Source organism: Cinclus cinclus, chromosome 4, assembly GCF_963662255.1.
Source record: "Cinclus cinclus chromosome 4, bCinCin1.1, whole genome shotgun sequence".
Taxonomy (NCBI): Eukaryota; Metazoa; Chordata; class Aves; order Passeriformes; family Cinclidae; genus Cinclus; species Cinclus cinclus.
This window is the reverse complement of record NC_085049.1, coordinates 55,221,559-55,325,152: the sequence shown is the minus strand read 5'-3', so window position 1 is coordinate 55,325,152 and position 103,594 is coordinate 55,221,559. Positions and strand designations below refer to the sequence as shown.

Genomic DNA, 103,594 nt, shown 5'->3' with positions numbered 1-103,594 from the left:
TGACGTTAACCCATTAAATATCGTGAAGACTTAGACAAGTAAGAATTGTACTGGGCTTAGGGCACATTTCCTATGCATAGTAAGCTGGTTTTTGTGCAAGACAATTTCTCCTCCGCTAATGTATTTTAATCTCGCATTGCTAGGCTTTAGCTTTATTAGGAGTTACCTGACTAATGTCCCAGGCAACAGACTGAGAATGTATATGTTTGTGTGCTCTGGTTTTGAAGAAATCTTACATCCTTTTTAGCGTAAAATACCAGAAAATTTATATCTCTTTAAGGATAAAAGCCTAGCAAACATATTTCTCTATCATGCCAACAGAGGCAGCCAAAATTCTTGGACAGACAAGGCAAGTCATGTAAGTGATTTCCCCATCCAAGCAAGCCTGGCACTCCTTCCACATCAGCTTCCTGGAGGAAAGGGATGAGCACAACTACAGGTAGGCTCATTTATCAGTCAGGTAGGGGACAACTATGACGAGAGGGGGCTGCTTTCCAAATGAAGTCAAGTGCTGTCAAAAACTGCTTTCTCAGCATAGTCTTGGCCATTCCATAAGACGCAGTATGCACAATGGGTTTCCATGGATTTCCCAAACACCGCTTTATCCTAATGGGACATACAAGAGCTGAGAATAGGAGCAACCTGAACTTAAGCCACTGTCACAAGTGAAGTAAGATGCTGAGGCCCGCGCTGCTGGCAGCAGCCCATCTTGAGACTGGCTCACCAAAAATGAGAGCATACCTCGAGAGTAAAATCCTGCGGACGTTGCAGCAATCCAGCAGTACAGCTGGCAGTAGAGCCCTCTGGTGTCTCCACCACCTCGGTGCAGTGGTTGCTCAAAATTCCCCTTTCCCATTGGCAGGAGAAGGAAGGCATCACCAGGACTAAACCCCTCAGGATAGTTAGTTTTCTTACTCCATTCACCTGACTCCATCCTTATGTTCTCACAGAATGCCACTACTGGTGAGCATACAAGAGCAGGTCAAACTCAAGGAAAGTGCAAGTTGGGGAGGTTTTCTAGTAATTGGTTTGTAGGGTTTCATAGAGACACAAGGTGGGCATCCAGGGAGGATAGAACAGGAGAAGTGGGTATTTTGTTCACCAGCCATTGTGAAAAACGGTGCTGCAGAGGTCAACATCCCCCTTAGGTGCCGCATAATTTTTAGGCTACAACATTGCATTGAGATGAATAGGATAAATGAAAAGTGGACAGTTGTCTTGGGCACCATGCAGACTCGGGCATTTCTATTGTTGACTCGGAAACCGTTTGGACTTCTAAAGAGGTTGGGGTTTTATTTTAATTCAGAAAGCAAAATATTGAGTCTAACTAGAGATTTTATAGCTATAACCTTGCACACAACAGTTTGATTCCCAGTCACACTACCAGCTCAGAAGATGTTGCAATACTTGGGACACACCAAAGGCATGTCAGCAGCACTAGGTTGGTTTAAACTTTCAAAAGTCATAGTAAGAACTTCTGACTCATTTGTTCAGAAGACTAATTACCTTCCCATTTGAAAGGGCTGAAGTTCAAATAAGTTCAGTGTGACCAGCCTGGATGTCAGGTGATCTTTTGATACCCAAAGAATTTCACCTGCCTAGGTGTGGACACACTGGCTGCTGCATCCCAAAGTGAGATTCAACATTATTTGAAAAGTGCTCCGCAGACAGGATTCTTAACGCCCCCCCTCAGAAAAGACAGGAGCAAACAGTTTGGAGCAAAATGCACCCCTGCAATATGTAAAGTGCCTGCATGGGATGAGCTCTGGAGACAGTCCTTAGCTTTAATCCAGAAAGGGCACCACACCTCTCCTGGCCTGGGAGGAAGGGCAGGTGTCTGCAGCTGCACTCCATTCTGCAAGCCTTACAGCCAGGGTCATTTGCCTATGAGACAAGAACGCCCACTGCAGAAAACAAAGTCCCTTTATATGTCAAAGGCTGGGTGGAAACAATTTTCAGCTTGTTGGAGACAGGAACATCAATTATCCTTACAGACAATTCAGACAGGGACTGATTAAGTACCATACCGGGATGATAAGTGCCAGCTAAAACTCTGAAAGAGGGAAATTGAACCACATCTTAAAAAGGTGCTTAGGGCAAATTTGAGTGAATGGAAATTTGGCATTTTTATGGGGAGAGCACCAAGTGCTGCAATTCTTTCCTACCCCACCCAGTCAACTGCCTACAAAAGGCATCTTTTTGACAGCAGTAGGGAAAAACATGACAGCAAACAGGCTGCCAGAGCAGGAATTCACCTAGGCCGCTCCACGTAATCTCTGTATTCAAAATCCAGTGTGCTGCACTGCAGTAGCAGCTCAGATCAACAGCAAAATTTGCAGCATCTCCCAGTGCTATCCCCAGCTGTTAGGAACAAGCAGCAAACCTTAAGAGGACCTTGCTTATATTGTTGGGGGAGTCAGAGTGCTAGTGTCTCTAATCACAGAAACAGGAGTTCATTTACAAAGCAAGGCTGTAATCCTGTAGCAGTAAAGCAGGTGTGAAATGCACATCCTTGGCAGAGGAACCTTCGGGGCTGCAGCATGTGTACAGTGTGCTGCAAAGAACACACAAGTCAAAAGAACTGAGAACTGGCATCAGGTACCACTGTCCCTGCAGGACCACTGGGAGACTGCTGCCAACTGTTTTGACAAGCAGGCTCAGGGAAAAGACTCTAGCGTTGTTCCTCAAACACATACAACTCCAAAAGCAGTGGGAATGAGTGACTCAATGAGGCCACCGGCTTGCCAGCTGGAAGGGCAGCACTGGTGGTGCCTCCAGCATGAGTGGGAGGGAATAACAAGTGGCAAGCGGATGCCACACCACCCGCTTTTTCCCAATCAGCTCCATCCTGCTGACTTCAGCAACAAGCTGACTGAGGACCCCGGCTAGGATTTAGCAAGAACCATTACCACAGGGAGAAGCAAGAATCAGCTCATCAGTTTCCCCTCCTGCAGATACTAAGGAATAGAGCTGCCCCTATGCCCCTAAGCAACAGCCGACTGTTGCTTAGCCAGGGGCAGCCACCCACCTGTATTCCTCTGCTGTGCAAAAGCAGCAGCACCAACTTCCCACTGGGCTCAAAACCTCTCCTGACTTTCTTCCTGCAGCCCCCATGCGCTGGGAGTGGAGCTCTGTAATAGATGTGTAGACTTGTAGATGTGCCAGACGTGGAAGGAAGAGATTACTTGGGATTTCTCAAAAGACACAAACTGAGGATGCTCTGAGAAACTGCCAGCCTAAACCAAATCTCACCTCTCATAACAAAGCCGTGGAGCCCATAGCCACAGTACAGTTTGGAAGCCAAGAACACAAATGATTTCAGAATGAGATCTGACAAATTCCTGGAGGCTAAAGACACTGGTAACTATCAAATACAATGGTGCATGTGCAATCTTCATCTCAGAAAGTTTCTCAACAGCTGTTTGCCAGAAATGGGGAGGTTATGCCAGGGGACAGAGGACTTTGTAATTGCTCAGTTACTCAACGGGTCTGTTACTGATGGTTATGCACGAGGAGCTACTTCACTGCAGAGACAGGGCCAGAGCCTCCAAGGTAGTTCTTTGATTTAAACACTTACTTCCACACCAGCCAAGGACGTTACCACCAGTTCACAAGTGCACCTTAGTTCTGCACAGCCAACACAGAAATATTTGCTGTCTTTACAAGATATTGGATCTTGTCCTTAGACAGGATCAGCTGCAATCTCTACATGAATCCTGACAGGTTTTAAAACTTTTCTTCAAACCAGCCATGACAAAGTCTCTAGAACTTCCCTAGGTACTCTGATTCCAAGTTCAAATAGTCTTACTGCTTGAAACAGCCTTCCTAACTCTGACCTAACCTTTACCTTGCCACAAACTGAAAGAATAAAAAGATGCTACCAAACCCTTCTAGCGTTCTGGATTAGCATCTGTCTTGTTTACTCTTAGGCAGTGTTAAAAGCATATGGAACCAAGCAGAATACAAGTTAGCTCCCAACCAGCAGGTATAGGTTCTTCTCACATTGCACTATACCGCTCCAAAAAGCATAACAGTGTTTGCATACTTTATGCAGTAAGATTAGACATACACTATGTTTTGACCAGAACTGAAAGAAACAGGAATAGCAGGCTTCCCAGAGGACAGACACAAGGAAAAACTGTTCAGCCAGCGGTAATTTTCATTCCCAACCAAAACATGACAAACCTGCATAAGGGATATATGTATGACTATATGGGAAAACAATTTAAAGATTAAATCTAAAGTGACAAATGTGCTTGAGATCAGCAGTGGCTGTCAAGTAAGCCAGCCCTTTAGTCTTCCCTTGGGGGAATGTCCAGCATAAAACTGTTTCAAGTTACCTACCATTTTAACTAATTGCTTCTTTTGTCTGTCACCAGTGAAATCCTCTTCCTACTTGGTAGCTCAGGAATGACAGTTTATCTCCTCAAGGTACAGAGTGCTCAGACTTGCTGGCTGTTTGCAGAGGTTCAACCTCACAGTGTAACCATGCTTGCAGCATCCTGGTGCTGTGAGGAGGTGACAGGTGGCTCTGGCGCTCACTAGGTCCATGCTGTGTCATGCAGTGCATCTGAATACAATCCCTAAGGGGTTGCAATAATTTGTCCTTGTTTGCAATTTAAAAGTCAACTCTGATTTCAGAAGAAAATAAGTGTTTTGTAGGTTGTAAATACTATTCTTTGTGGTACTGTTGTCCAGTATGGCAATTTTAGGAGGAACAGGTTCTACAATACAACATTTTTTTCTGGCACATGTGCAAAAGGAAAGGAAAGACTTAAACTATGCTCTCCATTGTCCCCACTCATGGGGGCTTCTTTTAAAGCACAGCAGAGGGAAAAAGACTAGAGAAGGTTATCTTTAAATCCATTCACACCTCTTCTTCTTGACAGCACTTCAGGCTTACTTATATTTCTGCTATTAAAAAAGCAAGATTCCCAGCCAGCACTATTTGACAACAGAAACTCCTAGGTAAAGACTTTCTCAGTTTTCCCATTTAGTGTTATTTTTTTCTTCCTTTGCAGGTAGAGAAAAGCTTGCTATTCACATAGCTCTCCTCTGCACCACAAGCTCCCATCTTCACCGTACACACTGCCACAGCTGAGGTCCTGCTCCCAGCATCTCCCGTGGCCTCAGTACCACATCCACTCACAGGTGGGTTGGCAGCAAAACAAGCAGCCCCAGCCATCTCAGCAGGAAACAGCTCTTAACACCATCACTCTCCAGGCCAGTTCCAAGGAAAAGAGGCTTTTGCAAACAGGTTCTCTACATCACTTTTTTCTTATATAAGCAGGCAAGATTTTTTTTCTTCTTCCGCCCTGCAATAACGGGGGAAGGCATTAGTGAGCTGCAGGCCTACCCTATTGCAAAGCATAATTAAGATAAGAGACTAATAATTCCCTGATATTAAGTGAGAACTTCCTATTTGTAGGCAAATCAAAAAAAGACATTTTAAGATTAAGTTTTTTGGGGTTTGTTTTGTTTTGGGGTTTTTTTGTTTTGGTTTGGTTTATTTGTGGGGGGGGGTTTGTTCCTAGAAATAAGAAAACAAAACCTAGGGTTTTTGGCATAAGATAACATTTAAAGAACTGAGCAGTATAATGTAGTGTCAATCCCTTTCCTTTGTCCTAGCACTTACAACTTCTATTGCTTTATTTCCCTTCAAAAGTTGATCAAAGCTCCATTTTTTTAAAAACATTACAGCATTCTGTTCATTGACTGGCCAAAAATATTGCTGAAATGTTCATAAATAAATTAGAAAAAACCCCCAAACTCCACCCAGCTCACCTCAAATTGAGTAAGAACCAGCTCCAGAAAAACTCATATTGCTGTGAATGCTTTTTCTTACAGAGGTATCACATCACTGCAGTCTACCAGGTTCAGCTATAATGGTACATGTAGCAACACATAATAAAAATATCTTTTAAAAAAAATAATAGTAATTTTTAAAAATTAACAGTAGAGAGCACTAGGCAATAAGAACTGACATTTCTGAACTCTGTCATGAGGTGTGTTTCATCATTTCATGCGGCCCTGACATGGTGCAGTGATGTCCAGCACAGGTCCCCTGGTGAGTCAGAGATTAAGGGCACAGCAAGATGGGAAGGAGGAGGCCAGCCCTGCTCTGGGGAATGCACTTGCAGGAGGTTATGACTGGTTTCGGATAACTGAGGACTCACCCTACAAGGGCAGTGGCCTCCACAGGGGAGCAAACATCTCCTGTGAACCCACTGCAGCTTCTCAGTAGCTGTTTTCAGGAATTGGAAAGTTATTATAGACTCCTGCTTTCACACATGGTGAAGGTGGGAGCAAATTGTAAAATGTTTGTGGGATATCATTCCCTCTAATCAACCCATAATCTCCACTTTTCTCCACCCTCTCCTCTTCTTTGTCTCCCATTACTGCGAGTAGACAAACTATTTATGGTGCACACAGAGATTATGCTTTATCCTACCAGTTACCTACTGGAGTTCCATATACTTTAAGAAATATGAGCTACCAAACTGCCTCTTACAACTGTTGTTATTTCAAGCATATTTTTGCATTTGCAGATGCCTAAAGGCTGGGAAATAAGCATTGCAGAAACAGTGAGAAGGGCTGGAAACCGTTTCTACTTCCCATCACAAGCTCTCAAATGACCTGTATCTCATTTAGAAACCTGTCAAAACACCTCTCCAAACAAGCAACTTTTTCTCCTTTCAGAGCTCCCTGTTGTACATCTTGAAATACCTCAAGGCTGATGTCAGTTGCAAAGGTAAAATAACATTTCCAGTACCTGAAACAGGGGCTGGCAAGGGCTCACATTTGACAGCTGCTGGATGCTCGAAGCAATAAATAAAGGACAGGAGTTTACCCTGCTCCTGGGAGGAGGTGTGGGTTAAGCACAATTTTACCCTGTAGTTACAAGGGCTCTGAAAGGGAAGAGCTAATGACACACTTTGCCCTCGCTCCTGCCCCTCATGGGCAGGGCTTGTGTGCAGAAGGTGCCCATAAGTGGCAGCTGACCACATGCTGCAGAAGGGAGCTGGGACCCAGTTTGTAAGCACAGATGGTTTAGGCCCTGTTGAAGATTAATACTGTGATTTTCTTCAGCTGAGTTTAAGTCAGTGAGATAAGCTCTCCATAGACTCAATGCCGAAAGTTTGTTACCCCCAAGCACAGAACCTCTGTGTGATGGTGACAGCCCATTGCCTACATCTGGACTCCAACTGAAATGTCAGTTTAGTCTTAGGAAGTCGCTGAATCCTCATACCTCATGGTGCTCATGGACCTGGACAAATCACTTTGTGTCTCTGAGCCTCTACTTTCCAACAGTAAAACAGAGATAATTATATTGACCTTCATAATAAAATGCATTGCAAATGCTACAAAACAGCTAAGTACTATCATGATTATTATAATCCATTATGGCCTCTGGATGCCAGAGAAGAAATGAATGATGGCTGGAGTCCACATAAACACTGTGTGAAATCAATGCAGGCACTATTACAGTGTTGATCTGGTTTCCTAGTGTGTGTTCCCACAAATCCACATGGGGATGAAAAATCCAAACATATCTCTTGGCTGACAACTGACTGAAGCTATGGAACAGGGAGGAAAAAAATACCTAACGCCATTGCATTAACCAAACTACATAGTTTCTGCTTTGATCACTGAAGTAAAAACATTATTTTGGCCAAGTGTTCTGCATTTGAAGAAAATTGTTTTCAGTTTGTTTTTGGGATTACTTTTGCAGATGAGCCATTTGAGTTTGATATGAAGAAGACACATATAAATGTTTAACACTCTGTCAAAGTGAGGCACTCATCAGCTTTAAAAACTAAAAATTGTCTGGTAACAAAAGCACTGTCCTATTTGCTGACAATGGGAAAGAAAAATCCCAAACTCCACGCAAAGTCAAAAGAACATCTTCTGTACTCCACTGAGCAGAGGCAAACAGGAGAATGAATTCAAGGTTTTTCTAGGAAAGCTTCAGGAGAAACCAACTTAATTCTATGCTGTGCTAAGAGCCAGTCCAAATCCACTTCCTACTTTGTTGCTGAGAAACTGTCTGCTTCCGACCCTCTCTCTACATACCCCAGTCATCACCAGTCAATGCCCATTAAAGCTTTGGAGGACCTACCCCCAAAAGCAAAAGATACTCAGTGTACTCAAAGAGAAGTGCATTGCTTTCTTTCTTATAATGGCCCAGCTCTTGCATTTTTAACAAGGGTGTGTGACAGATGTGCTTCACCCACTGGTGAGCAGAGAGCAGTTGTGTGCCACAGTCTTGCTCTAAGTGCTGGGTACCAGTGTCTGCTGTGAGTACCAGCATCCACGATTACCCTGTACTGCCAGGAATGGAGCTGCAGGGATGGTAGACACTCCTCTGCCTTTTCCAAACTCCTGCAGTGAGGAAGAAGAGGAATAGGTTTATATGGATATTTTCTTCTAAAAAGAACAGGTGGAAAAGCTTGGTGCACAGCCTCTGCAGTCACAGGATGCACAGCACAGCCACTGGCTCTGGCATCCGGATCAGCATGTAGGAGCTGGACTCCCTGGGGTCACCATCTGTACAGCACATCTGTGGAACCCTCACCACGCACAGTGAGGCTGGCATGGTGGCTGTCTTGAAGGACAAGCTCATCAGGGTCCACATGACATTGCACTTCAGGGAACACTCACAGCTTGACACAGGCTGGTTCCTAAGTGCCAAGGTGGATATTAGTCTTCCCAAAGCATTTCACCTGCTACCTATAGCTTTTCCAGAGCTGCAGAGCATAGCACTTAACTAATCTCCTTATAAAATCCCTTTATTTTAGTGTGATTTCTTCCATCCTTATACTCTATGCTTTAAGCCTCATGATGTGTTTCTTGAGGAGACTTGTTGCTCCTGGTACATTATCGTTTTGTGAATGAAAAATGCCCCAGTAACATACCAGCAGATAGAAGGACCATGTGTCTCAGTGAGGCTTTTTGGTTGCAATAACCCATCACCTAAACAAAACAGCATGCAGCACAATCATCCTCCAGAACAACAGGGGTTGTAGAGGTAAAAGCCCAGGATTCAGATTTTCAATCGTGGCCTAAAATCAGAGGCCCAGCCTGAGATTTTGTAAAAGCCTCACTTATTCCTCTTGGTCTCAGTTGCAGTTTTAAAAAGACAGTTCATCTCAGGAAAAAGCATGCACAGTATTGGATATTTAAAACCTGCCACATTAAGAAATACAATGGTGTTTTGTCTGCACATATTTCAACATCCCTGTCCCATGAAATTCCTGCTCAGGATGTGTAGAATGCATTTAAACACTGAAATAATTTTCCTTCCATAGACCAAGTTTCTTATTTGGAAAAGAGATGACATTTATTCAGTTGGTAAAATAATCCAGCAGCACATATTGTGCCCCTCTCACAGCTTCTGGAAGAAAGCCCAGGATGCACATTCTTATTGGTATAAAATCTTTTCTGCAGTCACTGGTGAAAGTATTTGCAGAGTTTCAAAATACTGGTATCAACAAGATGCATACGCTTGATTTCTGTTTGCGTGGCTCCAGTTGCAGGAAGTCATGTAAAGAAGTGGTAAAAAGGCCTTTAGTTACATGTTAGAAAACAAAGTGATTGCAACAGTATTTAAAAGTGCCTTTGCTAATGGGAACCAGACAGCTAATGTCATTCCTTTCAGTTGTTTGACAATAGCTAAACCAAGGAAGTTAGATCCAAAGGCAAATAAAATAACCAGTGCTTCACACATCCACCCTCAGGCACAGAAAATCTTCTGTTCCCTGGAGTATGTTCCTGCCCCAGCACAATAGTCCCCAGCCACACTGGGGACGCTGGTTGCACCACAAATGGTCGCAGAAAGCTGAACTGGTGGGAAAAATTGTGTAGAGAAAGCAAAAGGGGAAGGGGAGGGCATGAGCTCCACTCTATGACAGAGTTCAGAGCTGGGTCAGCTTTCTAGGTAGATACAGCCACATGAAGAAAAGGGGGGAGCAGGAGTGAAGGCACAAACCTGCATTGTTAAAACCAATGCTCAAAGGCCCGGCACAGGCGTCCCTTGGACAGCCATAGCTAGAACACAACCTCTTTTTGCAAAGCTGTCATCTCGATACAGCAAATTTTGCCTCTCTGGTTTTCCCAGGTCAGGCTAGACCATATTTGAAGGCTGAAGAGTGCTCAAGGGAAACATTGCTCACATTTATGACTATGCTTTTCAGATCCTACTGTTACATCCATGCAAGTGACCACATTGCTAATGTAAAAATTCTCTCTCGATAATAATTTCTTCCCAGATGTTGCCACAGCAGCAATTATTTTTTTTTTCATTAAGAGGTACCCCTGTCATATTGGCTTGAAGCATGAGACTATTTAATTGAATATCTGATTTCTGGCAGTGTCTGATCTTGTCTTCTTCCAAAGAAGTCTTAAATATGCTCTGTAACACATGCTACTGGGCAGAAATATGTTGTAGAGGAAGATCTTATTTCAAAGATGACTGGAGCTCAACATGTTTTTTGAGTAGATAGCATTAATGGTGTAACTGTGCATTTGTTTTTCTCTATGCGAGTGCCTCAAACTGACATTTCCAAAATTTCAACACTCTAAGCAGTGACCTTGGGGCAGCTAGGAAGAGCTAGATTTTTGCAGTTTTATCAGCATCAAACATCTTTTGCCTGGCACCTCTACAAATGTACACACATGAAAACCTAGAGGCAAATTGCTTAACAAATCAGAAAAATGGCTGAGCAACCTCCCCTCACTCCTGCAATGCCTCAGAATTATTTCTGGGGTTTTTTTGAGGTGAAGTGGAATATTTTTAAGTCTCATTCTTCATTAAGGCTGTGCTCCTCCTTAATTTTGTATTAAGGCAGAGAGTACTCACTAACACTTTCCTCACTGTCTGCTGTTCGTTCCTCCCCTTACTTGATTTCACAGACTCTGGTTTTCATCTTCTGCTGAATTCTACAACACATTTTGTCTGATATACTAATATATATACATCTATCTATCTCCCATTTTTGCATTATTCTTCTCATGAGGACACCAAGACAAATGCTGTATTCAAAGCAGTGCTGATTTTCCAAGCAGTATTATTTCCAAGCTGTACTGTGACCAAGGGATTTGTTTGCTTTTTCCTCCAATATAACCACATGCTCGGTTTCCAACACTGACATACCTGTGTTCTTCCTCGGAGGTTGCCACTAATTCCAGCACAGCCAGATGAGACAGCAGTGAATATTGTTCCTGACAGAGTTATTACTTTGTACTTAGAATGCTCAAACATTTATAAAAATTATCCCAATTTCAGTGTTTATTCATATGTTATGACATTACTGTTCCAGAAGCAACACTACACTCTGCCATTAATCCTGTGTGACAGGGCTGCTCTGCTGTCCATGCTGATAGCATCTGTATAAAAAGGAGAACAGAAGACCAAACCACACATAAACTGACTTCAGGGCTGAAATTAGGAATAATCCTTCCAATGAAATAATAAAGATTTGGAAAGAGTTGACATGTTTTATAATGTGCTGCTGATAAGACAAAAATGCAACAAAAGCTTTTTGGTTCAAAAATATATGGAGGAATGCTGAAAGCTGTAATATACTGCTTGTTTAGATCATCCATAAAGGATCCAGCTGCTGAGAGAGGAGGTTCTGGTGAAGAACCTAATTTCTCTGCTTAAACACTTTTTTAGTTCAGAAAGTTCTGTCTCCAACTTACCAGATGCTGTAGGCAACCAGAGCAGGGTAAAGAATAGATTTGCAGCTTGATGCTAGATCTAAAAAAAAAAAAAAAACTGAAATATTTGAAAAAAGCATTTGATGAAGTAAACATTTAGCATTGTTTAAACATTTTGGCTTTGAGCATTTAAAACTTTCAAACTGAACCTGAAGAATTTTGATATAAAGTTGTGGCAAGTCCGAGGATGTTGAAAAGAATGGTCTAGCTGCTTTGAAGTTTGGGTGCTCGTTTCTCCCCCTGTTTTGTGTATATGAGCAATTTGACTAAGCTGATAATTCAGTCTCCAAAGTAATTTTTTTCATTTTTTTTTTTTACCAGAGAACCTCTGGCTATCAAAATGTCATCTCTCTGTGTAGCAAGCAGACACAGGTCTCCCACTTGTGTCCCTTTAAGTTGCTCCTTAAAATTGTGAGATGTGACACCCAAACCCCATCACTTCAGTTGAAGTACATACAGTGAAAGAAAAGTGACTGCTTTACACTGACAACAATTTCTGATTACTGGTATCCCTTGCTGAGCTGATGTGGAAAACCATCATACTCCAGAAGGTCAGTTCAATATTAAGTTCTATAAAGATTTAATCATAAAATTCCTCCTTTTCAGAAAAGAAGCTTCTTGTGAAGTCCCCAATGAAGAGAACTTATGCCTAGATGGGCAGAACATTTCCCGTTACAAGCACCATACCCACTCCATCCCATCTTCCTCCTTGCACAGCTCTCTGCACCCTGGGAGAGCAAGAGATGCAGGACCAGACTAGTGCAGCTACCTCTCTTCTGAGGAAGGGGAAAAACAGGAAAGTCCCTGACAGGGAGAGGTCCCTAAGACCCATCTAACTGTAGGAATCATGTACCTCCCGGCTGGATGTGGGCAGGGGTGAGGCAGGCATCCAGCTGCTCAGTGTACCCTAAATAAGCACCACTGCTGTACCTCACCAGTGACATCCACAGCAGCACCTGCCTCCAATGTTACAGGCCTGAAGGCAGCCAAGTGACTCTATTTAAAACTAAAGAGGAAAGTACAAAGCTTTGAAGTCAGAAGGCATATAATGAATTCAGCAGAACTTTATATTTCAAAGCCAATTCTATTTGTAGAAGCCATCTGCCCAGAGAAGAGCTCAAACATGCACCTCTGACAGGAGTCAAAAGAGTTGAGGGAAACAGATCTCATTGAGGATGTTTCAGATCATCCATTCCCACAATATCTGAAATGTCACTTTGTAGTGGAGCAGCTTCCATCTTTATATCAATTACAACATTTACATCCAGCTCCCACAGCGTTGCTGGCATTTGAAGAGACTGTCCAGTCCAGTAGCTCCCAGCAATCTCTAATTAGATATGCCAATAAGACATCACTGCTTGTTCCTCCTAACGGTATCTGTGAGCTCCCTGAAGCTTTACCTTAAGCTACTGTCTTACTTATCCCTCCAATGATCATTGACCTTTCTCTGTCCCCTTGCCAGCACTCAGCTTTCAAGCCATAAATATAGAGATAGCTCCATCCAGGAGGATAAGGGGTAGTGTGATGTGCAGCCCTTTTTTCACAAGACAGGAGGCTGTCTTCATAGGCAGCAAATGCAAACCCACCCTTGGAAAGGACCAGCATCAGAGACAGCTTTTCCCAGCACCATCTTCCCAGAGCACCCATCAGCCAAACTGTTCTGAAGCATGCAAGGGCTTATATTTCTACTGCAGGCAAAAAACATTGTGTAAAGCTCAAAACAAGTCTGTTTAAGAATTCTGTCTGATGTCTCTGGTCTTTCATATGACCCATAAGAGCCATTAAAATTCCGTCTGATAACTTGTTTCCTGAGAGCATAAGAGCCAGGCAAGACGATGCCAGCCTCAGACTCTACCAGCCATTTCTCCTGGCTTAAAACAGACACTAAGATAAGCCTGGAAGTCATCTGTGAAGCCAACCTATGTCTTCAACTTTGAAGATTATTCTCTTATTCACAAGGAAGCTGAAAAAACAGAGGTTATTCCCCTAGGAAAAGGTTGAAAACCATCACTGGAAATTTACATCAGCCAGCAGCTGGGGCAGCTGAGAAGAGGTTGGTCACGGCCACTGGTTCTAGCAGAACTTGGGACTGTGTGAATGCTGACCTTCCACAGGCAGCATCTCCCCAAATCTCTCCCCAGATGCACTACTGGCATTCACAGACCTCATAGGATCATTGCTGTCTTTGATAGAGAACAGTGACTGTAACAGTGGTAAAAGTTACTGTGGAGAATGGGAAGGGTATAAGCCAGCAGAGAGATACAATATGATTGTGCAAGCCTTATTTTATTAGAAATAATCTTTAAAACAGTTTCTCTTATTCCCAAAATCTTTACTTTCTTGTAGTGCTCACTGGATGCAGTCCAGTGCAAATGTATACAGTTTCCAGTGCTGCAGTGTTTCAGCTCATCAGAATATTTAGTGTATTTCACTTTAAGACATTCCTGTCAAGTTGCTATTCCTTCACCCGTGGGTTTGGTTAAGACATTATCAGCCTTTGCTCACCTGCACTCATATTTATGCCTGTGGGGAACCAGGTCCAGAGCCCTGCTGCAGCACGTCACAGAGCCCTTCGAGGAAAGGCTCTCTAGGATGTGGAGGAAGCAAAGTGCACTGTGCGTCCTCGATAGCCTTGAAAGAGAAGCTTTTAGCCTCTGCAGCTTTGTCAGTCCAAGAGATTGTTTTTCTGTGCCTGTAGTGTGCATGAATGGGGGAAGGGGTAGAGATCCTCCACATTGTGACAGCACTTCAGAGGGGTGCTTCAGGGACCCTGTGCCACACAGATACACGCAACAGTCCAGTGCATATAACCAAGCATGTGAAATTAAGTTGCAACCACTGGCACACAATCCCACCTCTGATTTTACTGTGACTCCAGGAGAGGAAAAAACTCCACACTTACACACAGCTGCTGTGGCTTCAGCTGGGCTCTGGCTGCATCCAGTTCTTCTTGGGTCAGTGCCTGCACTGAAAGAGAAGCAAGCCTTCAAGTCAACTTTTTCTTAGTCTCAAAATAGCTGCTGTAAAAGGAAAAGCAGATTCTTCATAAGCAGTGACAATTATTATAATAATAATAAAAATAAAACCCCACAATAAACCCACTGGTATTCACATAAAGAAATTCCAACTGCAGCCTTCCATTAATACTGCCTGAATTAGCATAGCATCCCAACCAGATTGCAGACCGCATCTGAGCCACATGGCGCATTCTCCAGCTGGTGTCTGTCAGGACAAACCCACACAGGTATACAATCACCTCTAAAATGCTGAGGTTTGGTGCTTCTCACTGCCTCACAATCTCTGTGTCCATCCTGCTGGAGGACCTCCCAAGACCTGCTAGAAAACCTGCTGTGTTGCTGCTGACGCCTAGTGATAATTGCCCACAGAAGAGGCTTGCTTAACATGGCATAATCCTCAACCCTTTATCTTAAATTTCTGGACACCAAATTTCTTTCTTTTTGTTCTCAGTTTTTGGGGGGCTAATTTATTATCTGGACACCTTCACTCAGCAGGTTATCTCCTTCCCATTTTGAGGCCAGCTGTTGTCTTCAGAGGCACCGGACAGCCAGATGGACTGAGCGATGTACTCGCCCGTTCGACACTGCGCTTTGTCAGCACTGCTTTTGGTGAAGGGTAAGACAAGGATATGGCAAACACCACTGGCTGGCTTTTTCTACCTTCTCGTTTTAAAATGGCATGTTATGGGTTCATTCCAAACTGAGCATTTTTTTATTTTTCCTTCTCAGAAAAAACCTGTAGCAGAGCAAGCTGATGCATAAATTGTCATTGCTGGCAGTTAATGCATTGCTGAGTTTTAATGCATAGAGGTGGGAACTGGAAATAGTTTCCTTTTGGCCCCCAAATTTTATCTGGAAGGATGGGACAGGGACCATAAAAACCTGAAACAATTTCTGAAGGTGGAAAACAGTGGCAAGCCCTAGTTCAATAGGTCCTAGATCACAGACCATCGCTGTAAGGGGCAGAGGACACTTTTCCCAAGGCAAAGCTGCCTCACCATGGAGGCCAAAATATTGGATTTGGAATCCAGAGTACTTGCTCCCAAAACTTTTTAAGCACATAAATCAAGGAGTCAAGCAAGTAAAATCACAGCTGCCAAATTATTTGCGTTCCAGCAATATACAACTGAAGTGCTAACACGTACCAGCTGTACCTACATCAGCTTTTTTGAAACTTAGGTAATTTCTTTGCTGTACCAAGAAAAGGAGAAGGTTAAGAAAGACACATTTAGTCCAGGCCCTACACTGAAAAATGTATAATGCAGGCTGCTAGCTCTTTCCTGCTTCAGAAGGTCCGAAAAAGCAGGAGCTGGACTCTTCTTTAGCATAACCTGACATTAAAATGGCATTCTTCAAAAAGTGCCTGCAATAAAACAGAATTTTATTACTGAGGTGTGCTCTCAGAAAGGATCAAGGTCGTATCTGCTGAATTTAATGACAGAAAATGAGCTTGTGACATATTACTTGTGCAGAGTTAACTTGGCCAAGAGATAATTAATGGAAGATGTGTAGCTGAGTCCCGTGTGCTTCTTTGAGAGTCTCAGGCTTTAATTGGTACCATTGGCTCATGTAAAATAAACTGTGCTTCTGATCCAGCTCAGGAATCAAAACACGGCATTAAAAAAAAAAAAAGGCATTTTACTTTTGGAACTGACCTTATGATAAAGTGTTTTTCAAATTCAGGGTGTTTTAAATGGGTTTCTGGCTTCCAGAGCTGTTACTCTCCTCAATGTTGCATTATATATTCTCTGATTTCCCTGCCACGGCTCATATGTTGTGTAGCTGGAGACTCTTGATGACGCATTTTGATGCATTCAGCACAGCCACATACTAGCATGAACCAGAGCTCACCATATTTCTGGCTGTGGAGCTTGAGTAAACATGGACCTGTGCCCAGACAGAGTTGGTGGTGGCTAGAAAGCCCATACTGAAAATCTAACAAGAACTGGCAAAAAATCTGCTCTACTTGAAAACATGGCACTGGAGCAAAGCTGTCATCTTTCAGTGTACTGAGGGCTTTCAGGCAGCCTAGTTTTGGTTTTGGGAGCAGGCAGGCACTACTCTTCCCATTTCCCTGGCTCCTTCCCACTCTTCACAGCCACTCAGGAGCCATTTCCACAAATCTTACTTGTGCACACAGATCAGGCAGAGCTGATAAGGAAGGAGAGGAGGCTCTGATAGCAATATGTCTCCGCTGCTGACTCCCTGTGTGGCCTCATCGCACCACGGCTCAATTTCTCCCCATAAAATGACTAACAGCACTTCCCTACCTCCTGGGGGAATTGGGAGGATAAAAACAGCGACAGCCACAAAGCACACAGTTATTACAACCATCCGTCCAGAGTGACTGTCAGCTTCAGCACGTAGGCTGCCTGCCATCAGACATGGTGCTGAGAGCATTCCCAGCAGCTCCCCTGTTGGATGGAGCACGTGTCATGCTTCTCTGGTATAGGTGCCCCTAGGCTCAGAGGGTTGAACCTCATACTAACTATATTCTGCCTCAGAGAGAGAAAGTAAACCTCTATCATTAGGTTCCTTATTTTCCTCCAGGAGAAGGCAGCAAAGGAAACCTCTGCCACCTTGGACATGCTGGGGAAAACTGAGCATGGCATCACCCCCTGCTCTGTGACAGCCTCCTCCCCTGACAGGGAGAAGCTGAAAAGCCATAGTGAGAACCATACTGGAAGCTTCTGCTCGTCCCTCCTTCACAAAAGCAACAACTAGGTGTGAAAAGACACTGTCAAACCCTACACTGCATCAGTTCTTGCCACAAGTGCTCCCTCACTTCTAACCACCCTGCAAGGAAGCACAGTGTAAACAGTCTAGTAAAATCTATTCCAGATGCCTGTTGTGGTACATCAGGAGATTAACATATTAACTCTTAAAAGCCCTCTAATTTTAAGGAGAACTCTGTACTTAAACTGAAAGAAGTTTTGCAGAGATCAGCAGAGTTCCTCTGATGGTAGGAAACCAGGGAAACCTGTTAACAGCAGACTCTGTGGATAATTGAGGAAATTATTTTCAATGCTACTTTTAAAGTACTTTGGATTACAATATTACATGGGTTGCTAACACTTTTCTCTTAATCTTTTCAAGTATACATTTGCAATGGTTTGTTTATTACTAGGTTTTGCCTTGCAATCAGATGAACACAGGCTTTGCTCCAGCTGGAGCTCCTAAGCAGAGTAAGCCAAGTCAGACATGGCAAGAAAGACCATGGACAAATATGTCTACTTGGTGCAGTAAGTTTATGGGGTTTTGGGTGGTGGTTTTGGACATACTGTACAACCTACAATCTGTCATCAAAGTACTACTTGTTAAAGAAACAGGAGACAAAACAAACAGCTCAAAATCATACAAGAACCTGAGGCAAATACCAAAATGGCCCATGGGGCAGGGAAAGGCAGAAGCAAGTACACGATAGAGGTCAGCACAGTGGATGGGAGGGATAAGCTTCCTGAAATATCCAGGACTGGCACCATGCCCAATATATGCATACTGGAGCCTGGCAGGCTTCTAAAAGCAAGTTCCCAAGTCACACTACATCAGTTGGACCGCCCTGTCACCAGGCCTGATTAAGGAGAGCAGCCTGCCTGTGACCAGTTGCATCTTCTAGGCAAAGAGGAGGAAGAGGCAGGTGTTACACCTTTTACACCACAACTGATTTGTTTCTGTGTCTTCCACCACACCGTGTGCATACTCTAACTGAGCTCTACAGAATTCAGCAGTGACAATAAACATGCTTTCACAGCCAGCTGCTCCCCTGCCCCCTTCACCTGGCCAAACAGACAACATATACATATTTTTAATTATCAAGGAGTGGTCACAAATATGCTATGAAAATCTGGCCCTGAAACAGTGCTCAGAGCAAAAATTAGCCCCAAAGCAATTGGATGTTTAGGCGTGTTTCCCACTTTTTCATCTAGACATACTAAGCAGCAAGCAAGCTGGTAGAACCAGAGAGCTGGGAACATCTCCAGTGGAGCAAAGATCTGGCTGCTAGGTGTCTGCAGTGGTTGCTCTGGAGGAGCTTCTCCATGCTTCCGGGCAGGCAGTGCTAGAGAAAAAAAGGGACACATCTAAGGCAGGCTAGGCTGTCAGGGAGCCACAGCAAGAGTGGCATGACATGGCTTGCAGACACCAGAGGCCCAGCTTGCCCCAGAAACCCTGTTCTCAACCTGGTGTGCACCTGCCCTCATTCCTGAGCAGTACCACATAAAGTATCCATGTGGGACAACACCTTGATTTAAAAACACAAAACCCAAACCAGTCAATAATTCAGGAACCCAGAGCTGCCGCTTTTCCTCAAGGTGGATTTCTTTGAAGCCAACTATTCATATTTCCTCCCCAGTCTTGTCAACAGTGGTCCATGCAAAAGCTTTGGTTAAAGTAGGCTGTTGCCCCAGTTTTGTCCTGTCACTTTCACCTTTACACCACATGAGAACAATGCATATTCCATTTCACATAAGCCCAGAAGTACACAAATGATTATGTATGACCAGCTACATATATAATTGTCTTAGATGTAGGCCTATAAATGATTAATTAAGATCTGTATCAGCTGGTTATTTAATGTGTCCTGCTAATTAAAACTTTGTGATAAAGACAACTACAGCTCTCTGTAATTATGCCTCTGGACAATGTGATGCACTCCCAACTAGTATTTGAAATCCTGGGTGTAAGTTGACTCCTAAAGTAGGGTAGAAAAATACAGGTTAACTACTGTTCTTAATTGCCCTTTATGACTAAGATTATTGTAGAATTTCCTTGTGCAACTCCCTGAGACTCTTCTGCATGGTGCACATTAGAGTCACCGTTAGGTGACAATGCTGTACACTGCATTATCCTTTTGTATACCTGAGAAGCTGGGGGTGGGGAGGGGAAGGATAAAAGGACTATTTCAGCTAGAAGGAATGTGTCTGGCTTACCTCATCTGGAAGGGAATGGACCAAAGAAGTGTTTGAGGAAATACAGTGTTTTACCCTACATGATCAAATTTGACATTTTGTGCTCAAGCTAGAGATCCTGCTAGGCTCAGTGTAAGCTTCTCCTGAGTAAGGTCCACCTTACTGTGGATCTGTGGTCACCATATGGTGGATATGGCTTCCAGAAGGAAGAAACACAGTGACTCAAAGTACATTAGGTGCTGTTTTGTTGGTCAAAAAGGAGGCTTCACTAAGTTTATGTCAGCGTGACTAAGCACGTCTAATTCTTGTCTACAGTCTTGTTCTCTCAAAATATGTTTGATGTTGAAGGGAGTATGTCTATATATGAAACAGGTAAGAACATAAAATATTTTAGGTGATGGCTATCAATGTAATAAAACATCAGTAACAAGTGATAAATGCTAAGCAAAAGAAGCTTTTCCTAAGCAGCTTATGCTAAGAATATAAGCCTTGCCCCACTACCAAAAGACTACATTAAGTGTCATCCCTCTAATCTCATTGGCAGCCTGATATCACCTCTAGGATAAACACTGAGATCAGTCACTTCAGTGGCTCTTCCACTGCAAGTTCTGCTTGATTAGACTCAATGGGAAATGACTGCCCCTGTGTTGACACTTGTCATCTCCCATGAGGATGCTTAGCTGGCTCCTGTCAGCATGTTTCACCCAGGAGAATGACTCAGGTATAACTTGTTGGCTCTTGTTAGCCATAGAACCTTACCTCAACCCTAAAGTCTGCATCCCACGGGAGTAGTGCACTAATCTAATCTCTGGTTAGGCTCTGTAAACACTAATTTGCGAAGACAAAACAAAAACTATGGAAGATGTATCTATCAAATGCATTTTAGTCCCCAAAGGTTACCTGGTGTAGTCCATACTGCTGTGGCCAGTACCATTAACTCAGCAGTGAAGAAGAAGCAAGAAGTAAACTCCATGCTGACCCTACATGCTTTCTTCTCCCTGTTGTCTTTTTCCAGCTTCTCATATCCAGCCTTGTTCATGTAGTACCACATCCTCAAAAGCTACTGAAGGAAAGAGCTAGAATGCAATAGGTAAAGAAAGTCTTTAAATATAACTTTTTGCTTTGGTTATCAACATTTTTACTGATTGACCTTGTGTCTATAATACCATAGTAGTATGCAAAAGCCTTGACCATATTGTATAAAAAGACCTAATGAAGCCCAGTTTCCTACAGACCTGTGTCTCAGACCACCTTACAGAGCCAGTGTCTATTTACTTTTCTGTTTGTTTCATGATACAATGGATGTGATTAGTCCTCAATCACTGTTGTCTCATCTTTCCTTTGCCATGTGTTGATGTCTAAGTTTCAAGTTAAGTTCCTCAGTCATTTCTGATCACATAGCTGATAGCAGCCTCTGGTGATTACTCAGGGGAGCACTCTCAGTTTCTACACTATGGGAGCATTTCACAGGGGATCTCTCTACAGTGATCTTCTTTAATTAAACTTAACTCTGGTTGAGACTCCTATTGATAGTCCATCAAAAGTGATTCAGACCGGTCAGTCTCAAACAAAGAGGTGCAGACCAAGTAAGTGTTTAAGTCTCAAATTTCCCATAAGACAAAAAAAGTTTACAACAGGATAACTCGGTGTGTGCCAGCTGCAGACTGTGATGGTTGCAATAATGCCAGCACATTCTAGTAGCTTTTAGAGAAGGAGTCTAGGCTTAAAAAGGAGAGACATTAAGCTGAAGCTGTTCAAGAATTCCTCAGCAAGCACCAGCCTTTCTCCTGTCTTCGAAAGATGTCTCAGACAACTTTGTTCTACGTTAGGAGCATCTTTCAGAGTGACCCCACCAGCAATACTGACCACAGTATTCCCAGCAAGGGAAATGAGGTAGTGGACAACACTCAAAGGGTTCATCTGTACACAACTCAGTGCAGTTTTCCAAGCTATTTGTATGGCCACCTTAGCAAACAACCCAGGACAGACAAGAAGGAGCTTCTATGGGGTGATAAAATCCAGTCAAGTTCATCCTGATGTGAAACTATAAGGTCAGTCAGAAACTATAAGCACATCAAATCCCTGTCAAGCCTCATACTTGAGCAACATTGTAGAGCAGTAGGTGCCAGTGAGTGAAGGCCAGGCACAGACCAGGCTCAGGTTTGGCTGCAGTCACAGGTGCATGGCTGTGGTGCTGCACAGGCGGAGTACAAACAGGGTGTGCTGGCATCTGGAACAGCAGCAGGAACACCTAGAGCCTGAAAGGACAGAGAGGAGGAGAGTCTGCCTGATAGCCAACAAGGGCAACTCAAAGGAATGGACACGTGCAGTCCTGGGAGGGCAGAAGGGAGATTCTACTGCTACTGAGCTGAGGGCTCAGTGAGCAAACAGCCTTGGTGCAACTCAAGACTTGCTGTGCTTTTCATCTATGCTGTGCATATTCTCTGGGTGCAGCAGCACCAGAGAAAAGGCTCAAACTCCCGTTGTAAAATCATTCCACTGAATAGCAGAGACACTTGAACAGGGAAAATGCTGGTTCCCACTTATGCTGCAGCATTTACCTGCAGCCTTTAGGTGACATCATCCTGGCATTCTCCTCCAAAAGCAGGTGGATACAGACATTGACTGAAGGTAGGAAATGAGCTATCATTTCCCCTGAAAAGATACGGAAACAGAACAGGATTAGATGTTTTACCCCAAGGGCCAGGAGAAGAAACGGGGTCTAATCCAGAATCAGAGTGAGGGTGCTCTAACAATAGGTACAAGCTCTAGTTCTGTGTGCTGTCTAGCACAATGTGGCCATAATTCTGCTGAGGCCTCCAGGCAGCACTGCAATATGCATCATCATAATAATGAGCTTCTAATCCCAATCAAGTGCCCAACCCAGTAGGCACCGCCTGACTCACAGAAAGGATTAGCTGACAGATGTAAACAATAGTTGTGGGAGTCCCTGTGTCCATTATGCAATCCTTTTATGCTGAGTTTACAGAAAGAGCTGAGAAAATTAGGAGCTTTTGCTGAGAACATAAGTAACTGAGATTTTTCAAATATACATAATGGGTAGCCTCATTCTCCAGCCCTAGGGATAACCCATTGATACCAGCGCACACCATTTCTACCTCTTGAATCAACCAGATTAACAAGGACAGGGACTTACGTTCCTACCATGAAACAATAAAGACAAGGTACTTACAAGATGATCCTCTGAAGCCTCCAGATCATGCCTGCCTCTTCTCAGGTCCTACTTGCTTTCATCACAGAAGTGCCTCTGTCACAAGTTGGAATGTGTGGGAGAAGCAGGGGGTGCATGGGAAAAAATCAACAGAAATTAGAGAAATTAACATTTCTTTATGAGAATTAAAAGAAACTGGAGATCAAATAGGTGTTTTGCTATTAAAGTTCATGCTAGTGGTCTAGAATTTAATTCCAGGAATAGATGAGAGCTGGCATCTAGGAGACAGACAGACTTGCTTGAGTTACTGTAACACAAGAAGAACTCTGAGGATAGACAGATCTATTGCACACCACACTCAGAGACCACAGTGTGCAGTTTCACCAAGCTTGGGCTTCATCATTCCTCTCACAAGGGAACAGCTTAAACCCTCCCCCCAGTTTAAGTTAGAGTGAAGGTGTATTAAAAAGGAGTCAGAGACAGTCTCCAGGTCTCACTTTTAGATAATTATGAAGGAAACAAAAAACTGTTTTTATTACTGTCTCTCAGCATTCAGTTTTTGTAATTTATGATGTTTTTATGTCATTTGTTTCTAATTTTGCCATCTTTTCCAGAAGAAAAACAAGATATATAATAATAAATCAGGCTAACACTTACCATTCCAGATTTTTTGATTGAGGAGATAAAAAAAAACTCATAGAAACAAGGGTTGCTGCTAACCTTGTCTGCAGGCACGAAGAAAATCAAGGGGAATTATGTGTGCTAATTTTGTTATCTTTCTAAGGTTTGTGATCTTAAAAATCCTCAGGGTTTTTTTGAGATGCTCCCTCTCTGTCAGTTCCAAATAAGAACATGCAGAACATGCTCCATGTGCATTCCTCAGATTATCAGCAATTAACAGTGAAACACCAATTACAAAACTATGAACAATAATTAAACAATGGCAAGAGCAGTAGTTTCTGCCTCTCCATTTGCCTTTTATGCACCATCACAGCTCACTCCTTTTTTTGACCAATCAGGACAAATACTCCAGCACAACTGAGGGCAGAGCACTTGTGCTATGGACTTCAGCAGCAGCATGGACAGGGGCAAAGCAGAGCTTAGTGAAGAGATTTCAATATGATCTGCCAAAGAGCACTTTAAACTTTGTATGCTGAGTGATGCTGGACTCAACAGCAGCAATGAATACTTTGTTGGTCACATAGTTGTGGCTATGTCTGTCAGATCTGTGCAGGGGCTGCTGTCCTGGACCAGCATCCTCATCAGCCTCTGATCCATGGGGCAGCCCATAAACAACAGAATTGATATTAAACTCAAACACGCACTGTCAAGGTGACAGAGGGAAGGGATGACAGCAGTGCTCTATCTGGGAAAGTGCCCCACCACTCCACAGAATGGACCAGCGTAGCTGCAGCTAATGGAACTAGGCATTGAACTAATGTAGATATTGCTCACTATTACGACAAGCTGAAGATAATATTGCTTTGGGAGGAAAGATTCAATTTACTATTCTCTTTGTGCTCCAGTTTTCATTTTTCTCATATGCTTTACCAAGCTGTCCAGTTTTGGTAAGTTTCAAATTGTAGATTTTTGTAAGAGAGGTGTATAACAAGCCAGAGTGCTGTTTAAAACAAGAGTACTTTTGCAGAACAGGAATAAACAGCTAGAAAAGCATGGGCTCAAGTAGCTGTTGCTGGATCAAGCTGTTGGCCCTATTCAGCTCAAGCCAAAGGTCACTCACTCCCAGCTAGTTCAGTATAAAGCCTCACACTGGTGTCATGCTAGGCTCAAGTACACAAAGGCTGCTGAGAACACCAAAAGAATGGACTGGGGTTGCTCATAAAGATCTGGAACTAATATGCCTGAAACAACAAGAGCAATCAAGTGTGCTAGTATCTATCAGACCGGCAGACCATTTTCTGTAACAGCAAGAGAATAAAAAAAAAATAATTTTGTTGTTAATTGTGAGATTTTGCTAATATTTCCTTTGCTTCATACTGAACAATGACAATGATTTAATCACACATGAAAGCAGTGAGGTTGCTCCTTACATGTAGTGCTGCCCCAACACAATGGGTACTTTGACCATATGTCTATACACTAGAGCATCCTGCATTTCATTTGTTTTCCAGAGAATGAAGTTGAAGGTTGTAGCTGACTGTATAGCTTATTATTCCCTTTGCCCTTTTCCTTTCCCCATATCTTCTTTCTAGGTAAGCAAGTAATAATGTAGATTATTTTTGCCATTGCTAGAGTATCTTTGTGATGCAGAAAAATTAGATCCATCCATACCTGTTTGGTAAAGCAGAAGAAACCTTTAGAAACCAAGCAGGGCCCAGTGGTGAGAAAAGCCGAATATTTAGCTCTGATCACAAGGCTGCAGAAAGTCAAAGAATGTGAAACAAGACTCCAAAAAATGGTCCTTGAGCAATGTACAAGAACAAGCCAAATCCCAAGGTTATGCCAATTCACCACATGAGGAAATTCCTTCCTTTCCCAAATGCAGTCAGAACTTCAGCAGCATGTCTGGGAGCAAATATTGTTAGGTCTGATCCAGCTTGTTTTTATCCAGGCATGACACTGGCACTCAAAAGATGATGTTGGGTTTTGATCTTGCCTTTCAACAATTACACAAGGAATCTCCCACGGCAAAAAATTCCAAATAGTGATTAACCTTCTAGGGCAAAAGCCAGACTTTCCATGTGTTTGATCTAAATTCAGTTACTTTTTAATTTCCAGGAGTGGCTTTTTTTTCTTCCTGTCACTGCTTAGTTCACATATGTCCAGGACCCTGTGAGGGTCCTGAAGATCTCCTGAGGACATGTCAAATCCTAAATAGAGATCTGAGGTTCTGTGGGGGTGAATGTATTTAAGCTGTGAAAACATGTTTCTGTAAGTGGCAGCACAGCTATGCAGAAATTTTGAATATGAAGTAATTTCATATACAAGGAATGTCTTGCGGTTCTCAGTGGAGTCAGGTTGCTCTTTTAATTTCCATTCTTGGGGTAGTAGTGACTGCTCCCTGGCAAGGAGAGCACTGTGGGGCTGTTACTGAGATGGGCTCCTGGGGAGTCACTCAGCACACTTGCTTTCAAGGAGTGCAGCTAGAGTGGAGGATATTCAGCACTACAAAGGATCTGGCCTTTCAAATGCTTTTCACTCTTGCAGGCCAAAATAATAAAAAAATCAGTGGGTTTCTTGTTTATATATTGATGTTTCCCATGTCCAGGCACTTCATGATACTTAAAATGGTTATATAAACTGCTGTTAATCTGATTTGGCAAGCCAGTCCAATGATTCCTGCTTCTGATTAAAAATGTTTCCACACTTGCTGAGTGAAGGCTTAACTCCAGTTAAGCCCTTGCACTGAAGTGATGAGCAGCAGACCCAAGAGATCATTTATAGATTCCAAATCTGGTTGTTAGTGGTGCTTGGCAGAAGTCAACTTCACTGGCAGCAGCCATCTGCTGCCTACCTCTCTGGATCCACCTCAGAAGACAGACAGCAACTTGCTGGAAGCACTGGTTGTCCCAAGACTGTGGGAGCAGCAAGCTGGGTCAGAAATGCAGTCTCCATAGTCATGAGGTGAAAAATTGGGCTCAGTTCTACTAAAATAAGCAAAAACAAAATAAGAAGCATTCTTCAGTCTTCTTGCAGTTCATCATGTAGCCTGACAGCATTAGTCTGTGTAACAAAACTTCTCCCAAACCAAAGCTGCATTAAGGTATAGCTGAAGGGAGACCGTTCAAAATAACATTTTGGGGTAAAAAGCTACAGACACTGCAGTAATCCAAAAATCTAAGTATTAGATGTTCAGCATGAAAAATGCACTGAGAAATAACATAAGCCTGTCTGAGCACTGAAATAAAACGTTACTGCAGTCAAACTATCTTGCCTCTGTCTTAAGATGGTTCAATATCATGACCATGAAACTAATTTAAAACTGTGGCAGGTAAGTGTGATCAGAGTTAGAGTTGGATTATTTTACAAAAAATTAAGGTTTAAATATGGAAACATAAATAAATAAATGCAGATCCCAAACATTAGCTGGCAGGTCAAAACATTACCCTACAATATATTTCTAATGCACTTTGACTAGGCTCTTCTCCCTTCCCTTGTTCCATTGCCTGAGCTAGTGTATTTTATAATTGGAAAATAAAATATCCTGGTGTAAGGTGGGGAAAAATTGGATTCTGATTAAGTCCTTAGGAGACCAGGGAAAGGGGATGGGTGAAAGAGCAAGTCTGCTTTCCTATATATTTTATTCCATTCTTGATCCCAAATATAAGTTCAGAAATACACAAGTATCTGATCCCTCATCCTATTAGCTATCTAAACAACAGGATGTTGTTGATGGAAAGGAGACAGCAGGATGGAACTTCTGCCTCTTACTTGAGGAGCAACTCCCCTCTATGGAATTGTCTGGAAGCTTGTAGCAGAGATGTCCATGGAAAAACACATCCCCTGGGGATGGCACTAGTGTCATGGCCAGCAGCAGTGTGCAGAGGAAGGAGAGGGAAACATCACTACCTGAATTGCAAAAGTGCAAGTAATTGCAAGTGTTGCCTCCCAAGTTCTCAAGTGTATCTTGCACCAGCAGCTCCTTAAAACCAGACATGCTGAAAGAACCACAGCTCCCTTGCTCTTTTCGCTGCTCTGCTTTCTTGCCAAACTCCCATGTGTGCTGAGCTTCTGCATTTGCTGATGTCTTTGTCCATCATCAAACCTGCAGGAGATGGGAGCAAGAGGGAACTCGATGACAAAAAAAGTTGATCACAGCTGTACCAACATGGTCAGCATTGGTGACGCTGAATCTGCTTGTTGCATACCCACGTAGCCTCCTACAAAACCTCTGTGTTACATTTAGGACATTGTCCTATTTCAGTTCAACCTCTTTGTTTTCATTGTGCAGAGTGGTAGATTTTAAGATCTGGGAATATTGCGAATAGCACTCAGAGTCTTTCTGCATCACTGGAGTTCAGACATAGGAAAAATCTTTCCCAAGCTATGGATTCTTTAAATCTTTTTTCACTCTTCAGAGAGGAATACATACAGAGCTGAATGTTTTGTTATATGTAAAACAAAAGTACATTAGATACTTAATCTGTGCTCTAGGATTCATGAAGTCAGTTTTGCTACCATGCTGTCCTTTGGAGCCAGCCTGCCTTGTTCCTTCCAAGGCTGTGAGCAGCACTCAGGTCCTGTATGTCTCCAGCATATGTTTCCTGCCTGGAATCATTGGATCCAGGAGCTTCAGCCTCTCCAAGGTGCAGAGTCCTTAGATGTTCATTTTCCATTTAGCTATCCAGGAAACGAACCAGGGAGAATTGCAAAGACTTTAAAAAGCCTCTTCTTAAAAACAAAACCAAGTTGCTTATAAATTACAACAAGGAGGTGTGCAGCCATGGAAAAGCAGAACACCGAGCACATCTGCCTCCCACCAGGTACCCATGCTTCCATCAGGTCCCTGATATCTGCAGGAAACCCAGGGACTCCAGGTCTCCTACTTCTGCCTCTTGCTCCAGAGAGTCCCTGTTCCTTGGTGGAAACCTTTTCTCTCTAAAACAGCCAGCCTGTGGCACTTCTGCCCATTCCCTCACTGCTAGGATTTTCCATGTGCCAGTCCTCAAGCAGAAACACTGACAGAGCTATTTTGAGTCAACGACTACCCATTGCTGCCAGGGATTTTGTCAAGGTGGGGTGTGCCTTGATGGTGTGGGGTGTGCCTTGCTTCAGTGTCCGAGACTGAGCTGGTTTCATGGTGCCAAAACCCTCACAGTATTCTCCAGAACAGAAATTAATTAATTGGCTGCCACTGATACTCTCAAAACCCTTGCCATCTTTCCAACTTAGGCAATGGAAAATTGAGTTCTCAGAATCTGCTTTGCCTACACAGGGTAGGCAGTGTACAAATTGTACCTTACTGATTTGGGATTTAAAACCTGTATTCTTCTCAGATGAAACCATACCAGTTTTCTACATATAATGTGTGAGAGCAGTTTTTGATCCAAGACACATTCCCAGTAAATACCCCCCCATACTTGCTGTGGATACCCAGGGTTTTACGAATCCTCAGAGTATGTGCACTGCACATACAAAACAGCGGAAAAAAATCCCTGTGAAGGAAAAGTTAGTACCCTGTTTATATTTAGAGCTAATATTTAATGTAAGCTGTGATGTTAGAAAATCAAGTGTGTGTAGTTTTATAAAGACATTTCTCCTTGCCCCTTTGTACATAGCTTGACAGAAGCAAGAGAAAGTCTCTGACAGATGCTGATGAACTATCTGGTTACAGAGCTGAAATATTTGGAAAGGACACAAGTGAGAACAGAATTTATTGCCTTTGTGAAAAGGGGATTTAATTTCTAAACTATCCACACGTGGCAATGAACAACCTTGTCTCTGCCCTCTGGTGACAGCCTGCAGGCACCATGCAATTATGATTAAAGCCTTTTATTTTTTTTTGTCCCAGATTAGATTAAGTTGGTATTTAAAGATACAATTTTCTAATTGTGTTGTCACGCCAGAACAGAGACGTGGTTGTCTGTTGTCTGTGCACTTTTACTGAGGAACAAAAAAGAAATCGGAATACTTTGAGGTAAACATGGATAGCAACACTCCTAATTTCCAGGAAGAGCAGAAGAAGTAATTACAATTCTTCTAGATTATTATTAATTCTTAGTGTTCAGTTTAACTGGGAAAACAATTTTGAATGAGTTTACACAGCCACTAAAGACAAGGCAGGGAAGAGAAGGCCACTGCTCTGTGCTTCTGGTACTGCTTGCAGCAGAAATCCTCTCCCTTCCTGGCCACAGCAAGGTCAGCATCCCTGCTCCCAAAATCATACCACTTTGAGGTAAAAATAAATCATAATGACATACACTAATCTGAATGAATTCATACTGCTCATTTGCTGTATTTCAGTATTACAAAGCCAATGGGTCTGAGCGTGAGACAGATCTAAGAAATGCTGTCAGAACAAGGAAAATATGAGAAGGAGCTATACATGAGAACTTGCAGGTATCTAACATTCCTAATTTTAAGAAAAAGCACCAAAGATGACATGAAACAGCTAATTGCCCAAACAATTTCAGAGAAAAGGTTATGAAGGAAAGAAGAAACAAATCAGTAAGGAGGTTGAGATGACAAGGAGCACCAGCTTGAAACAGAAAGGGAAAAGGAAGCATTTATATTAGTCCTATTTAAATATCTCTTCCAAAAAGCAGTAGATGTCTCAGGGATTTCTCTACCATATCTTGCGCCAAATAAGGCCCAAGGGATCCCAAATTCTGTTTTACAGCACTTATACTCCATTTACTGTGGGGATTTTGTATAGGAAGAAGACTTCTGATTTGTTTCACAAGTTGTGGACAATGAGCTCCCTAAATATTTTTTTCTGTGTGGGTACAGAAAGTCACCCAAAAATTGAAAATAACACCTTGGTGCTGTGAAAGCACATGGAAAAATGGCAGTCATGTTTCTGTACATCATTTGTCAAAGTGAATGAGAGCTCTGCCAGCATTCACAGTGGTGCCATGTGACAAAGCCAGCTCATGCTCATCCAGCAAACAAGAGACCAGAGCAGCTGTAGGCTTGCTGCATATGGAACCAGAGGCACCAAAGAGCCTTATATCAAAACCTCTTTGGACAACATTACAGGTTTGCTCTAGTTTGCATGGGCTGCTGCTTTTAATCTTTTGGGATTGGACTGTGATGCTTCCTACACCCATTATTTGCACCCCCTCAAATTGTACCAAAAGGACATTATGGAGAGATATCAAATCTAGTGCATCATGGGCAGCACCTACACAACGAATTGGACTCGCTGCCTGCTTACCTAGCCTGTGCAGCCACACTGCAATGTTGCTGCCTGGACAACACCACACTCAGCAGTTAACTTCAGCTGTACTGGCAGCAAAGCAGTACCCCAAATGTGGAGCTGGCCTGGATGGATACCAGTGCCTTCTGCAGCACAACGCCTCCAGAACCTGATTATTTCTAATTATAACGCCTGGCAGATGTGTAGATGTGTTTTGGCAGAGTTTGGCACAGTGTTTTACATTTCTTCAGATTTTCTGAGGGAAGCAAGTGCCATCAGCTGAGCAGCTCCCAAGGCATGTCCATCAGCAAAAGTGATGCTCTCCAATCAGCAAGTCAGCCCCAAGGCTCTTTAGAAATAGAAACTTTCTACGAGCAGGAGGCTGAGCAAGAGCTCCTGTGCCTGCCACCACTGGGTGAGCCACAAGGAAAACCCCTGCTCTTTTCCCTGCTTCCATTAGTGGGCTCACCAGCTTCCTTACCCCTACCAGCCTTCACTTTATATATCTATGGGAGAAGATCCTCAAGGCAGGCAGTGCCATTAATATGAGTGCTTCCAAGGAAACACAATTTCAAATGGAGCCCCCATGTACTGTTACACAACTCATTATGAATGATCCCAACTTAAAGTGATGCAGAAAAATACCCTAACACCCATCTTAAAGAGACAAATGAGTTCCAAGTCCAGTCCTGCTGCCTGTAGTCTAGGCAGACCTGGGCGACCTGCATTTGCAGGAGCAGAACATGTTTACTTGTATTTTTAAAATACAAAGAAGAAATATTTTGTTGACTATTTCAGTGTCATGTTTCCATCTCTGATTTGGGAAGTGGGTTTGTGCCATTTTAAAATAGAAAATACTTGAGTTGTTCATGAGATGTTGAGAGCAGTATGACATGAAGAAAATCTATCAAGCCCCCATAGAAATCGGGATAAGTGTGGCTCTACAGCTTTGTGGAAAAGGCTCTTGAGAACAAGACTTCATAACAAGCATTGCTGAGAATCTGAAACTGTCACAAAAGAGAATGGAAATAAATGTACTATCTTAGAAGTGTTTCTCTGACAGACTTAAGAAATATAGCTACAACTGCCCCTTCAGGGTAATATCTCTGAAAAATCTAAGTGAAGAGATGTATTTCATATACAGGCTGAGCATTCAGCTTCTCTCCCCTTCCTGGGCTCTGGAAACAATTTCTTTAGACCTGCCTGGGAGTTTCCTTCTACTTTTTCAGCTTTTATCTGATGAGCTTCTGCTCACATACAGTCCTATTCACGTGATTGGCCACTCAGAGCTCTAACTGGGCCTCTAATTATTTTTTAAAAATCTAGCAAAAGATCTGAGAGGAAAAAAAAGTGACTTATGAATAAGAACATCCAGAGACTTAACACACTTAAGAATATTAATTTCATGGCTCTAATGGATTTGTCCTAATAATCACAAGCATTCTAGTACTGATTGCTCTTCTTCCTTCTCCCCCACCCTCATTTAAAAAGTAGTGAAATTAATAGAGCCAGTGGTTCGACAGATTTACATTTTCTGTTCCCCAACAATCCTCACCATCCCAGCATTAATAAGTTCCCACCCTCTGCTTCCACTGCCATATGGATGGGCAAGATGCTGGATCAGCATCACGTAGACTGAACTACAGGCATGGACCTCTTTGGTGGATCCCTGGCTAGGCTCAACTTCTTGATTTAATGAGCTTCTCCATAGATCTGCTGAGAACATATAATTAACTTTGAGACTCCTAAATTTCTCTCAAACCCTGATGGATTTGGCCAGTGGGATCAAAATTTAACAGTAGTGTCAAACAGCTACTAACCTATCCTGCCACTGGGGGCTGAAAAAGGTGTCCATTCCGTGAGTGAGTGGCAAACTCCTCCACGGTGCCCACATCCCTCCATCTCCTTCTACCTTCTACCCTCACACAGTGGGTTGCACTGCTCCTGCAACAACTGTTTCTGGGAGGCAAGGAGGACTCAGGGCAAACTGTGAGCAGGGTGGCAGTGGGAATCTTACTTGGGCTGCTATTCCCACTCAGTATGCCCTTTCCTCTCATGCTCTGTGAGTCTCACAGCTTGTTTTTGAGTCTCCTGACTTAATTGGGTGTGCTCCAAGTGGCAGACACCTGCACAAACCCCCACTAATTACACTGCACAAATAAATACTTCACCTAGAGAAAATAAATGAGGAAGTAATTAACTCATCATCCTTCCCAGATATATTAACAGGGTATTTTACAAACACAGCATCCTTGACAATGCCACCAAGCTTCAGGGCAATAAAGGAACTTGTGAATGACCTGGAGGCTACACAGCTGCTGACCAGAAGCACCAGGCAGCACCTTGGATTGCTCCAAGCTTTCTAAGTGGAAAGCTGTCCTGCTCAGCTTCAGCTAGAGGGCTTTCCTCCCTGGTAAGAAAGTCTTGTTATCCAGGGTGAGAAGGGTCTATAAGAAACTGGCCTCAGAGGGAACCCTCCAGGGTGACCTCCACACTTCCTACACTGTCTGATTGATACCTCAATATTTAGGAGACATGCCCTAGGGTTGTTAAGAGTTTAATCTATTATTGAAAAAGCAAACCCAACTGTTCCAGCTAGAGCACAAAGCTTCCATCATTTGAAAAGCAGTTCAAGAGAGAGCCCAACCTACAAGGCTGAGTGGTTCCAGTACCAACTTCGTTTGTGTCTGCCCTTGGGGGAATGCGGCCTCTTTCTATGCCTTCATCTCTAGCCACCGAGCTTCCAAATGTCATACAGACAGATCTAAACACAACAAGTTGTCTGAAGAACTATAGAGAAAGAGGCTTTTGGAGGAGGGAGAACAGTACAGGAGAAATGTGATACAATAAATCAAGTTTTGCAATACGAAAATTCTCAGATTTTCTGGCAGATAAAGAAATAAAGCTTTGCTGTCTGAGAAGGAAAAATAAAGGTGTAGTTTTAGACATTGCCAATCCCTGCCAAGGATGAAGTTAGGCACATAAAAATTCTTGAGGTATTTGGGAGAGTAAGCAAAAGCCTTACTTGGGCATAGGTTTGGAGGGCAAAATCATAATCTGTGCAATACAGGTCAGGGCTGAGTGCTCTCACCACTGGTCACCCAAGCAAATGGTTACCAAAACAGGCAAATATCTGCAAAGTGTTTCAGTGAATTGGCATCTTACAGCAAAACAGGTTGCAGAGAGCAGATGAACTCCAGGCTACCAGAGCTCACTAGTGGACACGGTCCCCTCACCTCAGAGTCTGCAGAGGACTCCCAAGAGCCTGTACCTGTCCAGTCTCAGATTCAGAGCTCAAAAACTGCTGCACAAGCTGCTGCATCTGCCAGCTGCACTCGATAAGCTTGTCCAGGCACCTTGGGCTCCTAAGACCTGCAAAGGGATGAGACCAAGACTGCAGCCCCATTAATGAGAGCTTCAGTCACCCAGGGATGCTCAGATGTCTCAGAGGCACCTGGACCCACACATGTTCCTGCAAAAGCCGCTTGAATGCAAAACCTGGATATTTTCTCCCCACAACAAGCAAAAAAAAAAAAAAATTGAAATGGTCACATCAGCTACAGGGAAGGATGGAAGGAAAACCTCAAACAGCAACACCCATCCTAGTTGAATGAAATCCCTGAGAAAGTCACCTGTTTGGGAAGGGCATGTGCTGCATGTGACACATCAGAAACCTGGTTTTGCCAAAAAACGAGGACAGTGATTCTGGCATAAGCTCAGGCATTTCTCCTTTCCAAGGGCACCTGCTTGGGAAGCAGGGCCTGATTGGTAACATAAGAGAGAGAAAACAGGAGCAAAAGTGAGAAACAACCCCCTCCCCCCCAATACTTGCAGGTATAGAGACAAAGCATAATTATGCATATACACACTTTAATTTTTTCATGCCCTTAAATGGGTAAAGGCTATATTCAAAAAGATAACTTCCTTTCTCCCTTTAAAAAAATTGAAGCATTATTTATTGTGAGAGCTTTTTTTCTATATTTCAAGGATGCTCTTTAAAGGTTTCAGGACTGTAAAAGAGTCTTTTGACTTTTCTGTCTCTTCCTGTCTTTGCCTTCCACAGCTGGGAGAAAAATCTAACGGCCTTAAATAAGTTTAAATATGAAAGTCAAAAAATGGCTTTGAAAATAAGCTGTGAAGGAATACTCTGTATTTGAACTCCACAGAGAAAATTAAAATCAAGGGAAAATGTAGAGCTGTAATACATCAAATTTTTACATGTATTTATATATATATATTTCAATCAGAGGACTCAATGTCTTACAGCTTTCAATGGGACTTTTGTTTGTGTAAAGATGGAAGAACAGAGCTCTGTTTCACCATGGCTCTGTGCTTTGTCTTCTCTGTCCAGTCCCCAAATTTTTACTCCAAACTGTGGTAGGACACCCGTCTCTCAGAGCAGCTGAGGTTGTGTAGGATGGGAGCATTCTCCTTTGTGTGGCACCACCAGTGCCAAAATCCCAGCTCTGCTGAAATCAGTGGCAAAACTGTTCCAAAAGAGTTTGCTTCTCACTGCCAGGCACACATGGCCACCTTGCTGACTTCCCAGCACCCTGCCACCCCACGGGGCTCTTGCCATGTAAGATTAGTTGTGCTTGTGCTCACAGGGACTGTGCCTCGGTGGGTTTTCTCACCTAGGGATGAGACTGCTCTTTGCCACAGCCTGAGCTGCCTTCAAGCTGGTTTTCATCACCTGTGTCAGCCCCTAGAACCAGGCTGGAGGGAGCAGGGCTGAAGCTGAGTGGACACATACCGACAACAGACAGCATCCTCCAGTGACTGCTTTTTCCCCCTCACAACTTGTCTGCTGACAGCTGCATGAGGTCTCTGTGGCAGGTTTGTCATCCACGACCACACCAGGGTGAGTCTTTCCTAGCAAAATCTGGTGAACACCAGCTCCCCCACCCTCCACATTCCATGTCCTTCCGCACAAAGTACAACATCCCACAGCACAGAAGCACTTCCCTGCAAAGAGCCCTAACTCAGCTACAAACAACAAACACACTCTGCAGGTTTTCTAACATATTTATGTAGAAAATGCTTCCTCTACCCACTGAGTTTTAAATTGTGGCCCATCACTGCAATGGCTGAGCACAAGACTAGACATGGTACACACTGCAGACCCAGTGCAGTGCTCTCATTTGGGGTCAAGGAAAATAATTTATAGGCAACAAAAGATTGGACAAAAATTAAGGGAAGACATAATGTTTCCTAGTAAATCACAGGCAGAGGAAGGCAATCACTACCACTTTTATTATTGTGGTTTGTAGGAGCAATGAGGAGGATGGCTTGAAAGAGTCTATTTTAACAACAGTACTCACCATTGAGGGAGGGGAGAAAATTGTTGAAGCTTCAGTCAGCATCTCACAGCTTCCTCTGTTGCATGCACAGGGCTCCAGGGGACACAGCAGCAAGTGTGGCATCGCAAAATATTATTTTTCTCCCTGTTTCTTCTCCAGAATCTCTGCACCCTCGAAGAAACCTCTCACCTCCATGCCATGGCTTTGTCTCCAGGAACAAACACAGTACCCACCTGTATGAATCATTGTGGACTCTTCTGCTCACCAGGACTGCATGGATGCCAAGTGCCTAATTGCAGTATTTTTCCTCTTTTTTAAAGCAATTCTTGTTCTGCCTGGATTAACTTTCAGAGAAAGTGAGAGACTTGCTTTCTCTATCCTTGTCTGTATCTCCTCCAACCATAGACAGAATATTACAGTGCCTTTTGTTTTTGATTAAAAGACCTTTAGGTATCCATTAAAGAGCACTGACCCAGTTTTTATCTGACCCCACTGGTAAAGCTCTCTTTTGGGAGACAGCATGCCTCAGTGCAGCTATTGCAGCAGCCTTGCATCACCGGAGAGAATAATTTTCCAGAATAAAAGCTAAATGATGGAGCGAGACAGAGTGGGTGTCTGTGTACAGAAACATTAGAATTTGTTTACTAATGCAAACAGCTCTCAGGGTGAGAGGAAAATAGCAGAAATATTCAGTTAAACATTTATCTCAGTTAAACATTTATGCAGGATTTACATACGGTGACACACACAGAGGTGGTGTTTGCATGGTTGACGCTACTGACAGTGTTGGATTTTTTAGAGATGCTTTCCCAGAGCATTTTTCTTGCCAGGAGAATTTTTAGTGAAATTGTGCAAGTGTAACAGATCCATCATTCACATACAGAGCTGTGCAATTTTTCTTCCTTCCAAAGAACAGCTTGTTCCTGTATTTACAAGGTATTAATATAAGAGGTCCTATTCCTGACACTTGGATATAGCTTCTCAGGTTTCCCACACAAGTTCAGATCTCTGCTGATGTAACCCAGTGAGGTCAGCACATAAAATTGGAGGGAAGTTAGCAGGTTAAAATCCTTTTTATTTTAAACAACAAAAATGCTTCTTCTATGTACATATTTGCCTAGAAAAGTAACCTCCAAAGCCCAGGACTCCCTTAGAGCACTTACTGCTGCTATGACAGCACTGTGCTAAGGGTTGAGAAATCACCCAGAAGATCTGAAAAAAAGAAAAAAAAAAGAGGAAAACCCAAAAAAGCTTGAATTTTACTTGTCTCAATCTAACTGAGACATAAATTAGATAAATAATACAATTATCAAAACTCAGAGCAAAATCCAAAAAGCACCTCATATTTACTAACTTACATTTTACTTATATTAAGGTGCTCTGACAGACAGGATATTTTGCCCAAACAGACCCTAGAGTAGGATACTTCAAGAAAGTTAGGTCCCATGTCAGTCACGTGCTTGAGGATTATACATTACTGGTGTGCATTTAACTTCTCATCAGCTGTGAAAGTCACCTGCATAACTGAACCTACAGCTCCAAACAGTAGGGTCTGACTCTGCTGCAGCATAACCAACCTCTGGTCTCTCAAATTTGTCATGCAAGGATTCAAAAATGCATTTGTGGGGTAAGTTTACTATGACAACCTGAGATGCCTTTATGGACCTTCTCATGCCTGAGTCATAAGGGTCCCATTTTTCATACTCATCCACAGGTAGAGGGAGAAACTTCTCCCCTCTTTTCTTTCTGACAAGGACAAATGAAATGCATCAGGGCTCTCATGATTCCAGGAGCTGCAGCTGTAAAAAGAAATGCACAAACAATTGAGTGCACACATTGAAACCATGAGGTCATTGTGAGAAGTGCCATTTTTTCTGGTCCAACTGCAATTAATTGTAACATTGCTACAGTTTTCCAAGGCCAGCAGGACTGCCTTTTCCTGCCTGCTGAGCTCTGTGGCAGGTGAGTTTCAGTAGGATGAATTCCAATTTAATTAACAGAAAACAATTTTCTTAAAGAGAAGAAATAAAAAAAAAAAATCAAACCAACAAACTATTCCTACAGTTCTCTCAAAATGAATATATACATCATATAAAAAAAGGTTATACAAAGAAACTTGGCTGCCTTCTACTCCTAGGAGATGCTAGAAACCCATTTGACTTTACATTTAAAAATACCATTTATATTAGCACTCATATTAGTTGGAGGACCCCATGACAGATGGATTTTTTTTTTCTCTCATTGAAAAGCTTCCATTTCCTCTCTTAGGCCACAAACATAAATATAGAAATAGATCATTCTGAATTGGTCTGTTTATGATTATTTATTTAATGGCTAACCACAGTGTCTCAAGCTACTAATACATAATTTAAATGTCTCACAAATACAGCACTTGGTTTTCAATTCATTCTCCGTACATATTCAATAAACTGAGCATGTGAAAATAATAAGGGAAGTGAGGCCTCAGTTATCAATTCTGACAGGGTTCACAGTCCTTCTAAATGTGTCTTTAAGTCATTTTAGCTTGCAATTGAACATAATTATCATGACAGGCATGGCTTCAACTGAGCCAACAGAGCTTTAAAATAAATACTGGAAGCTGCTTGCTCAACACTGATTCAAGGTCTGAGACCCAGTCTGGCAAACATCCCCATTTCCCTCAATAACCCCAGTCCTGGCATGGCCTGGCAGGGTGAGGATTCTTTGTTACCTAGGGTGAGGGTCACCAGAAGCATCTGCAGGAAATAAAACACCCAGCCTTGAAATTCAGATTTTGTCATGCCTCCACTTCGTTTTCCAGAGCCAGTCTGGATTTGGGGCCTATTTGCCCTTTGAACAGGGGTGAACATCGCTGCCATGCCCCATCCCTGGAGGAGCAGGATGATTTTTCAGGCTTTCTGCTGAAGTCCCACAGGACCATCTGTGTAGCCTGTCCTGCACAGTTTCAGCACTTAGGCTAAAACTCTTTGTATGTGAAAACATTGCAGCCCACGTTTCACACTTACACTCATTCAGGCTTCACCAGGGGATCCATTTCATATTGCAATTAAAAGCTACTCTGGCATGCAGCAGTTTAAGAAAAAATGTACCTTTAACATTTAAGGACACTGTATTGTGCTGCAGGAAGGCAGATCTTAAATGAAATCTAGTCTGCTTTGATTAATAATTGATAATATTTTTGCATAGGAAAGAAAAAAATTCCAAAGACACTCTCCCTATTGATCTGAAAGACTTAAATAAATGAAACAGATTCAAACTTTTGCACATGTTTGTTAACTATTGGTAAAATGGCAGTACTGAGCAGAGGCAGTCACATGTACAAATGTAAGGTACATGATAGAGAGAGTTTTAAACTGCATCTGGTTAAATTTCTTGAAAATCTTATTTAATTTTGAACAGCCATAAAACCTGTATATACTGACAGTACAAGGTTATGTATATCTTCCTTAGGTATTGCAGTGTATGTTAACATGCAAGAAGCAGTGGAAACTTTGCAGGCACTTAAATGACAGAAAGATAAAGATTTGGGGACAGATCTTGAGCTGGGAAAAGTAGTTCAAAAAGTACAGTTCATTAGTCTGACCTCTATCATGTACAACTTTTTCAAACAGATATTGGAGAAAATAATCATCAAGATGCAGAAACAAAAGGAGGCTAAAAGGCAATGTGATTTTAGGAAAGACAGATCGCATTAGACTAAACTTGTTTGGATAGGTGCATGTCTTGATCAGAGAAAAGTGGTAGATCTAATCTTTGTACTTTGTTTACATTTGACTTAGGCCCACATAGAAAGTTATCTGTGGAGCTAGAGAAGACACAGGCTGTATTTTGTTTGTGGTTAGGTGAGGAGTAGACACAGGCTGTATTTTGTTTGTGGTTAGGTGAGGTGTGTTTGCTTGTTTGTTTTTTAATTTGCTCTCATTGCTTCAGTTCACTCCAACAGGAGACTAGTCCTCTTTGAATTTCAACAACTTTCACTAAGTTTGTAGGCTGGGACTATGAGCACTGATAAAGACAGAGAGTTTTCTTCAACCAGAAGCTGCCGTGGCTTCCCCTGTGGGTGACAGCAGAGCCAGCAGGGTCGCAGCAGCACCTCGGGCTCAACATCACCCTGAACAAACCTGGGGAGCTACTGGAAGATTTGCCTGGTTAAGAAGCAGAAGTCTGCACCATTTGATCTGTGGGAGGAGTTTCAGAGTTAAGGTGAGGGGATTCTAATTAACCAGCAAGGATGCACTGGGGGGGCATTTCCAAGCAATGCATATTTGATTAGAAGAGCTGAGAGGCAGAGGCAATCTATAAAATAAGACTGATGATTCATTGACTGTCAGTCTGTGCCTTCCTGTGCATCAATATTTCTACTGGAAGTTCACAAAATTAAAAATATTAATGGGTCAGATTTGGCCCCAGTAGTTTTGAAAAAAGTTGAGTGGAGTTATTTCCACAAAATCATTTTATCTTTCCAACTACATTTAGCTAGTGTCAAGTCTGCTGCCCTCCGGTGTTTCTAGTCCCATTGCTTCCTCCCAAGTTTAAATTCCCCTCTCAGACCAAATGGCCTGTATTTGAGGATGGCTCATAGGGCGTACATGAACATTTATAAAAATGCCTTCCTAAAAAATATCACTGCACACAATTCTCCCTAGCAGGACTACAAAAAGGAATAAGTCTCATATGAGAGCCATTAGGTACTGATGAAAGGAGAACAAGTCAAGATGAAGAATGACATCAACAAATCAAACTAGCCAGAAGCACAGCCCCTTTGAGGCTTTTTTCCCTTGTATTTCTATGTCAAGCTCATGCCTACTGCAACACATCAATGGTAGAAAGCAAAACAGAAAGCAGATTTAAATATAAAAAATCAGTTTAGTATATGAAAAGCAGTCAAAGTTGACATTGCTCAATGGAGAAGTGAATACATTTCACTTTTACATTTACCTTTGACTATAGCATTGCATGGGACAAAGCTGAGGGAAAAAAGCAGTTGTTTCCATTTGCCGGAGAGATCATTGCAAAGGACAGGTATCCATTCCATTCCAGATGATAAGTTAAATATCCAAAGATTATCATATTTTGACACACCATGTTTTCTTTTATGTTGGATGACTTCAGCCTGCCATTTTACACCTAAGAAATTATTCTGGGTGGAGATGCCTAGGCGTGCACAGGTCACTCCTTGAATGACTGATATAAGAGCTGCCAGGCTCTGGTTTTGTGGAGTTGGTAAGTGTCTTAAATCTACTGATTTCCCACGTGATTATTGATAAGGATTTCAGACTAGAATCTGTGTCTATGCCTATGCCAGGGCAGGTATGAGAGGTGTGTTTCACAGTCCTCACCACCCTGAAAATGACAGTTACAATGAATTAGTTAATCCAGTGACATCAAAATCCATTAGCATTTTATACTGACTTTAGCACAGACAGGATCAGACTCTGTCACCTTACTGCCTGAAACCTATTCTACAAAATAAAGAGTTACAAAAAAATTAATTAAATCAGTGATGAAACTCCTGTGACTCTGGAGGCCTGGGAACAAGCCTGTGGTATGAAAAGCTAGCAGGATAGCTTCTGCAGGAAAAGCTGAGCAGAACTGCTTTTCACTCAGTAAGCAGTAGAAAAGCAGCAGCTACTAGACAGCCTCTCACAAGCTGAGTGTACAGCTGAATCAATACTTTCAGTTTTACACTCTTACACAGGCAGTGGATAGAAAAGTTTATATTCCAGTCATGATATCTGATGGCTCCACAACAAAGACTGTTAAAGAAAAATGAAAAAAAACCCAGAGGCATTTAATAATTCATTGGGTGATGGTGGGTACCTTGCCTTTATGTAGGAAATGCTTCCACTAAAGAGACTTTAGCAAAATTAATTAAGTCATCAGAAAGGTTTACAAGCTACATTCACTGAGATAGCAATTTTCATGAAGCAGTCTCTTGAAATAACTAGCTAAACTCCATAAAGAAAAATCACTTCCTGGGTATGTCCCTGCAGATTAAATACACTTGGTAGAAAGAGAACTATTTAAAAAATTCAAATCAATCTTCTTGCAAGCAGTGAATGAAGTAAAGTCCTCCCACGCCACATCCCCAGCTTTAAACATGTGCAGAAGTACTGTTTGGGTCACAGAGAAGGAAGTCTGCCCTTTGAGCAGCTCAAGCCTTTCAGAGAACGGGCTGTCCAGTGACAGCAGTGCTTGCCCTCTGGAGACAGGAACCCGTGCCTCTACACCACTTCTGGCTCGCCGCAGGGTAGAGGAGGCTGTGGCACCCTTGGGCTGCAGGAAGCAATGTGGGACTCAGCTTACAGCCAGCTCGGTGCTAGTGAGCTAAAAACAAGGGATTTTTGTCTTGTTTATCCTATATTATGTGCAATGAAGACTGGTGGTAAACTATCTAGCTGCATGTCTGCTGGTGACTGAGGGGTTACAGCGGCAACCCAGCAGTGCCCTTAAACACATGCTTAGATTTGTCTCCAGTAAATCATACACCTCTTCTGCTGCACCCCACATGCTGTTCTGCACTTTTCTACAAACCTCTCTGCCAGGTGAATGAACTCATTCTGTTAAGAACACTGCATTCAGAAACAATGGTTTAGACTGGATTGCTCTTCCTGTGGGCTCTCAGAGAGAAGGACCATGTAGAGTACAGCAGAAAGTAAATACTGTGCACAGAGCAAAAGGGGTGGTACACCATCTCCAATGAGTGCGACAAAGGGACATCTTGGGGCCCTGTATGGCAGCACTGCATGATATCCTATGGTTTTAAAAGGCATAAACATGCTTACCTTTTCTTATTTTGTCAGGCATGTCCCATTTTCAAAATTTCCAGTGTAAGCCTTTTACAGTAGCTATGTAATTTTTGTATGCAGTATGTAGTCTGAGGACTCCATAATTTTTGAAATGTTTATGTGAACTGAATTGCTCTTGAATATGTGAATGTAGAAAGCTGGACAAAGGCTCCTGAGATGCAGGTTAGTGCCTTATGTGGCACAAGCATGGGGATCCTGCTTCAATTCAGATAATGCTGCTCATCCTGAAGGTGAACCTTTGCAGTTTGAAGGATGGCTGGCTTGTCTACAAAGAGCAAAATATGTAATTCTTTAATGCCTGAAACTGTCTGCAGAGTAGTCAGAAGACCCCAGTGTTTCATAACAGCTGACAGCCCATCTCAGGGAACAAGCAACTTCAGAGATACCAATGCTTGACTTATTTCCAAGGAAAAAAAGCCTGTTTTATAAAACACTGATTAAAAACAGATTTGGGTTCCTAAACTAACTCAGCCCAAATATCAGGAAAAAACCCAAGTGCCATAGATTGAAAACTGACAAAGCTGCTCCAGACCAAAGCAAAGGCAAATGAGCATTAAATCATCAGTATTTCAGTGACTGGCTTTTTTTGCATGGGGAGCAGCAATAAAACATTTGCATTATACAGTGCTGTACTGCATAACATGGAAATGCCTTCAGCACAAGTGTCCAGTCATTTGTACAGTGTGGTTACTCACACACTGCAGTAAAATAAATACTGAGTAGCAAAAAGGGAAATCTGATGGATTTTTTCATATTGCCCCTCTTCTGCGTACATGCTCTTGCCTTTGGAATATACTGCTCCTAGTCAGGGCTGGCCTGGAGAGCTCACGTTACATGACATACTTTTCCCTAGTCAAGTCCATGGGCAAGACACCAGGTCATTTCACAGCACCTACCTCTGGTTCACGTGTGACCATGTCTTTTCTTGGATTGTTTGTCTGCAACTGTTGTGAGCCAGATGTGCTCTGAACTTCCAGCAGAGGCCTTTATCTTGGTAACTTTGGCAGGGGGAGAAGGCAGCCCTCTGCACTGCACGCTCCTCTTGAGCGGGAGCTGCAACTTCCTGGGGAAGCTTTTGCAGCCACCACGCACATCAGCTTTGCAGCTGGCCCCACACTCCACGAGAACAGCTTAGGCACACCTGGGAGCCCCAAGAACAATGATCTGTGTGGAAGCTCCTCCAAGGCAAGACACCAGAACCCATGCTAGTCATAGCAGATAGAAAGTAGCTCCAAAGAACTGCCCTGTATTCAGGAGAGCTGTAAATCCTCCATGTTCCACAGTGATATTAGCAAGGGCTGAAAGCTGCTGAGTAATCCCAAGTATTTGCCTTACTGGCAAACTTCCAGGCCTGCAGGTCCCCTGGAACCTTCCTACCATGTTGCCTCTTTCCAGGTGGTATCCTCTGGCTCTCCCCCAAAGTGGCACATTTCTTCAGGTGAGCTGGTACATGGCCAGAAATACATTTCTTTGGTGCTGAAAACCAACACCCGCCAGGTGCCACCACTTCTTCCACACGTGTGGTTCACCCTATGGCAGAGCACAAGTATATTTAACACCAGCAATGATGATTCTACCCTTAGCTAAGGCATGTGGGCAAGTGCTCTCTGCAGGCACTGCTCCTGGTAGTACTTTCTGTTCCCTGAGGAACCAGGGCCTCTCCATGCCCAATGCCTTGGTTTGTGTTACCACCAGCAGCACCCACAAGGTGTCCCAGGGGACCAGGGATGCTGGGCAGCCTGAAGCCAGAGCATACAATTTTCAGTTACACCTTACACTTCTTGGGAAGTTTTCTGAGTAGCATCACAGAGCCTCACAGTGCAGCAGAAAAGAGAAAAACAAGACCCACAGTTTTACAGGTGCTATGGGGAGAAGGCATTTTGTGCCTGGCTTTGGCACACTGACTCAAGGAGATGGAAGAAGAAAGGCAGAAAAGTAGATGGGATTCAGTGCTGGAGAGTGGATGACTGAGATAATTATAGGATGTGGAGTGTGCAAAGGAGGGTGATAACTAGAGGATAGTGGGATGGAAGAGGAGAAAGAGGTAGCAACCAGGACAGAGATCTGAAGATTTGGACAAAGTCTTTTAATTAAAGAGCAGAGAGAAAATGCAACACAGAGTTGCGCTGGAAGAAACAAGGAGCTCAGGAAACAGAGGCATAAATTCTCACTGGATTGACATTCCTTGTGTACAGCTGGTACCACACAGACATACTCCACAAACCTGTCGTAAGGCAAGATCTGCCCCAAAATCACCTGCTGCTCCAAGGGGAACAGCAAGCTTTCTTTGGCTATCCCTCACTACCACTTTCTCCACATCATGACACTTCTCCATGTGCTGCAGCACAGAAGAGCTGCTCACCCTCTAGCCCTCCAGGGTAGAAAAGACTTTAGAGAAGAACTAACATTTCCCTCCATGGCAAGGAGAAATAGGCACTGTGCTAGTAGATACTGGTGTTATGACCCATGCAAAGGCAGAGAAACCTCTCAGTGCAGCGCAGTGGGTTGTGGAGGAGTCTGGGAGGAAGAGATGAGACTGGTTTTGGTGTGGGGCCCTGGGCAGTGGGGTGCTCTGGAGAGTCAGCCACACCCTACAGCAACAAGGTGCCAAACAATCACTGCTGCTTCTTCCAGATGCTGAAAGGGGGGAAGCCTTTGAGTGGAGAGTTAATTATAGGGATTGTATTCAATTTCCTACAATTAAGGGAACCCATCTGTAGAGATTTTATTTAATGGAGATCTTATGGGGAGTTTCAGTTTGGCTGGAGGGTTTTACTGGGTGTACTCTGTTTCCTTGGTATTTTCCATAGTTGTGCAGTCATTAGCTTTGGTCATTACAGACAGGGAGATGGCAATAAATGAGGAATGGACAACACAATGATTTTCATACATAGCAGATGGACATATTTGCTTCTTCCCTGGCTCCCACCATCTTTCCCTAATTAATAAAACCACTAGCTACAAAAGTCTTGTTGTATTAAAAAAAAGAAAGGTGGATGGTACAATTCATGTGTATGAAGCCACTTTTTAAAAATTAGATGAGGACAATTCACCTCATATAATATATCAAATATAAACATGCATAGGGTGAATATTAGTAAGAATTATCAAAATAAACTCTTTTTCTATCTAAAGCATTTTCATTCCATTTTTTTCCATGTTTTACAATTAAAACTTATCAACATTATTGTTGATCTATTTTTTTCCCAGCTTCCTTTAGGCATAACCCCCCTTCTGGGATAGACTTCTTTATTTTTTCAACCTGCTGTGTTTCTCTTAAATACACTTCAAAATGAGCAGTTCTTAGAAACAAAAAGTAGCTTAAATAACGTGCGCCACACTTAGCAAGGCACAACAATGCACTGAAGTTTGTGCAGCCACGAGTGTGTAACCAAAAGCTCAAATCACAGGGCATCTCTTGCTGCAGGGACTTTGGCTCTGGCATATGCACATTCCTTGCTCGATTCACAAACTGACCGAAAGGTACCACACTGCTGGCTCCTGCTGCAGACTACTTAGGTTTTGCTTGGTTTGAATTATTCCTCATGCTCTATTAATTCCCTGTTTCCCCAGACACAGCTGAGGGCTGGGAGCTGCCAGTCTTGCTGGCCAGGCAGGGCTGGTAAAGCCCTGGTGTGAAGTGGGGAGGCTGAACACTCCTGGTTCACCCTGCTTGCAAAACGTCCTGACAGAAAGAAGACATCGGGTCACCCAGGCATGACTGACTACCCACCCTTTGGAAGATTCTATCACACACTGCCTCCAGCTGCATCCTGCCTGTCCCTAAGATACAGCAAAGGTTTGGGAGTGAAACCCCTGCAAAGCAATAGAAGCAACTGCTCTGTGGTTTCTAGACCCTGCATGTTGGATGCCACAGCCCATATTCACCTGTGCTGCAGCTCAATTCAGATATTCCTCCTGGGCCCAAGCCTCATCTATGTGGGAGAGGCTGCTCCCTCTGGGAGGGTCATGGAGCTGAAGGAGGCCCCTGCTGCGTGCTGTGGTTCTACAGATGCAGCTGGAGTAGTTTATCCGCTTAATATGAAGGTTTGTTGACTTTGTTGCTGCCTGGATTTTAGTTCAGTTCCTTCTATTTTTCCCCCCCATTTTCAGAGACCATTTTTCATTCGCTATCTGTAATGAGACATTCATTCCACAGCAATATCCAGCTCATCAATCTTTCCTTTCAAGAGCACTGCTGTTTTTAGTGATCCTCTATTCCTTTTATATACAAGGTCATACACACATACTCATGTATATGTGTGTATAGTGAAGATTTCTTTCCTTCTCTCTTTTTGTTCTTTGCTGTGTTCAAGTTGTTTGCATCATTCTTGAAATTACCTGGTCTTTGATTACCTTACTGATTTATTGTTGCCCCCAATACTCTCTGTTACATGTCTCTCGGGAAAAGCATTAAGGACTTTCCTGTTATTCCCTTTCTATGCCATTCCTGTTTGCTAGCTGTCCAATGGGATCTATGTACTCATGCATAATTTTCTGGTGAAATGTGCTCTGTGCAGCAGTGAATATCCATTCTGACCTTCAGAGAGTTAGTTTGAGTCAAAGGTGGATTCTTACTAACCTCAGATTACCATTTAAGAGGCTTTATAACATCTACCCTCCTAACAAGGTCCATCACATTGCTCAGAGACTCAGCAGACAGCCTGCTTCCTCTCTTCTTCGTGCTCACTCAGCTCCCAGTGCAGCCATTCCCAAAGTTTCAAAGCCAAAAACCTTTACGTACTATCTCTTCTCCGTCTCAATGCCTGGAAAAAGCCATGGTTGCCTTTACTACTCAGCCAAGTGTTACTAAGAACACTGTAGAGAGACATTATGCTATGCAAACTCTCAAGCCTTTGGGGATTTGAGGCAGGGAGAAAGGCAACTTCTCCTGTGGGAGCGGTGCAGAAAAACAAACCAGCTGTCTGGATTGAAATCATGAGCAATTAACAGTAGTTTCAATTACCCAGAACAGAACTTTGTAAATATTTGCAAATTACACCCTACCTATTTTCACATGAAGAGTGGCAACCTGTGAGGGAGCTCTCCCTAGATCAGAGGGATGTCACCTGAGGGAATTCTGAAGGTCAAGGGTTCAAGAGATAATTTCAAAATATCTTCTTAATTAGAAGCAGCACAGTCTAGTCTGCTGTGTGTAGCTGGGCACAAGAGCTACAGATTAAAATTAGAGAGGGTGATTGGAGGGAAACTCTGCCAGAGAGTTCTCATTATAAGACACAGCATGGCAGGGATTCCGGTGGGAAGAGATCCCATCCCTGCCTGCCTCCAGCATCCAGTGGAGACGCCACAACTGTCAGACTGCAGTTAGCATCGGAGAAAAAAGGACCCATTCACTTATACTTGTCCCAGGAGAAGAGATTGGCTTGCAAATGAGTGCTCCTGCATACTAGAAAGATTTCCTTTGGTGGGGATGGGCCTACATTTCCTTTTTCAGGCAGTGGATGCTGAAAGAAACTTATGGATCGTAATATTTACCACATTAAAATGCATCATGTCATGATAGCTGTAGAGACAGCAACTCACCCCAGATCATCTGATAAAAATAGTTACATGGAGAATGGAATCTGCCACCACCTCAGCGAAGCCACAGGAATCTCTTTCCATTGTAAATATGCTCCATGCAATGATGCCAGCTCTCACAGGAGCAATAGTAAAACATAAATCACCCTAACTCATAACAGCACCCACCAAACAATGCAAAATGGCTACAGATTGAGGCTTGGCTCTGCCTGCAGAGAACTGTGTCTAAACTTGGAGCATTTGCTAGGGCAGCCAGAGGAGAGATTCCAGGCTCTGCTCACATCGTGGGGAGGAAGACACAAACCTGGGATACAGACTTCACAGAAAATTCACACTCCTGTGTATCTTGTTGCTATCCTACTTATGGGGAGATTGGTAGTGCTCAATGTGTCAGCAGAGGCCCATGGAAAGAGTACTTGATGGAATTTGAGCAGGAGCTGCACACCCATGGCACCTGTGTGAAAGAGGCTACGTGCCTATCAGTGTCAGATGAGAAATAGTTAGCTCAAAACTGAGACTCTGAACTACCTTTGGCTGTCATCAATTATTTAGAAACCATCAAAATCTGATTTACAATCTGAGGGCAGGTATTCAAATTTGGAAGTCTTGGTGCATTCCCATCTCCCACAGCTTCATTTCTGTCAGAATTTCCCACATATATTAACAACAGCAGTAAGAGAAGAGTGCCTTCTTTCATCAGTGCACATTCTCTCGTCCCACCAATTCCAAAGGACGTACACATGTAGCCTGAGAACCAGCACAGGATGTTTTTGGTGTTTGTGAACTGTGAATTAAATGAGAGCTCATCAAGCAGTGCTGTTTTCAGGGGTTTCAAAATTGCATTATTCTTTACTGGATCCATAAACCCAGGTTTGATTAGGCCTGTAAGTACATGACAAAGTGCCTTGCTGTAAAAATGCTACACATTCATAAAAATTGCATTTCAATAATTTTTCTTCTATCTACAGGCTTCATTACTTTGGTTGGTATTTTATGGTATGGAGCATAAAACTGTAATAAATATTCCAGATAGTACCCTCAAATTTGCACTAAGGTGATTTTGACATTACCAGGTGTGAGTTGATTTGGGTTTTTTACATGTTTATGTTACACTTTTGGCATTAAACCAGAGGATTAAACCAGTGCTTTCCAAAGTGAGACCATTTACAGGCTTCTAAGTCTTGTCTGGAACCCGCTAAGAGCCCTGTTAATGGAAGGTGTCTCCCAGCATGCTGCTGTTTGCTCAAGACCAGGCAGCTATATGAAACTAAGGAATGGTTCTTAATTCTCCCTATGGTAACCTGGGCCACAGCAGGGCAGAGAGGAGAACCACAGGGAGAAGTAGGAACCCCTTCTTGGAAGCTGAAATTACCAAATTACTCTGGTGACAACAACAACAAGGTATTTCTGCCCTGCAAGTGGCTTTTGTTGCACAGCCACCTCAGTGCTCCCCTTGCTGCCCAGGAGCAGAGCTGCATAATGTATTTATATTGAACTCTGCCAAAAGCACAAAACACCACAGCCTTTACAAGCATCTAAAATCCCAGCTTTTACACCCTCGACACACATGGAGAAAAAGCCTCCGATGAGCTCCAGCTTCTCAGACAGAAGTCTAGCAACAGGAGCCACAGCAGAGGAGGGGACCCCTCATCAATAAGAGCTGTAATTAGTAGCATCTGAGGTCACAAAATCCAGGCCTGACTGTGCTAATTACAAAAAAAAATACACATACGCAAATGTTTTGCATGAGGCAAGACAGTCCCTTAAGTCCCAGGCATGCTCTCCTGAGCACACAAGAGTAATGCTGAAGCACCCAGGGCAGCTGCCCTGCAGGAGGGAGAAAAGCCCAGTGCTGCCCCAGAGCACTTCCTTCCTGGAGGGGCTGGCAGTAGAACTGGGACCAAATCCATCAAAATCCACAAGCACTTGGAAACCAAACCCTATGCAATGCAAGTATTTCAGAAAATTGTAACACTGTGTAGCACCTAAAATACCTGTGAGGATTATTTCCTCCCCTTCTTCACCCTCTTAAAGAAAGGCTTATGTTATAACAGAACAATTATCCAGTTAGCCAAGACAATGGATGCTAAATGTATCCATAAACCCTTATCTATCAATGGACTTCTATTTCTTATCTGCTTTTTTTCTTCTTTCCTTCAGCTGGCAACTTTCCTTGCATCATCCCTTTATTTGTCCTTCTTCCCTCCCTAAGGCTTCTGCAAAAATCCTTCCCTGCTTCCATCATCTACCTTCCATCCATTTGCCAAGCTTTCTTGAAATCCCCTGTTCCTGGGTGTATAGCAGCCACTCTGAAGTCTGACTGCAGCATCATGGATGTTTGCTGGTGCAAGGCATTCCTCAGAACAGGGATGTGTTTCCACCACTATCAGGTAAAGATGACTTTGCTTAAAAATATTCCTAGCTTGGTCAGGGTAAAAGGCACTTGAGAAAAAAGTATGGTCTAGATAATTAACGTGTGATGACCACATGGTCTGAAGCTCTAGAAAGCCAAACAGACCTGAATAAAATTCTCCCTCGCTGCAATTTCTGCTTATAAATTGTTCATATTATTAACTAATATCCTTATTGGTTACTCCCAGTCAGAATAATCATGTTAATAAGATTATCTTCTTTTGTTTTGTGTAATTAGAGGAGTAAGAAAAGCAGATAAAAGTATAATTTACCTTGCACAAACTTTCAGTAACCACAGATTCTTGGATGCAATCATGAACGTTGGCTGCCCCTTGGCATTTTACAGCTTTTCTTTAAGGGTTTTGAATTTTGAAATTTGTACTAAGACCTCTTGCAAGCAAGCAAACCAACAGAATCCTAAAGAATCTCCTTTTCAGTCTCTCTTCCATTTCTTTTTTGCTTCTTCTATCTTTCTGTTCTTCAAGCAATTTTGTAAAAAAAACCATTGAAATCAACTCTATTTGCATTCTTTATTTTAATATTGAATTAATTTTGCATTTGCAGTGCACGCTATTCAAAAGCAGAAGCTTAGATCCCTTGGAATCAATGTTAAAATTATTTCTCTATGTCTGCTTTAAATTTCCCTGTGTTTTTTGGATCGATGCAAATTTCCCCTCTACCTAGAAATGTTCACCGCTTTTAAATTTCTGGGGGGAAAAAATTGCAATAAGCAGTCGAGTTGAAAACTGAGGTAGCAAGTGAAGAGTTTCATTTGCTTAGTCCTTTAAGGGCGGGAATTCTTGCTCAAAGAACACTTTTCTATTGGAAATGAGGAGCACGGAGAAGAGAAAGGAGGCTCTCTTTGTAGCCTGCTTAATCTAATCTGATCTGATCTAATGCAGAACAAGGCGGCTGCCAGCAGGAGCCTGTGCAGGAAGGCTTTGGGAATGGGGAGAGCTTTACCTGGCTCTGTCCAGCAGCTCTGTGATGGAGCAGAGACAAGAACCGGGATCTCAGGTATCCCGGCTCCATGCTCTGGTCCGAAAGGGCTCCCCGGGGCCTGCAACAGCCCACGAAACATTTCAAAGAGGTAAAATCTTGACAATGCTTACAAATTGGCTTTTGGAAACAATCTCTAGGCAAAGCGCGTTTGGGAAAGAGAATGTATGTCTGCGCAGGAAAATGCACAGGGCAGCGTTCCTGAAAAGCAACTTTCGGAGTAACAGGAGAGGTTTGGTGTGTGACCGGGAAGCACAGGGTAGCTATTGTGAGCCATGCCATAACTCCCACCAGGTGTTTTCCCTCCTCCGGAGTACTTTGTCCCCGGAGCACTGGGGACGACGAGCTGCTGCTTTCGCTCTCTGCCCAAGGCCGGCTCCCCCTCAGGGCCGCGCCCACAGCGCCCCCTGCAGGCCCAGCGCCCTCAGCCCCGCAAAGCGGGATCCATTAACTCTGCCGCAGCCAGCACCGGCACAAACACGCACCGCCAGCCCCAAGGGCTTGTGCTCCAGCTCCTGCTCCTCTCCTGTCAAAACCCTCCACAAGCAGGTGGCACCGCTACAACACGCGTACACGAAGCTCCTTTGCAAACGCCCAGGTTCTGAATGCTCGAAGACATTTCAAACCTGCGGGTTTTTTCCATCCCAAATACCCTCTAAATTTGTTCCTGCGTGCTTCCAGGACTTTTTTTTTTTCTTTTTTTTTTTTTTCCCGTTTCCACAAACCACAAGGCTGCAAACTCTCCTCTCCCCATCTCCTACCAGCCTGGAGAAGGGCCAGCTAAATCCCTCGGGAACAGAACGTTTTTGAGGAATATTTTAAGATCCATTTCTGGTGCAGAGATCTAGTAAGCAACAGTATCTTACCCCTTATTCCATACTGGAATTATAGCACATGTCCAATTCCTTGAAAAATCACAAGGGGGTAGGGGGGTATGGGGAGAAAAACCTAGGTTACAATAGTTTTAGTCATTTTTTTTATGTGCAAACAAAGCCTTCCCCCCCCTTTTTTTTTTCCCCATGGTCACAGCACTTGGTAGGTTGGAGGGTAAAAATCTGAGGCAAAGGGCTTTTAGGAGGCTATTGCTACTCTGAAGGCAACTTCTTCCCTCTCTCACACTAAACTGATCACAGACCATTGCTTCCACCACAGTCCAGAACAACTTCAAGCCAGCACACAAACGAAACAGCATCTCCACAGATTTTCTTTTGCAAATCCAAGGATCTGCCTACGCCAAGAGGAATACTCCTTTCAGCACTTAAGGAGGGGGGAATTAACTTACCATAAACTCCTTAGGAAATTTCTTCTTTTACCCATTGAACTTCCAGATTGGCTGGGGAAGGTAATATTTAAGCAGATGTTCTTATACCTTGATGAAATTTCTCTGTGGGAATTTCATAGCCTAATCATTCAGAAAATCTAGGTGGAATATTTAATTTAGATGATATGGTTTTTTTAATATAAGGTTAGCACAAAAATTCAGCATTATCTTGATGGAGTAAAACATGTCTGAAGGCAGTCTAGGCCTATTTTTTTTTCTATTTTCAGACTACTTAAACAAAAAAGAATTGTTTATTCCTTTTATTATGTATGTCCCTAGGGAAGCCCTCCATTTTATTTGGACTGATCTGTAGAAAACATGTAGCATCTGCCTCTCTATTCTCACTACTGAGTTTTTTTTCATAAGTTTTAAACATTCTCTACCTCGAGAATTTAGACACGCCTCTATTTTCTTAGTAGTGCTTTTGATTTTGCCATTGTATACAAATCAGTATGGTAGAGATATTTACATTAACAACTAAAATCTAGTACCACGGTAATTTATTTTGCCACAAGAGCCCTGCTACATACATTGCTGCAAAAATCTAATCTGAATTTTAAACCAACACACAGAGGTGCTCCCCTGTCTAAAACTCACCAATGTGATACTAAGAGCAAGATAATTAACTCCTCTCACTTTAGAATTAATTAGTAATTAATACCAGCCATATGAAGTTTAACAAAGACAAGCGCTGGATTTTGCATCTGGGATGGGGCAGCCCTGAATGTATGAACAGACTGGGGAAGGAGATGCTGGAGAGCAGTGCCATGGAAGGGACCCGAGGGTCCTTGCCAAGGGTCAGTGCAAGTTGAACATGAGCCAGCAGTGCCCTGGCAGCCAGCAGAGCCAACGCTGTCCTGGGGTGCATCAGGCACAGCATCACAGCTGGGCAAGGGAGGGATTGTCCTGCTCTGCTCTGCACTGGGGCAGCCTCACCTCCAGTGCTGGGGGCAGCTTTGGGTGCCAATATAAGAAGGATCTAAAGCTCTCAGAGATGCCAAAGGAGGGGAGCAAGGATGGTGCAGGGTCTGGAGGAGAAGCTGTATGAGGAATGGCTGAGGACACTTGGTCTGCTCAGGCTGGGGGAGACTGAGGGGAGAACTCACTGCAGTTACAACTTCCTCATGAGGGGAAGAGAAGGGGCAGGCACTGATCTCTTCTCTGTGGTGACAGTGACAGAACCCAGGGAATGGCCTGAAGTTGTGTCAGGGAAGGTTTGGGCTGGATATCAGGAAAAGATTCCTTACCAGAGGGTGGCTGGGCACTGGAACAGGCCCCTCAGGGAAGTGTCACAGCACCAGCCTGACAGAGCTCAAGAAGCATTTGGACAATAGTCTCAAGTATGGTGGCTGAGATTCCTGGAGACGGTGCTGTGCAGGGCCAGAAGTTGGATCCGGTGATCCTCATGGGTTCCTCCCAACACAGGATATGCTAGGATTTTAATCTGGGCACCCATTCAAGTAGGAAACAAACCTAGTCATATGCAAATTCATACTGCTTCTTCAGAGATCTTAATGGTCTGAGAAAAGACTTAGTTACAACTTCTCTAAACATTTGAGACAGTATTGACTGAGCATTCAAGCAAGTCTGAAATCAACATCCTCAAAAAGCAGTAAATTAATTAAATGCATTGCAGGAATGGCTTCATAGTTATTAAGCAAACTGCAATTATAGCAGGGGAAAAAACCCAACAAAGACACCTAGATTGTGAAGAAACAATAAATACACCAGTGAAAAATATTTAATGGTCAGAATACGTACATGCAGTTTCAAGAAAAAGGCCTGGATAATTTTAATATTGCTTTGGTATCATGAAACTTGGAAGTAAAAGGTGATATAGTTCATTGTTTGTGACTTCCAGATTAAATCTAAAAATAATATTTCTCTTCTTTTCTGAAAAAAGCTCTGTTTGGAAATATAAACAGGAGCAATAGAGTACACAAAAGACAAACATATGTATATATGTATATACAATTTTCTTTTATTAACAAGGTATGTCATTACTGAACAAGGCAACTGAGAAATACAAGGACTGGACATATACATGAAAATTTTACAACTTGACTAAAATTGGCATATGTTTTATATACAGATGTGATTAATTATGGTTACAACTCTATTTGATTAAACACAATCCTAAGCACTTACATTATGAAAATATCAAGTTGATCATACAGAGCTCAAGTATGGAATCTAAAAATAATAACAATTTTAAAACTTCCAAACTTTCTATTTTCGTCTGTTTTTCAGAACAGCACTATAGCTTTTCCTACTACCATATACATGAAAGATTATCAAAAATATATTGATGGGTCTATCACTAATCATGAATATTTATATTTACAATAAGTTAGCAAATTCTTCACCAAATACTTTATATACAAAACTCAATTTGTCCTTTGTGAAAGAGTCGTTAAAAAGTTAAAAACCATAGAAATGCCAGTTAGAAATAATGCATTCCAAAAATTGGACTTGTTTACAACAACTGAGAACAATTGAAAATAATTTATGAAAAAGTATGTAATTTTAGAACATGAACTCTCACAACACTTTAGTTCCAATACAGAGTAGCAGGAATTTTGTCCCATGTGTTCTTTGAGTGGCAAACTTCTCTTCCAATCAAGCTGCAAGAAAAAAAAAGAAAAAAAATATTCTTAAGCAGTTTGATGTGAGTCTTTGAAGACAGAAGTAATCCAAGGGACCAATATTGTTTCCCCCCTTCTCAATGCAGGAAGCCCTGTCCCAATATGTATTGGCCCAAATACTCAGAATCCTTATTTCTCACCTTAAAGGCTAAAAGGAGAAGGAAACAAAATAAGAGAAACCCAACAAAAGCCTCTGTACTCTGTACTTCAGTGCTATTCAGAAGTGCACAACCTTTTGCCAGCAGTGTTTTTGAGCATGATCTCAGCTGATGTTTGTATTAACTATAATGCTTTTGCAGCATGCTTTGAACACCCCTAACAAAATCATCATCTCTGCCAAACTAAAAACCCCTCCAACCTGTCTCTCAATTGAAAAAGAGCTTAGACAGGAACCAGACGTTCGCTCTGCAGGTGCTTCTTCTACACAGACACGAGCACCTAAGGAATTCTGCAATACAAAACATGGATGCTGAATGAATCTACACATACTAAGGATTAGACAGCTACTGAAACACAGACTGTCTTGGAATTGTTCCACTCAGGCCCATCCAAGTAACAGAAACCAGTTTGAGAACACAGAAGCAGTTTGCAGGACTTCCATTATGTGAGAAAATAGCAGATGGATCACTCACTAAGGTCTCAGCTCACTTCCTCAATTGACAGCATTATGGAAACAATGCTGTGGGGTTCTGCACTGAATCAGATCAGTATGACACAATTGTTCCTAATGCACCGCAGTAACTTTGACAAAGTGTTGCCACTATAACAAGTAAAATTAGATCTTGCTGTCAAAACCAAATGAAGTAGACTGAATTTCCATTTTTATCTCTAGAGATGATGAATGTATCTCCTACATTTGTTGTATGGAATCCCTGCTTTCCAGTTCCAACAATGTCTCTCCATGTGCTATTATCTCGCTTGTTGTGCTATTCTTACTTATTCTTCAAATTTCATAAGGACCAAGGCTCCACTTGTTTTGTTTTGTTTTTTTTTTAAAGTATCTCCATCACCTTTAACCTTTGCAGCCACACTCCCAGTCTTGAAATCCTGTTCCCTCTTATTTCACAGAGTCCTCCGTTATTTGGCTTTCCTACTTAGTAATTACTCTTTAATTTCATTTAGTCTTCATTCTTTTCAGATCATCTTCCTTGTTCCTCTCAAATCAAGCTTACTGGGGGAAGAGGTATAACAATTTTGGCCTTCTCTTTCCTATGTTCTATTCCAAACTTTATCTAAAAACCACAATTGACTTATCTTCTCTATGCTGATGATTTTACACATAAACTCCTACTCTAGTTTTCTGCTTCTCTCTCCACATTTTCACACCTGTTTGTGTGCATCCATCTACAATGCCTTCTCCAAATTCAAATCTTTTTCACCACAGCTTGACAAACTTGGGCAGTCGGAGTAACCTGCTTCAATTACAGTCCAATGACAAAGGCTCATGTCTTCAAATCTTACTGGTCCCTACATCTTCACACTCAAGAACAACACAGCATTTTGCAGGCTTTTGGAAGTACCTCTCTGAAACATGTTCTGCTTAGTCCAGTTATGTAGCTAAGCTAATCCAGGCCCTGAGCTCTTCCTTTTAAGATGCCTTAGTCTCCTGATTCAGGTCACCATACGTTCACAACAAAAAATGCTATTGGCACAACTTAAGGTGAGATGAGGGAGCAGAGAGTAACTGAAGCTACTTAAGCAGCTCTGCTAATGTATTAAAACTACAGTCTATCCATCTTCCTTTCATTAACACCTGGATCTGTGTTTGATAATCTGCAGTCTGGCTCTATTTTTGCAACTTCTTCCTATCTCCTACTTCACAAAAACGCTAGTATTTAGTACTGTCTGTTTGTACAGTCCCCAGCAAATTAATATTTACAGCAATAGTTTAGGATCCTTTGCACTGCAGCGACATGAATGTTATCACAGACACAAAATTTGTACAGAACTTTGATAACTTTAAGGTGCCTCAGATCTTACCAGTTTAATTTGTGCTCTGTCGCTGGACTTTTGGTCCAACGCTCTGAGTTTCTTCTTCTGGATTTGGGCGTTTCCCTGCACTAATGCCAGTACCAAGGGCCGTTCTTCCTGATAATTTAAAATCAGTGTTTACATTAAGACTCCATTGCACCCTTATATATCCAAGAAAAGTGTTTGGGGTTTTTTTTCGTTGTTGTTTAAATTACCTGCTTGCAATAAGTGTGATTGCTGATTGTCTCCATGAGCATAGTGTAAGATACTACTTGCTTGACAGTAACCTGTTCAGATACAGTAGATATTTATTATACTACATAAAATTTAGAGCTGCAAGCAAGTGTAAAACCATATTCTTTACAACAGCATAAAGGAGCTAATTGATTTATTTTCCATCATCAAGAAAAATACTGCCAGAAACTATCCTGAATGCAGAAGAGTTCTTATGTAAAAGAAAAATAAGCCTCATGGTAGTCTACAGCAGTTAAAACATATATGCACTTCTATCTGCAGAGTGAACAACATTTAGTGCCTACATATTTATGCATTATATTTGCAACAAGCAGAACTCTTGTATATCCAAACCCTTTAATTATAAGTTGTTATATATTTTGACATTACTTCTGCCAAGCCTCCTTACCCATTTTATTATTTCGTTATAGCAACGCTAATGAATCCCTGGCATAACTTAGTTGTGGAAATACAAAAAAAGCAAGTTACTTAAAAGAAAGATGAGAACTTTCTTCTGATTCATGTAAACTATCTACTGGCAACCTTGAAACTGAGTGTTCTGCATGAATAGTGCAATCAGCAGAAGCAATTGCAAGGTTTCTTGTTCTGAACAGTTGCGGTGTTCCAGTTACGTTCTGGATGCTTAAACAAAACACAGATTACAGCCTTTCCTGATCAGTAAACACACCACCTCTGTTAAGACTGCAAAGAAACAAACAGTTGGGTTAAATTTCATTGCAAGTTGGATCTATCACAAACCACAGCTTAAGGTTCTGTATAGTTAAAGTAACAAAAATTTGCTTCCACAATAAGAGACAAAGATATCCACACAAAACTGTGGAAATTAATTATATATGGAAAGAGTGGTAATGAAATCAGGGAAAAGATAACATACAAATTTTGCTATCCAATACACAAGGTGAACTTCTCTATTTCAGTTTCTTTTGAAGTAGCCTAGGGTAATGTTTATTAACTTTTGTTTAGTCACACTTGTGATCCCTCCCACTCAAAACATACAAATACTGCTCTAGATGAGCACTTTAGAGATAAAAATTACAAGATAAGCAAGTTCACGCTAAGAAATAATTTCTATGTTTCAAGAACAGAAACAACGTCAGTTCATGTTGTAGACAGCAGCTGTCACCCAAAATCTATCCATGCTACTTTGATGTTTTGTCTGCTTTTCCATAGTTGCAAGCATTTGGAGATCCTCTACAGACAGGCACTGCCATAATACCTTGCTGCTGAATTCCACTTGTTCCTGTATGAGAGTCTCCCAGGGCACATGACTGAACGACAGAATGACCATCACCAGTTCCCAGCTGAGCTCCTGGAGAGGCAGGGAGAAGACTTAAACATAACAGAAGGTACAACTCCAGTCTGGGATTTAAAATGGGGGGGGGGGGGGAGCGAGTGGTGTTTAACCCCCTCTTTTTATCATGGCTTTTAAACTTTTTATTTTTTTCAAACCACCTCATTGCAGGTCCAAAGCCCTAATGGTTTTTGTCTTTCCAAATTAACGCAACATCATACAAAAGGAATACATTTCTGATGAGGAAAGTGTAAGTACATGTAGACATGAATGCTTTCTAATGAGAAAAGAGTGCACATAAGGTCAATTTTTTAAAAATAAACCCTTCTTGTCTTATACACATCCTAAACTTACAAGAAATAAAAGCTCAAGCACCCAGCTTTAAGGAGTTTGTATTTTAAATCTTCAGGAGAACTGTACTGGCTAAGAACAGTAAGGTCCACCTTCCTCCACAATTTGCTTCTAACATTGACTAAAGCCTATGAAGAATATAAACCCAGTAGATTTCCAGTTCTGCTATATCCTTTTACATTGAAGAGTCTAAAGAGTATATAGCATTTAAGATACACCATTAATACAATCTTAATATTGTTCTTATTTTTAATTAGAAATTAATTCCAGTAAGCAATCTAATGGCAGCATTAGAAAACTTTACAAGTTAATAATTCTCACTTGAAATTCACAAGTCACTCATAAGTATCAGAATGCTTATACACTTCTGGGAGAAAATCATATTCAAATGCTTTTGAAATCAAATTGTTTGATACTAGTTAATAAGTAATTTTAGGAGGGGGGAAAACACAGGTGAAAAATATTTGCATATTTGAGACTAAAAAATAATTTAAAGATGCCTATATAAATACCATCAAACAGTGAATAAATTAGAAAATATTTGCGACTTGCACTCAAAATTGTCTTATGAAAGCGGTTTCCTTCTTATAATACAAAATGGCAAGGGCATTATAAAAGAAGTTCATGTAGTTCAGTCCCAAAAATTCTATGTATCAAAAGAAGTTTGACTGACCTCCTGTACTACCACAACCAGAAATGCTTTCCCCTGGTGAATAGCCCATTAGGCCACCATTTCCATTTCCATTTGGATTAGAAGGCACAGTTGCAAGAAGACCTAAAAAACAAAATAAAATATATAAAGATAGCAAGAAAAAAATAAAAAATCAAGTGCAACTTTCTATTTTCCTTATGATAGCCAATTCTCCACCCTCCCCTTAAGTGGTTTACTTTTATGACAGAAGAACACCTCTCTGTCCTGCCTGCTTCTGTTTCTTGCCAAACAATTTTAGTTCACATTTACTTAAATTTTTCTACATCATATTCTGCATACCTTTTCTAATATTCCTTAGTTACACATATCCAGTATGTTGGGTTTAAGTGAAACATCGCCTGATTCAATACCCAGTGTCTGAACATACTGACTGCTCACATCTTCCTGAGCAGTACAATGCACCTGGTTTACCTCAGAGCAAAGGGGAAGAGTCTGCCAGGGGCTGGGTTGGTGTCTACTTCTGCAACAGTATTTGCATATGTAAATACAGTATCACTGAAGTTATGAACCAACCACATTCAATTTCTAATCACTGGTACTAAAAATTAACTGTACGAGAGTTTATCAGAACGTACAAAAGGCTGAGCTTAACAAAAATAATACCAAAGACCCACTGAAAAAAAATCCAGGTAATATTTGGAGAGGCACTTCCGTCCAACTCCTTCCTTTCTCAGTTACGTGTAATATTTATTTAGGGCCACACCCCCTAAGCTTAGACTTGACTCTCACTGCTATAACACTAAATTATACATTGCTAGAAGGTGAGAGAAGTTTAAAAAAAAATAAATCAATCAAATCATCTATAATCATACCCAGTCCTCTGTATCGTGAAAGCTGCTGGTAGATCTGTTTCATCCTCTCAATATTCAGCCGGCTTGCCTCTGCATGGTTTACCATTGGTTTGGGATAATTAACTCCTATAATACATTTTGCAGCCTTCTGGATGCTCTCTGGGGCATTCCAAGGATCATAGATGTATTTTGCAGGAAAACCTCGGAGTACTGGCAAATAACGTCTTTAAAAAATAGCAGAAAGGTAAAAAGGTCATGTTAAGTATAAAGCTGCTTGATAGCTTAAGCAAAACCCATGAATCAATCACTGCAATTTCTGGATTGTGAGTTACCTGATATAATCCCCGTTTGGGTCAGTTCTTCTGCCAAAACCCACTGGGCAGTAGCAGTGGAAAAACTGTTGAAAGAAGGAACTACAGGACAGCCACATCCAGCTTCCAGCATTCACACTCCAATCTGCATCCAGTAACAGCTCTTCAAAAACCTTAAGAAATCAGTGCAACAAGTTAGGCTGGGCATGGCATACTTTCAAGACACTTTTTCAGGATTAGCTCCTGAGTTTGATTTAAGCTCTTTATTACCTGGCAGCATTCACAGAATACTCAGTATGCAATTGCAAATGCCTTAATGCCAAACTCAAGAACAAAAGGAAAAATACAAAACCAGGCTTTTATCCTGTGAACAAACTTGTAAACATCTCAAGGAGCTATGCACTCTTACATAAACACATCGTTGAAAAAGAAATCCCCAAAGGATGGCTGGAGCCTTATGGCTTCCAAGTGGCATTTGCTGATTTCAGAAGAATTGCTTCATCACATCACAGTTGAGCAAGCATTGCAAACTTCCAGAAAACAGGGAACATACAAAGTACAATTTGAACTCAAATTGCTAGTCTGAATACATCAACTTGCACTGCATTTTTTCACTATGTGAGGAATCCTAAAAGTAGAATTCAAGAGTTTCAGGGCAGTACAAACATGCAGAAGTTGTATTCTTGAAGGCTAATAGTTCATCTAGCAAGTCACAGTTTTGAGAATACACTCAAATTCCTGGAGGCATTATGAACCAAGAACACTGAAGAATAGTGTGACAGATAATGAATTCTGGTCTGAAGACTGGGGAAAAAAAAAAATCTTCCAAACACTAATTCATATCTGCTACCCCTATTATATTATAAAAACAAAACAGAACATGAGAAAGATATATGAGGGTTTTACTTTAAATCTGGAGCTCAGTAACTGTGAAGCATTCAAGCTTCCAGCACTGATTATTTTTTCATCTTCAACACAGAGAGTACTAACTTGTATGAAAGGAAGTTTACCTGCTCAGTCAGATCACTAGCAATGCAGGCTGACAAAAAGCAGAGTGAAGCCTCATTCTGTGAAGGACACTGCTCAAGGACCTTTTATAAAAAGGGTGCGCCTAGAAGTAGTTTTAAGAACTGATACTTATTTAATACATACTTTTTGCAAGTTCTGATTTTCTTGTCAAACTTATGTAATTCCCAAATGTTCCAAAGCAACCATCTTCCTTCATGCTAAGGCACTAAGAATTTGACATCTTAGTACTGCCACCCAAATTCAACTAATATTATTCCTATACAACGTCTAAATAAGGTAATACCATTAAACAATGATCTCTTGATCTCTCTCTCCATATACTCAATAATGCATTGATTCCACTGTATACACTCAATAAGTGTTACAGAAGTATCTTTTACTAAATATCTGCAACTACTTGGGAAAAAGGTTGTTTTTTTTAAAATAAGATTTATCTTAAAGTGCTTTCAAAAAACGTTTCAAACAGACGGTGACTCATAATGCAACAAGATCTTCAGACAAGGAGTGCTAGCACACAATTGTTCCACTAGATGCTGCCATGTATTAAGACTTTGGAAATAGCACCACATGGAAGGCTAGATTAACTTCTGGCTGGCTATGGAAACTTGAGCTGAGCATCTCTCCACTGCACAAGTCTGGGGCTTTCATAGACCTACATTACTGCAAAAGTAAGGACAATCTGCCATGGATCTGTAATTTACAGAGCAATTTATCTGTAATATACTGAGTTACCTATGTATGTGCATCTTCAATGTCTATATTTGTGAACTGCAAAAGTAACCAAATTTTTTTAAACTGAAAGGTGTTTGCTTAGAACTGAGTTGTTAAGACTAGGATTATATACATATAGAAACATGAGGTCAAAATCCTGATGGCAATTAAAACTTTTTAGATCTCAAAAATAAAAGTGTCCGATTCTCAGTTTTTATAGATTATTATTGCTCAGTAAAAGTTATGCTACACTTCTAAAAACTTAAAATTGATTCAAAGGCTTAATTAGTGAGAGCAAATTATTCCATTGCTTTCTTCAAAAACTTGATGTGAAAAGTTTTTCTTCAAAAACTTAAATGTGAACTTCAGCATCTTATACTTGCATAAAATTAACTGCATTGAGCCTTCAAGCCAAATCATGTTGCCTTTGCCCAGTGTTAGAAATTGCTGAAAGGACATTCTCAGTTTCTAGTTTTCTCTTTAATTCCCATAGGACTTCCCCTTTGCAGGGAAGCAGATGCAAGATGTAAACAGAAATTGTTCACACACAGAATGATCGGAAAAAATCTAAATTACAATAGTTATCCATGTTTATTCATCAAGACTTAGAAAGTAATCTCAAATTTTAAAGAATTTCAGACCTATTCAGACTGCAACAAACACTCTTAACATTCCAGTAAAAGGGGACATTCAAGAAGCAAAATTTCAGCACACCTAGTTTATCAGAACCAATTTTTACCCACAACTTAAGGTTAAAAATTCAACTTACACCACACAGTAACAATTCTAGAGTGACTATCTGAAAGTTTAATAAGCACTTTAAGAAATTCAAGAATAAGAAACAATACCTTCATTCCTTCTTCCCAGCTAATCCAGAGGTCACCTCGAGTCAAAAAGCATGCTACAGCATGCCGGGCTAAATGGTGAATCCAACCTTCCTGACGAAGTTGTGTCATAATTGCATCAATCCAAGGAAAACCTGTCCTGCCTTCTGCCCATTTGGCCAAAGCCTCAGGATTCTTATCCCATGGAATTTGAACACAGATAGGATTCCCCTCCATTTTATCAAACCGTGGATTGTTAGTTGCCGCTGTGTAGAAAAATTCACGCCATAACAGCTGGCCATAGAGGGAGAGGGGAGGGGAGCTGTTCTTTTTTACCTGAAGATCATCATTAAAGAAAAACATTTTATTAGGAGAAGTAAGGGAAAACCATGGCATCTAACAATATCTGACTACACAGAAGTCTTACCTTTTTGTACAGATCCGTTAACTTGAAATAAAAGAGCCGACAGGACAAACAGCCAAAGCGGAGGTAAGGACTAAGCCCTGTAGGGCTTGCCAGAAGGGAATTTGCATTCATCCTTGGTCTTTCAAAGTTTGCTACCCAAGCCTTAAAAAAAAAAAAAAAAAAAAAAAAAACAACAACAAAACAAAACCCACACAGCAAAATCAGACTAGAGGCTACACAGCAACTTAGAAAGGGAGAAATCACACACTGTCTGTATCCAAACAGTCACACTGTCTGGGAATCCAAACAGTGGACAGATGGTCAGGTCACCTACGATACACAGGCGCTCCTTTTGCATCAGCAGAACCTCTAGAAGGTAAATCAACTCAATGCAGAAGGCATGGACTGTCTTCCAGAACTATCAGTGCCTTTCTTTTAAATACACTGGAAGCCTAGACAGCTAGCAACACATTAGCTGTCAGAGAAATTCCCCTTCAAAGCTATAAAATGTATGTTTCAAATAAATTACTTCAAAACCAAATATAATTTTCCTTAGTACTTAGAAGACTAAGACTATCTCTAAAATTCGTATCAAAGATAATCTATCTCCTTTAAAAAACAAACTATTGATTTATATCATTGAGGCTTGAGTTCAAGTTCATGGGTTTGATTTTTTTTAACACAACTTGCCCAAAATCCCTTTAGGTTTCACAGCAAAGAGTAACTAAGTTTCCCAGATATGTCAGACTTGCAGGGATCTGAAACATACCTTTCTTTCTAAATGTCTTTCTAAGCGTGTGAGAGCCTCAGTTTCTCCCCCTGGCCATACTGCAGAAGGCAGACCATCTGTGTCAAAACCTGAAAGACAAATTGAAAAAAGGAAGTTGTTTGTTTGCCTATACTGTAAGGCAACAAAATTATAGCATATTGATACTTGACTACTGCATCCTGACAAAAACCCTAAGTTGGACACATGAAAAAGTGTGTTTTAAACCAGTATGCAACCAAGTCTTCTCGAAGCACATCCAAATACCTCTAAGTTGCAGCAAAATGCAAGTTTTTCCTTTCACATTTACATTAATATACACCACAGATTTTGGATGCTGAATGGTCTCACTTCAGTCCAAATCCTTCTGGGTTTTTTTTTTTTGTATTTTTTTTAATTAAGTGATGCCTCTATCATTTTTTTCAGATCTGCAATATGCAGGCTACCCTAAAACCATAACTTTTTTTTTTTAATTACTACTTGGAAGCAGCAATTGCTTTTGTAATTTACAGAGTATCTAAAAACTTTTCCACCAAGCTAAAAGTGTGAGTGCTATCTTCAGAACACTACCATACATCACTGATCTCAAATAACAGAGATTGTTAATTTGATGGTAAACACACACTTAAGCATCAAAAGAAAGACAAAAAGAAGGTAATCCAATCTTTTCCACACCCTCCCACTTGCCCCAAGATTGCTCATGGGAGAATATGTCTGCCTATAGCTCAACCACTGCATACTTAGATCATCTCTTCTTATAAAGGCTTTAAAACCCAAGGTCTGTTTTGTGAGAGTTCAAATGGACTAGACAGAGCAGTCACAGGTTAACCAAAATTTGTCCAGACCCTTTTGTTAGCAATTTGGAGGTCGTATCACACTTGCTTGTATTTTGGGATGTGTGTGGAAACAGGAAAGAGATGAGGAGCTTCACAGGACAACAGCTGATACTATTCCTTAAAATTGCATTTATAGAAATGTAAGATTTCTTTCCCCCCCAGAGCCATCTAAAGTAATTGTCTTATTACTATCTTCCTGCAGTATATCAAGAAAAGAGGGTGTTTTTTCTGAACTAGTTTGTTAAACGACAGATTAATGACCTGAAGAACAAAGATACAAAATATATTTATTACAAAATGAAGCATCAAAATTCATTAATTAGCAGCTTAATGATTATTTGGTACCCTGGGAAAATGGCTATGATGTGTTCCTAGAGGCCAAACAGTGCTTAGTATAGTTGAACCTGGCCTCTCATTTACCAGAAAACAACCAAAATTTACTGAGTCAATTATCCTTTTTTGTTCCTTTTGTATGCCATAATTGCATCAGGTTAACAATTAACCACTAGCAGGACCTCACTTGTTGTTTTAAGTACTGTGCTTTTAGTGGTAGATTACATCTGACTTGTTTCAAAATGTCAAAGCAATCTCAGAACATACCCAGCTCTTCAAGTGATGGTACACCGTATTTCTCATCGTGGTCATCAGAAACTGGAGTAGTACATTTTTTCATTACTTCTGGGGTTATAGTCTCCACAGGCATCTCCAGGGGTTCCATTCTACTAATCAGTGTCTGAAATCGCTTGTAAGTAAGAGGAGGCTGTCCTCCATTTAATTCTATTATTCTATGATAAAGAAAAAAAGAAAAGAAGCATGCTAGACAATAGTATTTAACAGTTTTTCTTATAAAATATACACACCTACCTACACAAAGAAATGTCTTCTTACCTCCCTCCATCTTACATAGAATCCCAAATACACATGGTAATCCAGATAGTCAGAACTTAAAATACACCATCCTTCTTCCCCCGCTAGGAAGACATAAATTAACTGTTTATAACAAAGTAAATTTTCTTCATCCCTGGGTTACAGGAATTCCGTCATAAGCAAGGATATAATGAACATGGACAGTTCAAGGCCAAGAACAGAACAGATCAGTGAAGCAGATAGAGATCCTAGCTACATACAGTAGTATCCAAGTCACATACAAGGCCACAGTATTTACATTCAGAGAAATTCACTTTCCCCTTCTGGTATTGAGAGCAGCAGTAGATATTAAAACTGTCTTAATATGGGGGGAAATTAACATGCAGCTTATATACACTGACTGCTGTTAAAAACATAGTTTTATGTTTTGCATTGCCATTTTAAATATATTTGAAGTCTTGGAAAAAAGGAAAACTTCAAATAAAAATTTGCAAAGCGGTAGATGGAACCAAATGCTTATTTAGCAGGGTGATAAATAGGAGGTAGGAGGCGAAAAGAAAGAATTTTCAAATTGGGATTATAAAAAAGCTATTGGTTTCAAAAAGTAAATACTTCCAATTTCACTGCCCTCCCATGTGTCTAACAGTCTCTTATACATTAGCTTGTAACAGAATAAAACGGGCAGCTACCACAATAAATCACTTAATATCAAGAAAAGACAAGTCACACTTGTAAACTAGCTTGTGGATTATGTTTCTATAATAGGGAATTAACACTAATCCATTAAATAGTTTTGTGGAAAAATATAAACAAGACATTACATAAGGCACACAGGGATAGCAAACAATCCCCAATTACTTATTGAATAGGTAATTGGTAGGAAACAGTTCTTAAAAAAACTTAAAATACCTTCTCATAACTTGTGAATTCTCATAGCATCACAAAAAGTGAAATAAAGAACAAACAAAATGAATAAACAAAACCAGATGTTATTTGGGAGAAATTACAGGCATGTTTTAGTAGCATAATTATAAATGCCAGCTAATTAAGAGAACATTATTTTCAAAGGAACTCCAAATTAAAACTGTATTTCAGATACTGTTACATATCATTTTTTGAAGTTTCTCAGTATGTAATAAAATTTGGATGGATGGATAAAAGTGAAACATAAAACAAATTTGCAGTTTTCCTAGCTATGAACTGTTTGGTGAAGAAAGTAGCCCACAATGTATAAATAAATACTACATAAAACTCCAAGGGCTTTTTTCCTCCTTTTTTAAAATCCAAGGTAACTGATAACTTACTTGTCTAGATCATACAATGTATGTGAAATCCGAACAATGACCTCCACTCCAGCTTCACTAGCCAGCTTCTTGATAGCTGCATCTCTTTCCTTCCCAAATGGTTCAGAATCATATTCAATAGAAAGCTTTGCAATGTTCCATTCCTACAACAAAAACCAAAAGTGTGGTCCTTTAGCAACTCAGCTGCATGATGGAGGGTCAAGGAAAGGACAACTGGAAGGACAGGGGCAGAATGGAACACCAGCTATTACCTGTGGACAGTTATTCAGAGATAACAGAAAGATCAAAAATACATTAGGCACCCAGAATAACAAAAATAAACTACAATTTCTGGCACCTAAGTAGCTACCAAGCATAAAAAAGCCTCCATCTGTCCTACTGCTGTGGGCACTCACTGTAATGGAACAACTTCCATGCAAATTTTGAAAACACATCTCTAACTTTAGGATCCACATACCTTAATAGACTCAATAAAAAGGGAAGACAACAAAGGCTGCCTTCTGAACATGCATCAGCAGCAGTACCTTGCTCTGCAGAACAGCTTTTTACACGGGCCTGTCAACTTTAGCAGCAGAATCAACATTTCAAGTGAGGGGGGTGGAAATACTGCCCCAAGTGAGGGGAGTGGAAATACTGCCCCACCCTATCACCAAACACTTTCTTTACCTTTTCCAAATCCCTTCTCCTTACTCTGACAGTCTTCAAAGAGAACACCTTATGCCTTGAAGTCTAATATTCTTTGGCACAGATGCTGTTACCAAGGCTAACAGTCACAGGTGAGGAAAAAGGAAGGAACAAAGGGGTCAGTAAACGGCTAAGGCTTCTGTGACAGTAGGAAATTGGAAAGATAAAGTATGCACAACATGATCCTAGAAAGCCATTATGCCAATCAAACTCAAATACCTTTCTAATCCCTCAGAATCTTACTGACTTGATACACCGTAATATTTCAGAGATTTGGATTTATACCAGAGACAAGGGCACTCAGTGCTAATCACTTGGGGTGCTATTTCTCTTCTGAACTCCAGCTCTCTCCTAGATGAAGCTCAGCCCAAGGACAGATGATTCCAAGGAGTGCTTGCTCTTTGAAACTGGGATCTTGTCATCCTTAAGTCTGCCAAGACTAACCTTGCAGGCCTTGAATCCTCAAGCAACCTCCTACACCATCACATAACATTTACTTCCCATTTCATAGTGCTTCATAACATAAAACCACTGCCTGACAAGTTGCAGCAGATACCTTTCTAAACCTTTTTTTCCTCTGGCTTTCTACAAAGAAGATAATAAAAAAAAACATATCCAAGACACAGTCAGGTCCCTAAGGGAGTCAAGAAACTCTGAGATAACTGCTGTGTAATGTGAATACACCCAGATCACATCAGCATGAGCCAGGCAATTAGAAGAATCATGGACATATCATTTTGCACATACTCATACAGCTGAACAGTTTTAGCAACACTGATGCATTAAAAAAAATTAGTGATTGTTTCAATTCTATTTTCTTTATTTAGCCAAGCCCAAATAGCTAAAGATAGAAAGGAGACCAGGACAAATTGAAAAGGATGAGGCAAGACCAAGCCAAAACTTAACTGAAACGAAAAGAGCCTAAAGATGTTTGAAGTCTTGTATTAAGGATAAAGATAGATCAGTGTTCTGCCTTTTGAAGGAATTGTTCAGTCTGTGAAAAGGAAAGCCTTACCAAGAAACAGCTGTGATACATTCATTCCCAGGAAATCCACAGATGCTGGCATCTGTGATAGGGCTCGTGACATCTGAAAGGGTTCTACAGAAGTTCCACTATCTCCTACCTTAAGTTAATGACTTAACTGAAGGTATTTTTCCAAACTACACTGAACTTTTCTTTTCCACATGTGTTTGTTCGTCAGAGTCAGGATCATTGCTCACCTTCGAGACATTTAATAGGGATGATCTGAAAAGCTTTGTTCAGTGTTATAAGCCCTTCACTGCACTGCAAGTGTCTGATGTACAGCTACTGCTCTGGCAAAAGAAGTTGTGAGATATAATTATATGACATAGATGTATGTTCCAGGTCGACTTGAGCCAAAAGTGAAGAAATCCTCAATAGCTTCAGTAACTTGTTTGAGCACAGAGAATATCCTGAAAAGCCCCTCAATGAACCAATAGATGAAAAAGACATTAACTTGAGGAACCAGAAGACACAGACAGATGTGAATGTTCTTTTTTGATTGCTTTATGCTATCTTTACTACAAGTTATTTTAATTTTCTTCTCAGGGTTAAAATTAATATTCTAAAAATGTGGCAATCCAATGCTTCCAGGCATAGCAAGATCAGTCTAACAGCAAAATCTGAAACAGGAGCTGTCAAAGTAGCCACTAAAGTATTTAAGAAGAATTGTTACAGGTTGCTCAAATCCAGAAAGCAACAGGAAGACCTTTGCTCCTATTTAAATGCAATCAAACTAAGTTTGGCAGACAAATGCAACAAGCCTGAATATCTGAGGGGTTGCAAGCAGCAGCTAATGCCACAGTACTCTTCCAGAAAATTCTTCACTGAGGGAAAAATCAAGGGAAGACCAGTAGAAGTATCATCCAGTTAGCATTTCACAACAAAAGCACAGTAATGAAGACGGAAATATGAGTTTGGGTTGATTTTGCAGGTTGGTGTTGAAGACCAGGTCGGTGTTGGGAATAAAAATAATGAACATATGACCTCTTTGGAAAAAAGGGTATCTCTTGTTACACTTCCTGTCTCACTTGTTTCAGTCACCTCAATTCAATAATTCTGAAAAAGTTCTTCAAATCAATTTGCCAAGTGTTCATTATAGTATTACTACCTTAAATATACTATTATCTATAGACAACATAATACCATCACTAACAATCACTCTAATCACTTCAATTTTTTCAGTAAGACTTTCCCACAAAAGCCTTAAATTTGACTAGAAATTGATTTTTACTTAACACTGTGCTTTTAACAAGTTTAATACTAGAAAAAAGCTTATTAAATCACCTTTAATGGCCAAAAAGCAATCACAGCAATATTTGGCCTAAATAAAACATTGCTTTTACAGGTCAAGCTTTGAACATGGGTTCACATGCACAAAATATTATTTCAGTACTACAGAAGGAACCTGTAAAGGAAAATATAGCAATACAGTACCTACACTTAGCAAACCATCTGAAATAAATTCTGCTTCTGAAAAGAAAAACAAAATCCAGCAAAGTCTAAAAGCAACTCAACTCAGTTGGTGATATGTACATTAGAGAAGAAAAATTCAAAACTAACACAAATAACCTTAATGAGAAACTGCAACAACAGATTAGTATTTGCATGAATAACTTGCACTGAACAAAACATCACAAGAAATATTCCTAGCTGTAATTAGTTGGTTGGTAATTTTTGTGGATGGAAACAACTGCAAGGTGGCATTTACCTTAAAAAGCCTGGGGAAAACATCGGCTGGCTGTCCACGGATAACAAACAGGCGTGAATTCAGTTTCCGTAGATTGGCATCAAGATCCTCAAGACACTGAAGCAGAAATCTGCAAGAATTTCAAGAATTTAAAAGAACATTTATTTTCTGAGCCAAACCAGAAATTTTACAATAGGAAGAGGTATGTAAGAAGAATAATCAGTAACAATTATGAGACCTTGAGCACTTGTTGCATATTTTAGTGATGCATGCATGTTCACATCCTAATTACATTTGGCTCACAGTGGTATGACACGACGTAGTATCTTCCACAATACGTAATTCATAAAATCAATCTGCTTTGTCATTTCAGTTTTCCCCTCAATGTTATTCAGGTCTGGAATGGACTACAGCATACTCTAGTTGTAAACACAACTATAAGTCTCTTGTCATTCTAAAGATAGAAAAACCCCTGCACTAAGAAAAAAACCCCAATGAACAAAGAGATAATCAGCTGTTGGCACACTGCTACTAAACTTAATCCAAGTCCTTCTTACAACACTGAACTGTTACTAAAAACAGCATACCACAGGAGTAGACAGTCATGACTATCCCTCTGGCCTTCATTTATACAAACAGCCCTTATATAATATATGCATCTTGGCTGTAATCTCACCTGAATTATTTAATGAGCAAATTAGCACATCAGGTAAAAAAAAAGGGGGGTGGGGGGGTGGAGAATGGGATGTTGCAAATCTGCAAGTGTTCAAGGGAAACAGGTAGTCACACAAAGAATGTTGAGACAAGTTCACATGCACAAAGGTTTATTAGTAGATATAATAACTAAAATAACTCCAGTGGTGAAAGTGGTTTGGGGGAGAAATAAAAACAAAAGAGGGAAAAAAAAGAACTCTACCTTGCAGCCAGCTGGGAAGAGAAGTGCCTGGGGGTCCCCAGATGAGTGCCCTTCCCCTGGACTCTCTCCAGTCTATCAAGTGGCTGCTCCATAGTATTTTTCACGTGGTCAGCAGGTTCAGGGAGGTGATACTTTCCCTTTACTCTGCCCCTGTGAGGCCACATCTGGAGTGTTGCATCCAGTTCTGGGCTCCCTAGCCCAAGAAAGACCAGAAACTACCGGGGAAGGTCTGGTGGAGGGCTACAAAGGTTATCAGGGGACTGGAGCACCCATCTTAGGAGCTAGGACTGAGAGTTGGGCCTCTGTAGCCTGGAGAAGAGATGACTGAGCAGGGATCTTATCAGTTCATACAGGTATCTTAAATACAGTGTCAAGAGGACAGGACCAGACTTTTCAGCAACGTTTAGCAACATGACGAGGGGCAATAGGCACAGACTGAAACGGGAAACTGCATCTGAACATAAGAAGAAACTTTTTTGAGGGTAACAGAAGACTGAAACAGGCTGCCCAAAAGGTTACAGTCTTTCCTGGATATATTCAAAACCCATCTGGACGTGACCCTGTGCAAACAGCTCCAGGCGAACTTTCTTTAGCAGGGACAGTCAGACTAGGTGATCTCCAGAGCCCCCTTCCTACCCAACCATTCTGTAGCTCTGTTCTAACAATATACATTTCACCAGGAGCTGCCCAAGCCCTCTCAGCCATTCCTTCTTACAGTGCTGCTGGCATTCAGCAGAGCACACGCTGACCAGGGCAACTGCTGAGTCAGCACCTGCTTGTCATTCATTTCTGTGCTCACACATTATTGCATCCCCTGCCATAAACCACAAGCTACACCCAAAGGGGGAGGGGAAGAAAAAAAAAAAAAGGCAATTCCCACACTGCTGTCCATTACTCCTGAGAAACCCTGCTGTAATGACTCTGTACAGGTGCAAGGGCTCCAGAGCAACCATCTGAGACCAAGGCAGGGAAGCAGTGCCACGACAGCTGGAGACTGCACCTGCTGAGAAGGTGCATGGCTACCACGGAAGGGCAGCAGCACCTTTGCAAGTGCCAACAGTGTCGTGAAGACAAAGGCACTGAGCAACCAGTTTACCAAAATCAGGACTTCATATGCAGCTACATTTTTAAGACAAATCCTAAAAGCTACCCAGAGACAATGAAAATGCTGCACCTTCTTAAGAGGGATATAGCATACATGATTGCTGTAAACCTGCTAATATCTATTTTCTAAGTATATAGCAATATGTAAGTGATGCCTACCTAACACACATTGCTTCCAGCTTTACATGGGGAAAAAAATTATCAAAAATAGTATCTAAAAGGCTAGGAGGAACCTCCCTTGGCTGCTATTAAATACCTAAAATGTGGGGCTCACTTGATCTGAAAGAGTAAGAACAGGCCTCTTAGCAGCCAGCATAAAAGACTACAATAGTTTCTTGGCTGGCAAACTAGGTTTAGATGTTCAATGACTGGAACAAACAAAAAAAATGCCTAATTTTCTCACTTTGCTCAGTTTTGTTTTGAAAAAGCTCTGTGGTAGCTAGAAAACAAGAAGAAGAAACTTGTCTATACTCATTTAGTTAGAAGCATATGCAACTCCTGTCTGATTCTTAAAATTACTCCTGCATTATTTCTGTCAGAGAGAACTTGAGCCTCACGCTCCCAGGACAAAGTCAATTCTATCTGGATTCTGAAAATTACAGTTTCATTTTCTCTGGAATGACAGTCATTATTCATTAGTCTTATCCATGTGAATCTCACTTCCATGGAGCACGTGTGTTCACATATACTTCACAAATCACTAAGAAGACAAACTGCAATACTGTCCCAGATACCTTTGGAATAGTTGGGGGTTTGTTTGCTTGGTTTTGTGGCGATTTTGTTTAATTGGGATTTTTGTAGTTGTTGTTGGGTTTTTTTGTTGTTGGTTAGTTGGTATTTTTTGTGGTTTGATTGTATAAAGTTTTGTTGTTGTTACACTGGCTGGTTTGTTGTCTAAACTCATCTCACAGAGTAGAGGGAAAGGTTATGGAAAGAAACTGGTGACATAAAATATTCATAATTATTTCAGTATTTCAGAAAACTTGATTTTCTTTCCTATTGGCATTTCAGTTCCCTCTATTTTCTCAGTCTCTTTTCTTCCGACCTGACTGATCACAATATATAACTTCTAGTCTGGATGTGGCACAAAATCCTACTCAAGGAGATAACATGCACTGACCCAGTCTCCAATTCACATCCAAGATCCCTAAACTTGCCCTTAATACAGTTTAATCTCTATTTGTTGGTTCCCCAAATCCCCTCTATTATCTCTCTTGTCTCTCTCCACACTCCAGCACTTCAGTCTCCATAAAACTCTTTCAGGTATTGAACAAAAATAACAGTGTAGACTCAAACTGTCAAATATATGTAGGAAGAGAGCAGAAGTGTGGCCAGGGCACACACACACTTCCCCTTACCTCAACAAAAAACAGAACAAATTAAAAACAGCCCAACAACAGCTTGTATTGCAAGACTCTCTGAAAGTACATGGTTCAAAAATAACAGACCAAATCAAACCCTAGTGACCTCACAATACCTAGAGTAATAGCCTTGCAAAAGAACACTGCTTTTGACTTTCAGAACACACACTCAGCTCACAGTTACTCAGAACAAGCATGCCATTTATTAATATTTGAATCTTTCAGTTAAACCAAATCTGTTTTAACAAAATGTGATGCAAATAATTAATCACTTCTTTTATTTTCATCAACTGTATTTATGCTACACCACATCTAAAGGCATTTTTTCATAAAAGCATTAATAGAAGTTGTCTAACATAAAAGCCTTTACACAGATTTACAGAATCACAAAAGAGTTTGGGTTGGAAGGGACTTTAAAAGGTCATCAAGTCTAATCACCCCTGCAAAGAGCCTGGTTCAATTAAAGATGAACCTTCTTTAAAAAAATCGCTTCTAAAAACATACCTTACCAAGAAACATAAAAATCAAATCAATTACTTGTCATCAACAAAGTTTTCACCTCCTCTTTTTCTCATTACTAGCCCCAAAACTTGCAGAAGCAGCACAGAATCTTTAACGGAATGAAAAATTACTTGATCTTTCTCTCTGAAAAGATGCACCAAAATGCTCACACATCGCTCTCACAGTATAACAAAAACAGGAAAAGGAATTGTAAATTAGTCTATGAATTGAGAATGAATATGAAACCTCCATCTCATGAAAAAGTACTTCCTTTCAGTATGTGAGCTCTAGAGGCAAAATTTCTTCATAGCAGCTATGAAGTAATAGCTACTAGGTTTGAACTCTACTATACTTTAGACCAGACTGGCAATGAGAAGATATTTAAATCTCTCCCTACAATAACAGGTCACATTTCTGAGTCTGCAATCTAACTTTTTTCCTTCAACCTAACAGTCAATGGGAAAGCACTTTTTCACTTTGAAAGCTCAATTATATGAGCTATGTCTCTATTCATTAAGAGAGACAAAAAGAGTGCCTAGATAATTTTTCAGATTAGAACATCAGCCAAGTTTTCTGTATCTGGTCTGAAACATCCCTTGGGCAAACCAGAAGGAAATGCTCACTAATAATTTCACAGTAGCAAACTATGTGAGAGGTACATGCACAACTGACAAGCTAGAAGGAGAAAAGACTTACTCATTTTAACATGGGGAACATGTTGATGCAAAGCATACCTGTCTGCAAGCAACACTGTTAGACAGCATACACGCATTTTGCCAGAGACATCTCATTATGATATTCAGAACTTTCATGAAAGCCACTGAAGACTTCTTTCTTTAAAAGACATGCACATAAAATCTTAGCAGTTGACTCCAAGAAACTCCACAAACTTTCCCTGCTGTCAGTCATACAAGAAATGCCTGGGGTCTAAAATATAAATTAATTGCCAGAAACTGGTAATAATGGCATAATACAGCTCATAATTTTAGCTACTGTGCAACTAAAAGAAACTAATACCATACAAGTAGCTACTAAAAAACTTCAGTAAATGTTAACAGAGTTAACCATTAACAAAATGACCTAAAGCAAGCACTACATCATGCAATGTTCCTGTCTCTGCACTATTAACATGATTAAAGACTGTACAGGGAAGAAGTCAGGAACAGTCTGTTAGAAAGGTAACAATTTTATTTAGGGAGGAGACCTGCAAGAAGGATACCTATAGACACAGTATTTAAGGCCACCCTTAAGTCTAGTTTGGGGTTACTTTTACAAGCAATTAACACCCAGAAATCACAATCACATATAAGCATCTTTGCCAGGACGAAATGAGGGCAGTTGCTGGAAACTGAGGGGACTTAAAATGGAATCGCTTGTCTTGCAGGTGCTATTCACATCTGAAAATGCTACCGGGCTAAACCATTAAGAAGAATTTTTCTGAACTAATACAGATTCTGAATCTAACCATTAGCAGTACTGTTAGACTGCATGGACACACAAAATACAGGAATTTAGCTAGGCTTTCTCATTCTGAGAGCAAGTTTAAGAATTTGAGTGAAAAGGAACAGTGCTAAAACTTGTTCTGTTCCTAAGTTTAATACCTTTTACCCACGACTGGTCAACTTCCAACAATCCATCTGAATTTGTGTTGAACCTCTTTTCAAATACCTCTTATCTATCCACTAGTCCTCACACCAAGCCACTGATTCCCATCAACAGAAAAGCTCTGTCAAACCAGAGACTCATGTTGTTACAGATATTTGACTGCCACCCAGACATTGTCTAACAGAATTATCTTAAGCAGCCTAGTATCTGCTAGCTTTATTACCCTGTTCAATTGTTTTTTCCCAACAATGCTATCAGATATTCCTCCCTCATCTTTCAATAAAAATAAAGAATATTAAACACTGTGTAATACTGACCACATTTTATTAGAGGGAGTATAATTTACAGCATTAGACCCTAATGCACCAATCACACAAATCATGCAGCATTTACTTCTCTTTAGAGAGAGAGAGCACTTTTCTTTCACACATACTTTGCCATATGTTTGATTAGGTTATAAAGAGATTTCAGTGTAAGGCAAATATATGCCTCATACTAACTTCAACAGGAATCACAGTGGCAATACCAAATCAAAAACTAAAACAGAGTACGAGGCACTGAGAATTATCTCAAATTTGAGGTCCCTTTATACAAATATTTAGTATTTTACCAGTATATGTTCCTGTTTGTCACCAACCAATGTGTCTTAGTGCAAGCAGTGTATTATTACGAAACTGTAAGAAGATTAAGCTCAGACAGGATTTAAGTGTTATGTACACTCCACAGCATCCTTTGGCAGCCAGCCACAGTAGTATTTTCCTGTTACCAAATCAAGGTCACAGAGGCATCCCTTATTGTACCACATTGTCTCAACAAATCCCACATCCAACTTCCACATCCTAAAATGATATACAGTAATACATTTTGTAAAGGTATTATTCTTTGAGCTTATACACAAGAGTAGGAAAAAATTTGTGTTATTCAACTCTAGATACTTAAGTGAAGTAGCTGTGGGAGTTAACTCATCTCCTGCAGGGCTCCTCTACAGTCAGCAAAGAAACAACAGCTCCTTTAGAGAGAAATTGAGGACTACTGCAGCTTTTATAACTTAGTACAGCTGATCCACTTGTGAAAACAAAACCAAAACATTGACTATGAAGTGTGTTACTTGGCTTTTTCCCCCCTAATATTTACTACTGTTATAATCTTTAAGCCAAAGCAGAGCTGTGATGGAGGACAAATGCAAGATACAACCAAGCCTGCATACAGCTGTAAAAGATGTTCTCAGGGGGAAAACAAAAGCAATTACTTAAAAAGAGATAAAAGAAAGGGCTTTGAACAATAATCAAGAGAAAACCATGTTTAAAATTTAATCTCTCCAAGATGAGTCCTTTTGGGTGCACCTTCTTTGACACTAAGGAATAAAGACCATTTCAGATATGGAGTGGGAACAAAACATCAACCACAGCAAGCACAACTGCTCTATTAGGAACAACAAACTCATTTGAATCAAACCTAGCTCACACTGGGCACAAAGCTAGCATTTCCATACACACTATCCCTCATTAATGTCTTTCCAACTGAAATAACTTTTCAAGGTTAGCATTCCCCAAAGGAAGGAAACACACCTTTTTTTTTTGTCCTATTCAAAAGACATTAATCATCTCCCAAAGATGAAGGTAGCAGGTAATAGTCAGGATTACAACCCTGGACTTTTGGAAAGCTACCTTTGGCTGCTTCAAGAACCTACTTGGAGGAATCTCATGGGTTAAGACTCCAGAAGGCAGAGCTGGTTAATACTCAAGAACAGGTCCAAGGGAGCTAGTTTATACTCAAGTACACAAGCATCACTTCTCCCAAGCTAAGGACCAGTGCAACCCTATCAATAAATCAATTAGAAGTACCAGAAGACCTAAGTAAGGAGCTTCTGACAAAACTGAAACACAAGAACATTCATGGAATATAGAAAACAGGACAGGCCACTTGGGAAGAATAAAGGCATGCTGTCAGAGTACACAGGGATATGACAAAGAATGCTAAGGTACATTTGGAATGGAAACGAGCAAGGGATGTCAAGTACTAGAAGAATGGCTTCTACACCTTTACACAAGTAGCAAAAGGAAGACTGGAAACATGGACTCACAGCTGAATCAAGTGGGTGCCCTGGTGATAAAACATACAGAGAAGGCACAGCTACTGAATGCTTTCTTTGCTCAGTCTTTATTGTTAAAGCCAGACTCCAGGAACTCCTGAGCATGGAGGCAACAGTGAAAGTCTGGGAAAAGGAAGATCTTCCCTTGGTCAAGGAGGATCAGATTAGACATTCTTTAGTCAAGCCTGACATCCAGAAATCCATAGATCCCAATGAGATGTACCCATGAGTGTTGAGGGAGTTGGCAGATGTTACTGCTAAACCATCATCCACTCTCCACATCACCTTTGAAAGGTCACGGAGAACAAAAGTGCATGAAAATATCAGTACAGGTTAAATATTGTCCTGCTGGAAAGTAGCTCTGCAGAGAAGGACCTGTGATTCCTGGTGGACAATAGGTTCAACCAAGAGCTGGCAGTGTGCCTTTCTGGCCAAGAAGGCCAGTGGTATCCTGGGATGCATTAGGAAAAGCATTGTATTGCCAGCAGGTCAGAGGAGAGGACCTGCACTGGTGAGGCCACATCCAGAATGACGTGTCCAGGGCTGTGGCTGGGTATGATGGGTTGCCCAGTTCAAGAAAGACAAGGAGATCATGGAGAAGGTCCAGGGGAGGGCTACAAAGTGGATGAGGGGACTGGAGCATCTCTCCAATGAGCAAAGGCTGAGAGAGCCTGGCCTGTGTACTCTGGATAAGAGATGACTGAGAGGGAATCTTATCAATGCATACAAATAGCTTAAGGGTAGGGTCAAGAGAACAGAGCCAGACTCTTCAGCCATGCCCAGTGACAGAATAAGGGATGATGGGCACAAACTAGAACACAGGAAGCTCCATCTGAATATGAAGAAAAACTTCTTTACTGTAGGAGTGACAGACCACTGAAACAGGCCCCAAAGCAGCTGCAGTCCCCCTCTCTGGAGATACTCAAAAGCCACGTGGGCATTTCCTGTGCAACCTCCTCTGGGTGAATCTGCCTTAGCGGGGGGGGGGGGGGGGGGCTGGACTTGATAACCTCCAAAGTCCCTTCCTACCCCAACCATTTGTGATTCTGTGAAATAGCATTATCAAGCTGGTTCCTAATTTGTGAGCCATACATCACAGCATACGGCGTATTTAGCTTCTGTGAAGTCTGGATCTTAGCTTCACACTCAAAGAGCACCCATCACTCACCTAAATTATTCCTGTACAACTTGAAATGAACGTCTCAAATTACTTCATGTTACAAAGGTCAGCCTGGTGGTCATAGAAGACTAACAGGCTCACAGCTTCCAAAATCTCTCTCTCAGTATCCTCTGTTCTTTAATGTACATATTCAGTGTTTATTTTTTCTAATACTCTAATTCCAATCTGATAAATCAAAGTCTTTATTATTTGATTTTAATTCTTTATGCCTGTTCTCCCCAGAGAAACTAGTTGGATCCATAAAGGAAAACCAAGAGCAAACAAATTGTACTGGAGACAACTGGGGAAATATTACCTAGAAGCAAATTACAAAATTAGAGTTACTTGAGAGTATAGACATGGTCATACATAAATTTAAACCACCTTATTCTCATGTATCCAAATTCATTTATTTAAATTAGCAGCTCTTAAGGCTTGATGTAATTAAAAGAGAGCTGGCCTGCTTTATAAAATATTTCAGCCACGTCACTTTTAGCAATCTAAGCTGTTCCATGAGAAAGTAACAGCTAAGGCTCATTTCAAAAGAACAAGCACAATAAGAGCACTCCAATGAGATAGTTTTGCAATCTGATCCTGAAGGACAGATTTTATACTGCCCTTTTTTTTACTTCATTAAAACCTTCCTCCTCTCCTTAAATTGATGTCTTTAAAGTTGCAATTAGTGCTAGTAAAATTCTGCAGATTTTGTTTCCTGTAAATGAAACACTAGATTAAATAAATAAATTTCTCAATTACACTAGAAGATAATTAAGGATAGAGCTGAAATCCTTTAGCAAGCACAGAACTTGGTAGAAAGTTTGGAAAATGGAAAAAAAAAATCCTGAAGCTATTACTGGAAATCTTAATTAAAATTGACTGGTGCTCACCTTATGGTGATCAGACTTTCAGCATTGTCTTAACTTCCCATTGCTACTATTATGAATCAAAATGCCAAAATTTTCTGAACTGGTCTTTCAAAACTGAAATTAGTCATTTATAGCTGAATACAAGGTAAACTTGATAAAGGTGTTATCTTCATCTGCCACAACTTGAGCAGTTCTCTGCAATACTGGAGGTCAGGACCAACAGAAGGTACATCACTTGAAGTAACTAAACTGATCTTAAAAAGTTACACAGTACAGTTAAGTAGAAGATTTTGATAACTAAGGAGTGATGCTCAGTCATCTCTGCCCAAATCACAGTAGTTTAGATAATTATTTTATGAAGAAGTAAACCTTTACTATAACAACTCTACTTCAACATTCTCCCCATGTACCTATTCCTTTTAGAAGCCAAGAGTTGATTTCCAAAATTCACTTCCTAAACACCAGTGACAGCTTTTTTATTACTTTGTTGAACAAATAAAGGTAGACAATTGGGAATATCCTTTTATACAGAATCACTGTACTTTTTTTTCTTTTTGCTTTGTGCCAATTAGAATTAATAGCAAAAGAGAAGACTCAGACAACACTGACAATTAAAAAAAAAGGGGGGGGAGGGGGGAGAAGAAAAAGAAAAAAAGGAGCAGGCACCAAGCCCACCTTCCTAAATGTGGATGAACTTTGTTGGAGACAAGTGGTTAGTATAAGAGCAGTTGAATATCAAGAGAAACAGTGAGCATTCCAGAAGAGTGATACTTGTAGAATTATAAAATATCCTGAGTTGGAAGGGGCCCACAAGGACCACTGAGTCCAACTCCTGGCCCTGCACAGGACAACCCCAAGAATAACACCATGAGAGCATTGTCCAAATACTTCTTGAGCTCTGTCAGGCTTGGTGCTGTGACCACTTCCCTGGGCAGCCTGTTCCGGGGCTCAAGAAAGATTTCATCTGTTCAGAGAAAAACGTGGTTCTCTGGTTTGCTTGTTTTAGCTCTAGTTATTTCTGTAGACAAAAATTTATAGGGTAAGATCTGTAAGCTCTGAACTCCGGAAACAATCACCAGTGATAGGCATTGTTATGCAGAACCTTCAAGCAAGGAACAGATGTTCCCCATGCGGAACAGAAACAAGCAAGCCTTACTTGCTTTAATCCTCATATATCCAACATCGGGGGCAAGACCACGGGGGCGTGGGATAAGGAGGAGTCCACAAAGCCTGCAGCTTCCATTGTTACTTATCTCCGAACGCGAACATTTCCTTATAGCGCTTTCAAGAAGAACATTTCAATATGAATCAACAGAAACAGTTTCGCAAAGTAGGTCGTTGCTGCAGCAACGGGGCGGCTGTTTGGACTACTCCCTGCCACAATGACCTACTTTTCCAGTTATATGTAACCGCTGTAGTGGATTCGAATATTCCTCCCCTATGGAGCCGCTCCGAGAGGATTCCTGTACCACAGCTGAACTTCCTAACAGGGACAGAGAAAGGCTTCATTTGAGCAGGTACAAGCAGCGGGTCGGTTCTGCTCCTCCTCTGTGTCATATTCAGAAGTGTCGGTGGCTAAAGGTCACATGAAACCCAGTACGTGCTCGGAGCTCACAAAGTGCCAGGGCAGCGCTCAGAGCCGGAGGAGCTGATAAGGAGTGGAAGGGGAAGGTGTGAAAAGGAACAGGCGCCCGTGAACAGCACGTCCCCTGCCAGACCCTACAGCTGGCACCAAACCGCCCGCTCCTGAACCGCCATCCGAGCACGAGGTCACGGACACCATCCTTTCATACGGGTCTAAATAACATTCAATCGCCATAAAGGAAAAACCCGGGTGAACAGCAGGTAACGCTTACGTGTTTTCTAAACCCTACTTAACCCTGTGTGCGCTGGAGAGGAGAGACACAAAGGTACCGCAAAGGAAGAAATGTTGACCATGACATAATTTCCTGTTTACCGCTGCTGTTAAAGCCAGCATTTTTCCTTATGACAAAGGAGAAAATGTCACCTCTTAAACGAACGAAGGAAATAATTATCTCTGTAGAAATAAGACTACAAGATCTCAAACATCCGTCACACAGACTTGTACTTGGGATTGAATATGTTGATCAAAAAAATACCTAAGTTCAAAAGCTTTCATTCATAAAAAATTCTTAAATAAAAATTCATTCTTTAATAAAAAATAAAGAGACATTCACAAGAGACAAACATTACCAAGCAAAAGAAAACTCATTCCAAGAAAAGGCAAGCTAGGCATTACCATATAGTACACCATAATTAAAACTCCAGTCAACAAAAAGCTTCTGACAGATAACACAGCTCATATGATGAAAGCAGAAAAAATGAAGAATACACAAAAAAGCTCTCCAAAGCTTACTTTACCTAAGGTATGCTTAAAATTTCTAAGTTCAGCAGGAAAAAAATACTGCCACTGGTGACAATATAGTACAGCAAGTGGAAGCTTTTGGAATTTCCCACACACTTTCATTTGGGAACGAGCCACTTAGAATCACATAACTGTTCCTGAAAATCTCAATACTCTTCAAACAAAATAATAAATTTAAAAAAAAAAAAGCCTAAAAATTATTTTTACTTCGCCTCTGCACTTGACAAGCCATTGAGCAACATCTGCAAAGACAGGATTCTGGAATACAGACTAATAAAAGAAAAAAAAAAAGTGCAGAATTATGATGAGAAATACACAAAACTGTTGCTGAAAGAGCAACACGGAATTACTAGTAACACTTTTCCATTTCAAAGTGTGATCTCCAATGCCAAAAATGCAAGCTTCATTGTACTGCCTCATATGGAAGCAGTAAAGAATTGGAGGAAAAATTTCTTCAAATACTGCAAATGCAGCATTGAAGAATTTTTCTTTGACAAACACAATGTTTCAGTGTTGGCACTGAAAAAGAGAGGTTGATGGAAGTATATTCAAAAGAATGCAAAAAGCCAAATTCTAAATCGTAAAAATAGAAACAAAAACATTATCCCCCACAAATGCATGACTGGCTTCATGATTTAGAAGAAAAACATACTGCTGAAATAAGGTACTCCTCAACAGCAAATTTATTGGCAACTAGCTTACAGGAAGGAAATTTCAGTCAACTGAAAAGACCCTACTCACTGAAAAGCACCATGATGTGGTGCTGTATGATGAAAATTAATTTTACACAGGTCTCCTCGGGTTACAAAAGCCTTGAAATACAAGGGGAAAACACAAAGCAATTAAAGCAGAACTATCAATATCACAGCAACTTACAACTTTTTCTTTGTTCATAAACTGAAGAAATTACATACTAGGAGATGTTTCCAGGTTATATAAGTGAAAGAGTATGCTAGAGAAAAAAAAAATTAAAGTCTCTCATAGAGGCCTTTATGGAAGCATTCACAGGATTTTGGAGATACTGTGCAAGAGCAGTAAACAGCAAACAGTTACACTTGCCTAAAAATAAACATGGATAAAGCACAGTAAACTAGACCTTACCAGGCCTGTCACCTACTGAAAAGTAACGAAGGAAAGTCATAGGAATTATCCCTAGGCAACACAAATAAAACAATTCAGATGCCATCCTTGGCTTGATCACCCTCATTAAGCCTTGGATGGTTTCAACTTCTTGAGTTCACTAATAGCAAGACTTACAAAGAACAAAACTGAAATGCAAGCTCCTCCCCAAAGACCCATCCGAAACCTGGATGGCAAATATTATGGTGTAGAATATTTTCTTTTAAATGCATGTCTCAGTTTTGCTGATGTAGTCATGCTTCTCCCATGAGACAGGAAAAAGGGAAAATATTAGGTAATCGCTGCTAAAAGCCATAATGTTTTCTTCAGGACTTCTAGAAAAAAAAAAAGAGCTTGTTTAGTCTCTAAAATATAAAGTATAAAGGAGAAAGAATGAAAAAAAAAAAAAACCACTTGATGTCACAGGATTTACAGACAGAAAATCTTAACACAGAGGAAACACTATAGAGAACATAGCAAAGACAGCATTTAGTCCATTCTTCAATTAATCCAATATATTAGAAATCAAGCCACTAACTAATTTCAATGCCAGTTGCTCTATAAAATGCAGTATCACAATTCTCTGTACACTTCCCCAATACTTCAGAATTGCACAGATTGTGAAATTGAGTTAAGTTTGCCATGGTGTCCTGTACCTTTAGTACACAGCAAAACTGCAACCATTCAGAGCATGACCATGTTTTATGAACTATACAAGGCATGAAGGAACAAGCAGCCTACATGAACAAAATGCCTATTTATTTATTTCTCTGTCTGGTGCAAATTACTCTCCTATTGCTGCTTTTTCAATTAACTTTTCTCTCTGTCTCTCAATTGCAGCACAGTTTATCCCTCACTGAGAAGGTCAGTAGAACACTGGCACTGAAAAACAAACAAAAAAACCCCCTGCAAGCACTGAACTCCACAGGTTCCTTACTATAAAAATTAAAGCATTTCCTAGGTCATGGATTTCATACTTTGGATAGATAACAGACAGAAAAATCCAAGTTTTCCTTACAGGAATTGTTCCTAAGAAACTTGTACTGTAGATATTTCATCCCTATCACTGAAGAATTAATAACATATATTCATATTTCACAACTTCCCCATTTGAGCTTAAACAGAATTTTGTCAATGTTTCTGGTTTTAATTCTGAAGGGATAAGGGTTTGTGTTCTGAAAAGGTAGAAATCTTCAGTGCAAGAATTTTACAGCCTTTACTTTTCATGTGTTTTCATGTTTGTGGCTCTTTACTGTGAAAGAGCCACAAACATCTTTAACATCTTTCTTTAAAGAAGAAATGCATGAGAGTGAACAGGAAGAGAAATGCAGAGAAGAAATGCATGAGAGTGAACAGGAAGAGAAATGCTTTTCTATAAATTAAGAAACACTGACATAAAGCAGATTCCTAAAACAGGTCCAGAAAATTTCTCTAGTTTAGTTGCAGGAGGATGTAATGCATAACACAGAAGCTCAGGTGTATATCACATACCTGTTAATACAGAAATTACATATGCAAAACACATCCTAACCAATGTTCAATGGAAGAAATCCCTTCCATCTCTGATAAAACTGAACAGGTTTTATCTTATTGTAAAAAAGTTGTCGCACTAACATTTTTCAAAGAGATTTTAAGCAACAGTTTGACACCTGAATTTACTCATTTACTTCCAAAACCCTGAGTATTATTAAATTCTTATTTCCTACCCAGGTTTACTAACATTGAATTTTAGACTTTTCAAATACTAATACAATTTAAAAATAAATAGTAAAAAAATTATCAAAGTACAGAATTTGCCAAAAAAAGCATATTTTAGGAAGCTCCATTCACTGCAGCTCACCTACTGTCTAAACTAATGTTAACAAAGCTCATGTGTTGTTTTTCATTATCTCCACTAGTAACTGGAATGCACTCCAATTTTTAACTGTTCCAAAAGTGTAAACACCCATGCAGACTTTTTCCACAGCCATCTCCACTTATACACTTGAAAGAGAACACTGAAATATTGACCTGTCCTTTCCAGTCTATCCTTCACCTCCAGTGAAGCTTTAGTCCCATATAAAAAATATTTATGCTCACAAAACTCCAAAGCAGTGAAAGCAAATGCTTTATGGTGACCTGAAAAAAAAAAATGGAGGCTCCAGGCTTAGAACACTGCAATTATAACTCACCTCTTGACCTAGATTGCAAAGAACATGAAAGCCAAAAGTACACAGAAGCACACTAACTAACCTTGCTCCATGTTAAATTAAGAGCTCTGAGAAATCTAAGTGAAATGTATTGCACTAAAGCATTATGAATTTCTTACCCTGGTAATCAAATTCAGTCCTTTCCTAGGGGTAACCAAAGGTAGGGCTATTAAACTTGTTAAAATGTGATAAGCAAATTACTAAGCCCATGGAACACAAAGCCACATACTCTTACACTCCTTACACAACCCACTCATGCTCAAGCTGACTTTTGCCTTTTTAGGTCACTATGGTAAAGTCACGAAACTCCCTAAAGCAAAGGGTTTCTTTCAGTATGCAAATCCATAACAACACAGACTTTAGTGTGACTTCTACAGTGAAAAAAATGGCCGACTTTGCTGGCAGCTTGACCTTCTTCCTATCACAGGTTATATAACTAACCTGAAAACCTGCCAGGCACTGAGACACAGTATGGGAAAGAATCACTTCTGAAAATAAAGGCTTTCATGCTGTAGATAAACTTCCAGAAACTGAAAAGTTCAGGCAGTGCACAATTATAAGGTTTTTCTGCAATATTTGCATAATATATTTAAAGAGTAGCTTCCACTGGATGGGATAAAGTCATCTTCCCAAATTGGAGGAAAATTGTACTTTATTGCATTAAAATGGCCAAAAGCAAATGATAACAAAATAACTTGCTTTGAAGAACTGATGCAGAATTCATTGACACTGCCACATACTGATCAGTTAAGGAAAAAAAATTTAAAAATCAGTATTCATGACTGTCTAAAAAAATTTGCTTTGACATTCATCACAGATGCTGTTTGTTGGGGTTTATCACCTTCCCCTTTTGTGACCAGAGCAGAAAACAATATGAGGTGTGGACAGATTACCATGATCTACTCTAATAAAGAATGTGATCTATTGATATTTCAATAAAATAAAACAGAAATAGATTACTGGTCCCAAGAGAAATAAGATTAAAAAAATCCTATGGACTTGTTTCAAAGCCACATTTCTCCTTTAATATTCAAAGTCCATACTACTATTACATATCAAGAACACTTGACCAAGATCTTCTCTGGACATCCTCAAACCTGGAGATAAGTGATGTAAAACCACTTAAAAAAACATAAAATTTCTTAACCAGAGGAATTAAAACTCCTTCAAGATCAACCTTGGAGTCAAAATCCAGATTGCACAGATGCCCACTGTAATTTTTCTGGCCTATAGTAACTGCTGTTTGGAAAAACCAACTTACTGAGCACAATTTAATTTTCACTACCACCTGCTCCCTCCACACCAACCTGTGCAGCCTTCTTGTCCAATTGAATAGTAGTTACATTACAGAATCTGGCGATACAAGATCATTCACCAAAATAAGGAAACAAGCACAGTGTAATTTCTCAGCTAGCAGGCTTATTTCTCACATTCTGACAGTCTGACAAAAGAGAAATCACATCTTTTCCTGGCACAGTAAAAAGGCCAATACTTATTTTCAGCAATATCATTTGAAAGGGTGTCAACAAATGGCAAGCCATAGAAGAAACCAACAATCCCCTTCCAAAAAACACCTGGTGGTTACTGCAGACATAAGCAATGCAGGCCAAGAGTGATATGACCACTTCAATCTGACTCAAACCTATGCTGCCACTGAAAGAAATGCTACCTTGCCCTTCCTACTCTTTGTCTCTTCACTACTACTATGGTGACCTTTTTGCTGGCACAATCTACCACAGAGCTAATCCCACCAAAACTGGCAATTAATCTCTTTTGGACAGATTGATGAGCTAAACTGGCTCACCACAGGGTTGTGTGCTATCATAAAAGGGTGGAACCAACCCTTTCATCAACAGTGCAGGATTAAACCCATGAGGACATACGTCAGTGTGCTTCAATGACGTACTTTGTAAATCATAGGGCTAGATCACATAACACAAATTATAGAACAGAGTTGCTGAACTGCAGGCACTTTTGGGGTAAAAAATGTTTTTTGTGGAAGAGAACAGGTGAGCAACCTAGGGGTGTGGCACTGGGGGGGGGGGGGGGGGGGGTTTCTCCAATCTAAGTGCAGGTACCACAGAGCTCCCATCTGAAAATGCAACTTCTGAAAACAAGCTACAGCTTTTTCACCGATTCATCAGCCTCAATTTAATGGGCTGGGTGAACAGAAGTGCTCCAAGTGGCACATGCTGCTCTAGAGCTGAAGCAATTCATTAGGAGATATGCTGGGTTGCACAGGGTTTGCATGGCCACAAGTCAAGGTTTTGGGGGCTACAAGGGTGGCTTGCTGTGTGAGAAGCTGCTGGAAGCTTTCCATCTGTCTGTCCAGGCTAATGCCAGATGGCTCCAACACAGACCTGCCACGGGGCCAAGCGAGCACCTCTGGGATAATGCATCTGACAGGAGGAAAACATTCTCAGGGGCCATGGAAGCCAGAGAGGAATGAGAATGTGTGAGAGAAACAATTCTGCAAACTCCTGAGTCAGGGAAGAAGGAGGGGGAGGACACACTCCAGGCACCTGAGCAGATTCCTCTGCAATCGATAGTGAAGACCACTGAGAGGAAGGCTGTCCACCTACAGCCCATGAAGGACCATAGTGGAGAAAATCTGAGTGTGAAGAGTCCTTCCTCTGAGGAAAAAAGCAGCAGAGACAATATTTGATGAACTGACCAAAACCTCCACTCCCCATCCCTATGTGTTCTTCAGAGACAGAAGGTTGAGAAAATGGAAGTGAAGCTGAACCCAGAAAGAAGGAAAGGGGTGGAAAGAAGGCGCTTTAAGCATTTAGTTAATTGTCAGTTACCGTATTCTGAATTCATTGGTAATTAATTCATTTTCCCCATGATGGTAATGGCTGAGCAATCTCTCCTTGTCCTTATCTTGACTCACGAGCTTTTTGTTGCATTTTCTACTCCCTGTGTAACTGAGGGAAATGACAGAGTGCCTTTGGTGGGTTTCGTGTTAAATATTTCATAAATCAGATAGATTTTCATTCTGAGTGCTACACAATAAAAACAAACTTAAAGGGATGTTTTCATCAGGGAAGTCGTAATTATTTCTGTGCATTCATTTTTACATACTAAGCACGTCACCAAAAATTAACAAAGTACAATACACAAATTTTGTCTGAATTACACATATGAAACTCAAATCACTCATAGATTAATCCTATTGACAAACTTTTTCCACCAATCCTCCATCCAACAAACACATCTCTATTGGACAAATCATAGGTATGTGATCTGAAACTGTAAGTATATTTTCAAAACCAGAAGCACAGAATAGCAAAATTTAATAGATATTACAGAAAGATGTCTCAGTATTATTTTTTTTAACAAGTTCCCATTTTCATGTTTTAATTTTTTATTTGCTTGGAATTTGACTGGGAAAAAAATAACCTCTTGTCTCTCTCCAAAGACAATACCACTATCTGCCATAATAGCAGCAGCTAACTTTGAAGGATGTTGAACACATCAATAATCTCACAAAACCTACGAGAAATACAAAACAAATTCTATTATTCTTATTTTAAAAGTGAAATCTGTTCTCTTCAGGAATGATTTTTTAAAAAGAGAGAAATACAAGGATTGGCAAGATTAGACTATCCATCTTTATTGAATAGGCTGCTGCACACCAGTGTTTTAACTAGAATATCAAAGACAGACACACTCAAAAAAGATAAACTAAAAGAGGTAAATCATTACCTAAATTAAATCCTTATGCAGCAACTAACAGAAGGTTTGCATTTCTTATCAGGTATTGTGATCAATTGTCACTCTGTCCTAAAATCAGGGCTAAATGAAGTTCTCCCCTAGGTGATGTTGTTAAGCATAAGATCCCATTCTCCTTAATATGGAAAAGTCTGTGAGCACATAGGAACACATTTTTTCAGAAGTAGGTAATGGTTACTTGTTGGAATATGCAAGTTACATTCTTTGCCTGCTTTGTTGACACAATTAGATGCAAGCTAATTCTACTGCCTAATGTTTAAGGGCAACTGACAAAATTTTCAGAGACTCTTAGTGTGATTTTAGCATTTGGCATCTCCCTCCACTATTTCTCCATCACCTTTTACTGCATCAAGTAACTTCTCTCTCTCAAGTGTTGATCTGTGAACAACACTTTTAACTCATCCCATAGAAAAAGCATGTTTCAATGAAAGCACATCTTGATTTATTTGACAGCTTGAAAAAAAAAGGAACAATAAGAAGAAACAGATCAGAAACAGAAAAAACATGAAGCGAGCTGAGGGAAGTCCTGGCATTTGTTACGTAGCATTCATGAATTTAGAACAGGTAGGCTGAATGCCAAGAGAAAGGAGGTCAGTAAGACCATGTGACTGCTTAGTAATTAGACTTGCTCAATAGTGCAATTACACAAAAATATTAGTTCCCGATTGTTACATGACTGTTTAAGGACAAAAGTTAATTAGAAAGCACCAATCTATTAAAGGTTGCTGTTTACCAGATTTAACACATATTTGTTAATATAAGCTGTAACCGGTGACCCTGCAGAGTGAAAATACTCTAACAAGAAATTAAACCTCCGGTTTCTCGTATTCTTTCACCATTTTTCCTCATGTAGATTGTGTTAGTCATAGTTTGACAGAGAGGAGTTTTACCCAGGGTACTAGGCCCACAAACACTTGTCAATCAACTCACATTAAGAAAGGACCACTGTAAATTCACACCAGGAGGTTAAATTTGACTAACCTTCCTAATGCTGAAGGGCTTCTGCTCCTAGTCTCAAATAAAATAGTTTTGACTAATTCAACATCCTACTCAACAGGCACATAAGCAACGATTTTGCTCATAGTCATCAAGTGAAAAAGAACATTAAATGTTTTATCATTAAATATAAGTGCCAAATGAGACTAGCAAACCAAAAAACTGCATCATAGATCTTGTGTATACTTATTGTGTCTGCACTGGTTAAAATGTCTCATTAAAACCACTGAAACTTAAAGTGGATTTATACCAAACTAGCAACTGTCCATTTAAGTAAAAATTTATTGAGAAGAACTGTAATAAACATACAGCTTTAACAGCCAGTTATGCTACACAGCTATTGTACTTTCAAACTTGAAAAAGAACCTGATGATCTCACAAAACCAAGCCATACAGGCAGCAAGATTTCCTACTCAAATTCATGTGCAACATGTGCCTTCCAGGAGATTGCTGGAAGTGATTTGGGCAGGGGAGTTGCAATCTACCCCACACTCAGTCCCTCTAACCAGCAACTAAAACCAAGTGTTTTTTCTTCAAATGTAAAATGTAGTGGAAGGACTAGCTGCCTTCTAAAACACTGAAAATACTGTTAAAGTAAACCAACCAGCAATATATCACACACAAATGTTCTCAAGGACTCTATTAGCTAATGATCATATTACACAGTCATTGAAGAACCAGGGCAATAGCACAGGAAGACATGAACTTCCTCCTGCTAGAATCAAAGTTCACATTTGTCTATCATTCACTAGCTCAGAGAATACAACCAAAAACTGTTCAGTATTTCAACTGCAAGGTACATTTGAGACCTGTGAAGTATTCTTAAGGCATATGATTTCCTAACACTTAGACTGGTACAAATTGCCCACATTCTTCTAAAACTTAAGTAGGTGTTCATGCTTCATCCACAGACTTAAGACCTCTGAGCTTCTCCAGTAAGTTGAAATGTTATTCAAAAAACCTTATCCCTTCAAAGCAAGAGATGTAAAAGTCTCTTATAAATGTACATCATGAATCTCAGATAAGGGAATATCTAACAGTTAATTTTTAAGTTATTTTTGTCAGTGAAAATGAAATAACCATCAAGTTACAGATCACAAGAAGCATATTTATCATTTCTATATCTTGAAAACAAGAAGACTATAAGGAAAAGCTCTCAAAATATGAAAAAAACAGAAACCCAAAACCTCCAAAGGTAAGTTACTTGGTTGGTAAAGTATAAGGTAGAATTATTAAATCTGAAAGAAACAATCCTTCAAGTAAAACCAGTTGAAACCTGAAGTTTCTAAGCTTTATCATTCTTCTATGACGTAGTGTTAAACTAAGTTTCATTGTGCCTGTCCCATAATTAGGCAACCTCTCCACACTGTAGTCTGGGCAGGCTAAGTTCACTAGAATTTCAAGTCCCTGACACTGAAGGAACAGATGATATACAAACTTTACTGTATTATCAACTATTTTACGAGGGTAACAGTTTTCAGATTCCTAGTGATGCTTTAACTAATCTCACATGGCAAGCATGCACAGAAGTCCTATTAACCTCTGCCTTATGGCACACATTAAGCATGCAAGTGTCAGTCACAGCTCCACAGTAAAGTTCATTTTTATATCGGGCAGAATTACAACTGGCCTGACCGTGCAGGAACAAATCAGCACGCTCCAGAAAGGGACACAAGCCAGCCGGAGTTCAAGAAGCATTTAGACAACGCTCTCAGGCACACAGTTGGTTTCTCGGGGCTGTTCTAAGCAGGACCAGGAGTTGGACTCCATGATCCTCGTGGGTCACTTCCAACTCGAGATATTTTCATACCCTTCCGTGCAGGAACGCTACTCTGAGAAAGTATTTCTGAGCTAAGCTAGAAGCTTCATAGGTTCTCCAGGATGGAATCGCCCTGGGGTTCCCAGCTGCCCGGAGTTCTCTCCGGGTTGCTCCCCAAAGGGATTTCCGCCCGGCAGCAACCCCGCTCAGCTCCAGCGCTCGGGCACTGAACCGCCGCCCTCGACAGCGAAAACAAGCGTCTCCCCTTCCCGGGAAGCCACAGCCCACCGCCCCGCACTCTGCCACGGGCTTCCCGGCTCCTTCTTCCCCGTCCCTCCCACGTGCGCCGCGGGAGCCGCAGCCCGGGCCGGCGCTGGGCTGGATATGTAACACGGCCGGGCCGCAGGGAGGGCGAGCGGCCGAGGGAGCCCGGCGCTGGCGGCGGCCCAATCGGGCGGGGAGGGGAGGGGATGGCGGGGAGGCAGCGTGACCGAATACATAACGCGGGGATTAGGGCCCCCGCAGCGCCCCGCACTCACCGCCACCTGTTGATGCCCACGTTGGAGGAGCCGGCGAACCAGGGGTCCAGGATGTAGACGCAGCGCACCGTGTCGGCGCCCTGGATGCATTCCCACAGCGCCGGGTTGTCGTGGAGCCGCAGCCCCTTGCGGAACCAGTGTACGGCGTTCACCCCCATGCCGGGTGCGGGCGCTCAGCGGGAACCGCCGCCGCCCGCGGGGCAGCTCATGGCCCGGCGCCGCCGGGCGAGCACGGACGGGCGGCGGGCGGCCCGCGGGGCCTCGCTGCGGACGACTCTAAGACCCGGCGGAGACGGCGGGAGCGGCCGCCCGGCGGGGACGCATCACCCCGCGGAGCCCCCGCGCCGGGGAGAGCACGGACGAAGAGTGGGAGCGCTGGGCCCGGCGGTGTCTGGCGGAGCGGCGACGGCGCCCTGCCCGCGGAAAGCGCCGTCCTTCCTCGCCGCCACCTCCTCGCCGCTCGCCCTGTGACTGCGCGGGGCTGCGCCGGCCACTCCGCCCCGCCCCCCGCCGCCCATTGGCCGGCGCCTCTCCCACGTGACCGCGGCCCCTCACGTTTCTGAGGTGTGTTCGCTACCGGCGGCGCGCGGGCGCAGAGAGGTCCGGCCGGGCGGCCGCGCGCCTGCGGCGGGGCCGGAGGCGCCCAGGGGACCCGCGACCTCGGCGGGAATCCCACCCGCCGGAGCGGCGCGGGGCCGGCGGGCCGCGGCGGGGCCCGGCTCTCCGCCGCTCCCCCGCGGTTCGGCGCGGCGGGACCCGGATGAGCACGGGGCCGCGAGGCAGGCTCTTGGTGGCGCCGCTTCCGCCGGGAGGCGCGAGCGCGCGCCCCCGAGCCTGTTATGTATGGGGCCCCCGCGCGCTCCCGCCCCCGGGCCGTGCCCGGCGGTCCCACCGCACCCGGGCCCATCCCGCGAGAAACAGGCGGGGCGCTTATGTAAGTGCGTGCGTAGGGAGCATCTGCCGGATTAGCCGAGCTCCGGAGGGCCCCTCCGGCCCTGACGCTTCGGTGACGCGGGTCGAGGGCTCGTTGCTGCCCGGGGCCGTCCGGGACGTGTTGGTCACAAGGAAGCCCCCGAGCAAGAGAGAGCGGCTCGGCCGTGCGGCGCTGCCGCGTCCTGACAGGCTTTCAAGCAGCAGAACGAGTTAAAATGGTCCCTCTTGCGCCGTTAGTGAAGCCATTACTAAATGGAGAATTTCTCACCCCCGTTAATTGCAGAGCCCAAACCACCGTCTGTGTGCTGCCAGCACAGCGGGTTTCCCCGGACCGGCTCCTTCGTTACGCGGGGCACACAGCAGCCCATGGGGGCATCGCACTGACAGCGCTCAGCACAACCCTCCGGAGCCTTAACAGGGCTGGCTCTGGATACAGATCTGAAAATAAAGCTCCACCTGTGCATCGCAGCTCAAATCTACAGCTTCCAGAGTGTTCGCAGACAAGCGGGCAGCAACAGCAAGAGTGGTCTCACTAGAAATAATGTCTCAAGTAAAAGGTAGCAGAACCAAAGCAGCAGGACGGACCTTTCTTAACTTCGAGGATTCCAGACAGTACTTAAGGAACTGTCATTTGTCTTTCTCCTAAAATACTTCATTTCCTAAGATCCACAGAAAGTAAACGTCAACAAGGAGAGCAACGTGCATTATGTATTTGTATCCATGCTTTTCTTTCCTCACTTTGAACGACATAATAAGCACAGTAATAGAATCACAGAATCATTTAGGTTGAAAAAGACCTCTGAGGCCAACTTCTGACTGACCACCACCCTCTCAGCTAGGCCATGGCACTAAGTGATGGTGATTCCAACACCTCCCTGGGCACCTCATTCCAAAGTTTAACAACCTTGGGCGTGAAAAAAATTCCTCCTGAGGTCCAGCCTGAGCCTCCCTTTGTGAAGCTCGAGGCTCTGTCCTGTCACAGCTTGCCTGGGAGAAGAGGCCCCACCTGTCATTGATGATCAAGGTATGCAAAGGTCCCAGCCATGATTAGAATCCCCTTTTGCTTAGCCTTACACACAATTTCTTTTTAAAAGGTGTAGCATGTGGAGACCGAACAGTTTTTAAACACTGACTTTAACAATAGCATAAATTATGATGAGTTTTTCAATTATCACTTTGTTGTATGTAGAAAATCATATTCCACAGCTCATCAGTCTGATCCAAGAAGAACATATGGGATTCCCTCATACACCTTTGCTGCAACTCAGAGCTGGAGCACTGGGGTCATTGTAAAGTCAAAAATTGCTTTCTCAATTATTACAAAGTTCGTTCTTATTTGCCTGGTTGTTTTATTGTTATTATCATTAGCCAAATATTCAGTAAATAATTTTCAAGTAAATAAAAAGGAAAAGGAAGTTCAGTAGTTAATGACCACTGTCCATCAAACTAATGTAAAAAATACTGTCATTCTTGAACACACTGAAGAAGTAGATTCCTTATTTTCAAGGAAAGTCACTTCACAGCATAGTTTTTATTTCAAACACTGAATTTATTTGTTTTTTTCAAACACAAACAAATTTAAATTGCTTTTTCGTGTTCATTATGTGTCCTGCTAGCTCCCCACAAGGCTGTCACACTGAAGATAGCCCTGAATAAAGTCCAGCATCAAGCAATCTGCCTTCTTGGGAATACTGAAGTGGAAACAGCCCTTCCTCACTAGACCTTATGGTTTAATAAACAAATTGCAGCCATAAAAACCATCAGTCTCTAAGGTGTTGGTTGCTACAGGCTAAATAACAATTGCAGTATATCATTAGCATATCATTATGTCAAAACACTATTTGGCTCTATGTGGCCATGCCTTCTATGTGAGACAGTTTGTTCTTGTCTCAGAAGTGAGAGAAAGAACGTAGTAATGTATAATTAATATTGCATTAGGATATATTAATACATAATAGATGCAGACTATATTAATTAAAATATCAGATCTCAAGGGAAGAACTACTCCAACTTAGTTGAAAGAGAAAATAAAATGACAGTTAATCAAGGAACTCATACAAGTAAACGTCTCTACAGTGTTCTCTTGTGAATAACTTTTTTAAAAAATATTGCTAATTTAGCCCAGACTGTGATTGCAAAAAAGAGAGTGGGGAGAAGACAGAAAGGAAAAAAAGATAACATAAAGGCATGAAGTGAAAAAAACAAGCAAGCATACAGTACATTTTGTGTTACAAATCAGAAGCTATTTTCTCAGATGCATGTTTCTAACATCATTGTATGCATTATGTTCACAGACTTTGTTAACTGTGCTTGGAACAGCTGTTATTTAGGAGACCAATGAACTCTGGTCCTAGAGCAAAGTTTCTTTCTATAGCACATCTTTTTCTTCATTATCTCTTTTTCACAGACCCAATACAGACTACTGAACATGTAGCTGACAAGGGTTCACAGAGACAACAGTAGTGATTTTCACTCTGAAAGATGTGATTGTGCAGACTTGGAGTTAGTTAAAAAATCCAAACACATCTAGTAAAATATTTCTAGTCTAGAAATCATTTATGCAACTGCTGATTTGCTATTCTAGATGAGAAATGTAAGTAGATATGGCTACAAAAAATAAGAGAGGAACATGGTTCTCACCATCACAATTCAATTAACTTCTGAAACGCCACCAGAAAAACAATATAAGCCCATGGACTGAATATGAACTTAATTATGTAATAAGGCAGTGGGCATACGAAAAAATACGCTGGTGTAAGACAAGCCTCCCATCACAATGTCGGTGTCACCGAATCCAAAGGATCATCTGCTTCCCGGCAGAGTACAGGCACTCAAGTAGTCTGACTTTTAAACGTTCCGTTCTTTGATATGATATTATTTAGAAATTACTGTAATTATTTTTTTCTATCTACCCCACTAGGTCTCTCTGCGAGCCGTTTTAATCCAACGACCTTTGACTTTTCCTAGTGCGGGCCAAGCCTGCTTCGGCAAGCGGCGGCGGCTCACGGGACGGGCCCGGGACCTCCCCTGCCGGCACATGGTACGTGCCAGCGGCCCCCGCGCGGCGGCGCCGGTGGTGCGGGCGGGCGGCGGCGGCGAGGCCGGTGAGCGCGGGCGGGGGCGGCAGCGGCGGGGGCCCGGACCGGGGCACGGGGGGGGGGCCGGACCGGGGCACGGGGGGGGGGCCGGACCGGGGCACGGGGGGGGCCCGGACCGGGGCACGGGGGGGGGGGCCGGACCGGGGCACGGGGGGGGCCCGGACCGGGGCACGGGGCGCAGAGGATGGGGCCGGGCGGCGTGCAGGGGGATGCGGTTCCGAGGGATGCGCAGGCCGCCGGTGAGGGCGGAGGGAGCGGCGCTCGGGGCGGGGAGGGGCCTGCAGCCGCTGCCGCCGTGCTGGCTGCAGGAGAAGGTGCGGAGTCCAGAGGGTGGGAAGGGGCGGTCCGGGTGGCCGGGCTCGGGGAGCAGGCTGTCTTGGAGACCCTGGTCTTCTCTGTGCTGAAAGTGCCGCCGCATAATGACCAGTGGTTTAAATAGTGCGGTGCGTCCTCTAGCACCTCTCAAATGTCTTTCCTTTCCTGGATGTAAGAAAAAGGTTTTTCCCCGTGAGGCCAGTTGAGCAGTAGAACAGGTAGCCCAGAGGCCGGCTGGGCTCCATCCATGGAGGTTTTAAAGAGCTCACTAGACAAAGCAGCCTGGATCCTGCAGACCCTGCTTTGAGCTTTTGAGGTCCCTTCAAACCTGTTTTAGACTAGGATCCTCTCTATTTTTCCTAGAAAATTATGTTGGCCTATCATATACTTTATAATGCTTTACCTCTTTCCACCAGTAATGCAAAGCAGGGATTCATTTTTTTTAAGTGCAGAAATGTGACCGTTTATTGTGCATTAATCTACAGAACTGCTACCTATCACAACCCATCTTCCTTCACAAACCATTCAAACCCTGTCTACACTCCTCTTTTCTAGGTAGATACCAATTCTTGGTTCACTCAAAGTTCAGTCTAGGCATTCATTAGTTTCAGTTAATTCTTTACAGCCTACTAAGTTTCCTATAATGAGAATGGTAGTGGTCAGGCAGTCATACTGTTGCCCTCTTTACTAAAAGATTTGGTGAACAATCCAGCATGAATAAAAGTTGGAGTTTGCTAATTTTCAAAAAGTGGTATTTGAGTCTCAAAACACACAAGTTAGAAATTCACAAGGGATAAATCAACCAGTTGATCCTTGGATCTATTTCCTATATAAGATTTACATAGAAGTCTCATTAAATAATAAAACTTACAACACCCCTTTACTCTGTATATTCAGGTGTCTGCAAGTGTGCTAGCAATCAGGATTACAGGTAACTTTAACATTAGGTCACTTCCTTATTGCTGTTCTAACACTTGGTGGTGAGAGGGTGCTGATGGCATTGAGAGCAAGCATCTTATCTGAGCTGGCTGAGTTTTTTTTTCTTGATCTCTCAATTGCTTTACAAGCCCCACAGCAATCTAAGTACGTGAAAAGTTACAGTGGGGTCCTGCACATTAGAATGGGCATTGGATCCAACAAGAGCTTTAAGAGAACTCTGAACTCTTGAAAGCAGTTACATACCTTGGAAATGTGATACGGTCGTCTATGGACTTGGAAATCCATCAAATCATAACTCAAGGTCTTTTTGGTTTCTACAGAACATCATGACATTCAAACTCATTCATGTTATTTCACATGTTTTATTTTGCATAGCGCTCTTTTACAAGGGCTCCTGAGTACCCCAGTCAAATGAATTTTGGCAAATAAACTTTTCCTTTGTTTTACAGTATTCTGTGTTTCTGGTGATCCTCACTAACAACAGGGAAAAACTGACTATGATCCCAGACATTTTTAGAAAAGGTAAAGCTTCTTTTAAAGGAATGTAACAACCATTCCCACGTCAGATTTTAGAAGAGCACAATTTACTATATCAGAATTTTAAGTTCTGTAATAGTAAAAATTACAGTATTTTAAGGGACTGCATTACTCACAAGGCAATTTTATTTAACAGCAGGATTACGCATTAAAGTAGAAGTAAGTCATGGCTGTTTTTCCATGGCTGTTTTTTGTGCTTTGGAAATATTATTTGACATCTCAAACAATTATAAGAACAATTCACTTTGCTGCCTGCTTCTAGCTAAGCTGAAGCATTAATGAAGAAAACCCTGATCCTTCAGAGATTTGCTTAATTTGACTGGACCAACTAAACTCAGTAGAACTACTCAGAGTGCTCAGACAGAGGCAGTTGTGTCACTCCTGTGGAGGAGAGGTTTAGTTTGCAGTCACTTTTTCAGGACGTGAAAAGGTCAGCACAGAAAACATCTGTGACTTTTGGGGTTACTGGGAAAAATCACTTGTTCTGTTGTGGGGCTTGGGACAGCACTTCTGAAGTCACAAGGTATATGAAAACAAAACCATCAGCCTTGGGGTTCTGACACAAGTAGTGCATTAGGCAATTGGTTTTGCCTTAGAGGTGTGAAATAATACTAAAGAACAAGTCATCAATAAACAGCTTCTGTTAATCACTCAAGTCTGCATATAGGAAATTACGTCATATTCTGTTAATTTGTGATGTAGTAAGATAACAATAGTCCATCTCAGAAGAAGAAAAAAAGCAAAGCTTTTATCTTGAGATAAAAGACTTACCTCTAGAAAATATTTAACCTTACCTGGCAACTAGAAAAAGGACCTAAAGAGGACCTAACCACTGAAGTGCTCTAAACAAACCACATACTTTCTTAGAAGATGGGCTATAAGGAAGATTCTAGGGCTCTTGTGCAGCTGTGCAATAGGTATCTTGGTCTGTTAGGTAGGAGATTAACAGTATTTTCTCTCCTAAAAAAAATAATAAAAGAAAATAACAACAATAAAAATAAAAAGTCAACCAAATGTAATTTAACAATGATCAGGTAGGTACTTTTTGAAGCATACTAAACTTAGGGAGAGGTGAAAGCAGCTGTCCAAATGTTCTCACTTTCAGTTTGAGCAGTTTTAAGCATGTTACCAGCAGCAGCTATTCGCAGGAATATTGCAGAGATGAGCAGTTCTCCCTTTCACAGTCCAAAGGGTTGTTATGAAAACACCCCCAGGAAGTTAAAGATACTCTTGATGATATCTTTGTTTGACTGCTGCAGCTCCTTTGCCCCTGCAGAGCAGATGACAGCACATGTGCTATTGGTGATAACTGGGCAGCCAGTTTGGGCAAAGGTGAGATGTGGGGCTGGCCCTGTGGACTCCAGCACAGCCACACATCTATTCCACAAGACTACCTACAGAAGAAACCTGGAGGCAGAAATAAGGCATTGGTTCAAGGAGCAGCTGTAGCAAAGTAGGTGCTGGAAGAGGTAGGTGAAGGCCTGGAAATGTTACTGCGTACTTGCTTCCTCCCCCAAAATACCAGGGTGCTTATTCAACCTCAGCTGGTGAAAAACACTTACATAAAGGTTCATGTGATTTTTTTTCTACCGAAATTATAAAAAGAATGATTTCAGAATGAAGTTATGCTACAAACTGCTGCTGAAGCAGCACTGCGTGGTGGGTCTCTGACACATGAGAGAAGAACTCACACTCCAAATAGTGCTTGGGAGGTTAAAGCAAATACATTCATAAGAACTAAAAAAGATACTTAAGATGCCCTTTTTCTTAATTTAGTGGGATTGCTGTCAAATGAAATTGCATGAATCATTTTCCTCATACAGTGTGAGCGATCTGTAAAGCAGTAACAATGTTAGCTGCAAGAAATGGCTGACAGTTTGGAGCTTGTATGACTGCAGGCATTGATGCAGAGCACTGCCCCACGTCAGGGCTGCTGCATCCATGTTAGTGTTCCAGTCAGAACAGTAATCAGAACATTAACCTTTCAAAAAGAGTCTTTCCCCTGCTTTCATATGAAAGCTGGATTTTGCACTAGTAACAAAAACCACTCTGGAGGTTAATTTCTTATGCCAGTTCTGTCTAAACATCAATGATTCTGACCATTTAACTTGTTTGTTAAACGTGTTTTCTTACAGTTGTTGTGTCTCCACAGGATCGACTTCCATGATGTTGAGAGGAGCCGCTCACGGTGCAAAATTCACTCTTCTGTTGACAAGATCTCAGAGCTGTAACCCAGGACTGAAGTTTTCATCAGTATGGCCTGACACAACAAACAGAAGCTTCCTAATACATTCCAGTTACACAACTGATTCGAAGTCAAGAGAGGAAAATAAAAAAACCCTTGAGAATCTCTACAGTTTGTCAGTTGACATCACGAAGATACGCAGACTGAAGGAATGGGTCCTTCTCCAGGATGTGGCCTATGTTAAAGAAATTGCTGGTATCTTACAGGAAATGGGAGCAGATGAGACCACTGTAGCCAACATTATAGAACGCTGCCCCGAAGCAATTCTCCACACCCCAGCAGAGATAAACTCTCAAAGAGCATTATGGCAATTAGTATGCCAGAATGAAAAACAGCTGATTAAATTAATAGAGCAATTTCCAGAGTCTTTTTTTACTACTGAGTATCAGCAGAACCAGAAGGCAAACATACTGTTTTTTCAAGAGCTGGGACTTAAGAATAATATAATCACTAGGTTCTTAACAAGTGCACCCAATATTTTCTATAACCCTGTTGAGAAAAACAAAAATGTGACAGAGACATTACAAAGAAATTATTTAAATTTAGGGGGTTCTGAAGCAAATATGAAGATCTGGATACTGAAGCTATTGAGCCAAAATCCATTTATTTTATTAAATACTTCCACTGCAATCCAAGAGAACTTGGAATTTCTCCAAAGGAATGATTTCACTGACCAGGAAGTTCTACAGCTGCTGTCCAAACTTAAAGGCTTCATTTTTCAACTTAATTCTACCACTATGCAGAAGAGTATGCTTTTCTCCAAAAACATCTTCAAGTGCAGTGATCAAGAACTGAAACAGCTAGTGCTGAAATGCCCAGCCCTTCTCTATTATTCTGTTCCAGTTTTGGAAGAAAGACTTGAAGGACTACTGAAGGAAGGAATTTCTATAGCACAGATTAGAGAGACGCCAATGGTGCTGGAGTTGACAACACAAATAGTTCAGTACCGAATTAAAAAGCTCTCTGCATTAGGATATGATATAAAGAGTGGAAATCTAGAAAGCTTGAATGGTACTAAAAAAGATTTTGAAGTCACTTATGGTAAGATACAATCAAAGAAGGAGAGACCAATCTTTAATCCTGTTGCTCCTCTACCCACTGAAGATTAATTTGAATGCTGAACTCCCAAGTTAAGCAAGAGCAAATTAAAAGGGAAGTTGCTTCTTTGAGAAGAGCTGGATCAAAAGCAATCTTAACCAGACTGTAGCCTTACATTGTACTTTGTCCAGGAAGGGGTCTTAGGCACAACTTCATTATACAATTGTAGTATTCTACTCCTTTCAAATAATGATAGAAGTTAGGGTTACAATAGAGGTTACTTTTTTTCTAAGAGTACCTTAGATGTGACATTTTCTTACCTGACAGGGCATTAACTGCCTTAGATTTTCAGTTCTGTCACTGCACAGTCCAGCCTGTGGTAGTGATTAGCACACTTTTTATCTGACAAAGGGAAAAGGAGGATTATTTTTCCAGGAGTGTTCATCAGTTGGCTGGTTCACTGACTTCAGGAAACACCTTTGGAGTTCTTATCCTTATTGCTAAAGTAGCTCTTGCTCCTGGATCCTGATCTGCAACAGACTTGATTTCTTGGACAGCAAAGTCCTGTTTTGAGAACAGGGGCTGGACATATTTTTTTATTCATTGACTGCTGTGGTGAGACCCTAGTATGTTTGTGTACAAACCATAATACAAACAAAATTACAAGATAACCTTAATATTT

The 103,594-nt window shown here is 41.4% G+C and overlaps 2 protein-coding genes across 3 annotated transcripts; one reads left to right on the top strand and one right to left on the bottom strand.

Annotated features, from left to right (window-relative positions):
• Positions 1-54,993: 54,993 nt before the first annotated feature.
• Positions 54,994-101,277, bottom strand: CRY1 (cryptochrome circadian regulator 1). 2 transcript variants are annotated; one of them, XM_062492124.1, is made up of 15 exons: positions 101,262-101,277; positions 93,808-93,979; positions 71,502-71,610; positions 68,086-68,228; positions 66,515-66,699; positions 65,082-65,170; positions 64,334-64,474; positions 63,931-64,242; positions 61,364-61,515; positions 61,053-61,255; positions 60,202-60,303; positions 59,103-59,195; positions 57,847-57,918; positions 57,641-57,748; positions 54,994-55,639 (listed from the first exon to the last, which is right to left on the bottom strand). In XM_062492124.1, exons 2-14 carry the CDS (start codon positions 93,963-93,965, stop codon positions 57,645-57,647), a joined length of 1,863 nt encoding a protein of 620 aa, XP_062348108.1. In that variant the 5' UTR covers positions 93,966-93,979; positions 101,262-101,277; the 3' UTR covers positions 54,994-55,639; positions 57,641-57,644. The 2 variants fall into 2 exon arrangements, with proteins under 2 accessions (XP_062348108.1, XP_062348107.1); XM_062492123.1 differs by lacking the exon at positions 101,262-101,277 and having other exon boundaries at positions 93,808-94,166.
• MTERF2 (mitochondrial transcription termination factor 2) lies at positions 97,517-102,983 on the top strand. Its single transcript, XM_062492125.1, is given in 3 exon segments — positions 97,517-97,552; positions 97,554-97,575; positions 101,782-102,983. Coding segments are annotated over 3 exon segments (1,260 nt in total).
• The last annotated feature ends 611 nt before the right edge of the window (positions 102,984-103,594 follow it).

Coding starts and splice junctions, on each gene's coding strand:
- CRY1 (XM_062492124.1), bottom strand. CDS start 93,965: ATGGGGGTGAACGCCGTACACTGGTTCCGCAAGGGGCTGCGGCTCCAC. Junction 71,611..93,807: donor GTGGGCATCAACAGGTGGCG/GTGAGTGCGGGG, acceptor AAATTCTTGCAG/ATTTCTGCTTCAGTGTCTTG. Junction 57,919..59,102: donor AAGTGGAATTCAGCAGCAAG/GTATTATGGCAG, acceptor GTATCTGAACAG/GTTACTGTCAAGCAAGTAGT.